The sequence below is a fragment of the Mercenaria mercenaria genome, chromosome 2 (genome assembly GCF_021730395.1).
Source record: "Mercenaria mercenaria strain notata chromosome 2, MADL_Memer_1, whole genome shotgun sequence".
In the NCBI taxonomy this organism is placed as follows: Eukaryota; Metazoa; Mollusca; class Bivalvia; order Venerida; family Veneridae; genus Mercenaria; species Mercenaria mercenaria.
The window spans coordinates 73,289,846-73,434,024 of NC_069362.1; the positions used below are offsets into that span (position 1 = coordinate 73,289,846).

General features: G+C 35.1%; 4 protein-coding genes across 5 annotated transcripts in view; 1 reads left to right on the top strand and 3 right to left on the bottom strand.

Annotated features, from left to right (window-relative positions):
• Positions 1 to 3,150, bottom strand: part of LOC123564316 (trypsin alpha-3-like) — a 24,782-nt gene extending 21,632 nt beyond the window's left edge. Inside the window, exons 1-2 of the mRNA XM_045357812.2 lie at positions 2,992 to 3,150; positions 1,370 to 1,494 (exon numbers count right to left, since the gene is read on the bottom strand). Coding sequence (XP_045213747.2) covers positions 1,370 to 1,494; positions 2,992 to 3,034 — 168 coding nt within the window. The 5' untranslated portion in view covers positions 3,035 to 3,150. The remainder of the gene's footprint in view (positions 1 to 1,369; positions 1,495 to 2,991) is intronic.
• Positions 3,151 to 24,857: 21,707 nt separating this feature from the next.
• Positions 24,858 to 37,555, bottom strand: LOC123562283 (trypsin alpha-3-like). The gene is made up of 8 exons (XM_053526504.1): positions 37,426 to 37,555; positions 29,626 to 29,735; positions 29,207 to 29,304; positions 28,220 to 28,371; positions 27,613 to 27,741; positions 26,815 to 26,951; positions 25,153 to 25,207; positions 24,858 to 24,955 (listed from the first exon to the last, which is right to left on the bottom strand). Exons 1-8 carry the CDS (start codon positions 37,553 to 37,555, stop codon positions 24,858 to 24,860), a joined length of 909 nt encoding a protein of 302 aa, XP_053382479.1.
• A 4,073-nt stretch (positions 37,556 to 41,628) lies between these two features.
• On the top strand, positions 41,629 to 99,358 carry LOC123562284 (transmembrane protease serine 9-like). The gene is made up of 16 exons (XM_053526514.1): positions 41,629 to 41,677; positions 48,898 to 49,047; positions 52,936 to 53,045; positions 53,427 to 53,524; positions 53,924 to 54,066; positions 57,351 to 57,473; positions 58,267 to 58,406; positions 59,736 to 59,790; positions 60,277 to 60,362; positions 84,915 to 85,010; positions 85,779 to 85,876; positions 86,521 to 86,657; positions 92,479 to 92,601; positions 93,351 to 93,490; positions 98,835 to 98,889; positions 99,261 to 99,358. Exons 1-16 carry the CDS (start codon positions 41,629 to 41,631, stop codon positions 99,356 to 99,358), a joined length of 1,701 nt encoding a protein of 566 aa, XP_053382489.1.
• A 17,828-nt stretch (positions 99,359 to 117,186) lies between these two features.
• On the bottom strand, positions 117,187 to 136,310 carry LOC123564317 (uncharacterized). Of its 2 annotated transcripts, none has more exons than XM_053536954.1 (5): positions 136,223 to 136,310; positions 130,950 to 131,019; positions 130,006 to 130,075; positions 123,761 to 123,875; positions 117,187 to 117,416 (listed from the first exon to the last, which is right to left on the bottom strand). In XM_053536954.1, exons 2-5 carry the CDS (start codon positions 130,990 to 130,992, stop codon positions 117,363 to 117,365), a joined length of 282 nt encoding a protein of 93 aa, XP_053392929.1. In that variant the 5' UTR covers positions 130,993 to 131,019; positions 136,223 to 136,310; the 3' UTR covers positions 117,187 to 117,362. The 2 variants fall into 2 exon arrangements, with proteins under 2 accessions (XP_053392929.1, XP_053392930.1); XM_053536955.1 differs by having other exon boundaries at positions 136,214 to 136,292.
• Positions 136,311 to 144,179: the final 7,869 nt, after the last annotated feature.

Consider the following 144,179-nt stretch of genomic DNA (forward strand, 5'->3'; position numbering starts at 1 on the left):
GAATAAGCTAAAATTTTGTATTGCACATTAACATTAAGTTTTTATAAGAACTGGAACCGGTCTTCAAGTGTTTTTGACATCTATAATTTTGCAACTACTGATTGTTTATGCTGGTTCTTTAGATGTTATAAAAATGTTTAAAAAGTACTGTAGTATATCGGATCGCTATGACTAAGAAAGTAGGGATAACGCGTGTTTGTTTTTCAATTAAAACATCGACTGATTTGTGACAAAATTATCAATGTATCGCGAGGCAATCTGTTGAATGTATAAAATTAAACATATGGTAACGCTATTCTAGCCTTAAACGTGTAAAAATAAATATATATTGTCTATTAATGTCGGTGCGGAAATGTCAACGTCATGGAGAACATAAAATTATGCCTCGTCCGGGGATCGAACTCATGACCTTGCGATCCTTAGATCAGAGCTAAAGTATTTTCATTAAAAGAATATCGTGGTCTACAAGGTCAAACGCTTTTCCAAATCTATCATTACCGCTCCTACAAGATATCCCTCATTTATTGCATTCAACCATCTATTAATCATAAAAGAAAGAGCTGTTTCAGTCGAGTGTGCTTTTCTTATCCACTTTGAGTTTCATGTAAAAGTTTGAAATAGTTCAAATGATTCATTAGGCGGTCATGTACATGTTTTTCTATCAGTTTTGACAGTGATGGTAGAATTGATATCGGTCTATAATTGTAGACACTTTTTGAGTCCCAAAATTATTCCGAATTTTCCAAAGAAACTAGTAAACTATAACCTGGCGGGCTGTATGAGCTGATGACAGACAACATGCATTACCTACATACGTAACGACACAAGAGATTTCTAACAGACGAAATGACTGCTCACACAAACGAACAGCAGTTAAAGGCACTGACCTCAATATTTTGGTTAAAAAATTCTTTCGAATTAATTGTTGGTCATGTTACACTTGATGATCGTTAAATTTAAAGCTATATAATTAAGGCAGTTTATTTCCGGTATCCCGTTAGAAACGTTTTTCAATTTTGAATGGTCAAAATGAGCAGAAACAATTAATTCTTATGTGTTTCCATAATCTGACAGTAACGACGTTTCAATGCCTTCTTAAGAAATATAGCAATAATTTTCTGATATCTAAATATTTTTTGTTTGGTGGCGTAAGATCTGGAAGCCGGTGCTTTAAATCTACATTTTCTTTGTAAAACCTGAACACTATCTATCATACAAACTTACGTCTATGATTTCAAATTTGTCCACATATAAATATATTATAAGATAGTATTGGAAAAATATGTTATGTTTCATCAGTAACTCGTGAGAAAAAAAATAAATGTGGATGAATGTAACAAAAACACTGGCATAAATTCTTATCTCATACCTGCCATGGGAAATCTCCAGAGCTAGCTTCTTGTCCTCCAACTATGTAACTAGCTAAAAACGGATTTGGGCTGAAACTAGTCTGACCGCAAGAATCATCAGGCGGAGCGAGTTGCCCTCTGCTGCCTTGTTTCGAAGAAAACACGTTTAATAGAAACTAACATCGACTGCAAAATCTTGAACATTTACAATTTTACATTCACTATACGTTTTGTATATAAAGAAAATAATATATGAGCCGTGCCATGAGAAAACCAACATAGTGTGTTTGTGACCAGCATGTATCCGGATCAGCCTGCGCATCTGCGCAGTCTGGTCAGGATCCATGCTTTTCGCTAACAGTTTCTACAATTCCAATAGGCTTTAAAAGCGAACAACATAGATCCTGACTAGACTGCGCGGATGCGCAGGCTGGACTGGATCAATGCTGGCCGCAAAGCCACTATGTTGGTTTTCACATGGCACGGCTCAATTAGATGCTTTTGTTTTTATAAGCAATCTTGGTAAAATAATTTCAATGGCGACACACTCCGTGAGATTGTAGTGTGATCTGACGTCGTGTACAACAACATAAACAAAATGGCATTGTTCGAAAATGATCTTTCATAATTAGCAATCCAAATCTTGAAAAGAATATTAAAATAGTAGCTAACACTCTTTTTATGGGGATTTAAAGATATTGTAAAGTAATGTCAGTAACCGTATTTTTATCGGACGGAAAATTACAATGATTTTTTAGGCTTTTCCATCTATTTATTGTAAAGTTCGGTAGTTGAGGATGTAGAACGAAATTTCTAAGATTTGTTTTTGAAAAGAAACCTGACATGTTTGTATTAAGCGAACAAATAAATAAAAGGACTGACTGTTATTTTATGCGATTATACGGTTACACGAATAAAAACCATATTGACACTTCTGGAAAATCTTCCAAGAATCGCTAGCGCGATTCAAAAATTTGTCAGATGTTCCATTGTGGTTTATACCCGTAATATGCATTTAAAGAATAACTACATCTTCTAGATAGACAATCAATAATCAAAGTCCTAGTTATTGTAAATAGTAAAGTACCAGAAAAAAAGCAACATGCTGCGCCATTTTTAAAATCAGTAGTTTTCTTTTCAGCAAAATCAATGAGTCAAAGTTGTGGTTATGACCTGTCAGTGTTACAAAATCTTGATGTTATATATGTTTCAAGAAAATAGCTCAAATAGCACTACATATCAAAGTAAAGCTTATGTTTAGTCTTTTAAAGAAATGTTCCGCTTCAAAACAAAATATTTACAGTGCAGAAATGAAATTTTATCCAAACTTAATTAAATGTACCCAGTAGCCTACTTTACATCTTTGACAAAAGAATCAGCAACATGTTTTTTTTTCTTGGTTTTTATTTCAGTGTAGAAATCTGATGAAGGGTGGAATGGTTTAGATAAGTTTTGGATATTTTTTTGAAACTATCTAGTTTAGCTGACATCAAGCCTATCAGGCATTTGGCATATTTTTTTCTAGTAGGTTTCATAAAAATGAAGCCATTTATGATTACAATCGCATTTTATGCTTTTTATTGGTACATTTTTATGTTCAATGATTTTACTGTAAGAAATGTAGATAATTTGAGATATTTACCATAAATTAGCCCAAGAAATGTTACAAGAGCAATCAATTCCATGTCTGCTTTTCACTGAACGAAACAAAGAAATGCACCACACAGTGATAAGTGCGGTCCCTTTTATAATGTGTCAAGAGGGTCAGACTGACTTGTCAAATGACATACATTAGTTACGAAGATTACAAAAATTAAGAACAGCTTTGAAATTTTATCAAATAAGAGTGAAAAATTTAAATAAAGATAAAGGAAGGTACTAGATTTCGACGACTTTTAAATGATATCTTTCTATCAGTAGAACTATAAGCCATTTTGTAGAATACAGAAGAGACAAATACTGCAAAATGACAAGTACAAAATATGAGCCGTGCCATGAGAAAACCAACATAGTGGCTTTGCGACCAGCATGGATCCAGACCAGCCTGCGCATCCGCGCAGTCTGGTCAGGATCCATGCTGTTCGCTAACGGTTTCTGTGATTGCTATAGGCTTTGAAAGCGAACAGCATGGATCCTGACCAGACTGCGCGGATGCGCAGGCTGGTCTGGATCCATGCTGGTCGCAAAGCCATTATGTTGGTTTTCTCATGGCGCGGCTCATATATCATAGTCGCATTGTGAACCCCAAAAGGTCGATAAGATCTAAATAGCGTTTTTATTTATGACATTGCCGTTTATATAGACTTCCTATTACATATCGTCGATTGACATTTTGGGAACATTTTCATCATGACAAAAGATTGCATATTATAACTCGGCAATACACCACATAAAAGGTACACTTTCTCATTGGCAGAATATTCTTTTCTCACTCTAAATATGACCGACTCCAATTTATGTTTATTTAGTATTTACAAAGTTTTGAACGAAATTTAAAAGTTGTCATAGTATGAATACCAGTCCTTTGAAAGGGAAACGTACGATTTATAGACGGAAAGAACCATTCATAATTTTCAGAAATTTCAAAAGCTGCCGTTAGCAAGCCACTAAGTTTCTAAAATTTTGAGATAGGTTTCTTACGTAAATATTACGTATATTTTCAAATATTTCATACAGAATGAAAGCAAGCTTTTCTACCGTGTTTATGCCTCTGCCAGATTTCAGAGCTCAAAATGTCTCATTTAAAGACAGGTAAAATCTATTTCTTGAAGAAATGTTGCTTAAGACCCCGTTTAAGCTCCTTACAAACATCTAATTTAATTTCAAAATCGTATACATAATCGTATACATGTGTATATATTCAAAATCTCTCAAGTTTGCCAGAGACAACATTTTAAATATGTAAGAGAAAAAGAAGGTCAGTATTGCTAGTCTGCAAAACTTGCCGCGTCAATTAATCTATACAAAAATGCATGATTATGATTATTCATGCCGAAATCAGATACCTTTTAAGCATTTAGGCAATACCATAATTCCAGCAAGTTCGGTATTTTTTAACATAATCCATAGTAAAAACATTTTTTTTTTAGAATTCTGTGTAATTCAATCTAGAAATAGTTTTACATGCACATACAATGTTGCTAGATTAAGCATATTTTTGGGATGGGGATTTTCGGACCATTTATCTATTTGTCAACACTCGCATTGCGACTAATCAGCACATTAGATTATCAGTATGTAGGCTAAAAGTTAGTAATGCCGAGGAGAAGAAGTAGCTATACAAATATGGTCGCACCTATATTTATAAACGCATCTTACATATACTTTTTTTGACATTTTCGAAAACTGAACAGGTCACAGTATCATCCAGACAAACTCCCCCACCCCCCTCCCACCCCCAGTCTGTGTATTCAAACTATCTTTTTATAAAGAACAAACAAAAACTCAATTAAACAAAGCAAATGCTGTTATTTCACAGCTCCGTCAACATTACATTGCCTTACTCTTAAATTGTCGTATCTCCTTTTCACAATCAAAGCCCTGAGAGGACTGCAGGGAAGCGTAGCTGAACCGGTATGCATTTTAATGGAGAAGCCAGGCAAGAAAAGATTCCATCATTCTGCAATATTTCACTAAATGCTTCCAGTTTTTTGAACTCATTGAACCCAAAAAGTAACCCACATCCAGACCAAAGTCAGTAAAGGTTACTCAAATCATAATCTTTGACTTGACTCTAGATCTAATAGGGAACCAATGTCTGTATGTATGAAGTTTGATCATCAGTAAAAGCAGACGAAGGCTTTAAAGGTCGCTTTGACCTCGACACCAAAATCAATAGGTGTTGTTTATGTCTTTGGCAAGGTTCTAAGAAAATCAAACGGACAGACAATCGTGGCAGGATCTTCCAAAGTGAGATGTCAATGCATAAAACCAAGAGAACAAACAGAGAAAATGTTAAAATATTTATTTTCTAAACTGTGTAACAATTTTTTAAAAATCTTACAAACCTGTGTAACAAATTTTTAAAAAGGTTACAAAATTGTGTAACAAATTTTTAAAAATCTTACAAAAAAAAACAAAGTTAGATTAAAAATTCAGTACGTTGAAGGCCAATATTTTCTACATGTCAAAAAATCCAACTGATTCGTTTAATAGTATTGTGTGTGCACTTGAAAATAATTTGGCCAGACTAGCAGCATATCAACAAAATACCACAAGAGGGTTGGCAAAACTAGCATCATATCAGAAATATATAAGAAAAGGGCCCTAATGGCATTTTTAATTATGAGTGACTACTATTTTTGCAAATACTTCAGAAAAAATCTATATCCGTGATTTTCACGTTATAAAGATTGGTGCTACCGAAGACATATATTTTTAGCGGATTAATGTAGTTTTCCGTGTGTCATTCGCCTTGGTCACATGACAAATATTTACCGCGTAATTAAAGTAGTTCAACGCATAGACAAAAATCAATACATTTATAAAATTTACAAGTGTATCCGATCAAAACCACATTTTTTATTTAAAAATTAATTAGTGTTCACATTTATTGCATATCCATAATAAATTGCATCGATCTGTTTACTCTCATATCTTTCAATTTCTTGTAAGTATTAAACTACTTTTACGGCGCATATATGGAGAAAGGTAGCGCTGAACCGGAACCATGTGTTCTTGGTCTTGGTCACGTGATAAATATTTACGTCGTAAAGTAGTACAACGCGTAGACAAAGTTCTTTACAAGAACTTATAATCTCTGCCACAGTTTTCATTTACAAATTATAAGTGTTCACATTTATTGCATAATTATGCTAAATAAATGGTATCGATCTGTTTACTCTCAGACCCTTGAATTTCATAGAAGTACTGAACTACTTTTATAGCGTATGTATGGAGAAAGGTAGTTACGGCATTTGTAACTACAATTTCACCAGTGTCGGTATACGTAGTTTGGCGACTTTGGGAAGGCTCCGCTTCCCAAAAATCAGATAAATGCACCATTCAGTTAATCTTACTTTGCTCTAGGCAGATCACTACCAAATCAAGCCTCCGCTATAATGCTATCTTTCTCCCTGTCCTCGTGCCCTTTCTCAATAGCATCGTGTTTTCTTTTACTCTACCGCGTTTCAGTATGTATCACTATGCATTCTATCGAAATCGGCATGTTCCTATCGCATGCTATGTAAAACTGGGGGCGTAAGAATTTAATGTCTTAAAAAGAGAAATTGAAAGAAGCAAAAAGGAGTAAATTCAGTGGGTTGTATTTAATTAACTGTAGTTTTCTTAAATAAAGTTAACACCCCCTTTTCTTCTTGTTTTTCTAAAGTTGCGATATAGTTCTTTAAGGGAATATAAGTCTCTGAAAATCTGATATGCTAGAAAATGTCGGAAAACCGTCATAAAGTAAGTGGATTTTATATGAAATAAAGAACAGCCGGATTTAGTGGTATTCAGTCTCTAATCTTTAAGTTTTTGGTTATATGCATTGGTGTACATAGATGACGCGCATCGTAATGACCACGTTTTTCATCAAAATCTGCCTGTGTTTTCCTGTATGTCGTAACATATTTAGTTTAATCATATTTTATTGCTTATTACTATTTACATTTATAATAACAAATATCAGAAAAATGTACATGTACAGCCAAGAAAAAAACAAATGGGTCGGGCCACAAGTTCTTACAACATCAGTAAACGGCCCTTCCCAATAGAAATAACACACAGTAACTAGGCGGGGAAAACAAAATAAATATGAGAAGTTGTGTTATTATTATTGAAATAATTTGTAATTAAATGATGGTGAGAGAGAGAGAGAGAGAGAGAGAGAGAGAGAGAGAGGTGGGGAGGTGGGGCTTGTCCAGCATTTTAAAGTGTTGTCTATTAGTTAAGACATTTTTTATATTTAAGAAAGTGTCTGTAACATATGACAATTTAAGGCTAAAAATGACCCTTGGACCAATCAATGAACATATCAACAACACTACACGTGATAGTTATTTTCAAAATGTCAGAGATATTTAAATTATCAAATATGTCAAGACTATGCCAACAAAATGTAAGTAAAATTTGATAAAATCTGTATGAACGCGTACGATTATTTTTCAGGAAATCGATTTGTTGCATAATGTCACATGTCTCTTTATATCATATCAAATTGTGTGTGTACGTAATTCAGATTACTGATTTCGGAAACATTACTATTGTTTTCGGTATGGGACAGAAAAACCTAATCAAAGCGCTGACAGCACAGAAAGGTTGAACTCCGCATTTGATGTGCAATAAACCACTCCGCTGTAACAGTTCAAGTCAATTCCATGAAACAGTATAACATCCAAACCATTTGCATCCATGTTACATTATATACTAGAAATTCTGCTCTGACTAAAACCATCAAGTGTCTTGAAACACACCAGTTGACAAGTTGGGTAAGCCAACCCTATATCGGCTTAATTAAACATTTACTATAATGATACCAATGAGAAATACAGTATCTGTTTCATTAAAAACACAAATATTCAAAGAGAATATAGATAATAAAAATATTAGATATTCTAAAACGACCCAGTTTGTTTTCCTATTAAACAAACAAGGCTGAAAACTGTGCGTTATTGTAGGGATAATACACGTTTTTTTGTGTATTAACGTCTGCAGAAGCCCTTGGGGATTGTACATAAAACAAAGGTGTATTGTCGCTATTCTTGCATAAAAAACATTACACGTCGACGAAGATTGAAGATTGAATACTGCTTAAGCCAGTGCTAGGGGGCGTGGACAGTGTTGCATTTTCCATTGCTGCTCCTGAACAGACTCAATCAAACCGAGTCTGCAATTTTCACTGTTTGCCTTGTTTTCGGTGCTTCCGAGGGATCTACTTTTCAGATTTTATTAAATATCCCTAACCAGGGCACACATATCAACAACACTACCAAAAGCGTAATTTGAAGGATTTTCAGCATCTTATTTTTATTTCTAGTTATTTCAAACGTTATATTACCCATAATTTTGCATATAACTTAAAAATTTGATTAACAGGAACACAATTTTAAGAACAATAAATTTACATTCGAATTATTTTGAGTACGAACACATTTAGAGTACGGATGAGTACGAGGGTAGTGACTAGCTTTCAAGGTTTATTATATGAATTCTGCGAAAAAACAGGTAAAAACATACCGACTGATACTAACAAAAATCATAAATATAATACCTAAAAACGAGCAATAGCACAAGTTACACGCAATACTTAATTATTCACAGTTATTTACAATAACTGAACAGACGCTTTGTAAAGGGAGTGAACTCTAAGAGAAGCTAGTGCGTACATTGATGGGGGCAGTACGTTTGGAGTTGGAAACTGATACAGCTAAAGATGGATTACATTGTATCTATAATGCTACAAGAAGAGATTGTTATGGAAGAAACAAGACGCAGATGCCAAATATCAGTGTGCGCAAAAATACATACATTACTGGCAAAGCATTTCAAAAATAAAAATCATGTATTAACAGCACGTGAATTGCCTTGTTTGCACATGATTTTTCTCCCGTTTATACATGGGCGGATCAAGTGAAAAAAGTAGTTTTTGTGCAAGAATAGTCAACAATTCATTTTTCTGACGTCATTATTATTACGTCAGAGCGTTAGACGGTATAGCGGCGCGCCTGGAAAGAAATGAACACAAATCAGGCACATATGTGATGGATATCGTCAAGGACGTACATCATATTCCTCGATAACGTGTTAGAATCGAAATAATATATTTCAAACAGTAGTTTGCTCATGAATGAAATCATTGTTTGTCGTTTTGCTGCTGCGCTGCTTCGCACAATGATTTTATTCAATGACAAATCACTGTTTTGGGATATATTATTGCTTAATTCAAATTTAACAATTAAAGGCACTGGCCTCCAGATCGTTCTGCAACAACAAAAAAAAAAATAGAAGATTTTTAGATATCTGGAAATAAATGCTATATTTCTTAAGAATGCTTTGAAACTTAATTACTGGCAGACTATATGTACGGAAACACATGTGAATTAGTTGTTTTTACTACAATTTAGGATGAAAATTGAAAAGCGTTGTAACACTTTACTCGGAGTAAACTGTCTCGATTATAAATATCTATATTTAACACGCGTTAAACACTAAAGCTTCCATAGCTCTATTGGTAACAATAGCCGGAAAACTTCTTTATTGCCGTGGCGGTCCGGATTTGATTCCCGACGCGGTCATCTTAGAATTTTTAAACTAGTTTAGAAACAAAAACTCATATTCTAATGTTCATAATATGACAAAACTTCAATTTGAAAGAAAGATCATTTTTAGTTAAAATCTGGAGGTCAGTGCCTTTAACAGTTTGAAAGATATAAACGTTACTTTACGCTAAAAATCTATAGAAAATGCTATTTCTAAACTGCCAGTGTGTCATAGTTACTCTTTCGATTTTCTAAAGTTATACACCATTAGAAAGCTTGTGATCTGAGCTTTTCAAAGATGTATAATTTGATATATTTGCTTTTATCATGTGCATTGAAATGATTGTTAAATCTGACAAGTAACCTTTACATAGAAATTACTTAGAGAGATAAGCGAAATATAGTGCGGAAATAGAACGGCGGATTAATCTGCTTCGGTGAAAACTGTCATTATTGAATTCTTGCAGTATCCAGAATACGGTTAAAATAGGTTTCAACCGCTTCGCGGTTTCAACCTAAAAACTCGTCTAATCGTTGTTTCAGATCAAGTTTTATTTTGCCTGTCCCTATATCCGAATAAACGCAATTCAAGAGTTGTTTTACTGTTATTTTCCTCTTTTTTTTTTTAATTTCATTTTTCTCTTTTTCTTTTTAATTTCTCAAATGTTATATTATATAAATTTTAAAGAACAATATATAGACAATTATAACAATTTTATTACCTATCCATACCAGTTTCCAATTTTTCATTTCAATCAGGTTGCATGGAAAAATGTATAATGAGTTGAATCTTCCGCTAGTTGAAAAAATTACGTCACATCCTTTAAAAAGGGGCAGTTGGATGCCACAAACGTTAAATTATAGTTACAGAACAAACTAAGCCGTGAGTAACGTTATGTCCCTGTTACTTATTGATTTTGGTCATATTCAGCTATAGTGTTTGTATTATTTTAGGTTGGCGTTGATCATGTTTGATTTAGCACTGAACGAAAGCAAACTGAATTTCCTACAGACAACACAGATTTTATAGTTTACACGTCGTACTGGATTGGTAATATTGAAATAGTACTTTAAGTTTTGTTTGAAGAAGTACAATACTAGTGTTAAAAAATGTTGTACTGCAATGTTTTACTTTTTAGGATAGAAAGTTTGCTTAAACACGCTTAAATCTTACGTCATTTGGAGGAACCATTTTTCTCATTTAAAGAATGTATAACAAGCATTTTCTACGGTGTTCAAGGGGCTAGCGCCTGCTGCCAAGGAAAGCGAAGTGCGAAGGTACAATGGTACAATGGCAGAACGCGACAGTATGATGGCGGCGCAGACAATAAATATTTTTAACGTTTCATGGCTTGAAATATAAGAGCTGATTAAACAACATTTTCTCATTAAACAATTTACTACATGTAAATACACTATTGTTTTTTTTTTTTTTTTTTTTTTTTTTTTTTTTTTTTTTTTAAAGAGAGGTTATTTTTGAATACTATATTATGTTTATAAATAACATCCTGCCGGTTAATATTTATTTTTATTATTAAATTGATTTTTTTGTTGATTGCGATTGGTTTAATCACGGTCACATGATCTGTGATAAATTATCATATTGACTGGTGGGCTGGGCCTAAAGTACATATTGACCGCACCGAAAACCGTCACGTGCGAAATCGCTTAGGTACGAATAAAGTGACGTCATCCGTCATAAGTAAACAAGAATGGCGGACAGCGAGCGTTTCGCTAAACCGTCAGAACGACGCCATCTTGTTTTTGGGAATAACTGCTAAAAGACATATTTACGCAATTATTTTTATAAACGCGCTCTTATTAGGTATGTGAGACCATGTCACTAATGTATAGCGTATGTCTAACGTATTTGCAATTACCACAAAAAGTTTTTATAACGGAAACGCTCGTAGAAAACGGAAATGACTCGTGTAAAGTGTTTGTTCAGGATTTTAGCTCTCTGCACTTACATCAAGGAATATAATAATTCAGGGCGGTAACATGTGCAGCCAAGATTCTCCATTTCCTAATCATCCACAACATACCTCACACAACTTTTTTTAAGGACTTAGTTAATTTTGCTACTAAAGAACTTTAGTGCCCTGATCTTCAGTATATCCAACAAGGTATAAATGCCACATACACCAGCAATACCACTGCTCAAGAACTCATGGACAATATGGTTGAGGACATAGAAGAAACTCTCCGTGAAAGGGTAAAAGAAAGTCCAGGCTATGCCATTATGAATGATGAAACTAGTGACATTTCCAATGAGAAACATCCTGCATTCTGTGTCAAATACATTGATAAGGACAGTGGAGAAGCTTGTGTTGATTATCTTAAAGACGTGAGAGTGCCTGATGGGAAAGCAGAAACAATATTCAATGAGACAAAGACTGTAATTGAGAAGTTGAGTGTAGATAAGTTTGTCGCATATGCCTCTAATGGATGTATCACTATGATCGGGAAGAAGAGTGGTATGGCTACCAGACTTAAAGAGATGAAACCTGAAATTGTCACGGTGCACTGCACTGCCATAACCATCGCCTAGCCTTAGCAGCTAAAGACAGTTTCGAGTCTATACAAATGATGAGCGACACAGATGACTTGCTCACTCACATCTTCAAATATAACCATTCTTCTAGTAGTAGGAGCAGTTCCCTTGAACGTATTCAGAAGCTGCTAGATGACACTGGTACCAGAAAAGTGAAACAGGTAGCACACACACGGTGGATGTCACATCAGGATGCTGTCACCTCGTTGAGAGACACCTATCAAGCAGTGATCATGGATCTGGAGAATGCTATTGAGACAGGAAATGACAGAGTGCGTGTAGGTAGTGGTCCTTGTGCTAATGAACTAGCAAAGAAACTTAAGACATATGAATCTGTGCACATCATTCACTTTATCTGTGATGCTTTGAAACCCTTGACAACACTGGCCATGACTTTTGAGAAAAATGACATTGATCTGTCTGTAGTGAAACCAAGAAAGGAGGCAACCATAAGTGCACTTAATAAACTAAAAGACATTGAGGGAATCAGTATGAAGAAAGCTAGGAAAATCTTGACTGAAAATGGAATTTAACCAAATCAGAAACAAGTAGAATCTGTAAAAACAGCTGAACACCAGTTCCTGAACAATTTAATTGAACATTTTGAAGTAAGACTTGAATCATCTGATGTCACTGACAACATGGGTGTGTTTAACATGGAGGATGCCTCAACATTTTACGACAATGATGAAGTAATGTCCCTTGCAGAACACTTTGGAATGGACCCGGACACTGTTGTTCAGGAATGGGATACTTTGAAAAACGCAGTGTCCAATGTTGAACAAAATGAAATCACTGGACCATCAAAGCTCATGAAAGTGTTTCCCAAAGTAAGACATTTCACTGGAAATTCATGTGACAATCTGGAGAAAATCTGCACTGCTGCTGTTGTACTATCAGTAAGCACAGCAGAAGTTGAGAGAGTATTCTCTGAGGTGAATCGCACAAAGACAGACATTTGAAATAGATTGGATATTACAACAGTCCATCAGCTTCTCATGATTCATAGAAATGAGAAATACCTTGATTTTGAAAGAACAGTTAAAATGTGGCATGGGAAAAAACCCAGAAGAATCTGAGTATCAGTGAATACCATTGTAGTGCTCAGTAGTGAAACTATCTCTGTGGTAGTTATGACTAAATTTACTCTAAGATATTAACTTAATCATTAAGGGAAAGGCTGGTAATCAGGTAGAAATACTAATAAACTCAGTAATATATAATTATGATATACAATGTTTAAGAACTGAAACAAATGCTGATTTATATGCATCTTATTTTTCATGTAAGATTTGCATTAGTGAGGCTATTGTTCTTGAAAAAAAGCAACATTTTTATGTTTGTATAATATGTTCAGTATTATAATGAATGTATAATGGTTGTCTATTATATTGCATTAGTGAGGCTACTGTTCTGGAAAAAAAGCATTTTTATTTTTGTATAATATGTTCAGTATTATAATGAATGTATAATGGTTGTCTATTATATTGCATTAGTGAGGCTACTGTTCTGGAAAAAAAGCATTTTCAAGTTTGTATAATATGTTCAGTATTATAATGAAGTATAATGGTTGTCTATTATATTGCATTAGTGAGGCTACTGTTCTGGAAAAAAAAGCATTTTTATTTTTGTATAATATGCTCAGTATTATAATGAATGTATAATGGTTGTCTATTATATTGCATTAGTGAGGCTACTGTTCTGAGAAAAAAGCATTTTTAAGTTTGTATAATATGTTCAGTATTATAATGAATGTATAATGGTTGTCTATTATATTGCATTAGTGAGGCTACTGTTCTGGAAAAAAAAGCATTTTTATTTTTGTATAATATGCTCAGTATTATAATGAATGTATAATGGTTGTCTATTATATTGCATTAGTGAGGCTACTGTTCTGAGAAAAAAGCATTTTTAAGTTTGTATAATATGTTCAGTATTATAATGAATGTATAATGGTTGTCTATTATATTGCATTAGTGAGGCTACTGTTCTGGAAAAAAAAGCATTTTTATTTTTGTATAATATGTTCAGTATTATAATGAATGTATAATGGTTGTCTATTATATTGCATTAGTGAGACTACTGTTCTGGAAAAAAAAAGCATTTTTATTTTTGTATAATATGGTCAGTATTATAATGAATGTATAATGGTTGTCTATTATATTGCATTAGTGAGGCTACTGTTCTGGGAAAAAAAGCATTTTTAAGTTTGTAAAATATGTTCAGTATTATAATGAACGTATAATGGTTGTCTATTATATTGCATTAGTGAGGCTACTGTTCTGGGAAAAAAAGCATTTTTAAGTTTGTATAATATGTTCAGTATTATAATGAATGTATAATGGTTGTCTATTATATTGCATTAGTGAGGCTACTGTTCTGGAAAAAAAGCATTTTTATTTTTGTATAATATGTTCAGTATTATAATGAATGTATAATGTTTGTCTATTATATTGCATTAGTGTGGCTACTGTTCTGGAAAAAAAGCATTTTTAAGTTTGTATAATATGTTCAGTATTATAATGAATGTATAACGGTTGTCTATTATATTGCATTAGTGAGGCTACTGTTCTGGAAAAAAGCATTTTTATTTTTGTATAATATGTTCAGTATTATAATGAATGTATAATGTTTGTCTATTATATTGCATTAGTGTGGCTACTGTTCTGGAAAAAAAAGCATTTTTAAGTTTGTATAATATGTTCAGTATTATAATGAATGTATAATGGTTGTCTATTATATTGCATTAGTGAGGCTACTGTTCTGGAAAAAAAGCATTTTTATTTTTGTATAATATGCTCAGTATTATAATGAATGTATAATGGTTGTCTATTATATTGCATTAGTGAGGCTACTGTTCTGAGAAAAAAGTATTTTTAAGTTTGTATAATATGTTCAGTATTATAATGAATGTATAATGGTTGTCTATTATATTGCATTAGTGAGGCTACTGTTCTGGAAAAAAAAGCATTTTTATTTTTGTATAATATGTTCAGTATTATAATGAATGTATAATGGTTGTCTATTATATTGCATTAGTGAGGCTACTGTTCTGGGAAAAAAAAGCATTTTTAAGTTTGTATAATATGTTCAGTATTATAATGAATGTATAATGGTTGTCTATTATATTGCATTAGTGAGGCTACTGTTCTGGGAAAAAAAGCATTTTTAAGTTTGTATAATATGTTCAGTATTATAATGAATGTATAATGGTTGTCTATTATATTGCATTAGTGAGGCTACTGTTCTGGAAAAAAAGCATTTTTATTTTTGTATAATATGTTCAGTATTATAATGAATGTATAATGGTTGTCTATTATATTGCATTAGTGTGGCTACTGTTCTGGAAAAAAAGCATTTTTAAGTTTGTATAATATGTTCAGTATTATAATGAATGTATAATGGTTGTCTATTATATTGCATTAGTGAGGCTACTGTTCTGGAAAAAAGCATTTTTATTTTTGTATAATATGTTCAGTATTATAATGAATGTATAATGTTTGTCTATTATATTGCATTAGTGTGGCTACTGTTCTGGAAAAAAAAGCATTTTTAAGTTTGTATAATATGTTCAGTATTATAATGAATGTATAATGGTTGTCTATTATATTGCATTAGTGAGGCTACTGTTCTGGAAAAAAAGCATTTTTAAGTTTGTATAATATGTTCAGTATTATAATGAATGTATAATGGTTGTCTATTATATTGCATTAGTGAGGCTACTGTTCTGGAAAAAAAGCATTTTTATTTTTGTATAATATGTTCAGTATTATAATGAATGTATAATGGTTGTCTATTATATTGCATTAGTGAGGCTACTGTTCTGGAAAAAAAAGCATTTTTAAGTTTGTATAATATGTTCAGTATTATAATGAATGTATAATGGTTGTCTATTATATTGCATTAGTGAGGCTACTGTTCTGGAAAAAACCAACATTTTTATGTTTGTATAATATGTTTAGTATTATAATGAATGTATAATGGTTGTCTATTTAACATGCTTATCATTAATAAATACACGCAGTTTGTTTTATGTTTGCATTTATTTTGTCTTGCAAGTCTTCTTGATTTAAAATACCATAAACTTTTAAGTTCTGCATAAAGATTGTATTGCATAACCTTCAACCATGGACATCTACCTCATGATTATTGTAGATAAAGGTGCGCAACGCGCAAAATGCACCCTGTCCCTTTTTAGCAGCACCCTGTCCTTTTTATACGCCCGTTTGAAAAACGGGACGTATTATGGGAACGCCCCTGGCGGGCGGTTGGGCGGGCGGAATTTCGGCGTCCACAGACTTTGTCCGGAGCATATCTTCTACATGCATGAAGGGGTTTTAATGAAACTTGGCACAGTTGTTCACCATCATGAGACGGAGTGTCATGCGCAAGAACCAGGTCCCTAGGTCTAAGGTCAAGGTCACAGAGGTCAAAGGTCAAATTCAAGAATGACTTTGTCCGGAGCATATCTTCTTCATGCATGGAGGGATTTTGATGAAAGTTGGCACAATTGTTCATCATCATGAGAAGGAGCGTCATGTGCAAGAACCAGGTCCCTAGGTCTAAGGTCAAGGTCACACTTAGAGGTCAAAGAATACAAGAATGAAAACTTTGTCCGGAGCATTTCTTCTTCATGCATAGAGAGGTTTTGATATAACTACGCACAAATGTTCACCACCATGAGGCAGAGTGTCATGCGCAAGAACCAGGTCTCTAGGTCTAAGGTCAAGGTCACACTTAGAGGTCAAAGGATACAAGAATGAAAACCTTGTCCGGAGCATTTCTTCTTCATGCATAGAGGGATTTTGATATAACTTGGCACAAATGTTCACCACCGCGAGACGTAGTGTCATGCGTAAAAGCCAGGTCCCTAGGTCTAAGGTCAAGGTCACACTTAGAGGCCAAAGGTCAGATACAAGAATGACTTTGCCCGAAGCATTTCTTCTTCATGCATGGAGGGATTTTGATGTAACTTGACACAATTATACACCATCATGAGACGAAGTGTCATGCGCAGTACCCTTCTTTAGAATTACTTCCCTTTGTTGTTACTATAAATAGCTTATATTGTAACTTTTTCATTACTAGTCGTAGGGAAAAATCGAGACCACTTTTCTGTAGTACAACATGCATGCTACATCCAATTTTGAGGTGTATTTTGACCAGTCTCTACCTTGTAAAGATTTTTGTGTGGACTTACAATTGTTTCTTTTTTTTTTTTTTTTTTTAAAGATTATCTTCCCTTAGTTGTTACTATAAATAACTTATATTGTAACTTTTTTATAACTCACCGTAGGGAAAAACCAAACCACTTTTCTGTGGTACAACATAGATGTTAATTTCCAATTTTAGGTGAATTTTAAGGTATCTCTACCTGGTAAGGAGTTTTTTTGTGGACTTAGAAAAACAAAACACTTACAGTGATTACTAAACAACCACAAAATTAAAATTCCATTTGTAAATACAGGTGCTAGAGTAAAGAAATTTGCTGTGACAGGCGTATATTGTGACATTCTTGCGCTCTTGTTGGAGGTCTAGAAAAATCCCTAATATTGCATCTGGAATGGAATGTTATTGAATAAAATCATCAAAGAAACGGTAATGCCTATTTTTTTCTGCCAAGCGGCGTTATGGCGTGTGTATAACGTTTGCTTGGTGAAAATGGGTATCCGGCTTGCAACTGAACTTCGGATAAAATTTCACTTGGCAGCAAATTAAAATTATTCATTCATGTTCAGCAGAACAGAGATGTAGGGTACAAAACACAAGCTAAGCCTTTGTTTTCTCCGCTTTTATTTTATAATATTTGGGATTTGAAAGACCTATTTCAATGCAGTATGAGGGCGTATTAATTTTTAAATGCAAGGTAGACACAAATTATCTGATGTCCTTGGACTTTATCATAGGTTTACACAGTGTTAAGTGTTCTCAAGTCACCGACCTGAGAAAGGCAGTTTTTCTCAGTCAGGCTTTATCAGGCAGTTGTTATAGTAATGTCATGATAAATAAGCAGGCCGGATTTAATAATAAAACAATTACGCCCTCGGTCGATATCGCTTTTATCAGGTCGATAAATCCACATATCGACCTCACCAAAAGGCAGTAATTGTATAGTATTAAATGTAATAGCCATAGACCAACGGAGATTATTTTTGAACACTACTTTTCAAACAATATTAAGGTATGATATTTTAGATTATCATACTGCCAGATAAAATAAAGTTGAGTGAAACTCTGCCGGATGATTTTCATTTGAATGACACACGGGTGATATTCGTTTGAATAATATCCGTGCGGAAAAGCGGTCTTATGTTTTTGTATGTGTACAAACTGAGAGTTAATGGAAATAAAAAACTTTGAATTATTTGATAATTGGACAAGGTAGACAATATTATACAATAAAATTTTAACGAAAGTACGATGGTGAAGCGCGAAAATACGATGGCGGATGGACTGTCACCATCGTACTGTCGCACTTCGCCATCGTACTGACGTGCTTCGCCATCGTATCATCGTACCTTTGCGCTTCGCGTTCATAGGCAGCAGGCGCTGGCCTTAACGGAACACCATAATTTTCAGAGTCGGATTAGCATTTAAGAGGCATAACATGGTATTCCATAATGGCATACATTAGTTCAGGTATCTGAGGTGTTACATTGGTCGGTGTAATGAAAAACTACTACATATTTATCCGTGCCATATTTATAGCATTAGAGTGGTTTACTGAAAAACAAACTCCTTTAGATCATTTTGTGTCACTATTTATAGTGTTACGATGGTTACTAATAAAAATGATACATCTGTCCGCGTGACTGTTAATAGCTTTACAGCGGCTAATGAATAATTCAATTTCACTTTATTCTAGATCACTGTTAATAGCTTTACGGCGGCTGATATATAATTCCCTGACACTGTTTATTCCGTGCCTTTGTTTATAGCATTACAGTGCTGATATATAATTCCATGTCACTGTTTATACCGTGCCACTTTTTATAGCGTTATAGTGGCTGTTTTATAATTCCCTGTCACTGTGTATTCCGTGTCACTCATAATTCTGTGCCCCTTTTTTATTTCGTACCACTGTTTATAGTGTTACGTCTAAGAGTAATAATTGTTTGTTACTTAAAATACTAAAGGTAACAGAAAAACGAACCTGCAACTATTAACAATAACAGAATTTATTTAGAGAAGTAACAATTCAAATACTTTGAAAATATTAACTAGCTGTAAAGTCCAATTCTAATAGGCAAAAATAGTCCAGATCCTGTCCTGGTCAAATTCAAGTCCAATCAATAATAATTCTAAATTCCTCACAAAATCCAAACTAAATTGAGTATATCAAAACAATATAAACCCTCTCTTCAAAGATATTTTTAATTCACAATGTTAATGTATATCCATCAAATGTTTTCCAAACTGGTAATACTGGAATATTTTTCAATAAGACGTTGCTTTAGGTTCTACTTAACCCCAATCAGCTTCCTATTTAAAGCATCATGAAAGGTTCAAGAGCTTTCATGTATCATCAAGAATAAAAAAGAAGATTCTTGAAAACTGAAATAATTGTAACACCCTGTTTATCAGTATTTGATAAAACATTCTGGAACACAATAGAACATATATAACTTATTGACATACATGATGTCTCAATACTAGGTTAGGTTTTAAAGTAATCAATGAGTCATCAATATAAAATAATAACAAAGTAAAACATAAGCGGGAATGACATGTAGATAATAATACCTTTTCAGTATTTATTGAATATGAGCATCAACACTGTTTTGTTTTGACATCTACTGCCTTAAAGTTGATTATACCTTGGTGTTTTTAAAACTTCAGAATATACTAAGAATATTCGGAAAATAAAAAATAAAGAATAGAGTCCATGGAGTCGTGTGCTTGATTTTTCACTCGATTGATTTGACAAGAATTGGAATTCGTTCAGTTTTACATAATGGGAGTCTATGACTACTTTGGTGACATTTTAGCAAACAGAATTTTTTATATCTAATAATTTGTAATGGAACTTTTCTCAATTTTTAATAAACATATAGTTTAAAGAGAATTTGAAGGCATGATTTAGAATTATTTTAGAATTGTGTCATCAGGAGAGATTTAAATTTGTCTTAGTGCGACATAGTATCTCCTACGTAGGACTTAATATCTCCTACGTAAGACTAAGTATCTCCTACGTAGGACATACTATCTCCTACGTAGGACAAACTATCTCGTATGAAGGACTTAGTATCTCGTACATAGGACTTAATATCTCTTTCGTAGGAGATACTATGTCCTACGTAGGAAATACTAAGTCCTACGAAGGAGATACTAAGTCGTACGTAGGAGATAGTAAGTCGTAAGACAAATTTAAATCTCTCTGCTGGCACCAGGACGCTGCCATACATTTTTATAAATGTATTTATTTAATGAGATGACATTTTAGTGATGTATGACACAATTTATAATTATTTAGTAATGCTGTTTACTTAACGGGTACTTTTCACGGGTCGGTAGGTTAATTGAATGAAATCACTCCGTGTGGTGATAATTACGTACGTTAATACCAAGCAATAGAGAGTTTGAGATTTCAACCTTCGCCTTCCCCTTCAACGTCTCTTGCGAAGTTAACGTATGAAGTTGAAGTTCGATTAAAATTCCTTGAGATTTCAAACATTAGAATGAACCTTACTTCTTTTAATCCGCCCATTCAATTTATCCGTAATTATGATCGTTTTTTTCGTGCATTTTGATACTAATTGTCCGAAAGGGCAGGAATTTTACAAGAGGTTTTAAAAATGAAAAGAATGAAAATTAAATGAAAAAAAAACCATTTCAATTAATATAATCATCGCATGGATATTAGAGCGATTACCTACAAAAAACAACAACAAAACAACAACAACAACAACAACAACAAAAAACACGATAAAACAATGTGAACAATGTAAAAACTCGTTAGTGTTGCTCCAAACATTTAGGTTTTATATAAAATTATGTCAGTATAGTCAGTATACAATGCACGACTGTAAATCATACACGAGAGGAAATAAAAATGATTATTACATACCTAGAATTATTTTCCATTGGGTTTCAATGGACCGCGATCGTGCAATATTTTTCCATATCATGACTTTGAAAGCTTTCATATCGGACTAGTCCCAATCCGTGACTCTAGTTACCTCCCCTGACGGTCCGTCCATTGCGAATCTGGTTTCTTTAGATTTTTGTTGCTATTGTGTATTTGTTTAATTTGTAATTTATGCAACATTTTGTTTACTTTTAAACTTTGATAGGGTAGGGGTAGGGTAGGGTCACACCGAGTTTCAAGACTGACTTTCTTTGTAAAATGTAAGAATCAAAGGGGGAATTAACCCACAATGTCTCTCTGCCAGGCTCTGGTTCCATGCATTTAAAAAATGGAGTTATCCCATACGGCTAACAGGAAAAGTCTCTCATCATGATATCATAAATCTGAAATTGTCTGATACTTCAAAAGAATTTTCCGTCTTACTAGTACCATTTTATGTTTATAATTAAAACGCAATTGTCATATTATGTGTCCGACAGAAACAGATTGATTTTATTTGGATGTGAAAATAAAATGTTCCACCAAATGATAATCGCGCGTAATTATTTATTTTTCAAGTAAAATGACTGTTATGCCATGTGCCTCCATCCAGATTTCAGTCTTTGATGCCGAGTATGTGGATAGAGTAGATGTAAAAAGAATGAAGTTTCGACTTTCGTGATATCACATCTTCGGACGTTCAAAACTTCACTTCATACGACAAAAAAGGCCCATCTGGTATAATCGATACCGCCTGGGGACACAAATATGCCGTAGAAGTTAAAGTTTGAACAAAATCTCAAAGTTTCTCAAAATCAGTTGATAACTTTATACTTCCAGGTTCAATTCAATGTGTTTAGTTAAAATCATTAGCCATACAAAACTTCATTATTCTTATACCTATTGATAGTGTTTCGCATCAAATTTAGTCTAATTATAAATATGGATAATCAAATAACTTAATAAGCAGAAATCCGGAAACTAAGCTTTTTATTTCGCATAGTAATAAAGCGAAGTCTTAGGCTTACGTGATATTACATGGAAAACTTTAGTAGCAACGTGTGATTTAAATAAAATACACGCATATCGGTGACGTTTTACCCAAAATATATATGAGAGACGTTGAAGGGGAAGGCGAAGTTTGAAATCTCAAACTCTCTAATATCGTGAAAAAATCGTTATACCTTGTTAGATACAATTCAGAATTCCCCGGGACTGTCACAAACCTCTAGTACAAGAAAAAACTAGTTTTAATAATGTACGGTTTCTGTTTATAATCTTCTAGACGTTTCGGAAGACGCCATAATTTGACCATTGGCTAATGGGAGGCTCATAAGTGGATAAACTAATTAGATAGTTTAAAATATTTATGAACGTGGATTGCGTTATTTCGAAAAGGGGCAAGCTTCAAGATTTACCTCACAGTTAAATACATGCATATATATTTCGAAAACACCGTACGAGTGTTTACTAGATCTAGAATAATATTGTCTAGAACTGCTTGAATCATTTTTGCTTCTAAGATAAACACTAATATGATAATGATAGTCTTTTCAAGGACTTGTCGCAATGAACGGATGATTTCAGTTTCACACAGAGGTCAAGTTTTTGAATTTACCTATTGTAGCAATGGTCAGTTTACTATATATTACTTTGTGTAATTGTAGCATTCACCAAATGTCTTACTGTTATAAAGCTCTCGGCAATAAAAGAAATACTTAATTTTTGTATATTGCAATTATACCAAAACCGTGATTGGTCGTTGAACCGCCACAGGTAGTAAATAGACAAGAGCCATGTTACACATGGCTAATCCCCCCGCCGGGCATATTATAATTGAAGGCTAAAGTTCCTGGCAAGTTAGTGTCTGAAATTATAAATTTTGGGGAAAGCTTTGAAGAACCGTTTAGTTGTGGTCTGCATCAGGGGTTTTAAGATGTGGAAGAAAGAATAAGTCAGTAGTGAGGTGGTTTACTGCTAAATTTTATTAATTTTCATGAACAGTATAGCTATGATGTTTTTTCTATATGGCTACTGTAAAAAGAAGGAATGGAAAGCTAACAGGGAACAAGAGTGCCAGAATGTCACAATATATGCCCGTCAAAGCAAACTTCTTTACTCTAGCAGCTGTATTTTTAAATGGAATGTTAATTTTGTGGTTGTTTAGTAATCATTGTAAGTCTTTTGTTTTTAAAGTCCACAAAAAACTCCTTACCAGGTAGAGATACTTTATATATAATAAAATACACCTAAAACTGGAGAGTAACATCTATGTTGTACCACAGAAAAGTGGTCTTGTTTTTTCCCTAGGTCGATTACTAAAATGTTACAATATAAGTTATTTATAGTAACAACTAAGGGAAGTTGATCTTTAAAAAAAAAAAAAAAAAAAAAAAAAAAAAAAAAAATGCAAGTCCACACAAAAATCTTTATCAGGTAGAGAGATTGGTCAAAATACACCTCAAAATTGGATTTAGCATGCTAGTAATGAAAAAGTTACAATACAAGCTATTTAAAGTAACAACAAAGGGAAGTAATTCTAAAGAAGGGAACTGCGTATGACACTTCGTCTCATGATGGTGTATAATTGTGCCAAGTTACATCAAAATCCCTCCATGTATGAAGAAGAAATGCTTCGGACAGTCATTCTTGTATCTGACCTTTGGCCTCTAAGTGTGACCTTGACCTTAGGCCTAGTGACCTGGATCTTGCGCATGGCACTCCGTCTCGTGGTGGTGAACACTTGTGCCAAGTTATATCAAAATCCCTCTATGCATGAAGAAGAAATGCTCCGGACAAGGTTTTCATTCTTGTATCCTTTGACCTCTAAGTGTGACCTTGACCTTAGACCTAGGGACCTGGTTCTTGCGCATGACACTCAGCCATGTGATGGTAAACATTTATGCCAAGATATATCAAAATCCCTTCATGCATGAAGAAAATATGCTCCGGACAAAATTATTTTTTTAGAAAATATGATAAAGGGGAATAACTCAAAAAATAGGCAAGGTAGAGTTATTGTTCTTGCACACTGCACTTTCTCCCAATGTGTTCTATCAGTGTATGAAGTTTGAAGAAAATCCCTCCAGTACTTTTGGGGTTATGCTCCGGACAAAATGTTTTAAGAAAATATAATAAAGGGGAATAACTCAAAAAACAGGCAAGGTAGAGTTATTGTTCTTGCACACTGCAATTCTTCCCAATGTGTTCTATCAGTGTATGGAGTTTGAAGAAAATCTCTCCAGTAGTTTTGGAGATATGCTCCGGACAAAGATCGTTGCGGACGGACGGACGGACGCACGGACGGAGAGCATTTCTAATATCCCCTTTGCCTTTGGCGGGGGGATAAAAAAGAAGGTAACCTATGTTGTGGCTAATATTTTTGTTCCAAACTATGGTTAAATAGACTGCTGCATTTGTAGATTGACATGGTAAGTAACATATGTTAGCTCGTTGATGACGAAAACTATAATCTGATATCACTTGCGAGTCGTTTCCTTGAGAAAAAAAAAAACAGTTCTGGTCCATATGAGAAGGCTGACTCGAGCCTGTGATCTCTGGTTTGAATGACCGTCACCTTAATCACTGGACCACCGCTACCACGTTCTTTAATTAGCAAATGATCAACAATAACATATGAAAATGATATTTTATGTTTTTAACAGAGAGTAATAACAAGAAAACAACATTTACAGGTTAGTTGCCAACCAGGTTCTGAAATACCATACATCAGCGTAGACACCTGGGTAATTTGGCTGCCCGCATCCAAATCCCCAACTTACAACACCTGCAAAAATATAGAAAAATAATTAACTCAAAGAACTAAAAAAAAAAACAGAACACTTAATCAATTTTAACTAATATAAGCGTTTAGCAAACGAAACAAAATATATCGGTTTATATTAGTGGAAAATATTATCATTTCATTTTAACCTTGAATAGTTAAGTTGAAAACTTTCAAAATATTCACAAGGTCTGCCTTACCAGTGAGTTCCCATGCACCATTTCTATAGACAACAAGCGGTCCACCAGAATCTCCCTACAGGTAAATAAAACACATCTGCTCATAAAGAAGCCCAGATTACATTGTGCGTACTATTTCATCAATCTGTGTAAGAGGCATATACTCAGTTCCAAAAGAAAGTGTGCACTTTTTAAGTTTAAATATTTCAAAAAAATTCCCCGACGTTTTTGTTTCATTTTTTTCATACACTAACTCTCAGGTATAACTCAAAATCTAAAATGCACACCAATTTGTTTACGAACTGATTTAAAGTTTGGTACCAAACATTATAAGTTTTCATGAAAATAGATAGAGAATGAATAACAGAAAACTAAGTGCACACTTTCTTTTGGAACTGAGTGTATAACTATTCCACTCACTGTGTCGAATTTAACCCTTAGCATGCTAGATAAATTGTCGTCTGCTGGAAATGTCGTCTGCTAAAATTGTTAAGTTCATTCAATTTGCTCCAAAATTGGAAGAAATATTGTCAGAGTAGCAAACAGCTTGGAACCTGATCAGACGCCGATTTAATCGGCGTCTGATCTGGTTCCAAGCTGTTTGCAAAGGCTGTTAAATTCGCCTGCAGCAGGCTAAGGGTTAAAGAGGATATTCCTTTCAGTGTACATATCTTTCACGAGTGAACACCGGATGGAATATTTACTGGTGGCATTACAACGAGAGAAAATGTATAAGATGGTATTCATGAGTGAAAGATGATTTGATCTAACATGTAAAAAATGTATACAAATTTTCTTCTATTTCATGTTTTGATTAGCTTTACCCAATTTATAGTCTCTTACCAGTGAAAAATATATTTGATATGTTTTCACTATGAAAATACCTGATATATTTCACGCTAATATTTCGATGATTCACTGAAAAAGCATGTAATAATTCTCATTTATATGTAAAAAAAGATTCTTTGTGAAAAGGTGTTAGATTAGACTTTTCAGTGTTTCTATGAGTTCAACATTTTTCTTGTGTTTAAAGACACATCAACACATTTAATATCATATGACGGTGAATGAATACCCAAAGTGCACACTCAGATATTGTTTCATGCATAGGCGGACACATGTGTAGAACCACTGACCTTCCGCAAATGAAATGAAAGGTTTCCTCACATAACGAATCCTACTCCCAAAATGAGGTTTCGAACCCGCATCGGTGTCGGGCAATTGGTTCGAAATTAGCGGCTTTAAGCACTCCGCCACGGAGGCCTCTACTATTTGCACAAAATATGATGTTTCAATATGAAGAAAATAATTATACTTTGTTACACCTTCAGCGGTAGTGTTTTTCATGGTGTTAGTATACCTGTATCTTGTCGTCGTTTTATGCATGCAACTAGAATAATTTTGCTGAGAAAGATAAGTTGTCATGAGGCTCCTAACGCTCTCTTCAAATAAATCTTAATTCATCTAAAGGGTGTCACCTTACGTGTCATTTTAAAGAAAAAGGATTGTCAGCTACCTTTGATAGAAAGTTGAGGATGGTCTGTTTAGTCAGTAGTGATTCAAATATCAGTATGTTTCTTAATGCATATTAGTAATCTATTTTAAGACTATAACGATCCAGCCGACTCGGGTTTATCAGGAGGATGGGATATTTTTTTTATTTCCAAATAAACATTTGAGTACCTGACATGCGTCTTTGCCTGCTTCTCCAGCACATAACATAGTGTCATCTAGGTGACCGCCATTGCCTGTTGCCTCACATGCAGACCTACTCATCAGAGGTTTCCATACATACTTTAGTGTGTCGGAGGAAGACCCACCTTGTTGATGTAAACATTCATGTAGTCAATACATTTAGACAATATCAAAATATGCCAATTGATTTTGTTAAATCTTGTAATACTGATACCGCTGAAATCATTATACAAAGACATAAGTAGAAATTTTAAACATTCACACCAAATGCACTTCAATATTTTGTTCACTATCCTGATAATCACAACCTATTTTCATTGTTTGCAGAATATATAATGTATTCATTTGTTAGACGCTGGCAAGGGTCGCATAAACACAAACGTTTTCGTATACTAGTAAATGCAAAAAGTACGTTTATTCATTGACTAATTTTCATATACTTTATGTCCAGTCCCTGATCCCTACTAAAATGCTACCACACATAGTCTAACTGCAATGATTGTATATATCAAATGTAAAGCTGAAACTATATGAGCCAACCATGACAAAACCAACATAGTGGCTTTGCGACCAGCATGGTTCCAGACCAGCCTGCGCATTCGCGCAGTCTGGTCAGGATCCATGCTGTTTGCTTTCAAAGCCTATTGGAATTAGAGAAACTGTTAGCGAACAGCATGGATCCTGACCAGACTGTGCGGATGCGCAGGCTGGTCTGGATCCATGCTGGTTGCAAAGCCACTATGTTGGTTTTCTCATGGCACGGCTCATATGAACTCTAGAGAATACCTTCACTTGTGGTACCCCATCCGGAAACAACAGAATCTTCATTATCATAATGTGCACGCGAGGCTAGACATGCTGGTGCTGCCCAAGTAGATGCAATATCAACGCTATCAGGTGTCACCGAACCAAAACCTACAAACATAGAAACATTCATATTGGTGTATAGATAAGTACTCTACCAACAAAATACAGAAGTGTGACATATACAAAGTCCTAACTGAAAACGATAAAGAATTACTGTATAATTCTACTGTGAATTCCTTCCCGTTGAAAATATTAAAAAGCTGGTCGTTTTCTTTTTCTGTAAACTTTAACTTTTATACCCAACGCCTAATGACATAAATGTTTCGGTATTTTCATTGCGTTTGTAAATTATTTTTTATGTTTTCTTATTGTGTTAGAATACAACAACGCATTTATCTATTCCCGCAGAAAGACAATAAGACAGATAATGGAATAAAATATTCAAAATTATGTCGTTCGGGACGCTATTATTAACAAATTACGAACTTTTTCTTTAATGCAAAAACATCACATTTTGCTGTCTGTTCAACTTGTTGGTGGTCGTATAAAATTTCACGAAAACTCAACATTAATGACATGAAATTACCTATAACAGCAATATCGTTTGCCATCGTGTTAGAATTATAGCCGGAATGCACTTTGATAGAAGAAGCGGTTAGAATTCGTCTGCTGCCAGCAACCGTCGTCACGTGCATTCCAAAAACAACACGATAATCACTCGGCCTAGGTCTCTTTGAGCTACAATTTGAAGAAAGAGTATTTATTTATAAAGAGAACATGTAGGCTTATTTAAACATATATAATAATAAAGAATAATGGGTTGAAGACATTCTGAAGATCATTCCTACCTCAATTATAACACATTGTGCACTTTTTGTGTTTGACTTTTGTTGTTGTTGTTGTTGTTTTGTTCGAGAGGCCGTCTGTTAACGTTTAGGAGAATATCATCAAAACAAAGAAATATTTCGTAAACAAACACAATCGTTACCAAAAATCTTCCTGTGCATTACATATTCTCCCGCTCTGCTCCATACGACTGGATACTTTAAATATTCTCAAAAAGTTGTCTCCCTTAAAAATGAATGTCATTTGTAAAGAAATATAAATCTATAAATTCTGAAAAGTATGTTTCACCCAAGTATATGAAAATTTCAGCACTCGGACGTTATTGTAAATGCATCAGAACGAAGATATGTAACACCTCTTTGCAAATGGAGAATTTTTAATAACGTTGAACTGTCCAAAAGTGTGGCTGCTTTATGCAGCCCTTTTTGGAATTCAATGTATATGTATGTAAAATGACAATTGTTTTTAGAGTAATATACATGTTTTATAAATTGTTCAATTTTCATGTAATACAACCCTTTCTTTCTATGATTTGGTGTAGTTTTTTTTCCTCAAAATATGGAGCTAACCTTTAAGTAACTTATCTTTCATCAGGCATGTAATTTCGGGTTCTGTTAAATGGTAATTTTTGTTGGCCATTTAAGTCTACACGAATGTTGATAATACCGTTTGTTTTTTTCTTTCATTATGAACGTATTTTTTACGTTAATACCCGGGGAGGAAGTACCTGAGACAATGGGCTGCTGTAATGACCTTGACAGTCCCATCATTTCCTAGCACGTATGTTCCACCACAGATAAGATATCCATTCTCGATAAGACCTACCTGCAAGTAGAATTATTAATTGTTCCAACTTACTTTAAGTTATTTCTTAACACATTTGTTAATATAACTTTAATTATTGAGAATTTAATGCAGCAAAGTATGTTTAAGCAAAACGAAGAAAATAATATCTGTTTAGATACCAGATTGAACATTGACCAGCTAAAATTTGGAGAAAGAGTATCTATTTTATAAAGAGACCATCTAGGCTTATTCGAGCATATTCAATAAAAAATATTGGGTTGAAGACATTATGTCTCAATTATATAAAAATAAAAAATATTGAAAAGTACATAGAGCAAATGAATTTCTATCTTTTTATACCTGCCACGGAAAATCACCCTCATTTGCGTTTGATCCTCCCACAATGTAACTTTGTGCTAATCTCGGCGTTGGGTCGAACCCACTTTGCCCACAGTTCTGGGTTCGTGCCACTGCAAAAGAATTGTTTAGCTTTCAACGATATGTTGATGTGAACAGTGACAGGTACACGACAGTAAACAGATTCATTTTATGTTGCAAAACTCGGCTCTATCTGTGATTGTTTAAACAGAACATGTAAGCCATATCTTACTTATATTTTTAAAATACATTACACTTTCTCTTTGATCCACCTAATCTGTTACATGTGAAGTTCAACCTTATTTTGAAAGATTCAGAAATAAATTGAACTTTATTCTGAAGATCTCCGAGATGGTAGAAGGTCCTGGTCCCTTTTTTTAACCTTTAATGATATCAACAACTAATTCATGACCTGTATGTAGAAATTGGCTAAAATCAAAATTTCGAAGAAAATATCGATTTTGCACAATTTTACACGAACACGTTGCTTTCCTACATACTAAGATTGCATTCACAAATGAAGTAAAATTGAACTTTTAAATCTTTTTGATGTCATAACTGGTTAAAATTACCCCATCAAAATCGTTTCCTATTCTGCTGCCTAATTAAAACTTAACAAAGATATTTTGAAAATTTTAAAAGTTCCTATCACCAGCCTCGGAATTCTTATACTGTACGGATATTTTTTTAACAGCATGCGGCTTAATACGGGTAAAACCTGAAAAAAAAACGTTATCAAATGTTCATGAAATGCGCGTAGATCTTATTTCCTTTCCATTTGAATTTACTGTTTTAGGATGGTAATTGTTTTTACGCTTTACCATTAAACGCGCATGTGTGTTAACAGAACGTGAACGTGAGAATCTCTCTGTTAACACACGTTCACTCTCCTATTAAAACACCTCTTGTTTACGACAAAACAGTTTTAAACCAGAATTTTACGATGTATAATAATGACATTTTCTTATATTCAGAATGAGATCACACAGGAACTCCAGTGTCCACTGTGAGATTTAATTATTTGTATGAAATAAGATGAGTCAGGATACCGTAGATCAAACTTAAAACAATGTATAGCCTCATGTTAAATCCAGTTGTTTAAAGTGAATAAAGTTATCGAACCCGTATTTATACAAAACCTTAGAAAAATGACCGTGGTATAACCTTTCAATACTCAGGTCATTCTCATGGTCAAGAAGTCAAGATAACGTTTATTTTTAAAAGGCCAAATATCTTCTGATGTCAAAATCAGCTAAATCTTAGCAGTATATACTATATGTACTATATTGTAGAGATCTTGAAGTCTGCAACATATCTAAATCTTTGAAGTTGAACGCTGTCTTTAGAGACTGAGCGTACTTTCTAAATATATGATTTTGATTATTTTCATTTGTCATTTTGAATTCTTATCTGACATAAGCTGGCCGCTTTAATTGATATTTTGCTTCTTTTCCAGAAATAAATAGTTTGAAAGAAGTTGATAACTCGCTTAATACTTTTTTAACTAAACAAGTCAATCCTGCAATAAAGTACTCAGAGGACACATAGACCCAAAACATTTCTCATTTGCCTTGCATGTGCCTCTGAAATATAAATCAGCATACAGTAGAATTGTAACACAGACAAACATCGAGTTAATCAATGCAATGGTAGCTGCGGCCATTTTGACCTCCAACAACTGACATTGATGTAACATATTTCCATTGCAACTCTCCGTTTTGTCCTAATTGACTCTGTAAGGATAAAATGAAATAGCGAAATACGTGATGTAAAGAGTTGTTATACCTAAAAAGCTTTCGGACCCACTTCTATTTGACGACGAGATACTAAACATAATCCTGTAATGTTGTAACACATGTTTTACCAAGATGAAAAGTGTAATATGGATGACAAGGCAATCCATCTTTCCCCTCCTAATAATGACTTTATAGACGAGGCCCCAAACACACGCAAATTACAGAATAAAAACTTCTACCAGGTTTAAAAACTACGATGTTGGTAAAAAAATGGTCATGAGAAGAAGAACAATATGTTAGACCTTTTGACCCTACAGGACCTTGATTTGATTGAAAGACTAATGAATATTGTGTAATACCGACAGTAATGTTAACGCTAACTAATCAAACCAAGTTGAAATTAAATTGGAATACATGTAACGAACTTAAGACTCCGGCAAGAAGGATTTTACCTCTGACCGTGACCTTAAAGACATAATGCCGAATCATACAATTATTGAATCGCCCACATAAGCAAGAACCTAAACCAGGAGGGAAGATATACTGTGGTATGTTATAAGGATTAAGTGTGCGAAATGTTGCACTGTAACAAAAAATGGCCGTATTTAAAATCGAATGTGCTATAGGAATTTTTGACTTTACATTTTAAAAAATAAATGTACCAGTGCCGTGGCACAAAGAGTATTCTTGAGCAACATTGCATTTATAGTCAAATAGCTACAGAGACAAAAATGTTTTATGGAAGGTTTTGAGTTCAGATGTAATGTTTTTAAATGTCTTTATTTTTGATGAACTTTTGCCCTTTTCTCTTGTAAATATGACACGTTTCTGCATGCTGTAAGTGTCCTTCCATGTGCTTATGTCGTCTGTTTATCATAACTGGTGGTTCTCTTTCAACTGCCTTCAATTCCTTTTACAGTAAACCCCTTTTTTGTAGATGAAAACAACTAAGCATATTTAGTTTGACTGTAAACATATGTTTATCAAATGCCACCCGCCGTTTCTTTTATCAATGTACATGACATCAGAAAATGTATTTACTGTGACAGTCAGTTGGATATTTCAAGCAAACCACATTACTTCTAGAGCTATATTCCGACAAACTTTGTCGGACAAACATAACGTATTTCATCTAAAAATAAATAGTAAGACATAGTTAAACTTATAAAAAGGAAAGAAAAAATATATGCAAAACAAAAGCAAAAGTTTTACTTGTAAAATGTTCCCAAGTTTAGGGATATCTGTTCTTGTCTCAGAAAGAATCAAGTGGTGACAAAAATATAAAGTTTTATAAAAAAAAATACCTGCCTAAAAGGTTTCCTAACTCCCAGGTATTTCAATAGTATACATGCTGACTTTCCATGTAAAAACCAAAGTAGTAAATGGGAACGAACATTGAAAACATATTACGTCACATGCTGCTGGTTATGAATATTATAAACATGTGCATTGTGTGATAAAAGTGATGGCATTATTTCAGGTAAGGAAACTCTTGAAAGAAAAGACAAAATAAAGCGTGCTTTTTATCAAACACCTTCGATTTACGTATATCAAATATAGTTTTGTTTATCCTTTCAGCATATTTGACTCAAAACTGAAAGATCTCCACTATAAGAGATAACAGAAACGCTAGGATAATTTTCAGCGTCAGACATGAAAAGTTGCTCCGTTGTATCTTTGCGTCAATTGTGTCGCGTGCATATGAATTAATTGCTATTATTGTCAGCATCCGGTTCAAGTTAAAGGATTTGATTTGATAAATCATATTATCAAAGTATGTTGGATGTTTCATAATTGACACCATCTGTTTTATATAGGTTGGAAAGGAATAAACTTGTAAAGTGTATTGCGTCTGATTTATATATGTTCTATGGTGATGTAGGAAATGTCTTTATAAGTAAGTGGTAAGGAGAAGTAAGAATGGACAGATAAGCTGACGATGAATTGTCACAAAATAATCCATTAGATGCAATATGTGGCTCATTATCCGCATACATAAAAAACGAGAGTACATAAACCAAAAACTGAGTGTCATTTAATGATGAAACGAAAATATCCACATTGATGAAATAGAAGATCTAATATATTTATGACAGCTCAAATAAACAAATAAAAAAAGATCAATAATCATCACTAGAAAAAGAAAAAAGAATATCCGAAAAACAAATCCGCTTATACAAGTACAGTCAAACCAAATAAGCTGAAAATGTTTTTACTGTACCAAAAAGGGGCATACTGTAAAAGAAAATGGCTAGAAATTGTGGGCAACTGAAGTAGAACAATCAGTTTTGGTAAATAGGCATCTCTAAATATTAGGAACTTCTACAGCATACAGAGAAGTGTCCTATTTACAAGAGAAAGGAGCAGAATTATGTCAAAATTAAAGACGTTTTTTTTAGCTCGACTATTCGAAGAATAGTCTAGCTATTCTACTCACCCTCGCGTCGGCGTCACACCTTGGTTAAAGTTTTGCATGCAAGTACATACAGCTATCATTTAAAGGCATATAGCTTTGAAACTTATTTTTTCTTTTTCTAGGTCAATTACCAACCTCGCTGGGTCAAGTTCTATAACTCTGACATGTATTTTGAGCAAATTATGCCCCTTTTTGGACTAAGAAAATCCTGGTTATAGCTTTACATGCAAGTTACTATCTCCAAAACTAATGCAGATATTGAATTGAAACTTCTTCGTGGTTATGTGTCTTCGGGGTTATAAAACTAGTTGATAGCATCAAGTCCCATAACTCTGACCTGCATTTTAGTCAAATTATGCCCCCTTTTGGACTTAGAAAATCCTAGTTAAAGTTTTGCGTGCAAGTACATACAGCTATTACTAAAAGGCAAATAGATTTGAAACTTATTTTTTCTTTTTCTAGATCAAGTACCAACCTGACTGGGTCAAGTCCCATAACTCTGACATGTATTTTGGGCAAATTATACCCCCTTTTGGACTTAGAAAATTCTGGTTAAAGTTTTACATGCAAGTTACTATCTCCAAAACTAATGCAGATATCGAATTGAAACTTCATATGTGTCTTCGGGGTTATAAAACTAGTTGATAGCATCAAGTCCTATAACTCTGACCTGCATTGTAGCCAAATTATGCCCCCTTTGGACTTAGAAAATCCTGGTTAAAGTTTTGCATGCAAGTACATACAGCTATTACGTAAAGGCATATAGATTTGGAACTTATTTTTTCATTTTCTAGATCAATTACCAACCTCACTGGGTCAAGTCCCATAACTCTGACATGTATTTTGGGCAAATCAGCCCCCTTTTGGACTTAGAAAATTCTGGTTAAAGTTTTACATGCAAGTTACTATATCCAAAACTAATGCAGATATTGAATTGAAACTTCACATGTGCCTTCGGGGTTATAAAACTAGTTGATAACATCAAGTCCTATAACTCTGATATGCATTTTGGTCAAATTATGTCCCCTTTTGAACTTAAAACTCTTGATATTTTAACATTTTGGGTAATATTTTCCTGCTTCTGGGACAATATTTCGAATAGTCGAGCTTGGCTGTCTTAAGGACAGCTCTTGTTAAATATTACACCGACCCTAAAACCTTCCTTAAAACATTTGTTTTCTTTACAGTTAACTGGCTATAAAGACATAATTGTTCAATAATAGGCTTTGAGCCATAGCACCGGCGCATTTACTTTGTGAAATGTAAATCAGGAACCCACTTATCGGTCAAATATTCTATTAGCACATGCACTGTCGGTTTAAATTATGGTCATATTTGTTACAGCGCAAACTTGTCGCTCACTCGATCCTTACAGCATACCGCCTGCTAAACGGGTTAAACCAAACCTGTCGATAAGACTCATTATGTCGTGCAATATCTTCGCTGCAGAGCTCGCCTAAATGCCCCAATTCAATGATAATAATAATTTTATTACATAAACGATATAGATTTGTTCTTTAGCCTGAATGTAATTGAATATAAGGTAAGATAAGATAGTTTATTAGAGTCTCACATTCCATTATACATATACTATACATTGTTAACATAGGATTTATCAAGGAAACCTTTCTTAAAATAGAAATACGAGAGAACAATTATTACATTTGTAAACATTCTATGTTTAAACCACAGTAAAACATATACCCGAACATTGTATATCAAAATAGCAAAACATATTACATATTTGCTTTCTCATAGCTGAGGTAATAGAAGCTGCTAAATTAATTACATTCCCTGTTTAAAACTTTGTAAAACCTAACGCACATTTTGCATTCTATAATAGTAAAATGTTTTAGTGATTAAGTATCTACATATTCAGGGTTAACCTGCTTACTTACTTTAAAATTCAAGAGTATAAAAAGCTCCTTCTTCTAACTAAAATTACATGGCAGATTCTGGCACATAATCTTATCACCTTAAAATTGTTAGACCCTAAGATTACAGAAAGTTTTTCAACATCATTATATAATGCAAATTCGTCATTGTGTTTGAGAATATACTGAAACATTTCATTTCTTTAAATCATTATTAATCGGATAGTGTAATAAAACATGTGTCTCATTTTCTATAGACTGTGTCCAGTTAAAACAGGTTCTTTGCTCTTGTGGTATGTTCTCAAACCTACCAGTTTCGAGCCGTATAGGTGCTACACCACATCTGAATTTTGCCAGTGCACTACGATGTGTAAGTCTGGCAAGTTACATTTCGTATAGGCTTCTATCTCATATATTTGCTTAAACAGTCATAAGCTTATTATCCCCATTACGCCTTTTCGCAGTCTGGGCATTCAACTCCTGTACCAACTCTGAATAAAATTTTCATTCAATTTACCCTGGATTTTGCTTTTAACAAAGTTTTTATCCACCCTTTCTATACTTGTATTTTTGAACAGCTGTGGGATTCCATCTTCTATGAATAGCTTCTTAAGTCTGAAACTCTATTTTTTACACCTATTGTTACTTCGTAAAGACGATCAATGAAATACTTGAAAATTTGTTCTGTCATTCGACATTGCTCGGAACCTATACCAATGGTTACTGTTGGTAAGTGTCTAACATGTACATTAAGCCATCCGACATCTCCAATCACAGCTACATTTGTAGTATACCGACCAACTCCTATAAAATAGTCTCGCAGCTCTATTCTGTATTGCTGTTACACTTGAAAACTGACGGTCACTTCATATAGCTTCTCCATAGCTGATAGTGCTCCAGACGATAGAGTCATACAGTTTTGAGAAACTATTGAATGGCAGACCACCAAAGCTTTGTATGTTTTAAAATAAACAGTCCAACCTTAGATTTTTCAATGTTTATAGTCATAACATTCCGTAGGCATTGTAACTGAAAATACAAACTTCAAGTAGGAGCTATCTATATTATATGTATGTGAAGTTAACTGCATCAGAATACAAGGACTGAAAAAATTATTAAAATATCATTTCCTGAAAAAGAGTTATTTGAGCTGAAAAAATTGATCCCAGATTAAATAATTGGAAAAAATGGAGACAACTCCGCAAAGACTTTATGATAGGCTTAGGTGACAATTGACCTAGTACCTCATCCAAACTACCCACTTTTTTCTCTAACCATGAAAAAAGCATGCACATTTGCCACATGGATTAGCAACCTGAATACAAAATACTATGTAAAGATCAAATAATTGATTGCCCTGGGGAAAGTTGGACATCTTTTTTGGTGAAATTTGTCAACAAACAGACGATTTTTTAAAAAAAGTCAAAACCCACAGGATTTCACAAAGTGAAAATTGTTGAAAAAATTACTGCTGGAAAGAGAACAATCTCAACTACCCACACATATGCGTCAAAGTATGGGAAAAATATCTAGAAATATGAGAAAATCAAAGAAATCAATTTCAAGACTGTTAGATGCATAACTGTGTAATTATACATGGCATTTATCATAGATAGGTTACTTTTCCTTTGCAATGATATAACATGGGCAGGATTAGGATTAAGAAACGGTGTTCACTCAACAATTTCACTATATAATTAGATTGTTTTCCTTGCGTAAAGAAGGCTTAGGGTAAATCTCTACATTCCGATCACACCATCCTTTGAGAACATCAAACATAACTGAAGTTCACCCTCATTTTCACTAAGTAAAACCGCGTCATTGGCATAAAGTAAAATGGCAACTTTCTGTCCATCAATGTCAATTCCAAGTTCCAGTGCTTGCATAGATGAGACGAGATCGTTTATGCAGAGATTAAATAGTAAAGGGGACAGACAACATCCCTGTTTCAATCCACAATTCAATAAAACCAGTCTGTATTTCTGCCATTTACCATTACACTACATTTCACATCTCTATATAGTGAATGTATTTACTTATTGCCATTTATACCAATACTTTCAAGTTTCACAAAAAGTGTTTCCCGGTCAATGGTATCATAAGCTTTTTGTAGTCTATGAAGGCTGAAACGTAGATGCCCGATTATTTTCTTGTTCAAATTGAAAACAGTGTCAAAAATAGCATTTTAACACGATTCAAACATTACTAAGAGGTTAATACACGACTGAGCCGGGACGAGGGGTGATAATTGGTCCGAAATTGAATAATGACCCAAGGGCCATTATGAATTCCGGACCGATTATCACCTCCCGTCCCTGTTCACACGTGTATATATATATATATATATATTCTTTATTAAAGTCTCATTCTTGCATATGCATTCATAAAACAGCAATATTTATAAAATTAAAAAAATGCAAGACCATTCTAAGATAGAATTATAAGAGGCTTTTATAATAGTATTTACAACAATATCTACCTAAAGTTAAAACTTGAGCTGATGGTGCTAATCCTGACTTAATTTGCTAACATTAATAAGCCTAAAATCTACCATAGGAAAAGAATTATAAAAGAAGTCGTGTATTAATGTATTTAATACATATGTTTGGTTGCACTACTGAAAGGGATTAATTACAACTCCTGACTCTAATTTTTAATGGCTAAATAGTTTGGGGTATTTTTGTCTCAAAATCTATCTTTAGTCGAACCCAGAAGCAATATGTGGTCAATATGCGGAAAATATAAGTGTGTGCACTATACTTATTCTTGCACATGTAAATGAATTGCAGACTTTCTTGACAGTAAGGAGCGAAATAAATTTGTGTTCATGTATCTATCAAACTCATGAAATAGTTCGCCATTCTAACAATGTAGAACAAGGCATAAGTTGAACCATTCCATGAAAACAAAACTGCAGTTTTCTTAGCAGTAGATCTATGTGCATAAAAGCAGTCACAACACTTTCACTCGGGAGAAACCTGCAACTTCGTCGAAATTTTGAAATTTTGTGGTGCGAATCATGCTGTTTTTACAAAGCATACCCGAACACCATTGAAACTCGGAATTCTAGCTCCGGGGTAAATATCTACATGTCTTGTTTATTACTAAAACCCATGCATTGTCATATTGCGATAAACAACAGTTCAACGTGTAGACAAGTAACAGACCATTATAACGCCCAGTTTTGCTGTATCACGTCCGGTACATTTTAATATGCAGATTAATGAAGTCACAAGGCCGACCCACAAAATTTGCCGCGATTCGAATTTGCTAACGACTCCAACGTCCGCTCGCCCGGCATGCTGAAAGCGTACTGACCATGACGACGTTTTATGTGTCCATTGGTTTACGATTATGAATTTTCGGCACGAGTCGACAAAGTAATAATCAGTGTGCAAAAGCAATAACCTGCCGAAAACACATTCAGTTTTGTTACTATATATACTAACATATGCATTAACTTGGATTGAACATGTTATTCCCAACAATATACATAATAATATTAACATGCTAACTTGGTCCTTCGGGATCATTGATTTCAACTCATATAAATGTGAAAACTGAATACCGCTTAAGTCGGTGCTAGGGGGCGTGGGCAATGTTGAATTTTCCATTACTGCTCATGTACAGACTCAGTCAAACCTAGTCTGCAATTTTCACTGCTTTCCTTGCTCTCGGTGCTTCCGAGGGATCTACATTTCAGATTTTATTAGTTTCACAACAGCAGGTATTAAGTGCTGTGTGGCAGCCACAAAAGGCCGCCCCGACTTTATCTCAGTGTTGTTATATTTTCTGGTCCTTCGGGATCATTGATTTAAACTCATGTAGATTTGAAGACTGAATACTGCATAAGCCGGTGCTAGGCGGCATGGGCAATGTTGAATTTTCCATTATCGCTCATGAACAGACTCGATCAAACCGACTCTGCACTTTACACTGTTTGCCCTGTTCTCAGTGCTTCCGCTGGATCTTCTGTTCAGATTGAAAATAAAGACATTTATTACTACTGACTTTCGCCGTTTGGTAAATATGTATAACTTGGATTAAAGATGTTTATTCCCAACAATATACATAATAATATTAACATGCTAACTTGGTCATTCGGGTTCATTGATTTCAACATATTTAGATTTGAAAATTGAGTACTGCTTAAGTCGGTGCTAGGGGTCGTGGGCAATGTTGAATCTTCCATTACTGCGCATGAACAGACATAATCAAATAGACTCTGCACTTTTCACTGTTTGCCCTGTTCTCAGTGCTTCCGAGGGATCTACTTTTCAGATTGAAAATAAAGACATTTATTACTACTTACTTTCGCCGTCTGGTAAAGAAGTATTTCCACAAAGAAGAAGGTTTTCATCGATAACATAATTCTGAAGGCTATTGAAAAGCTTTTGGTGACAGTCTGTGTATGAGATGCATTGACTAAGGGATTATTTTAGATTCGTTTAGAAAAATCAATTCAAGCATGCCCTATTTAAGCACAAGACTGGTAACATTTTTTTTAACATCATAACACCAAATGCAATTTGTTATTAATATTTCGGTATACGTTATACTTTACACTAGGACCTGCGAAATTAGCGTCACTAAGTTCTTAGCTTTTATGCTTATCTGAATTGTGAACTTTTGTGACCACTCCATGTCTGTCGTTCGTCGTGCGTCTTCCGTCATGCGTTCGTTAACAATTATCTAAAAATTAAAGAAAAACACTCCAAACCCACTGTGCAGATCCACACCAATCCGCAGGGCGTTAGCCCTCACTATTTGGCATGTGAATTCATAGTCCTCTATGAAGATTGTTTAAATCATGCCTCTGGGGTGAAAAGAGGCCCATTTCGCAAGTTTTACATAGACTTTTGTAGGAAAAAACTTGAAAAAATTTGTCTGAAACCACAAGACCTAGGCATTTGAATTTGGTATGTAGTATTGCCCAAGGTTATTCAAATTATGCTACTGAGGTAAAATGAGGCCCCACCAATGGGGTCCAAAACTTTAAATAGACTTATATAGGAGAAAACTTTAAAAATCTTCATGCCTGGAACTGCAAGACCTAGGCCTTAGATATTTGGTCTGTTGCATTGTCCAGAGGTCCTCTAAGAAAATTGTTCAAATTACGCCCGTTAGGTAAAAAGAGGCACCACCCCATGGGCCACTTGTATATGAGTTATTTTGGAAAATTACTTCAAAATTATCTGATCATATTTCCTAAACTGTTAAATTAGATATTGTTCAAATTGTGCCTCTGGTGTTACAAGAAGCTCCGCCCAGTGGGCCCCAAATTTTACGTAGACTTATATAGGAAAACAAACTTTAAAACTCTTCTTGTCTGAAAGTTTAGGCCTAGGCCTTTGATAGTTTGTAGCATTGCCTAGTGGTTCTCTAACAAAATTGTTGAAATAATGCCCCTGGGGTGAAAAGAGGCCCCGCCCCACGGCCACTTGTGTATGAGTTATATAGGAAAATACTTCAAAAATTATCTGATCATATTTCCTAGAATGTTAAATTATAATTACCTGATGACCCAAGTAATTAAGGGTCACTTGACTGTGACCTAGACCTGCTGACCTACTTTCTTGTTTCTTTTAAGATACAGCCTTGAAATTTGGATGACATATACAGTTTTGCACACCGGCCTTATCACTGACTTTCAGCAGCTATGAATGTAACCTACTCTCTGAATATTTCAGCATTAGCTTGACATTTGAAACATGTAGCTCATATTACTCAGAGGTGAGTGATCCAGGGTCTTCATGCCCCTCTTGTTTGATGGGTCACGTCCTTTTTGAAAAAAGCCTACATGGACAATTGTTTCATGTTCCATTGTTCCATGCGACTGGGGAAACGTTATATCAGTCACATTCTATACAATGTATAAATACGAATGTGGCCAAGAAACTGCGAAGCATCTCCGATGGTTGTCTAGCAACGGGAATCGCTGATCTTCCGAAGAGATGGAATGCGGAAATCCGAAGCAGAGGTCAATACTTTGAAGGAATATAGTACAGGTATGACATTATTTGTTTTAATTTGCTCACTATAAGACCATTATCAGAACTAATTGGATGTCCGAGGGTCATCAAAACAATTCTGATAATTGTCCCATATCTTTTTCATCTTATATCGCAAGGTAATAAAACCTGGCACGCATGGCCATCAACTATCACGCTATTAATCGACGCCGAATACGTGTATGTGCGTCATATGACGTCATCACGCTGTGACGTCATTTAGACGTCGCTTTAGCGTCATGGCCACGGTAAGTCAAGCTGAACAGCGTGCGTACATAAAAATTTAGTTTTTGAGAGGGAAAACAGGAAAGGAAATCCATGAAAATTTATCAGAAGCTTGTGATGGATCTGCAGTGTCATATATCAGAAGTTCCGTAAAAGTCTAAATAAATCATATTTATTACTAGATCTATAGATACAAGAGATCCCCACTCTCTTATAGATACATTTCACATCCTTGTTCGATGTATATATGAAAGTATCTTTAATGACCGTCCGGAGACAAGACATCGTAACTCTCAAGCACTGCGATCATTTAAAACAAATGTTAACAAAAATAGATTTTTTAAAAACTTTATGTGGTTAAACCATTTGGTCACGGAGGCCGTACGCAATAAAAACAAGAACGTACTAGTACCTCAGGAACAGGAAACTCCAAGTTCTTCGTTGGCAAAATTGCAGGGCAATGAAACGTCATCTTTTCTTAAAAATGCCCCTGCTCTTTTTTTTCTTCTATGATATATTGTCCCCATGGTATGTTCAAGTTTAAAGACCTATTCCTTTCATATATTTAAGCTCGATATGCCCATTCAGATTTTCTTTGTCTGCGGAGGAGAATTAATTTTAAGACTATGACATCAATTATTTTGGCTCACATCTGAGAATACTAACAAAAAAAAAAAAAAAAAAAAAAAAAAAGAAGTTAGTTTCACCTAGATTTTAACGTCGTTTCATTCATGAAAAGATACATACAATTGATTTCCAAAAAGTGTCTACATTTAAGAAAAAAAAGTAAGTGAGTATTATACTTCATTATTGTGACATGTGTATATATAAATTCTAAAAAATGATATAAGTACATCAAAGGACAAAAGGCCTATTGGTCCTATAATTCACTTTTTTTTTTACCTTTTATTCTATTTTATTTACAACAACAGGTAACATAACATGACATGCAAATTATGAATGGTTTTACGTTCAGCATTGTATCATATATCATATATAGATTACAATGAAATGTCTTACTACACGTACATATGGATAACATTATATTGTGTATTGTTTTTGAAAAACACACAAAAAAAGCAACAACAAAACAACCTATAATTCACTTTAATAATAAACTACATATTCGTGAACAATACTGTCAATGTAGGAAGAAAAGTTCTTTCCGATAATTTCTTTTAACATTTGGTGGACTCAATTTTAGGTCATGTTCTTTTAAGAAGACATTTTGGTCACGACTACTACTAATATTACAATTTGATAATCAAACATCTTATCTTAATCACGATGTAGACAGATTTTATGCCACAGATTGTTCGTAAATCGGTCTCGCATTCCTTTCTATTCGTCGTTTAACTGAGTGTCATAAATCGACGTACATATGTTTCATTTTCTGTTTAATCTCTTCTTAATCTCTTCTTATTACCGTTTTTGTTAAAGACATTTTATTTTTTAAAGATCTCATTTAAGCATTGATAGCGGTTTTGTTTTCTGTCAAATATTAGTCATTCTTGTTTGGCGATTTCTTTTTCTTTACAGTATCTGCTATATAAATTACTTTATTTCACCACATTCCTCCAGCACATAAATCCATGTAGGGCTTGCTCACTCCCGGGTATATGAAGACACCAATTTAATGGATTCCACCAGAACTATTTATTATTGACGAGATATATCTTGACATTCACTGGTGATGAAGTGATTTCAAGTGATTAAAAAGACATACAAACAACAGTCTAACATCAGCGTAATAACTGTATATTCATAAAGGTCTAAATGGCCGCACTTAGAAACAGGAAGTCTATCAACAAAAATATACATTAAGGAAGGACTAAACTTTGTTAAATCTTTTAACAAATCAGTCATCTGCATAAATTAAGGAATAAAGACCTGAGGATTTCACGAGGGACTTGAGTGCTTGCTCATAAATATTTTAAATGATAGAACAAAAGTAATTAGAACATAGCTTGTCATTACCAAACTTTGGCCAGCAAAATAACCTACATTGATAGCGACTGACTTAAATGTCAATTCATGTTTAAGCCACCTGGTTATAACAAAATTATCTCAGGACAGTAACCTAATCATGTCTTATCATCACACGCCAAAAATATATTCCTTCTTACACTGTGAACTTAATTACATGACATATTATTTGAAAAATCCTGTCTGTACACAAAAAAACATTGCATTATTTTGTAATTATTTTGTTCACTATAAACGTGTATTGCATCAGAAAAATTCATTCCAATATATTTGAAACACAGTCAATTTTTTGTTAACGGTCACCTTTCGTAAGAGTGTACATGCCATGACCAGTCACTTTGAATTCCCCCTACAAATTACTGCATTACAGCCATTTATTTTATGCCGTAAATAGCCGCTGTTTTTCATGCCGGCATGAGTCTTCTAACCCCATGAAAAGTCATGCTACACCATATAGGCTCACGGTCAATATTTCGGAAACAATGAAAACAGTTCTGCTTTTTGTTCATTTGAAAATACCAAAAGTAATCTCCCATTCAGTTATACCAGAGATTATTTCATACACACGATGCCTTTATTCTATAGAAGTGTATTATACCTTCCACAGAAAATGCTCATATTCATGAAAATATTACTATCTGTGTTAAATGGTCACTTGCCATTAGCAGTCAAGTTTGTATATTCCCTTGACTGGCCGATAGACACGGGTTTGCCTTATATTACATGTACATTCGAGTAAAACAAATTTAATTTAAAACCGGACATTAACTCTGAACATTGCGACTCCATTTTTTTTATTATAGCCGGCGTTAGGGGAGTGAGAGGTTTTGCAAGTTTCATTACGCTAACAGCAAACTTTAAATACCGTGTTGCGACTGTATTACGCTAACAGCAAACTTATCAAAATATCGTGCTTCGACTGTATTTTTGGTGGCTGCTAGCTGCCACCAGTGTCAAAAGAATACTCCGTTTGAAAAATCGTGTCAGTTCTTAAGACCATCCTAACAACACAACCAAAAATAGTTCCAAGCTTTCTAGGTAAACAATTATCTACACAACGTGCATATATATGCCTTAATACCATTTTTAATGTAAATTCGGCGACTAAAATCAATACAAACTGAGGTAAACGTTTTAATTAAAACAACAACGTGTATGAATACAAATATGCAAATTTATGGTCACGTGAATAAACGATGACCTCATGTCACCTGAACTGGAGCGATGATATTGATTAGCTATTGCATAGTACTGCCCAAGAGGTCACGTAGCTTATAACGTTGAAAAAGGTAGCTTATGTATATAGAAACCTAGCCTGGGAATCCAGACTGACAATTCAAAAATGTTTCCTAACCGCAGTGTCACATGTATAACTTCCGAAATTTAAGGCTTTATTTGATAAAGAATAACACTTCTGATAGCAATAATCCGCGGCTAAAAATAGAAACGGAATTTCAACGGAAAAGTTTCCAAACATTTCCGGTCCATAGACAATACCAGTTTGTACTGCTGACAGCTTTTCCTGCAAGTTGAAAATACTTTTCAAATATGTCAAAACAAACTTAAATTTCGTCATAGCTATCAATTGTAAGATATTATATTAATGCAACCCTAGTGATCTAAGAATGTTACTGAATTTTCGACTGCATTGTCTCGTTTTCGTTTCAAGCACGCAAAAATATGACCGCATGTTGATTAGGCTATTTATAGAAAATCGATAATCAGCAGTGATATGGATTTCCTCAGGCGTTGATACTGCCAATTAACACCAATTAGCGCAAATTTAGTGAGATGATTTATGAACAGAACAGTACTTTACTGATATAACTTGAACATGTACAGTTCATCGTTATATCAAGAACAAAATATACTAAAACATGCTTACAATACGAGAGTGAACAAAAATAAAAGAACATTCAGTTAAAATTCATTCGATATGGTTTGCAATGTGACCTGCCGTGAGAATCAAAGGCATGTATGTTTTCTAAATAATATTCCCTCACGGATAATCTTCCTTCAGCATATGTACAATATAAGATACTATATGTATGCATAGATACACATGTATTCGGTATAATTTCGTCTGACAAAACACGAATTATCAACGTGGAAACCCACAGGTCGCCCAAGCTGAGAAGTGTTTCAAGCTCGCTTTGACTAAGTGGTGCTACTGTATCACGATTTCATCAACTTGTAAGCCCATGAAAGTGGGCGCAGCGATGATACTAATACTCGCCTTTTTGAAAAGGCAATGTGTCAGACTGTAGCAAGTCGTCGGATAACAGATTTGACCAACTTAAAAATTGAATTGTTTCAAGACAGATTCTGCTCACTTCAGCTAAATTCATTCGAGTCGCACCATGAGAAAAACAACATAGTGCATTTGTGACCAGCATGGGCCCAAATCAAACTGCGGATCCATACACCACCCTGGTCAGAATCCTTGCTGTTCGCTAACGCACAATGCTGGTTTTCTCATGGTGCGTCTCAATATATCTGGATACAAATATATGTATAAAAAGTAAAACGGTTTCGTTTCGCCAGTTACATATTTTCGACTTTTTTCTCGGTCTGACTAAAGTTTAAGTTTGTCTGACTTAATGTCCAGCATTTTTGCCAAGGAGTGATAATTAATGCACCTCTAAAATACACTAGCTGCAGAACTGACATTCTGAGGTGCATCTGTGGTGCATGTTTGTGTTGTTTTCTTTCACAAAAGTCTCATGAATGAAAACCACAGCTATCTGATACGGACTAAATCAGTGTGTATAATAATTCATGACAGACACTGCCCAAAAGCTTTAAAAAGAAATCTTAAAAGCTGAATGATTTGGAGAAAAAGCTTATATTATTTATTCATAGTAAAACATTTTCGATGTAATTTATGTTGTCGTTTTCCTCACAAACAACCAAAACTATTCGTTAAAGACTGAATCAGTGTGTATGTAAACAATGACTGGCAGTGAAAAAGGATTAATTTTGAAACCAAAGCCGAATATTAAAAAAAAAAATGCAAAAAAAGTTCTTATAGTTTATATTAACAATTTCTCAGCTTTCTTTGTAATATTTTAAACATTGATTAGCAGCCACCATCAGCGCTTTGAGCGCTTTGATTTATTATAGCCGGCGTTAGGGGAGTAAGAGGTGTTGCAAGTTTCATTACGCTAACAAAAAGACTCAGTCAAACCGAGTCTGGGTGTGTTTTATGCATGCAAAGAATATTATGGGTATATCATTTATAAACGAATATTGTCACATGTTTCGAAAAGTGAACTAAACGTCATTGTTATACTTAAATCATAAAGTTTTGATTTTTTTTTCCAATTTAGATTAGCTGGAACGAATGAATGAAAAAGAACAATCACACGCCCAGTGATCCGTGAAAGCTCTATTCAAAAGTCACATCTAAAAATCAAACGATCCCCCATACAAAAATGAACTACATTTGCATAGCATACATTTACGCACTAAATTGTGTACAGTAGAATAGGCCTATATTACATGGGGACTCCTTTAACCTTGTAGCTTTTAGACGTCTAACGTGGCCACCGTGTGTTTTATCTTGCATCAAATAAAGTAAGGTTGAAATAATTATTTCAATTGTCGTGTCCATGTACGAAAGCATAGAAAGCAGGAAATCGTATGTTGAAAATGAGAAAATCGGAACGCCCTTGCTGCAGTTGGCTTCTATAATATCATTTCAAAGATATCAATGTGTCTGGTTTCTGGCTGTTTCAGTGTAGGATAAGTGTGTTGCCTGAATGACATAAACTGGTTTAAGCTGCCATCAATAAACATTGATTATTCCCGGCGATATTCCAGTCGCAGTTAAAATAGCTCCCTTATCCTTAGGCCTTAGGGCTAATACCTTGTAATATGACCTGTGTGATTATTTTTAAATGTAAAAAAACCTGTTGAAACTGGATCAGGATAGGAGTATGCTGTGCTTCCTTCGTGTCATTTTATTCCTAATTGTCAGTTTCTTGTGTCAAATGGCGTGCAATAGTGGTCTGAAAATAAATTAGCGGCAACTTACTAAGTAGGATATTACTTTTAAGTTTAAAAGCAATCTTGTATCTACATTTCTATTGTTCCTGGTCGGCTTGCATAATTCTATCATGTCCTTTATATAGGTTAGGACATCACCATGTAGGGCATTGTATATCGGGCAGAATTTTGTAACGTTCTTTTATCTTATCGAGCTCCCGTGTTCTCCAGTTGAATATGGTGTTGAGAATGTCACTTTACATGTTGCAATTTTAAGTCAAATCGTGCCATTCGTGCATTATTTCATCACATCACGAGCGGGCACATGGGTAGAACCACCGACCTTCCGTAAGCCAGTTGAGGAAGCCATCCAGCTGGCTTACGGAAGGTCGGTGGTTCTACCCAGGTGCCCGCTCGTAATGAAATAATGCACGGAGGGTCACCTGGGGTCTTCCTCCATTAAAGCTGGAAAGTCGCCATATGACCTATTATGTGTCGGTGCGACGTTAAATCGAAAAAAATAATGTCTAATTGTGCAAAAATTATTGAGTGACATCGTTCTTGTTATTGAGCGAAATTTTTGGAAACTCTCCCAGAAAATAGTCAATGATTTTTACAACGGATCTACAGGTTTTCATATTGAATTTACTAAACGAGTTGAATAAGATACTAACATATGAGACTTTGCGTTAGTTTGAAATATGTTATCGCTATGTTCATTAAAGAATGAGATTTTTGTTTTTCAATCTTCCATCGCCAGTCTACCGAATTACTAAGCTCTTTCAACCCGCTGAAATCATAGCCCTTTGGTCTCTTTTGTTCGGTCCAAACCATTTCTATTGGATTAAATCTTTTTCAACGTCAGTGGCCAGAGTCTGATACAAGATTTAAGACAAAGAAATTATTCATCTCCAAACGTCCATGACCCATACAGAATTTATCAAAATGTTCTGAAAAAGGGCTTAATAGTTATCGCATTTTAATATGTATATTCATAAGTTTGTTTGTTCTTCTTTAAGTTTTACTTCATGTCTCCGGTATACCACAATATAAGAAAAACTTTACACAAGTGTTAAGCATAAAGAGATGGGTCAGGCAAAAGAATCAGGAGTTCTGGCCTCCAGAACAAAGACCACAAGGTAGAGACATGGAGGAACAAATGAACAAACGTACAGAGTAACAGCGAGTATTTCAACAGGCCGAAGCTTGAATACAATTAAAGCCTGTCACAACAAATGCCCAAATATTTACAAATTCAATTAATATACCTACATCTTAAACCTTGACCCTCAGATAATGTTCAAAATTGAGAAGAATTTGGATTTCGTCAAAACCTATAAAGATTTCGTTAGAAAGTATGGAAAGAAACAACTGTATTCTGGTTATCACGGCTGGAACATTGAAACTTGTTCTTTTCTTGCCTATCGTTAACAAAGTCAATTTCACCAACCACTTATATATACTTTAAACGACGTCAACGTCAAAACTTTATCACACTTGGGTAATATTATATAAATATTGCATTCCTGAGAGTGTGATATGAAAAATGTTCACCGCGAGATATATGAATATTGACCGAGGCGCCAGCCGAGGTCTATATTCATATTTCGAGGGGTGAATATTTTTCATGTCACCCTCTCAGGAATACAATATTTATCTTATTATACCGAAAGCTTATAAGGGTCCAAGCATTTACTGGAAAATGAACATAATAATTACTAACCAAATAATGAAGATAGAATTAAAGAATCTTTACTTGTTAGCACTCATAATTTGCGGCGACTTTGCTGTGTAATAAGACTTTTTTGACAGATTTAGTCGAGACGTTTACATATCGCTGACCCCTATATTTATTCTAATATTTCAACATTGCGACAATCAGTAGCATTCGAAAAACGGCGATAACTTCTAAATGAAACATATAAGTGTGAGCGCTCATTTTCTTAGTTAGATCATTTCCAAACTTATTGTGGTAGTTTCGATTCAATATTTGATGAAAAATTGTTTTCCAAATATTTTGCACGTAGCATAAAAAAGAAAATTCGGCCGTGTTCGCACATGCAAGAGCACCAGAAAAGGGTAATTTAATCCTAATGTATAATTATATAAGCGCCTCGTCTGAAAAAATCGACTCAGTCTTTTAATCAATGCGAAAGTATCAATCTTTCAACGGGTGATATGAAAAAATAATATCACATGCGCAGTAAAACGAAATAACGCTGTTGCGCATGTGATATGAAATTATGGATCATATCACCTGCGCAGAAATTGAAAATAACGATTTTGCGCATGTGATATAAAATCACTGGGGAATATGATATATTATTCAAGTTAAACTAATGGGAAATTTGCATTGGACATTTATGTGAGGTATAATAAAGACATATGGCAAATCTTTATTTCACTCCAAAGACGTCAAACATATGGCGAATAGAAGATATTACAATGTCTTTTCATGTTATATTTATTCAACATGTTTAAAAATTCAGTGTGGATATGCACACAAACTTAAATTCTTATTATTATAGATATGCATTTTGTTGATAAATATTCCTTATTACAACAATTTTCCGTAATTGTAGAGCTTCAAGAAAATAAAAATATCGACTGTATATAAGGAAAAGGCTATATGACATGATTTGTAAACACAACGTACCATAAAAAGTGGAATAACTTGATCTGGTCAATAGACAAAATAAACGGTTTCTAAAACTTTGATTCTTTTTCTTGCATTTTTCCCCATGAGTATTTTTCTTTTTTGAAAATGACATTCCTTCCTGCGAAAACAACTGACCTATAAATTATCAGCATTAGTAAATATGGATTGTCTATTTCAGTAACTTTGTTTTAAAAACACAGATTATTAAGCCTTTTGTTTAGCTCAGTATGTATGTTGATCTGCAGCAGGAATGTTGCCTAGTTTTAATCTAACTTTATGACTTTTATGCCCTTAACATGGTCCCTACGTATTTGATTTCAAATGTTTGTTTTTAGTTTTGTTTAGAACCGTTTTCTTTAATGCGGGATAAATAGACACTGTGCAATTTATCATCGGTTATAACTTAACTTTGTTATGGATCGTTTATTTTAGCATTGTTAATTTTATTAAATTGAATTGATTTTAATATAATGTGAGTTCAAAATTATACTTTCAAATTAATTGGCAAGAATATGTTTGAAGCAAACAGTTGTTTTACTAAGACCTCAACAAAGGGGTGTGCTGGTGATAAATGCGTTTGCTGCTCAACCTGGGGGTCGTTGGTTCAAAGCCCGCTAGGGACACCAGTATTTTTTTTTCCAGGAAGAGGATTCGATTGTGGTTCAAATTAAATTGAAGGTTTAATCACAGTCGAACTTAAATCACTAAAATAGTTAAGTTAAAAAACTTAAATAGCATAAACTGCCAACTTTTCTATAAAAGGAACAAAGTCAAACCTGAAACCTTACTCACATCATTGTAACGTATTGTAATGCATTGCTTACAATTAATCAATATAATGTAAGCAAAGACATAACACATTGATAATAAATATGTGAATTCAAATTCAAATTAAATTGGCCTGATATATAAAGGCTGAACGGATGCACTTTTGAATTTCTTAAAGATGGAACTTGAATTAGCTTTTTTCTTGACAGTTTTAAGTGGTGAGTTCAAAGGGATTATTTTTCTGAATGAAATGAAAATCATGGAACCTTAATTCGAAACATACTACTTTGAAAAAAATTTTGAATGCAAATGCCACTCGTTTACACCTGAAGTCTTTATAAAAAGTAAACGTGATAATTTGAAAAATAATAATGCAGACAGCATGAATTAAGTAAAAGTTAAATTAGTGAGCAAATTAACTTGAGAAAGGAAGCAATTTAGGATAGATGTAAAATAGCAAGTTTAGGAGTTACTGGTATTATATTCAACAGTTCAAAATTTGTATTTCCTCAGTTTGAAAAAACAAATTTTACAATTTGCATTTATGATATCTAATTTTTAAATTTATGTTGTTATGAAGGCGTCGAGCCGAAACATATTTAACAAATAGATATAAATAGAAATTTTTGTGTTAGTTTTTTATTATTTAAATACTCAGTTCCACACTTGCATACTCGTCATACGTTAAAGTTCTTAAGATTGAAAATATTTCTTTTTTCTCCACTCTCTCTTAAGGGGAAATAGGACAATTGCATGGGTTTTTATATAGGCAAAGAAGAAAAAAAATTAAGTAGCGGAGATAATATTTTTAAACTTTGCATGATCATAGAGCATCATATTAGAAACAAATGTATGCAAAAAAAATGGGAGTCCCGTGCTACTTTTTGAGTTATCTGCCCCTGAATGGGAGTTTTTGCTCTTTTAAGTCATTTTCAAGGGCAGATAGCTCAAAATTTAGCAAAAGGATACTTTATTTCATTTCACATTATTTTTTGTTTTTACATTTCCAGTCATTATGCGAAGGTTTAAACCATTCTATTAAACAGAATTTTTGCTGTGTTTCGATGAGTAAACATACTGCATTTTTTTGAAAAAAGAGGCATAATTGGAAGAAATTTTCTATTTGTTTGCGTATGCAACTATAGAATAAAATCCGTCTCATAGAATTCCTGCACATTTTGCACAGTTGCAGGAAATAAAGTAACAAACACTAATCTGATATCAAAAAAAGTGTAACTAACCATTACCGTGAGTTATCTGCCCTTGAAAATGACCTAAAAGAGCAAAAAACTCGCATTCAGGGGCAGATAACTCAAAAAGTAGCACCGGGACCTCCAATTGTTTTGGCATAAATTTGTTTCTAATATGATGCTCTATGATCATGCAAAATTTAAGAACATTCTCTCCGCTAGGTAAAATTTTTCCTTCTTTGTCTATATAAAAAACCCACACAACTGTCACATTACCCCTTAACATGCTAAACATACACACTGTGCATTCTACTTCAATAACAATGCCGACGTAGATATTACTTTAAACTTGTCAATTTTCATTTAAATAAAGTTAATAAAGTAACAGATATAAAAGATTTTTTCTTCTTTTTTTTCCATACAAATATTCACATATCCAGCTATTGATGCACAGATCTGTGGTCAGTCACATTTCAACCCAACACCAAACGTTGCATCTTCGTATATCGTTGGAGGTCAAAATGCAAATTCTGGTGATTTTCCTTGGCAAGTACGTTCCTCGTATAGTTCTGGGTTCGGAAAAATATTTTGCGAAAATAACGTTACGCTACAGATAATCGCTTTTGAAACGCCACGAGACATCATTCCGCAATTACGTAAATGCTTTCATGAGTTGTTTTTTTTTAGCTGCAAAAGTATTTTGAAGTGTAAAATCGTAACGAGTTATGTTTAATTATGAAATAGTTAACACATAATAATGGTGTGATTCGGAATTCATTTAGATAATAATTTTATACTAACATACATCAACAATCAGGGCAAGTTTTATATAGTTCAAAGTAAAGAAACTATGAAAATTTAAATTAGAAGCTCTTTTAAAAAGATATTTGATAACACATAATCTTATCCCATTATATTATATGCCCTTTAGGTTGGAATAGTAGAAAATGGGTATCTCATTTGTGGAGGTACCTATGTGCTTGGTGGTAGAGGTGAAGTGGTGGTTGTCACAGCAGCTCATTGTGTCGAGTACGTACTCTCTACATAAATTTTACTACTTCTTTGTAGTTTTGATAACCTTTCAATCACCTAAGGAGTAAGGAAGCGTCATCTTTTCCTTTAGGGTTTTTAAATGGTGTCCTTTTAGGAGATTGATTTAATAGTATTATCTCTTTAAGTTATGAGATATCAAGTTACAAACACGATATACTCTAATCATAAAATAAATTTAGCATTGTGGTCGACTGAATAGTACTTATGGTGTAAATTTGACGTATTTTTCTGTCCAGTTAACTGGATGGACAGCAGAGGTCATTATTTACGATCATTCGATAATCTCAATTATACTTGTCCGCTAGTAACCTTATTTGCCCAAACTTTAAAAAGACGTCGGGAGAAGATGTTAAATAGTTACTTCTATTTTCTCAGAAATCGGGTGAATCGTTATTCTGTGGTATTCGGAATGCATAAAACCACTGAGCCGGGAAGCCGACAGATTTTTCAAGCTTCAGACATAATCTCACATAGGAGATATAACAGTCGAACAATGGCAAATGATATCGCAATCATTAGTAAGTATTTTGTCTCTCTCTCTTTTCCTTTGTTTGTGTGTGTGTGTCGCGCTTTTTTTTTGGTGGGGGTGGGGCTGATAATGTTACACCGACACAGTTATAGGTAATATGTGGTTACTTTCCAGCTTTATATATGGCGTTTATGGCGAATTGGGGCATTTTCCATTATGCATATGCAGACTTATCAGAATTGTTAAATATTTGTTAAAGGTACTGAATTCAAGCAATATATTCTTTGTTATTAAGTGACTCACGAAAAGAAAAGAATGTCTCTAAATTGAAGGATATATTGTATGCATACGAGTTTTGGTTCATATGGGAAGCATCAATGAATATAAATTATATTTGTGCCGAATTTTAAACAATTTTATTCAGGTTTGTAGAAGTGACTTAAGAGAAAACAATGTTCCTTTTGTTTACAAAAAATAAAGCTTGATTATAAATATAAATACTGTCTTAGTATTATTGGTAAGAAATAATACAGACAATTAATAACTAAGTTTCATATCAGTGCTCGTAAACAGCGTAAAGAAACAACAAAGCATAAACCATGATAGACTTTGTTAAGTTTGCCTTAGAAGATCCAAATAATTTCATTTTAATATGCCAAAGATATAGATATGTTCTGTTCAGTTTATTTCACGTTGAAGATAATCGAAAACCAAACCAGTACGTGCGGAGACGGGACAAATAAACCGGTACTTTATAGAAATGAAACCATTACATTTCCTAATTACATTAACATTTCATGTCCCGGAATGACTGGTGTACATATTTCAATAGCAGCTGATATAAAATATGTAAAGAAGCCTTTACTCTTGTGTTATTGAAATCATCCTGAAAACTTCCTAGAGAAAGATTGTATACAATGTAAGTTTTAAGTTTTCTATATTATTGTTTGAGAAAAGTTGCCTATTTCGTGTTAACAATTTCAAAATGAACTAAGTGGACGTAAGGTGGCGATGGTCAACATACAAAAAATGGTTTTGTATCTTGTTGAAGAAGGAAACATCACTGGTACATTGTGTAACAACGCTGTGTAAGAGTTTACCTCTTTAGGACATATAATATATCGGACATAATCTTTGTATAACTCTAAATATTATACATCTGGAAACAGATCTGAATCTTGAAAAACAAATATTTCTGCGAAACAGTGGAGTTGTATTCTATTTGTAGTCTAACATTGTGTTTCTTTGGCCTGTTTATTGAAGTTTTATATTTCTGTTGGGAATTATTTAATAATAAACACGATCCATGCAAGTTCGTCGCGGCAGATAGTTACCCCTACGTATTTTGCATCATGTTTATAAATTATCTGGATTTAAGTAGAATGTAAGCTTTCTTTTTCTCAAAAGTCTTAGGAGTTCCCCTTTGTCAGGAATAATTTCCATGCGAATATCTCGAGATTGCCGGTCATTATGTGAGGTTTTCATTCTGTAGAGAAAATATGGTAACGCGAACAACTCTTTCCTCTGCAAAAAGATTCACGGGAGGTCATTTGTACAAAAGATAAAGGCACCTAAGATCTGGCATTAAGAGACATTAGAGGAGATGGGTTAATGGGTTAGGAACATGACTTTTGGCAATCCACGTCAAACCGCTGAGAGTGCGATTTTAGAAATAGAAAGACACAGTTTCTGACATATACTTATGCATAGGCTACGTCGTTTAAAGATAAGCTTATGCTAGTCAGCCTTATTAAAAGTCTTACTAAAATTTCTGTTTATTAATATTTTCTTGGTGAAACTAACTAGCTGTGATTCACAACTACGTTTTGACTTAAAACCATGTTTATACGAGCTGATAATGTGAAGAAATTTTTGATACCAAAATTATTCCACTAATTTTGATGGAGTCGACCCGCTTAGTTCAGAGAGAGCGTTGAAATACGGGTCGAGGGGTCGTGAGTTCGATTCCCGGGTGTGGAAAATGGCAATTGCGAAGAACAGGTTTGTACTGGTACAGAATCCAGGAACACTGGTTAGGTTAATTGCCCGCCGTTACATAACTGAAATGCTGTTTAGAAATGGCGTTAAACCCAAAACAAACAAACAAACACATTTTGGTGCAATTGTTACATGTCATTGCCCATTATGTTCACTGTATTTATTCATTTTTATCTTGATGACTCATTGTTTACTGTAAAGGCTGTTCTAGTTTTAAGACTTCATGTATGTCAATATGTTATTTCATGTCTATGGTTTTCTAGAAGATTCTATCAACCGGGTATTTATATTATCATTTAAAGTTATTCGGATTTGATAGAATCTGTTTTTCATTTTTTAAAATGAAAGTGCTTGAACCTTCCATGATGCTTTGAATAGGAAGCTGTCTGAGAGGACAGAGTAGAACACCATGTAAGATCATACTGAAAAGTTTTATTTCTTGATAGCAACGTATCACCACATTCGATAAATTTACATTAACACTGTGGATAAAAAATCTTTAAAGAAAGGATTTATATTCCTTGAATATACTAAATTCAGATTTTATTCTGAGTGAGAAATTTGAAATTAATACTGAATGAGTTTGAATTTGTTCAGAAAAGTGTTTGGACTATTCTTGAATATTGTAAGTGGAATTTACGGCTAGTTAACATTTTCGAGGTATCTGAGTTGTTACTTTTAGAAATAAAACTTTGTTAATAGTTGCTGGCTTATTTTTCTGTTACCTTTAGTATTTTATGTACCTTTAGACGTGGCCCAATTTAGTTAAAGAGATAAGTCTACAATTTTACTAGGTTTATATTAATGGCCATTTTCATGTTCACTGGGTTAAATCTTAATCACTATCACAATTGCCTTTCTGTCTGTTGGAGAGTAAATAGAGAGGACAATAATTGTATGATTACAAACTAATGCCCATAATTACAATTGTCTGAAATAGAACGTGTCCATGTTTCATCTCTAATGTTGAAATCCTTTATTTATGATGATAACATTAAACTTGTTGACGCTATATTGGCGATGCTGAGATCAAGACCACAGTGTATCATTAGTCTACCTCTTACTTCCAAAATCAACGTACATTATTCGGAATCTTATGCTATATACATTCAATTAGAGAACCATTACATGTCCACTATTTGGCATAAAAGAGGCGCTGTCCTAACGAAGACATATTCTATTCCAAATGCAAGACAAATAACATAGTTTTAATAAAACAGAAAACATCCATTTTAGATTATATGGTAACTTACAATCTTTCAGGAAATAATACATCTGAATTCATTTGCAGATTCATAGATAGATTGTTGTTTTTATGTTGTTTTTTTTTTTCAGAGTTCAATAACGTGTTCCCTACTGATCTGAGTGGAACATTCGCTTCGCCTGCCTGCCTTGCTAGCAGAGACTATCGAGACAATGAAGATGCTGTAGTATCAGGGTGGGGAACCACAAGTGAAGGTCACTTATTCTGAAACAAAGGGTAGTTAGAGAGAGAGAGAGAGAGAGAGAGAGAGAGAGAAGAGGGAAGAGGGGAGGGGGCGATTGAGGAAAATGTGCCGGCAAAGAAAGTAATAGAATCAAATACTATGAATCAGTCGTAGAACGGAGTCTTTGTTAGTATGATTATATGAAACAGGAAACGTCTGATCTCCACCAGACTACCAGATTGAGCCGCCCACCTGGAATGATTAAAATCACGACATGAAATTGATACACCTATATTAAGAAGACAATGAATAGAAACTTATATTCGAAATAAGAGCAATAAATATCAATGCTGTTAGCTAACGGTTTCTCTAATTGTAATGGGCTTTGAAAGCGATAGGCATGGATCCTGACCAGACTGCCGACACATGGTCTGGATCCTTGCTGTACTGTATCCAACTATGTTGTGTCATTTTGTACGATGTGCCGAACAAAATAATTATCTCAAGTACTAACAATGGGCATTACTTAAGTTATACAGACATGGCTAAAGTAGCATTGATGAGCGAAGTACCTTGTGTACCTGTTCCTTTGGAAATGTTTCCTGACATTTTTTTCGGTCTGTGTCCTTTCCTTATTATGTAATCAAAATGAACATTTCTGATTGGGTACCATATATGCCTAACAAAGAAAATTTTGTCAGACAGAAATATTAAACCAATAGAGCGCCCCGATTACCATTATAGTAAAATACTAGAACAGTTACTATTATTCTTTTGCATGCCATCGTAAACTTATATTGCATGAAGCTATTTATCTTGTGCAGGCGGTGATAGCTCATCAACTCTTAAATATGTTTGGAAGCCAATTCTAAACTATGATTTCTGCGACACACAAACTGGTAATGCAGGTCAAATAGATGGTACAATGTTGTGTGCGGGAAATACAGGAAAGGATGCTTGTCAGGTAAACATTTTCTTCGCTGCTTTGCTACCAACAAAGTCAAATGATCTCCTATGACTTTTCGCTGATCAAAGTTATTACACTGGTTTTAAGTACTTCAATTCACTTAACAACTGAAAACTATTTTTGTGCGTTTATACGGGTATATAACAGATTGGGTGTTAGTGATTCTTGGAACATTTGCAAGGTGTCCCAATGTGGTTTTGTACCCGTTTAAATGCACAAAAGTAACATTCAATTCTTATATTGACATTTTTCAGTACCTTGCTACAAAATAAGTGTTTTGATAACAAAATCAGGATATCGATCTTTGCACATCTACATAGAACAGCCAAAGAGATACGTCCATGTTCAATCGAAACTCGCCTTCCGGTTAAAATACAGCTCCTGGTATTAATTTAAAGCCCTTTAAATGATTTGAACCAGAGAAGTTACATATTGTTTCTTTCTGAAAATTAACTGGATCGAATTTATGTAGTGTACATTAAAGACTATAATTAGATTCAGAACAGTTGACTTTTCCGCAAGGATACAAGATCGCATTATAAATTATTATTGGTTCAGCGAATTTGTTCATCGAACCATTCACCACCATAGTGCAACAGGCTATTAACGGCAAAGCGCCAGCGTGCATATTTAACAAGTTTACTAACCAAATAAGTTTGGTTTCGATACTGCTTTGTAATATACACAAACATTGTACTTCACATCGCACTGGTTCAGTATTTGCAAATTTACTCAAAACTCTGTTATCATGCCTCACACATGTTAGTCTCCTTAACTGATTTGAGACCTGAGAAGCTATATATTTTCTATCTCAATTTTAACTGGATCTCGAGGATACAATGAATTTATAGAGACAGTATGCATTAGCCTAAGGGATATGATTAAATTCAGAACAGTTGACTTTTGCGAGGATACAATATATGAAAGGCATCTCCAAGTAAAATCTCCAAACAACAACTCCTAAACCGTTGGTCTGATGTTGAAATAATTTCACAGATTTATATTCATACTATACGGACTTTTAGAAGAAAAGAAACTGGCCACTAGAGCTAAACAATAGAAAAATCTTCAAACGTCATCTCTTGGTCTTTGGGTTGCCATCTACTATTTTTTCTTTATTAAGCTCGACGTATTAAAACTAAAACGTGGTCGTCGGGGCAGGGTGTATCTTTCCCCTTTATGCTCTGTGGAAAACTTTGAAAATTTTAGAACTATGAAACTCTGGTAAGCGATATCCTCTTGAATTTTATGGTATGGTACAAATAAGAATGGATAAAAAATAGACAGTGCAAATAACAGTTTAATGAAATGTACATTTTATGTCAGGGTGATTCCGGTGGTCCATTGGTTGCTTACAGAGAGGGCAGATGGGAACTTGTTGGTAAATGAACTTTTACTATCTATGCAATATGTATACTGTACTTAATTTTCTAGAAAGTATATATCTGCTACTATTATACGACTCCTTAGATAAATAGTCGGTGCATAATCTATGCTATAGTACAACACATTTGAAGGACCATTGTCAAAACTTGCTGATGTATCTTTGAAATGTAATTTGTGCCAAACAAGTCAAAAGCCAAAACTATCTACCCTCGGACAAATTAATATGATTGGTGACTGCAAAGCCATTCAATATAAGTGTACAGTGATGTACTTTATAAAAATGTTGTATGTTTAAAAGTTTCACATTTACGTTTGACACATTCCCTTGGATAATACTTGTTTGGAGTGTTTAATATAATTTGCTAGGGGGCGTGGGGCAGTGTTGCATTTTCCATTACTGCTCATGAACAGACTCAATCAAAGAGTCAGCAATTTCACTGTTTGCCTTGTTGTTGGTGCTTCCAGTGGAGTTTATTTACAGGTGTGGTGAGTTGGGGATTTGGATGTGGTCAAGCCAACTATCCTGGCGTGTACGCTGATGTCTACTATTTTCTGAACTGGATTTACGCAAATTATTAACAAAAAAGGAAACAGATTTATCATGTTTTAAAATAAAATGTTTTGTATATAATACTCGTTTGTCTTACTTTTAAATTTTTAATGTATAATATCACCAGCTAAAGTTAGCTGCAAAAACTCAAAGTAACGTGAGATTCATGATAGTCCCTATAACCCATCTGAATGTTTTTACTTAAAATATTCTTTCTATATACAAATTTATCTATTCCAATAGAGTTTGTCCTATCTTCCCTTTAATACATCCCCGAGACCTTGTCATCTACAGTCTGTGTAAGATTCCCAAAATTTGCTTAGTAATATAGTTTTATTATTCTTAATGTGCAATACCAAAAATTCGATTTTCATGATAACTATAGTGTGACTGCCGAAATCTATATCTTGCCCTTACGAAATTGTATCGGGAACTGTGGAAATTCATCCCTTGATCATGTATTCTGTGTAATTTTATAAAGATTACTCAGTAGATGTGCTCAATGTAAAATGAGCCGTGCCATGGGAAAACCAACATAGTGGGTTTGCGACCAGCATGGATCCAGACCAACCTGCGCATCCGCGCAGTCTGGTCAGGCTCCATGCTGTTTGCTTTTAAAGCCTATTGGAACTGGAGAAACTGTTAGCGAACAGCATGGATTCTGACCAGACTGCGCGGATGCGCAGGCTGGTCTGGATCCTTGCTGGTCGCATACCCACTATGTTGGTTTTCCCATGGCACGGCTCAAATGATTATTGTGATTAATTCAATGGTATTAATTCAGTTATTACTGAACAATTTAACATTTGACAATGAGCTTGTAGCTGCTTTACTTTCTCAGTTGAAAGACCAAAGCTAACGTATGTGGTACTGGATCACTCTAGCCCATTATCAAATGTGTCTCAGACCTAGAGAGAATTTTCTACTAACATGCCACTACCACGACAAAAACATACCAGGCCAATTATGACAAAGCGCTTATCAATACAGACAAGCATGCATACTCCACAATGCACCAATACGCTCAAAACTGCACAGGATTGACCAAAATATGAGATATAACAAATTCAGGACAATATTTGCAAATATTGAGCCAATCCCAATATGTAGTGCAGTTTGAGTTTCAATTTAATACTCATAGTTCTTAATTGTTATTATTACTTTTAAAAAATGGAAAATAAAATTGTTCTTTAACATTACAAGTAATGTTTTTATCTACTTTTACATATCTATATAAAACAAATAATTCAAGAAACCGTGTTTGCCTTATCGTAAGCAACCTACAGAACATTTTATAATCATGCTAATTATCATGCTGATTTCTCTTTGCCACAGTGTGAGGTGCATGTTATTATAATGATCTACTAATGATGCATGTACTTAAAGTAACTTTTCTCAATAAGAGCGATATTTCAGGCATTTTCAGTACAGTGCGTCATGACCAGACGTAAGTCAGAGGAGAAAGCGTTTCGCGATTTTGCAACATAATCGAAAATATTGCACAGATTGTTTTAATCAATATTTAGAGCATAGTTTCATTTTGAAGTCTGAGAGCTCAATTTATAAACTCGACTGCCGAATATGGAAATCAGCATGATATACTTTGCCTTATTTAGGCAAGAATCACTATCGTACTGAATAACATTACCTGAATAACGGCCTCAGACCGAACAATAAAAATGAAATAAAAAATCTAAACCGATGTTTGCCTTCCTGATGGATAAACTGGTTGCCGCGGTCTAGAGAAGTCTTAAACATTATCCACTTTTAATGTGATGTTTTGATACTTCTCTATTTTACAGTCACTATTACTGACGCAAGGGCTCGAGCTTCATGTACAAATCAAGCATTTAGCTAAAAAAGACGCGGATGAGTTTCCCGTTTTTATTTTTGAAATATAGTTTCTGTCATATATGATATTGTCTATAACAGTTGTATATACATTTTCATATTAATATGTTTATCTGAATGACAAATCAACTATGTGGTTTCAGTCATTATAAACATGTTTATAGCTTTTTACTTTCTCACACAAAAAAGTAGTGAAAGCTAACATTGGGAGCTTTCATCCATCTACTATGGACTACATCAGCCATCAATCTTCTTTACATTGACTGGGGATTAAGATTAACACCACCGAGGGCGTGAGTGATGTTAATGCCGTGTTCCAATTCTCAAACCACCCTTTTACAAAGAACACCGCATTCAGCAGATCGGGTAACTAGACTATTAGAACTTTGCCTAAAATGTACCTATTTTGTTTACGATAGATAATACTACCTACAAATTCAAGGAGTGGCCATGGGATCCCTCATAGTATGCAACCTATACATTGAACATTTTGAGTAGTTGGCACTTTCAACAGCACTCCACCCTACGGGTTGGTGGTTCCGCTATGTGGACGACACTCATACTAAGCAGCTTTTCAGACCACACCAACAGTATTGGCCCGGATATTAAGTTCACCAAACGGGACTTTGACATTTCTAGATACAAACACTATAAGACTCAGTGATGGTCATTTGAAAACAACAATATTTCGGAAACCAACACATACTGATCAGTATCTCTGGATTTTAACTCAGTGCACCTAGAAGAAAACAAACTTGGAGTTATGAGAGCTTTACACCAAAGAGCAGAAGTGGTGACCTCAGATCCTAGAGATCTAAAGGCTGAAATAAAACATGTGAATAAAGCCTAAATGTGTGCAATTACCAAAGATGGGCAATTAACAAAGTTAAGAAACACCTAAGAAAAACCAAGATAGAAGGAGAACATCGGATAGAAAAGTTTCAAAGGGAAGTGTCATCCTCCCATACATGAAAGGAAAGGGTGAACATCTGAAGAGAATTTTCAATAAACACAAGATAAATGTGTGTTTTAAACCACAGCCCACTCTTAGACAAATCCTTTTAAAACCAAAGTATAAAACAAGTAAACAAGAAATCAGCGTCCAATTTTCCATATAAAATTTGAAGGACATAAAAAGGTTCAATGTAACAAGGATTACATAGGTGAAACGGAACGAACACTGAAAGCAAGATTCATGTACTTCTAGTAATAGCGAGGTATCACTCCACATACACCAAGACAGCCCAGGACACGCTGTCTCATTGGAATCCGTGCGTAGTTTTGACCGGGAACCATCTTGGTTTGAAAGTGGGGTCAAGGATGCGGTGTACATTAGAGCATACAAGCCTGCACTGAACACGGACGGGGCCGTTTCCAGTTACCGCAAATATGGGATAACAGAATTAACATCACTCACGCCCTCGTGTGGTGTTAATCTTCATCCCCAATCAATGTAAAAGAGGTCAGTTGGCTGGTGATAGTAGATGGATGAAGGCTCCCAAAGTTAGCTTTGTATGGAAAAGTAAAGAGCTATAAACATTTTAATGTTAACAGATTCGTTTGCGAAAGAACTATCAAAATCAAAAGTGGCGGGTAAGCTTTTTAGGTTTGTATAATAATTATATTTATATCAAACGTATAATCATTATCATTCCTACTTCATCGTCGTTATTATTGTCTTTTCAGACAATTAGGTTCGTAATATGTCAAATAATCATTACAAACCGTCGCAACCGTCGTTGCCGGTCATTGCCACGGTCAACTGTGGAATAAATGAGACCGATACACAAGTTTTGTCTTTATCTTTATGAACTTTATTTATCGATACCTTCGATTTTAACAAATAAAGATATAAATACAACATTATGCAACTGTAAAATGCATACAATAATAAGTATACATAAAAACAATGTTACACTAGATGTTATTATTGTTACTGACTTACTTTTATCTCTTTACGCCATAAATTGATGCTTTCTTTTGACATATATTCATACAGGAATTCACGGAAACGATGAAGAATAGAAGACTGCAAAAGCGGCCTGAAACTCGAAAGTTTCCCATTTAAACTAGCGTTTTTCAGATTTTAAATGTAATACCGGGTATTAGTAAGGATATTTCTAGTTCATGGCAGTTGTCTGGGGATCTTGCCATACTCAACAAGTTACATTGTATCGAACCAAAACTTGGCAAATGACATCCTAGAAAAAGGATTATTCGTCGAGAAGAAGTTAACTCGGTGCAGAATGGGGCACACCCACTGCACCTATTCATACCCATTAAAACGTGTAACTTTCAGAATATATGCCTTTTATGCACCGCTTACTATTAAGCACATATTGATCGAATGTGAGGACTTTGGGTGCAAAGTACTCTAGAGAAGCGATAATATGTTAGGCTTTCTGATAATGTTAATATAACTAATACATTTGCTTCTTTAAAGAAATTAAATTCTTTAATAATTTTACATGTAGTTAAAAATCCGTTAACGGGTTAGACGACGTGTATAGTAAATCTATCTATACCCCTTATTATGCCCCCCACCCCCTCTTTCGAGTTAGTAGGTCACTTGTCAAGGTCACAGTGATCCTGAACAGTTAAACGGTTTCAGCAACCAGCAAATGATCCCTATTGATTTTGAGATCTGTAAGTGAAAGGTCAAGGTCACAGTGACCAGAAACAGTTTTCTGATGATAACTCAAGAACGCTTGGGCCTAGATCATGAAAGTTTATAGGGAGGTTGGTCATGACCAGCACATGACCCCTATTGATAATGAGGCCAGTAGGTCAAAGGTCAAGGTCACAGTGACCAGGAACAGTTAAACGGTTTCTGAATGGTAACTCAAGAACGCTTAGGCCTAGGATCATGAAAGTTTATAGGGATGTTAATCATGACCATCCGATGGGGCGAGCCCAAGCAAAAAAAAAATTGTGTTTCTGAAAATATACGAGCGGCAAATCCGATGAACAACTTTTTAATTTGGTGAGGTCTAAAGCTATATATGTCAGTAACAAATCTGGTAAAATAACCGACATTTCAATAGAAAAGTTTTATACGGGACAACAAACCAGCTTTGTTTAAAAATTACATGCGACCGTAAACGACTTTGCCGTAAGACATCGACTCGACATATCACTGGGACCGCTTTCGAAACCGAATCACATCAAACATCCGCGAGGCACAGAAACAAGACGTTGATAATTTAGCCCTGAAATTAAAACCAAACAATCGAAACTCGATGAGTTGGTGGACTTGTTTTGAGTCTTTCATTAAATCTCCTTCGTCTTTTTTTTTAATACCTCCACTGTTTTCTGGCGATAACATTATATCAGATGAAACTCAAAAGGCAAATATTTGTTGCCAAGACACGAATTGGTGAAAGTCAAGCTCATTTTCTTTCCGATTGCTTCAAGTATCTTATCAAACTTTGGATGACATCGATATTAATCATTGAAAGGTGGAGGTAGTATTAGAATCACTTTCATTAGGGTTTTTCCTGACTAAATCAACAATCAAATACTTCGTGAACTTTTATAAGAGCTCAGTAGTCCTCTCTGTTCTCTCTTCAGCTATTCTATTCAGACATCTTAAGTTCATGACATATGGAATCATCTTTTTTTAAATCTAGCTATCCTAGTCAATAACTATCGTCCTATTTCTCTTATCAGTGCTGTCAATGAAGTATGTGGAAAAAAGTAATATTCAAAGAAACTTTCAATTTTCTTTAGGGAAATAATATCCTTACTCCTCTTATAACTTATTTGCACATGCCGCCATTGACACCGGTAAAAAGGTCAGAGCTGTGTTTTGTGAAATAAGTAAAGCCTTCAATCGTGTCTGGCACAATGGACTTATTTTCAATTTTTCTCTTCGTGGTTCTCTTTTTTAACTTCGCAACAGAAAACAAAGAGTCGTTCTTCTCGGTAACTGCTGCTGGTTCAGTTCTTGGGCTCTTACTCTTTCTTATTTATATTAATTATATGGACATAAATATCAAAGCAAATAACATACTCTTAGCTAATGATACTAATCTTTTCATTGTAGTGAAAGACTCTGCTCCTGCTTCGTGTATCTCAAACTCGAACTTACAAAAAATAATTTCTCTGGCAGAAAAATGGTTGATAGAAGGTAACCCTTCTAACACAGAATCATTACTAATATCAAGAAAAAAAAGTAATATTAACCTTTTTCCAATTCAAATGCAAGACATACGAATTAATGAAGTCCGTAATCACAAACACATGGGTATCAATCTCCCGCATGATTGATCTGCACTGGACCGCACACATCTAATACATAAAAATTAAAACTTGGAAAGGATTAATATTACGAAAAAAAATTTAGCTTGATAGAAAATTGCTTAAGTTATCTGCATGTCATTTATAAGATTAATTCTTGAGTACAATGATGCATTATGTAATAACTGCACTCATTATAAAAAAAGCGAGAGTCTGAGCAAGTCCGACACAAGGCGGCAAGAATCATTACCGGAACAACGAAACTTGTATATATTGATAAACTCACGAGGGAGGATGGGTGGTAATTTTTGGAAAAAAGACGATACAAACACAAACCCATTCTTCATTTTAATAAAATAAATTTAAAAAAAACAACATCTTACCCCGCAATATCTTTCAAATCTTGTTCCGTCGTAAGTTGGCAGGGAGCATCCTTATCCACGAAGCAATGCTAATGACACACAATACAATCTAGGAAATACTAGCTTCTATTGCAAATCCGTTTTACCTTCTGTCATCAGTGATTTTAGTGCTCTTCCTCTTAAGACACAAAATCCACCAACATTAGCGTCTTTGAAATGATTGCTAAATAACATCTACCAAAAGTTCACAGTTTCTTTTATTCTGTTGACTGCAAACTGCAAGTCCTTCATATCAGATGGCGTACCCACAGCAGGTCTCTATCATCAGATTTATTTGAGAAAAATATAAGTGACTCTTCTTTGTGCGAATGCGATGAAATAAAAACTTCATATCACTTTTTCCTTGTATGTCCAAAATACATGAACCAACTTACTGATCTACATACCACTATTTTCCAGTACTGTAACTCTTCTATCAATGCCATCATTAAGGGTATAGCCTGTCCGCTAAGATCAGTAAGGAATGCGCAGTAATACGGATCGCGGGGTCGTGAGTTCGATCACCAGGCGGGGCGTATGTTCTCCGTGACGATCTGATAAAAGACATTGCGTCTTAAACTGTTCGTCCTCCAACTCTGATTCATATGGGGAAGCTGGCAGTTACTTGCGGAGAACAGGTTTGTACTGGTACAGAATCCAGGTTAAGTGTTTGTCGGTATATAACTGAAATGCTGTTGTAAAACGGCATTAAACGCACAAACAGAAGTTCATTAGCTCTTGACTCCAACATATTAATCTTTAACTCTTTTCAAAAATAGATTAAAGAAACAAAACGATTTTAATGATTAAAAAAATGTACTATTTAATAAATAGCAAAATTCATATCCTAAATTTACGAGCGTGAACCCTATATGTTTACGGGTGTAAACCTGGGTTCACGAGCGTAAACTTTAGTTTACGAACGTGAAGCTATGTTAACAACCGTGAAGTTTATGGCAAGCTAATTGTCCAATAATTACGTGAACCCCGGTTCACGGTCGAAAAACTAGAATTAACGATCGATAGGTTTTTCAAATACTAACTTATATTTTTGAGGAAAACATAAGATACCGGGCGTAAACCATAGTTTTCGCTCGTGAACCCAGGTTTACGTTCGATAAACTAGGTTTCTCGATTGAACTATGAATTTCGGTTGTTATCCTATGTTTACGAGCGTGAACCTATATTTACAAACGTAAACCTGGGTTCACGTGTGTTAACCATGAATAACGAACGTGAACCTATGTTAACGACCGTAAACTTGGGTTTATGACCGTGAACATGGTTTACGACCGTAAATATAGGTTCACGCTCGTGAACATAGGATAACGACCGAAATTCATAGTTAAGTCGAAAAACCTAGTTTATCGAACGTAAACCTGGGCTCACTTTCGTAAGCTATAATTCACGCTCGTAAACCCAAGTTCACGGTCGTAAACATTGGTTCTCGCTCGTAAACATAGGTTCACGTCCGTAATCTATGGTTCACAGTAAGCCAAATATCCAATAATTACGTTCTTGGTCGAAAAACTAGGATTTTCGAATACTAACCTATATTTTCGAGCGAAAACATAGGATAACGGGCGTTTTTGGCACGCCAATTGTCCAATAATTAAGTGAACCCAGGTTCACCGTTAAAAAACTAGGATTAACGATCGATAAACTAGGTTTTTCGAAAGTAAAACCAGGTTTTTCGAATACTTACCTATATTTTCGAGCGAAATCATCAGATAGCGGGAGTAAACCATAGTTTACGCTCGTGAACCCAGGTTTACGTTCGATTAACTAGGTTTCTCGATTGATCGCAAACCATGGTTTACGTTCGATAAATTAGGTTTTTCCATTGAACTACAAATTTCGATCGTTATCCTATGTTTACGACCGTAAACTTGGGATTACGAACGTGAACCTACGTTTACGAGCATGAACTATGGTTTACGACGTTATCCCAGGTTTTCGCTCGAAAAAATAGGTTAGTATCCGAAAAACCTGGTTTTACGTCCAAAAAACATGGTTTATCGAACGTAAACCAAAGTTCACGCTCGTATACCTAAGTTCAAGCTCGTAAACATGGATTCACGTTCGAAAATATAGGTTCACGTCCGTAAACTATGGTTCACGGTCGTAAACATAGGTTCACGCCATAAACATAGGTATGTTCACGCCCGAAATTCATTGTTGATTCTATAATCCTAATATATCGACCGTAAACCATGGTTTACGTTTGATAAACTAGGTTTCTCGATTGAACTATGAGTTTCGGTCGTTATCCTATGTTTATGATCGTTATCCTATGTTTACGCTCGTAAAGCCCGGTTCGAACGTGAACCTATGTTTACGACCGTGAACGTAGGTTTACAATCGTGAACCTACATTTACGAGCGTGAACTATGGTTCACGGCGCTATCCTATGTTTTCGCTCGAAATTAGAGGTTAGTATTAGTATTCGAAAAACCTGGTTTATCGATCGTTAATCCTAGCTTTTCGACCGTGAACTAGCGTTCACGTAATAATTGGACAATTGGCGTGCCATAGAAGTTGGGTTTACGACCATATCATTAACATGGGTTTACGACCGTACACATAGGTTCACGCTCGTGAACATAGGATAACGACCGAAAATTATAGTTTTGTTCGAGAAACCTAGTTTCTCTAGTTTCTCGAACGTAATCCTAGGTTCACGTTCGTAAACTATGGTTCACGCTCGTAAACCCAAGTTCACGGTCATAAAGATATGTTCACGTTCGTAAGCATAGTTTCACGTCCGTAAACTATGGTTTACAACAAGCCAATTATCCAATAATTACTTTCTTTGTCGAAAATCTAGGATTACCGAATACTAACCTATATTTTCGAGCGAAAATATAGGATAACGGGCGTAAACCATAGTTTACGCTCTTGAACCCATGTTTACGTTCGATGAACTAGGTTTCTAGAGTGAATAATAAATTTCGGTCAGTATTCTAAGCTTAAGAGCATGAACCTAGGTTCACGCTCTTAAACATAGGTTCACGCTTGTAAACATGAGTTCACGGCCGTAAACATAGGTTCACGGTGGTAAACCAATGTTCACGCCCAAAATTGGTAGTTCATATCAATCGTAAACCATGGTTTTCGTTCGATAAACTCGTTTTCTCGAGTGAACTTTGAATTTCGGTCGTTGTCTTACGTTTACGAGCGTGAACCGGGGTTTACGACATGAACCATAGTTTACGACCGTAAACTTGGCTTTAAGAACGTGAACCTACGTTTACTAGCGTGAACTATGGTTTACAACGTTATCCTATGTTTTCGTTCGAACGAATAGATTTACATGCTTTTACGTTCGGAAACCCTAGTTTATCGATCGTTGATCCTAGGTTTTCGACAGTGAACTTGTGTTCACGTAATTATTCATGCCTCGTCCGTAAACAATGGTTCACGGTCATAAACCTAGGCTCACGGTCGTAAACATAGGTTCACGGCCGTATACCCATGTTCGCGCCCAAAATTCATTGTTGATTTTCTAATCCTAATATATCGACAGTAAACCATGGTTTACGTTTGATAAACTAGGTTTCTCAGTTGAAGTGCGAATTTCGGTCGTTATCCTATGTTTACTCTCGCGAACCCCGGTTCACGCTCGTAAACCATAGTTTACGAACATAAACCTATGTTTACGACCGTGAACTCGGGTTTACGAGCGTGAATCTACATTTACGAGTGTGAACTATGGTTTACCGCCTTATCTTCCGTTTTCGCTCGAAAATATAGGTTAGTATTCCAAAATCTGGTTTTACGTTCGGAAAACCTGGTTTATAGATGGTTAAGCCTGGTTTTTCGACCGTGAACCTGGGTTCACGTAATTATTGGACAATTGGCTTGGCATATACGTAATACTGTCATTTATTTCAGATGAACAAATCAATATTTGTTTTGTTGAATAATGACATTGCCTTTTGTTCTTCATATTATACTGTATTTGTGTATCGTATTGTATTGAATAAAACACGACAATAAAAAGAAGTGAGTCTAGTAATAACTGATAAACTAACTGATCTAAAATTTCCATTAAAAAATAAGGTAAAGAGCAAGAACCAACATGATATAGATGCATCGAAAAATACATGCATCGAATATACTATGCTAGCTTTGTACATTATAAATGAGTTTCCGTTACATATTCCGCTACAACTATAATAACTTGAGATTTTATGAGAACGTATGTTTCCCACCATTTACCACGCAGATATTGCGAAATGCCACAGATCAAGGTCCACGGAACCAAGGAAAATCACTAAATCATAACATTCAACGATGTAAACAATTAGGACTGGCAGTGTTAACTCCTTTGAAGTTTGGTGGAAATCCAACTGGTGCGACATGGAAGAAATAACACAGATCGAGTTATTTGAGGAATAAAGGGTCATATCTCCACTGAAAAATAATTTGATTAGAACCTGAAGAGAATATACACAGCTACGCTTTACACTAATCATATGAGGAGTTTGGTTAAAGTCAGCCTAACAGTATACAACAAGTAGTGTGAACACTGAAAAATATGACAAATCAAGGGCCATAACTCTGATGAAAATAACTGAACCAAAAACTGATGATATGTGAAACTAGGCTTTGCACTAATAACTCCTGTAATATTTGGTTGAAATCTTGCCCAATGCTGTAAGTGAACTTGCTAAAATATAATAAAATTTGGCGAATTAAGGGTTATAACTCTACTGAAAATCACTGACCCAGACCATAATGATAGTTTTCACTGATCACTCCTGGAAATCCGCCCTAATATAAAAGAGAAATGACTAAAACATCATGGAATTTGAAGAATCAAGGGCCAGAAGTCTGCTGTAAAACACCAAACCGGAACCGAAAGTGTCACCAAAATGTCAATCGACGACATGTGGTAGAAATACAATACAAATGGAAATATCATAAAAAATAACGCCGTTCAGAGCATATAGACATTCTTAGGTTCACTGTGCGACTTTTGTACTATGACAGTCTGCTCAGAGCATATAGACCTTTTGAGGTCCACTAAGCGACTTTTGCATTATGTCAATCTGCTCAAAGCATATAGACTTTTTGAGGTCCACTATGCGATTTTTGTACTATGTCAATCTGCTCAGACAATATAGACTTTTTGAGGTCCACTATGCGACTTTCTTACTATGTCAATCTGCTCAGACCATATAGACCTTCTGAGGTCCACTAAGCGACTTTTGTATGATGTCAATCTGCTCATGGCATATAGACTTTTTGAGGTCCACTATGCGATTTTTGTACTATGTCAATCTGCTCAGACCATATAAACTTTTTGAGGTCCACTATGCGATTTTTGTACTATGTCAATCTGCTCAGACCATATAGACCTTTTGAGGTCCACTATGCGATTTTTGTACTATGTCAATCTGCTCAAAGCATATAGACTTTTTGAGGTCCACTATGCGATTTGTGTACTATGTCAATCTGCTCAGACAATATAGACTTTTTGAGGTTCACTATGCGATTTTTGTACTATGTCAATCTGCTCAGACCATATAGATTTTTTGAGGTCCACTATGCGATTATTCTACTGTCAATCTGCTCAGACAATATAGACTTTTTGAGAACCACTAAGCGACTTTAGTATTATGTCAATCTTCTCAGACCATATAGACTTTTTGAGGTCCACTATGCGACTTTTGTACTATGTCAATCTGCTCAGACCATATAGACTTTTTGAGGTCCACTATGCGATTTTTCTACTGTCAATCTGCTCAGACAATATAGACCTTTTGAGGTCCACTAAGCGACTTTTGTATTATGTCAATCTGCTCAGACAATATAGACTTTTTGAGGTCCACTATGCGATTTTTCTACTAGGTCAATCTGCTCAGACCATATAGACTTTTTGAGGTCCACTATGCGACTTTTGTACTATGTCAATCTGCTCAGACCATATAGACCTTTTGAGGTCCACTATGCGATTTTTGTACTATGTCAATCTGCTCAGACCATATAGACTTTTTGAGGTCCACTATGCGATTTTTGTACTATGTCAATCTGCTCAGACCATATAGACTTTTTGAGGTCCACTATGCGATTTTTCTACTATGTCAATCTGCTCAGACCATATAGACTTTTTGAGGTCCACTATGCGACTTTTTTACTATGTCAATCTGCTCAGACCATATAGACCTTTTGAGGTCCACTATGCGATTTTTGTACTATGTCAATCTGCTCAGACCATATAGACTTTTTGAGGTCCACTATGCGATTTTTGTACTATTTCAATCTGCTCAGACCATATAGATTTTTTGAGGTCCACTATGCGATTATTCTACTGTCAATCTGCTCAGACAATATCGACTTTTTGAGGTCCACTAAGCGACTTTTGTATTATTTCAATCTGCTCAGACCATATAGACTTTTTGAGGTCCACTATGCGATTTTTGTACTATGTCAATCTGCTCAGACCATATAGACTTTTTGAGGTCCACTATGCGATTTTTCTACTGTCAATCTGCTCAGACCATATAGACTTTTTGAGGTCCACTATGCGACTTTTGTACTATGTCAATCTGCAGTATTTGTCTCTTTTGTTTTCTTCTCATACAAAGAACTATATTAAATCTTATAGGTCGTTGGCCTTTTATCAAATTGTTCACGATTATTTGATAAAGATTTCAAAGCTGTTCTTAATTTTTGTAATCTTGGTAACTAATGTATATCATTTGACAAGCCAGTCTGATCCTCTTGACACATTATAAAAGGGACCGCACTTATCACTGTGTGGTACATTTCTTTGTTTCATTCAGTGTGTGACAGGAAAGGCCGTACCGGCGACAGTAACCATCAAAACAAATCAACACCCTTTACAATATTTACAAATTTATTTACATAAGATGATTATTTACAATGAATAGATGATATGAAGAAAAAAAAACAAACTGATCATAAGAAAGAAAAAAAAAAAAAAGAAAGTTCAGTATCTCTAGATACAAAAGTTCTTATAGTCCATTCTAATCTGACGTGACACAGGTCTTTAATGTAATTGTGAACTTTAAGTAGCACAAACAAAACGTAGCTTCTAAATTCAGTCCCTTTAAACCGTGAATACGTTGATTCCGTGTTGGCTCCCTATGGTGGTAGGTGATTGCATCCCTGAGCTGACTTCAGAGGATAACAAAAATCATCGTCTTTGCGGTTTACGGCACAACCATGGGACGAAAGCTCTGCGCTGGGAATATCAAATCCAGGCGAGTGAAGACAAGTGAACCTCGGGCATTGTACTTCCGGGTTATGACATCACCAGGAAAAATCGTCTGGCGGAAGAAGCTAAAATATATAACATATGGTAAGCACCATAGCAAAACAAATAAGTCAGGGCATAAAACTGCTCCTTTGGGTACACCATACCTCCGTAGGCTCCCATAAATAATAGTGCTACTTATACAAAATATATGTGCTACTAAGTTCAGACGTCACATGATTAAAATACGTCACTTATTACTTCCATTATTACAAAGATTACTTACTTAAAAGACTAAAGTAAAAGTATGAAAAAGATATGAAAAGTATATGATGAAACATTATAGATACGGACATGATAAACTGCAGCCATTATTTACAACTACAAATTAACAAAATTCAATGTAAATCAAACGTTATATGAGAGTTGGCATCCATAGAATATCTAATGCCATACACTACAACGGACATTAATTAGATGTGCTATAGACTGGCACACAATTACAAATTACATAATATATTACAAACATGGCACTAGACTTGCCATATAGATTTATACATAACAATACAATGCAGTAATGGCGTTCCATAATTAACAAAATGTTTGACATTAGTTTTTGAAACAGTGCTTTACAATTATCACGATACAAATTTCAGTATAAATTTTACATCTTATATAAACGAAAACATTTAGACTCCTCTTTCTAAATAATTTACAAAAGTCTGAAAAATTTAATAATTATCCTGACATACCGAAACTAGCCAAAATCACATGCCGAAAAGTAAATGTTACAGAATTCTGTAGAATGAACAAAAATTTACCAAATAAAAATCGTAATGCAAAAATCATACAAAAATCTAACAAATAAATTTCTTACCTCGATCGAGCATAAAATTTCTAGCAAGAAAATAATTCAGACATAGATTCGTCTATAAAGTCGTAAGGTGGTGTGCGCAAGGCATATCTAGTCCAGTCTATTTAAAGGATAATGTCCCGCCAAATACTAAATTTCATGGGATTCACGGCTAAGCCGTGGACTCCGACTATTTGTGTTTCCACGGGATTCACGATATAGCCGGGGAATCTAACTACTTTGGCGCGAATTTAAATTGACAATTTGAGGCCCATTATAGTGGTTTTGGGGATAAAAACACGAATTACTGAAGTTTATAAAATATCAACTTTCTTATTACTGAACAGAATTCAATGAAATTTACATGGAAATTTAAGTTATGAAATACAGAAAAACACGAGAGGTATTTCATGCGTGAAATCTGACATTTACCTCAATAACTCAAAAATTTACAAAAAGATGATGCAATACCTGCATTTATACTACAGATAAAATAAAAGGGCCCCGTATGTAAATTTTGGGAAACAACGCCCCCCCCTTTAAAAAAAAAATTTATAATTTTTTTAAATTTTGAAAGCAAAATGACTTTCTGAAATGGGGGGCAAACACAAAAAGAAAACAACACTGTCACTATCTGAAATTCATTTAATATACCCACCTGTCTACCTTACTCAAAAAATTTCTGCACCTACATTTTCTCTACCAGGAATTGCTTGAAAATGTTTCCTATAGGGCCCTCCCTTTCCCAAATTTCCCTCTCTTTGCCTGGAATTGAAAAGTTTCGTTTATTCAAATAAGTGAGGGGCTGTTTATCGTTCTAATACAAAGTTTTTAAAAAACAAATCCCGGTGAAACTTAGCAAATGCCCATACTTTCGCTAAAACTTTTTTCTCTTTTCATGAGTATTTTTGCCCCCTAGGTAGCAATTTTTACTAGTTTTACGCTACAGGTATTTTTCCGTCACTTTCCTGAATTTAATACTGACCCCAAAACCCTTTAAATCTGAAGCATCTACTCTTTTTTAAAAAAAGTCTGATTTTAAATCTGGAAAACTTAAAAATTTGGCGGGCCCAAATTTTAAGCTACCCTTCAAAGTCGGGGAAACCCTTTTTTTGACTTTCCCCCCACTCTAAAAGATTTGGTGTCCTTTTTGTAAAAATCTGTGAGGGGAAAACTGCAATGGCCCCGACATTTGGATAAACTTAAAAAATATCAATAAAAATACAATACAAAATAAAATCTTAAGTACATCTGAGAAATTTTTAACAAATCTATATTTTCCTGCTTAAAAATTCTTAGGGTTTAAACCCCGGTTTTTATCATTACATCTTTGTACGTTTCTTTTACCTGTTTTAAGGAAAAAAAAAACTATACCCTTTTTACTCTACTCAAAAAATAATCACTCTTTCATTCGGATCAAATCTGTCAAAATCTCTTTTAAACCTTCCTCTAAATAGCTGCCCCAAAACCTTACTTAAAACCCCCTTATCTGGTATGATTTAAACTTCACCCTTTCCCTTTCACCGTACTGTTTCGGCAGTTTGCTTTGAAACGTTTTCAATTTTCCCGTCTAAAATTCTATCCTGTAATTTGTCAATTTATTTCCCTTACAATACGTAAGGCCCCTTTCCCAAAGGAAAAACAAAAAACTTATTATTTTTCGTGGGAAACAATACAAGTACCTTACTACCTCCCTTAAACCTCCTATTTTTCCCCTTCCCATTGTAAACTTCTTGTATTTTGCATACTTTTGCTAATGTTGCTGACTTTTCTTACACGTTTTCTCCAATTTTTCCCCCTTCCCAAATCCAAAAACAATTGGTAAGGGGTTTTAAAACCTCTTCTTTTCCCCGTTTACCACCATAATCTTTTTAGCACAGTTATCGGTCCACGGTTTGGTTCAAACCCGTAAAGTAACTCAAAGGGAGAAAATCCCAAACTTTCTTGCGGAACTTCCCGGTAAGAAACAACAAAAAAGCATTCAATCCCTACCCCAATCCTGGGTTTCCATACACTTAGCTTAAAAATCTGCTTTAAAAAAGAAAAATTTTACTCCCCCGTTAAACATAGGGTAAATAGGGTTTGGTTGTATTTAAAACTCCCTTTAAATGAAAATTAAAAAAATAACTTCTGCCTTTAAGGTTGACGTAAACTGCAAAACCAAAATGGTAAGCTTTTCCTTGGCACCCCTAATCTACTGTACATATCTACAAATGCCTCTGTACTTTCAGTTTCATACAAGGTAGTGTTTAATAGTTTCTGGATATCTAGTGGGCAAAAATCTCCCAAATAGCCCAAAATGTACCTTTTTTTCCCTATCATTTCATGGGTTTCCCCGATCGGGCCCAACCGATATCGCAAAAATTTTAAACGGAGTTTCAATAAAAGGCATTTTCAAAAAGGGAAAATTTAAACTTCCCTTACCCTTAGCTATATTCGTTGAAAAAAATACAGGGAATGCCCGTACCCCCAAACCTTCCCCTTTACTCCGGGCCAAGAAAAATTCCCCAAAATACCCTATCCTATTTTTTCCTTATATAAAGGGGGCCGACATAAGATCATGTGCAACTTTCATCACAGTTTCTCTAAGAACTTTTAGGTCAATCAAGGGTCTACTTTTGTCAAAATTTGGGGGTATACTCTTATTAAAAATTTCCTTTCCAAATTTAAAAAACCTAATGAACCTTTACCTTACACTGTTTAATGTACCTTCCCACCCTTTTTTCTACAAAAATTAAGTGCTATCTTTCTGTTGCTTATCTAAAAACCCTTTCTTTTGTTAATTTTAAATCTGAAAAGGAACTTTAAAGCTTTATTGCTTCTTAACTTTGGTTGCCCCCTGGGTTTTTTACTGCTGACGCAAAACTACTAAACTGAGGTTCTCAGCTCCTTAATTCCCAAATTTATAAAATCATTGGTAGGATTATTTAAACCCAAAGGCCTCTACTTTCCCCTTTAAAATTACGGACAAAAAAATTTACCCTATTCTGTCCCTTTTTCCCCTATGTTCCACTCCCTTCTATGAAATTACATTAGGGGTTTTCTCTAAAAATAAACTTGCTTTACTAAGTTCCCGTTTTACAATTCACACATGTAAAACCCCTGTTTTCCCGCATAGCGTTTACCCCCCTCCCTTAAAAGTCCCGGGTTTTTGTAGGAATGAAACTTACACTAAGCTTTTCCCCAAACCCCTAAAACATCACTTAGTTCTATAATGCTTTTCCACTCTCTGACCTCCCTTGACTTACCCCCTTCTCTATTTTTATTTCTTCCTCTATTCTACTCCTAGATGGGTCACGGCCTCTCCCTCTATTTCTTTTTTCCCTTTCCCTTTTTCTTTTTCCCCCTTTTTATTTTCCCTGTTCCTGCTTTTTCCCTCTAATTTGGGTCTGCTTTGGCACATTACCGCCGTACTTTCCACCCCTTTACAGTAATATAAAGCATCCCCTATTCGCCCACATTTTTACACTTCGTACACCAAAGGGTTGAAACCTCTACCTCTATTTGCAACTTTGCTACAACTCTATTACTATTTCCCTTTCATTACGTTTAATAGGAATGTCTCTGAGGTATTTCTTTATGGTTTTAGCTGGGGTCCTTTTTGGTTTTCGTTTCCCAGACTCCGGGGGACCTCCTCGGTTTTTTGCAAAAAAAATTCTGCATCTTCGGGACTCCTTAGTTTTAACTCCCCCTTTTTTTACTACTCAAATTCTGGTATAGTTCCCCAATAACAAAACTAAAAAAAATTTGGCCCCTAAAAAAAAAATTTCCCTAAAACCCTTGTACATTTTCCTACCTTACTAAATCTAACCAACCATCTAAATATCAAACTTTTTCTGGCTAGAAACATCAAAAGGTTATTTCCCGAGCTTCAGTTCAAAACTTTTTCTTATACCCAACGTCGTGAGTTCGAATGACTAGCAAAGCGGTTTTCAGTTTATCTAATCCTTCCTATTTTCCCAAAAAGGGAAGCCTATAAAAAAACCTCTCTTGCCGTACCCTTTTGGGGAAAAAACCCGGGAAAATTTTAAATGACCCAAATTTTTTACCCCAAATTTCGCAACAGCGTACGGTTTTGGACAAAATTCAAGTACGCCCATGGAATCCCAAATTTTTCATAAAAAGGGGGACACTTAAACCCTTTTTTTTTTCTTAATCTTTTTTTTAAATTGTCTTAAACTTATGCTTGTTTTTTAATTTCTACTTTCTGCTTCCCCCTTCTCTGTTTCTAACTTTTTTTGCTAAAAATTAATTTTTCCTTTTCCATTTCTAACTTTTCTTTTTCTAACTTTTCGTTCATTTCATCTTTTTTTCTGGAACCCCGCTTTTAAAATTAACTTACTCTCTTGCTTCTAATCTTTCCTTCTTGCTTTTAATACTTTGTTTTTCATATTCTTCTTTTCCCCTTTTGTAACCCGTTCTAATTCTAATTTTTCCCTTTTTGTTTAAAACTACTTTGTCGTTCCCTTTTCTTCTTTTCCCTTTTTGTAAACCTAGGGTTCTAAAATCTAATCTTTCCCTATCTCTTTTTCTCTTGCTTTTAATATCTTTCTCTGTTCTAATTACTATGTCTTTCCTCAGTTCCCTAGCCTTTCTCTTCCTTTAAAAAAGTTAAATAACTCCCCTCCTTAAAACCCCAAATCTTTTCCCACCTTCTTAACTTCTACTAATAGTTTATGTTTGATTACACTCGTTAACACTATATTTAAAATACGCACTACAGTACTAAAACAACCCGAGGCACTAAATTTAAAAAAATCGTGAGGGAAAACTAGGGCTACATAGTTTACACTAAAGGGTCTACAGTTACCCCTGAAAACCAAAAAAAAAATTTTATACACTAGTATATATACACAAAACCCTCCTCACAAAATTTAAAACCTAAGTTGCGAAAAAGTATATGTGTCAATCAAGGTTTCATATAGGCCACAATTTAAAAATGTACAGTGACGTAGGCTGTAAACATTTCCCCAACCTTATCAAATATCAATCAACTGTAACCCAGTGTTAAAATTTTGGGTTTAAAAAAAAAAAAAATATAAATCAAAATTTTTTTATCCTAAGATAAAGTATAGGGGATAACCCCAATGTGTAAACCTTTAAAAAATAAGAGTAGGTTAAAAATATATGCAAGTTTAAAAAAGTTGCTAAAAAAAAAATTAAAAAAAAATACTGTTGTGGATGTATACATTTCACAAATTTTTAAAAAAAAAGGGTCCCCTGGGAGAAGGGGGGCGACGCACCAAATTTAAAAGTGAGTAGGATAACTCTCCTTGTCCCGGGGGGGCCCCCTCCGACAGATAAATGGTTGCTTAATCATGAGTGGGCACAAAATAAAACCAAAAAAAAAAAAAAAAGGAAAAGAACTCAACCCCCGAATCCAAAAGGGCGTTAAAAAACTGTCTATTTAGTCTGTGACCCCAAAAATGGTTAAATGAAGTAAGGATCTGTCTTTTCTTGTTGAGGGGAAGAAGTTTACTTGAAAAATGAAAAAAACTATTATATGTTTTAAAAAATAAAACAAAACAAGAGGAATTTTTTTAAAAATTTTTGCTGCAGTTAAAAAGGGTGTTAAAAATGTTCGAATAGTAATGTGTTTTGGTCGACCAATCCCCCTTTTGGGCAACCCTTGTGGGAAAGGGAAAACCGTACCCCGGGGGGCCCTAACCATCAAAACAAATCAAAAACCCCCCTTTTCAATTTTTTAAAATTTATTTCATAAGATGATTTTTTATCAATGAATAGATGATATGAAAAAAAAAAAACAAAAAATGATCATAAGAAAGAAAAAAAAAAAAAAAAAAAGTTCAGTATCTCTAGTTTCAAAAGTTTTTATAGTCCATTTTAATCTGACGTGACACGGTTTTAATGTAAATTTTGAAATTTAAGTAGCAAAACAAAACGTACTTCTAAAATTTTGTCCCTTTTTAAAACCCTGATTTGTTGATTCCTGTTGGGTTCCCCCCTGGTGGTAGGTGATTCCCCCTTTAGCTGGGCTTCAGAGGATAACCCCAAAATCCCTCGTCTTTGCGGTTTACGGCACAACCCTTTGGGGGGAAAGCTCTGCGCTGGGAATATAAACCAGGCGAGTGGGAAAACAAGGGAACCCCCCGGGGTTTTACTTCGGGTTATGACCTCCCCCGGAAAATCGTCTGGCGGAAAAAAGCTAAAAAAAAATAAAAATTTGGTAAGAAAATAGCAAAACAAATAAGTAAAGGGGGGTAAAAAATGCTCCTTTTGGGGCACCTTTCCCCCGTAGGGTCCCCTAAAAAAATAGTTTAAATTTATACAAAATATTTGTGTATAAGTTCAGGGCGTCAATGATTAAAATTTTGTCACTTATTTTTTTCCCTTTTTACAAAGATTACTTACTTTAAAAGGGTAAAAATTAAAGTATGAAAAAAATAAAGAAAAGTAAAATGATGAAACTTTTTAAAATACGGCTTTTAAAAAAACTGCAGCCATTATTTACAACTACAAAATTTAACCCAAAAATTTAATGTAAATCAAAATTATATGAGAGTTGGCATCCATGAATATTAATGCCATCCAAAACAACGGACTTTAAATTTGATGTTTCTATAGATTTGGGAAACAATTACAAATTTCAAAAAATATAAATTTCAAACATGGCACTAGATTGCCATATGAGTTAAACATAAAAAATACCCGGGGTAATGGCGTTCCCTAATTAAAAAAATGTTTGTCCATAAGTTTTTGAAACAGTGCATTTTAAAAAATCACGATACAAATTTCAGTTTTAAATTTTAAATCTTTAAAAAAACGAAACATTTAGACTTCTTTCTAAATAATTTTTCAAAAGTCTGAAAAAATTTTAAAAAATTAAAACTGACATTCCGAAACTAGCCAAAAAACCATGCCGAAAAAATAAAAAATTACAGAATTTGTAGAATGAACAAAATTTCCCCAAAAAAAAATCGAATGCAAAAAAAAAACAAAAAAACTAACAAATAAATTTCTTACCTCGATCGAGCATAAATTTCAAGCAAGAAAATAATTCAGACATAGATTCGTCTGTAAAGTCGTAAGGTGGTGTGCGCAAGGAAATATCTAGTCCGTCTATTTAAAGGATAATGTCCCCCCCAAATACTAAATTTCATGGATTCAACGGCTAAGCCGGGGACCCGACTATTTGTGTTTCCACGGGATTCACGATATAGCCGGGGAATCTAACTACTTTGGCGCGAATTTAAATTGACAATTTGAGGCCCATTATAGTGGTTTTGGGGATAAAACACGAATTACTGAAGTTTATAAAATATCAACTTCTTATTACTGAACAGAATTCAATGAAATTTACATGGAAATTTAAAGTTATGAAATACAAAAAAACATGAGAGGTATTCATGCGTGAAATCTGACATTTACCCAATAACTCAAAAATTTACAAAAAAGATGATGCAATACCTGCATTTATACTACAGATAAAATAAGGCCCGTATGTCAATTTGTGACACAGTGAAAAAAAAAAAGACAATGGAATTAGTTGCTCTTTTTACAATTCTTGGGCTGATTTATGGTAAATATATTTTACTTATTTATACTGATAAACCATTGAACATAAAAGTGTACCTGAAAAAAAAAAAAAAAAAAAAAAAAAAAAAAAAACACAACTAGTTTCACACTCCAAAATTGCTTTGTTTTGATTAAAGCTACAGGAAAGTTTTCGAAACCTTAAATGTATTAGCCTGATCATAAACTAGGTATTAATATCAAACTTGTCCAAACCATTCCATCGTTCATCCGATTTTTAGTCTTAAATAAAAACGAAAATTGCATATTCTTCTGTCAAAGATGTACATTACTTGTCACATGCAGTTAAGTTTGGATAGAATCTAGTTTCTGCATTGTATTTTTTTTCAACCAAGGTTTCAAAACATAATAACATGCTTAAAACCAAATTGAATAAACAAAGCTTCTTCCATAATTCACCTGTTATATAGAGTCAGTTTGGTCCAGTGTAAGATCTAATTATTTTTTACCGATTGAACACCAACATAGGCGTAGCCAGGATTTTCTGAAAGTGGGTGCGAATACGAGTTGTGAAAGGGCGAGTAGGGGTAGGTGCGGAAAGGGATATATATGTATGTAAATAAAACTGGCAATGTGCATGCTATTCTGAGGAAGATTTTGCGATTTCGAGTAGATGTTCCGGTTGCACTGCACGACAGTATATCTGATCTATTGGGTGTAAGTTGCCCTCGGAAGATTTTGGGCAATTATTCCTCCACTGAAGCAATATGTATTTGGCATATTTGAGCATTATTTGCCATTTGTTATGGCTTAGGGTTTTCGGAACATGCTGTAAATGCGGGAAATATTGACTGGTGACACGGGCTTCGTTGTTTTTGGTGGATTTCTAAAAGAAAGCAATGACATTTCTTTTTAAACAAAACTTCTATTTTGTATATACTAGAGATCGTTGCATTAAAAGGTTTTCGTCACTGCAGCTCTGTGAGGTAAAAAATATCCGAATGCAAATAAAGTACGTTAACATGATTCTTAAACACTAGTTACATTCCATAAAAGGTAGCATAACTTGTTGTGGCAATCAAATAGAAAATGCATTTGCCATCGCTGTGACTTTTCTCTTGCATTAGAAGCCATAAAACGAATTTGTATTACCTGACAAACTTATAATGTAGACAATATTATCTTTTTCCTTTGACTTGAGGTTTCTTTCTTTTGGTCGTTGCATATCTATTGACATTTCTCTGTTTCAGTTAACGTTCTATAAATAGAGATGCTTAGTTCTTTTGTAAAGCCCGTACTGACGTTCCACTTAAAATGTGCTTATATTGACAAAAGATTCATATTCTTGACTGTATGACACAAATTAATGAATAGTTGCATGAACTCGATGGGCGAAATTCATCATTAATTAGCATAAATTTATGAGGAATGACATAAACTTTAAGGGAAATAATTGGCTTAAATATACAATTTTTTTTTGCTATGTTTGACTGCAAGGATCTTGTTTTAGATTGTTTATTTGTCCTTCGTTAAATTTCTTTAAATTAGGTAATGTTTTACACAATGTGAGTCAATAATTTAACTTAAAAAAAATACATTGTCAAGAATCTGTTGTAATATAATCATTCATTAAAGCAAAGAGATGTTTTATACTTAGACCACCAAATAGACCTTTGTATAAAAGGAACAAAGGCAAGCTAATAATTATCTTTTATGTTGACAATTTTAAATGGTGAATTCGAAAAGATTCATTATTATTTCTATGGAAAGATACAAAGTGAACTTTTTAAGAGGCGTACTACATTAATCTTTTATTGAATAAAAATGCCGCTTCGTCAGAACGGTTTTGTTATAATCTGAGTTTGTTCCGAAAGTCTAAAATTACATAAATGTGATAATTAAAAAAAGTTCAAGAAAGCTGAAGCTGATTGAACGTTTAACTAGAGAGCACATTTAATTGACAGAATCAACTGTTTAAGGCGGATGCATGTCTGATAAAATACTCAGCAGTGCATATTTTTCATACGTTAAATGAGCCGTGCCATGGGAAAACCAATATAGTGGGTTTGCGACCAGCATGGATCCAGACCAGCCTGCGCATCCGCGCAGTCTGGTCAGGATCCATGCTGTTCGCTTTCAAAGCCCATTGCAATTAGAGAAACCGTAAGTGAACAGCATGGATCCTGACCAGACTGCGCGGATGCGCAGGCTGGTCTGGATCCATGCTGGTCGCAAACCCACTATGTTGGTTTTCCCATGGCACGGCTCAAATAAGCTAATGGTCTTAAGATTAAATCCGTATTAAATCTCTCTCTCTCTCTCTCGACATGCAAATACTGTGAAATAGTATTCTACTTCTATATCAGTTTTGACGTAGATAACTTCTTTATCCTCGTCGATTTTCATTTTACAAACAGTCAATACAGAAACAGATTTATAACATTCTTTTATTTTCGATCTTAATTCTTGTATACAATTATTTACATATCCAGCTGTTGATGCACAGAACTGTGGCCTGTCAACTTTCAGTCCTACACCAAAAGTTGCAACTTCATACATCGTTGGTGGTCAAAATGCAGATTCCGGTGATTTTCCTTGGCAGGTACGTTAGGAATGGATACGAATGTAAAACAACAAATTAGTCCAATTTATAAGATTGGTATAGTAATTACATAGAACCCTGCATATTGTATCATTTTGAAAGGCTTGTAAGAATAGGAAGAGATTTTCAAAATTGTGAATCTCGTGTTTACTGAGAAAAAAAGAAGAAAAAAGAAACAGCATAAAGGTATTACAGGAGTGAGTGGGTGAAAGGTAGAATCTCATAAATGTATTGATCAACTGAATTTTGTTATGCACTTTAGCCTTTTAAGAATGCATTTTAAAACTGATAAAAGTCATTACTAAACGAAGTGCGAGAAATTTATTCCCAAAAACAGAAAGACGTCTCGTGACGATTTAAAAGTGCAATAATGAATATCATCTTTAGTGTGACATCAGGTTTTATTTTCGTATAATTTTTTTTCCAAATGAAGAACTATGGAAAAAGAAAACATACAGCAATAATCGGTATGATTTTTATCCAGTTAAATTTTAAGAAAATGTGAAGATTTAAATTTGTTTGCCGGGAGAATATCTACTGCTCATATAACAAAAAGAATGTCCACCCCTTAAGCATAAACTGATCGAGGTTACAGGAAACAATCAAACAATGACAGAATATGAATTATATATGCAGATTCAGTATGAGCCTCTCTGAAAAATAGTGCGTTTGCGACCAAATACGGCTGCTGAATGTGTGAACTCGTTAAGAAGCATGCGTTAACATAGTAAACACAATCTTATCCCATTAAATTATATATCCCTTTAGGTTGGAATAGTAGACAGTGGATATCTCATTTGTGGAGGTACATATGTACTTGGTAGTAAAGGTGACGTGGTAGTTGTCACAGCAGCTCATTGTGTAACGTACGTAGTCTTATAAGCATAAATTGTACTATTTCATTGTTGTTTTGATATTTTGAGCCGCGCCATGAGAAAACCAACATAGTGCGTTTGCGATCAGCATGGATCCAGACCAGTAAACGCATTCGTACAGTCTGGTCAGAATCAATGCTGTTCGCTAACGGTTTCTCTAATTGCAATAGGCTTCGAAAGCGAACAGCATGGATCCTGACCAGACTGCGCGGATGCGCAGGCTGGTCTGGATCCATGCTGGTCACAAACGCACTATGTTGGTTTTCTCATGGCGTGGCTCATTTGTAAGAGAAACCAAAATCATCATAAAAAGAAGTGTCATCTTTTCCGTAAGGGCTTCAAAGAGTTTCTTTTTAGGCAATATATTAAACAGCATTGTATTGGTAAGTTTTGATATATCCTATAAAACAAATCATTTGTTAAACGATACATTCTATAATAACAAGATTTACTGATTAACTTAGCATTGTGATTGTCTGATAAGTACTTTTGCTTTTTCTTTTACAGTTAAGATCATTGTCATACATAAAACCACAGCATCATTCGAAAAACACAACAATACTTATCTCAACTGCCTAAACTGCAAAAAAAGACCGCGCGAAAAGATGTTTACACGTTTACTTCTATTTTCTCAGGGGCGGATCGTATTCTGTGGTATTTGGGATGCATCGGACAACTACGTCAACAGGAAGACTGGTCATTCCAGCTTCGAGAGTAATTTCACATGAATTTTACGACGATATAAAAATGACGAATGATATCGCAATCATTAGTAAGTATTTTATCAAATCACTTGTGTGGTGTTTAATTTGATAAACACCAACGTCTTATCTACATTACATAACATTACATTACATACAGATCTACTTGTATATTTTAAAGAAAGAGGGTATCTCAAAATAATCAACAAAGTCAAATTCCTTTTTGATAGATCAATTATCATTGAGTAGAAGAAATATCAAAAAAAAAAAATCAATCTTTATTTAGTTATCGAACTAAGTAACTTCTAACATGTTAACAATATGAAAATTCAACTTCAGGAGCAATCTTCCAGTTATCAAATTTGTCCAAGAGCTTTTGATGATATCTTGCAAGACTGGTGACGACTGCATAATAAAAATGGCTTTTATAATATGTGGTTTAAGAATGCGAAATCAAATTTTGGTCAAGTCAATAACTATATTAACGCTGTTGTTAATTGTGCAATATCAAACTTGTTCAACCTTTACAAGTATGCAGTTTTAGAAGATTGCTGTAGAAATGTTGCTCCAAGAATATATTTAACATGTAAAATATCATGGTAACTTAATCAAGGGTCTTTACTCTACTTATACGTTATACATGAACGGTCTTAGTCGATTACAACTAGCAGATGGGTTATCAGGGAACAGATATGTCAACATACAGCAGCTATGTGCCAAGTTTCAGTAGATATAAAAGTTACGTCTACGTTTCGGAAATAAAACTTCGAACTTACACAAATCATAGGAAGAGTGAGTTCTTTTACATAAAAATTAAAAAAGCAAATAAAACATTTATATTATTCTACAAAACCATTGCTAGTTATTCACTTATAAATATAAGTGCATTTCGGAAAAGAATTGCATGATTAAGAGGCCACACTTCTGCGCAGTTCAAAACCTTTAAATACAAAAACTATAGCATGTCATCGTTGCAATAATGTTCAAACTTCACATAACTCGGTTAAACATCGTTTTTGAACATTTGTTTACTTTCATTTCTTTTCGAATGGCATTCCTTTTATGATGGGCGACATTCGTCTTGAATATCTTAAAATTTCCAATGGTATGGGACTGCACGGTAAGATATGTTTTGGACAGGAAGTTAGTTGGTAAAGATGTACGGTTTACCCATTTCTATGATTTAGTAAAGTACTACAAAACCTTTAATTGTGTCTTTTCCACAGTAAGTATACTCACAGGCAAAGAAAAATAATAATGGTCCTGTTTTTTGAGCAAGGTATTAAGTGGTGTGGTTTTGTATATTGAACAAAAAGGTAGCAACACTGATATTACAGCGCTTTTCATAGATTTGCTGGGTTAAGGTTTGGATACTTGTTTGTATATTTTTCGGCGACGCCGTTTAAATTCGTTTTCGTTACCTATGCCACGTGACTTCAGTTTGCAAATCAAACTACTTGATAACGCATTATATATAATTTATCAAAATGGAAGATTTATGTTACACTCTGCCTGATTGGACGAGAGTGTCAATTTCTTTCACTCTGTTGATTGTGCTACGCTGAGTGAAATGTAGACAAAGCGTTTATCCTAAACGACGCTGTTCACAGTTTTAAAGCTAACTTTGGCTCAGTATATTTAGCAAGAATATTGATATATCTCAAAATGATAAGTAAGTTTAATAAATATGATAAAAACCTGTTCAAATACCAACATATATCAAATTAAAGAAAGAGCTGAATACGGTCTGCATATCACATGAATAAGGGTGTGATAAGAGTCTTTTATGTAGAGAAGTGCTTTTTAAAAGATTTTCCTTGCTACCATTGTCGTCTGTTTATGAAAAGGTTTCTTGCTTTTGTGACTTATTCAGATTGCATATTAAAATGAGTACTTGTTTGCTTTGAAATATTTGTTATAAATTATTTAACTGATTTATTATATATAAATATTTTTCTTTAGTATGGTATGCAAATATTGAACTCAGTTGAAATCTGTTTTATTATATATATGCTATATAATGACTGAATCTCATTACACTGAAATGAAGGTACGCTGCCTACTGTTTATCTATGTGATATGACTACGGTCAAACTTTGCTTATGAAACAGAAATATTGAAATAATTACAATTGTATGTTTTGCTTGACCTTCACTTTTTTATAGGTGTGACGTCATTGTCCAAAGATTCATGAAGCGAATATGCTATTTGTTAAAACGGGATCAGTTGGCCTATTTTATAAATAAATGAAAATAATAAATAAAAAATCCTTTAATTGATTTTTTCTCATGTATTCTAATCAAACTTGATTTGTAGCATCTTTATTAGGCCCGCAACCAACTTTGTTCAGCTGGGACATTTGACCCCTTTTAGGGGCTGCTAGAGCTAAAACTAGAAATGCCTTTATACAGCGTCTCATGAACAGCTTGGTGGATCTTTGTCATACTTGGTCTGGAGCATCATTATAAGGTCCTCTTCCAAATTTATTTATATAGGAACTTGGGTCCTATTAGGGACCACTACAGCTAAAAGTAGATATGCCTTTCTTCTGATTAACCACTAAAATGTTATGGATTTTTATCAAGCTCGATGTGTAACAATACCGTAGGTTTTCCTGCTATTTTGTTACAAATGGGGATAGAAACCAATTTAGCTAAAAATATAAACACGTTTAATGTCCTCTTCTCATGAACCGCTTCATGAATCTTCATCAAACTACTGCTGTAATTATTCGTTTAAGGATCAACGAAAAAAATTGCAACCCTACGAAACCTTTGCGAAAAATTAAAAGAGAACCATTTAATTTGTTAAAGTGCGGTGTTTAGTTTTGCATTTTGAAAAATGTTAGATGAAAGATGAATGTTAGATGAAAAATTCATAAACTTCTTTCCTTATTACAATTCGCCGACCATCATTTTTAAAGATATTTCTTGTTGGAAGTAATTCTCTGAACCTGTTCAACATGGTCAAACAAATATTTCTACCTTGGAAGCTAAACGATGGAGCTGCATTCTACTTGTGGTCTATCATATGTCATATAAGCTGTTTCCTTGACTAATTTATTGAAGTTTTGCATTTCTGTTGGGAATTATTTGTTTGAGCAGTTACTGTGATAGTAAGCATCGTCCATGACAGTTCGCCGTGGTATTTTGCATCATGTGTATATTCTATGTCGACGTTACGTAAAATGTAAGGCAATATTGTAGAGATGATACATATATTTTGTGTATAAACATCTGCAGAAACCCGCGGGAATGTTTGTGACCGAGGCCGAAGGTTGAGATCACAAGCATATCCCAAGTGCAGACGTTAATACAAAAAACAAACGAGCATTGTCGCTATTCTTGCATAAAAACTTGACACGATGACTAAATGGTTTGTTGCCATAGGAGATGACATTACGATTCCAGTACAATTTCATTTACCTTTTTGTTGTTCTTGGAAATGGTAAATATGTTTGAATATTCAAAAACAGGGCCTACAAATCAGCAACACTACAAAAAGCATGTACTGAAGTCTTTAAACATTTCTTTTTATTCACATTGAAATAAACATGACATTTCTCATAATACTGCATATTACTTTGTAAACAGGAACACAATTTCAAGAATTGTAACTTTGTATTCGTGTTATTTTGAATACGAACACATTTCGAGTACAGATGAGTACGAACTTAGTGAATAGCTTTCAAGATTTATATTTATTCTGGTAGAAATTAGATAAAACATTAAAATATGATTCATAAAACCAAACAATCGCACTAGTTAATAGTAATGTTTAAAATTGGCATTTGCTTGGTATATTCTTAAAGTTGCCCATGTTTCGCACTGTGTTGCAAATTTTAAACAACTTTTACCGTGCCGTTTTTTGTAAATTTTGTATAATTTATGGTATTTCGTCAAGCTCAAGTAGAGACAAATTTCAATGTGATGGCCACTATCTAAAACGTTTGCAGAGAATTCATTACATAATTAATTTTGATAAAAGAAACATCAAACTATTGTTAAACAATTATAAAACACAAAATAAAACTGTAAATTTCATTTTTTTTCTAGGGTACCTCAAGTAAACAGATTTAATGAGACAGAATTCTAACTGCAACATTGAAAAATTAAGGTCGAATCCTGTGGGTCTGTTTTGAATTTTGCTCACTTCATTCAAAAATAACTTTGGGGCAGAAGTAAAACCTACCTGCATTTCTTCCACAATATGTAACCTAAAGAATGAAGGCAAAATAGAGAACTTTTACCGCATATAACTCAGTATTTTTAAAGATGTCTAACTCTACCCCTCCTGATTCAGAAGTGAATTCACTTTAAACAGCAAGAAATCGCATATAAATTGAAAATTTTCCACTTTTGTACAATACATCCGTAATGAGTCTTGAAAAAAGTAAAAACTTACTAGAAAAAAAAGGAAAATATGGGGAAAAAATTTTTGGTCCCAGTGGGACTTGAACCTACGCCCCCCATCCCTCCACCCCCCCCCCTCCCCTGAAAATTGCAGTCAATGTAGGTTTATGGTAGGAATTGAATACTCTTCAAAAAGGAGGTACTCTATTACGGGTCCAATACCTTAAAACACTCTTACGCTAGAATGACGTCACATTAACGTGCGGTGACGTCAATGTTTTTGTTGTCAAGAAAGAGCGCTACTGTATTTTATCTACTGTTCTAGATTAAGGGCATATTAGAATCGAATTAATTTATACCAAAACCGTGTTTTACTGGTGGTAATACGTCGTACAAATAATTTCACGTGAAATTATTAAGCTCGACGTATAACCGCCCATCGTGCATAAATAGTGTTAAAACAATCCTTTGCTATAAATTATTTCTTGAATAATTAGATCTACTTAGTTTGCTATATTAACCCTTACCATGCTAAATTTCTAAAATTGACTGGTCCATCATTCAATTTGGGCAGTGCCACTTATTATTCAAAGTGGTGTTCACTGACAATTTACTGACTGAATAGCGAACAGTGCAGACCATGATCAGACTGCACTGGTCGCAAAGGCAGAATCACTTGCCGCCAGCAGGCTAATGGTTAAGGGTCTTTCTTAAGTGCAGGGAGAATTCTTATCTATAATATGTCTCATGGTTAATGCCTGGGAGTGCTCGTTTCTATAATTTGTTAGCATTGTGTTGTATGACAAATTTGACTCATCTACGCGACAATCTTGCCATTATTCATTGTTTTCTGAAATCATTAGATCTCTCTATTTATATGTTTCATTTTAATGTTAAAAGCTTTATGTAATAATTTTAAATTTAACATTGTTAAACATTTACGCTACAATGACGTCACGTTAACGTGCGGTGACGTCAAAGTTTTTGTTGCGACCAAGAAAGAGCGCGACTATATTTTATCTACTGTTTTATATTAAGGGCATATTAGAATCGAAATAATTTATAGCAAAATCATGTTTTAACACTATTTATACACTCGGGGGTAAAAACGTCGTACAATAATTTCACTTTGCGCCTCGTGAAATTATTACGCCCGAGTATAACCGCCCCCGTGTAAATACTGTTAAAACACTCTTTTGCTATAAATTATTTCTAAATTTCAATGTCCATTTTTGGAAATGAATTTATATACAAACGATTTGTGAACCATAACTTGCCGAACATTTAGCAAGATAAAAGATGTACTATAGTACTATAGTAAGAAAGATATATACTAGCGTTAAGCAAGACACCTGTTTCAGAATTGAAAACGTACTTTTTACAGACCGAGTATCAACTGTTACAGCTGCTTTAGGGAATTTCAAAGTTAAATCCACTTTCAGACATTTTTCATGGTACCTAATATTTCAGACAATAAGTCTTTCTGAATTCAGTCTGCAGAATCATAATTATAATGTTGTGTTATTTTTGTAATTTTCAGAGTTTAATAACCTGTATCCTGCTGATCTGAGTGGTACATTCGCTTCGCCTGCCTGCCTTGCCAGCAGAGACTACGGTGACAATGAAGATGCCGTGGTATCAGGGTGGGGAACCACAAGCGAAGGTTAAATATGTTTCATACTTATAAATAATTGTTCTGAAAGAGAGTGTGGAAGGGTGGTAGTAGTGGTGGTAAGAAAAGATGCATTCAAAGAAAGTAGAAGAATCATACACCGTGAAACCATTACTAGAAAAGAGTCTTTAACTAGTATGTCTATATCTAACAGGAAAGGTATGGTCTCTGCCAACTAGAATGTTTAAAATCCTGTCGCAAACTTTATTTCGCTCTATCAGGAAGACAATAAATGAGCCGTGCCATGGGAAAACCAACATAGTGGGTATGCGACCAGCATGGATCCAGACCAGCCTGCGCTTCCGCGCAGTCGGGCCCAGGATCCATGCTGTTCGCTAATGTTTCTCCAATTCCAATAGGCTTTAAAAGCGAACAGCATGGAGCCTGACCAGACTGCGCGGATGCGCAGGCTGGTCTGGATCCATGCTGGTTGCATACCCACTATGTTGGTTTTCCCATGGCACGGCTCAAATAGAAACAATTTTTGCTATATAAGAGTAGTTTACAAATGTATATTATCCACAGTACTTGCAAGTAGCGGAGGGAAAATGAATCGAATGAAGCACTTTTTGTACCGTTCATGCAGCAATGCAAGTCTCCGTGTACTTTTGTGGTCAGTGTCTTATCAAATATATTGCAAATGAACATTTCTTCCTGAAATAATAAACCATTAGGGCGCCTCGATTCCCCTTGCATGCTATCGTAAACTTGTATTCCATGAAGATGTTTGTCTTATGCAGGCGGTTCAAGCTCATCTACTCTTAAATATGTTTGGAAGCCGATTCTTAACTATAATATCTGTAACACACAAACTGGTAATGCAGGCGATTTAGATCAAACAATGTTGTGTGCTGGTAATGCAGGGAAGGATGCATGTCAGGTAAATATTTCTTCCCTCTGTTGCTTCCAGAAAAGACAAATGAACGTTCATGACTGTTCGTTGGCCGAAGTTATTATACTGCTTTAAAGTATCAGAATTCACTGCCAAATGACACGAAAAACCTATGCAACACCAGTGAGTTAGATAGACTTGCTAAATATAATTTATAAAATAGTCCTAGATTCTTTTAATGTTGTGTGTATTCATGCCTTTAATAGTACCGTCACTGTGAAACATTTTAGTGCGTTCTTAATTTAATGTAGAAACGTTTTAAATCGTGTTCTAACTTCCAAAGACATTCACTTTCTTCTGTCTACTATTGTGTTGTTATATTTTATATTCCTCGTTTTCAAATGCAAACATGTTAAGTAATGTTTATATAAGTCAGTGGAGATACCGGTATATGTATACCCTTGAATACACTTGAAACTTATCTACATAGAAAATATCAGAAGCCTTATAACATCACCTGAGCATGAAGTGCCTTGTTGGAGTTATTGCCATAACTCACCGTCCGTGAAATAGCTCAACAACATGTTTTTTGTGTGTTTCAAATAACATCGCCTTTGAAACTGATGTAACTTCGTCTGATGTGATGTTCCTATGGTGGTCCTCGAGAGGTATTAATACGGTTCCGCTTGGTTGCTCACATGTTTCGCCAGATGCTTCAAACGACAACTCCTAGTCTAAACCGTCTGTCCAATTTTGAAATGATTTCAGACACATTTTCGTTGGGTTACACTTCTCCACGGCTGTTCCGAATCAAAAAGCATAACCGCTGAGGGTTATTGTCACTTTCCCATACCTGTATATTGTGGAAACTTTCAAATATCTTCTTGTAAAAACTGTCTGACCATATTCCAAGATAAACTAACACAAATGATCCTTGCGTGACAGTTTACCAAGGTTGTTCTTAATATTCCAATTTGTCAAAATTCATTTCCACCAAAGAGCGTGGTCACTTCTTCCTACATGTATAGTTATATGGTAGCAACTTTAAAAATCTTCTTGTTAGAAAAGGGTTTGAAAGCTTTCGAAATGGTTTTACAAAAATGTTATTTTGGTTATCTTTTATGATTATGATTCGTAGAAAATATAGCGAGCAGTGTTGAACATAGAAAAATCTTCAAACGACATTTAGTCGTAAACCGCTGGTCCGGTCCGATTTTAAAATTAATTCATCGGCGTGAAGTTGGCAGTACAGCAGTAGCAGCAGTAGCAGCAGTTAACTGCTCCTACTGCCAGCAGTTACAGCAGTTAACTGCTCCTATCGCCAGCAGTTACAGAAAGTTTATTGCTGTCGCGTTAACTGCCCCCCAGTTCAGAAATTTGATCGTGTTTGCTAACATCAGTTAACTGCTACTACTGCCACCCAATTTATAACAGTTTCATCAAGCTGTTTTTACCAGGTGATGAGAATGACATAAGGATTTATTTTGTCAGTGTCCTACATATAATACTGCCAGCAATTAAATTGTGTTATTCAAATCATTTACAAGTTTCCCTTCAGATGTGTAATAGGCTTTAAAACCTACCCTTCTCGGGGTATCGTTTAAAGATCATTAAAGCGTTTTTTAATCTATCATGAATTATCTGCCCTTAAAACCCGATATTCAAGGGCAGAAATAAGGATCAAGCCTGGGTACCTATGATCTTCAATACATATTTTCGTTTTTAACTTTGATTCTCAGACAGTATAACAAAGTTAAAGAAATTCGCCCGTAAGAAAAATTTTGCCCTATAGAAAATTGCCCCATTCACCCTTAAATTCTCTGTAAACTATATAATACCAGCAGTTAAATGGTTTATAAGCCCAATTTATGTTTCTGCCAGCAGAGTGGTCTATGAAAACATATCACTTCCAGCAATGAAATGAGTCAATGACCATGAAAGCAGTTTTCTATGTGTTACTGGCAGCAGTCAAAGGGTTTATAAAGACCAGTATACCAGTTTTTTTTAAAAGGTAACTACCAGTGATTAATGTTTACAAGGCTCCTATACTGCTAGCATAAATGTTTATAAACAGCAAATAACAAGGTTCCTGTTACAGCTAACGAGAAGCAATTTACCAGTTTCGTATATATTTTGGTGTTTAACTGCTGAAAGAAAACCACTCAAGTCGCATTCACCCACGAGTCCCTAAAAAAAGAGTTACCTTGGGAAACCACCGCCTCACACCTCACCCCGGGTTCCTCACAAACAAGGTTTTCCCCGAATGGCGGCCAACCGTCCCGGGTGGGGGACGCCCCCCTCCACAACGGCCACCCGGTCCGATCCAAAAGTCAAGGTCTCGGGCGGAGCTGGGGGGTGCCCAAACTGAAAAAAGTGAAATTTTCATTTTACGGCCCTCGGACCAAGTTCGAGACCCGCTCACGGGTAAACAAGAGTTTTTCCCGGGGTAGCCGCAAATGCTGGCCCCCCATACCCCCATCACCCTCTACAAACGGCCACCCGGCCCCGTCCCAAGTAAAGGTCCCGTGGGGTCCTCCTATTAACTGCTTAAGCATTTTAGGCCCCCCCGCCTCACACCTCACCCGGGTTCCTCAAAACAAGATTTTCCCCGAATGGCGGCCAACCGTGCCGGGTGGGGGTACGACCCCCCCCACACGGCCAAACCGGTCCGATCCAAAGTCAAGGTCTGGGCGGAACTGGGGACCCCCAAACTTCTGTCTTTTTGAAAGTCATGATTTTTTATTTCTACAATGTACATTAATAAATACATTGATGAAGACTCCCCTTTCTTGTTTCGCAATTCTTTTTTAGTTGGGAGCTGGGAAATTCGATTTTAGCATACAATTTCCTTGAAACTGTTACTGTTGTTTGTATTTTTACTTCATTTATCGTTGAAAATAACTATTTGAATATTAATGCCTTTAAAATACATGTATTCATTTTTAATACAGAAAACGTGCCTAATTCGAAACCATCCCTTCCTATTTAGAAAAAAGCGAGATTTTCTACTTTCAGTTTCTTAAGATGCAATCCGGGAGGTAATACATCATAGTTAAGGCCAAAAGTGGAATTTTAAATACACTATTCAATTTATAGGATTGTCGTCTCGCGTGTTTCTTATGTTCCCTTCCTGTCTAAATAAAATGGTGGTGTGGTTGGCCTTTAGTATTGTCAGTTAGGGGTTTTGGACTCTGTACTCTGTCAATTCATTTCTAGGAACCTTTTATGTGCGATAATTTTCCCAATTCTTTCACTTATATGTTTTCCATTTTCTCTTGTTAACGTACAATAAATTTCATCTTAACACAAAAACTTATGCATAATTTTCTTTTTTGGGGGTAAGTCTCGCCAGCTAATTCGTCACATTACAAAAGTACAATTTTTTCTAGGCAAATTAATAACTAATTCTATTTGCATATGCATGCATCTCAAAACATTGTGCATTAAATAAAATATTTCTTTACTTACTTGTAAAAAAAATATTAAAATACGAAACTGCACTTCTACGGTAGCACAGAGGTGACATAGTTTGTTTTTTATATTCATAAGTGCGCACGTAATAAGTAATACCGTGCGCCGTATAGTATAAAAAAATCATCGCACATACTATAAAAAAAAAATACTCCTCGTACGTACTAGTAAAAAAAGATCATTGCACATACTATAAAAAAAACATCTTCGTAGGTATGATAATACGTCCGCACATAAAAGATTTTACGTGCGCATGTACTAGTTATAAAAAATATCTACCTACGGATAAACTAATACGTGCGTATGTAAAACCTTACGTGCGCACGTATTACTTTATACGTACGACGATGTTTTTTATACTTGTACGGGGCGCACGTATTACTTTAAATCCTAAGATTTATTTTATAGTATTTGCGATGATGTTTTTTGTACCGTACGTGCGCACGTATTACTTTAAACGTACGAATATTTTTTTTATAGTATGTGCGATAATGTTTTTTTGTACAAATACGTACGCACGTATTACTTTATACGTATGAAAAATGTTTTTTTTTTTTTTTTTTTTTTTTTTTTTGGAAATTTATGTGCGATGATGTTTTTTTGTACTAGTACGTCCCACGTATTAGTTATTACGTGGGGCACATACTAATGAAAAAACTCTATTCAACCTCTGTGCCACCGTACACTTCCGATCTGTTATGGCTTTGCATAATACTAAGATCAGCGAAGTTAAAAATGAAAATTTATAAAAATACGGAGGGAAACATTTAAGAAATTTGGCTTATACCTACCTTACTATCACAGTATTTAGATCGTTCATCTTTTTGCTGCAAAAATTTAAATTATTTTACAAAAAAATCTATACTAATATATTGTATAAATTATTTGACCGTTCCTAATAAAAAAGTATAAAGCATCACTAACTTTATAATGAAAAGTTAACTCATGCAAATAGCAGTACTTCACTTTCTCCAAGTACAAGCATTTAACTCTTTTTAACTGCTGACAATAGCATCGTTTAACTGTATATTCCTGGCAATAGCAGCACTTAACTTATTTATCTTCACTTGTGGTAGTACAAGCATTTAACTGTTCTAACTGCTGGCAGTAGCATTGTTTATCCCACACACTCCCCAAATTTTTATAAAACCGTTCCTTTATAAAAATAAGCATCGCTTTTAAACATTGAACATTTACTAAATGCCAGCACTTCACTTCTGGTAGTACAAGCAATTTAAATGTTGTAACTGCTGCAAGTAACAGCATTAACTGTTGTAACTGTCGCAGTAGCGCACTTCATCTTCATTGTGGTAGTACTAACTTTTAAACTTTTGTAACTGATGGCATAGACAGTTAAAACTGTTGTAACTCCCGCATAGCAGCACTTCATCTTCACTTGTGGTAGAAACTAACATTTAACAAATTGTAACTGATCGCAGTACACGTTAACTGTTGTAACTGCCCGCGTAGCAGCACTTCATCTTACTTGTGGTAGTACTAACATTTACTGTTGTAAACTGATGGCAGTACAGCAGTTAACGATGTTACTGCTGGCAGTAGCAGCGTAGCAGTTAACTGCTCCTACTGCGGGCCCGTAGCAGCAGTTAACTGCTGCTACTGCTGCTACTGCTGTACTGCCAGCTTCACGCCGATAATGAATTCAACTGGCTTATTTTTGCCTAGCATGATCTATGGCAACCTTTGAAAATGGTCTCTGCTGTATACATGCCAGTTTTCAAAGTAATCTGACAGTAATGTTTCTTGCTATACATGACTGAGCTGTGAACCTCTGACTAGCGATATTGGGACTTGATGGCCCTCTTGTATTTTCGGTTATGGTAAAATTAGAATTGATAAGAAATAGTTAGTGTCGGTAACAGTTTAATGAAATGATGTACATTTAACGTATATTTTATGTCAGGGTGATTCCGGTGGTCCGTTGGTTGCTTACAGAGATGGTTTTTGGGAACTTGTTGGTAAATGAAATTTTTCTCTTTATGCAATATTTGTTTATGTTTAATTCTCTAGAAGGAACTGGTGTATATATGCGCTGTGTAATAACGACTCCTTATATAAATTGCCGGTGCATAGTCTGTGCTATAATGGCCGGTCTTCAAAATCTTTGAGATGTATTTTGATGCCAAGCATATCAATAGTCAAAACTATCGTCACAAAGGACAAATATTATGATGTCATTAAATTAATATATAGTAAGGTAGTTTAAACGAAGTTTTGTATGTTTGCATGCCATTTTTGTGTTTGACATATTCATTTTATGTGTAACTGGGATGATTTCCCAGGATAATACTTGTTTAGAGTTGCATGTGTTTTGTGTTGTGTTTTAAAGGTGTGGTGAGTTGGGGATACGGATGTGGTCGAGATAACTATCCTGGCGTGTACGCTGATGCGTTCTATTTGCGGGACTGGATTCACGCAAATTTCTAACACAGCAAGACAACTGATTTGTCACGTCTTCAAATAAAATATGGAGTATATAATACTAGTTTGTCTTCCTTTCAACGTCCTAACTGGCATTACATCATTAGCTAAAGTTAGCTATATTGCTTTTGAAATCTAACATTCTGTTCACTGTCCGGAGAAAAGAAAGAGGGTCAGTATTCTAAGAAATCAGGGTCCGATTTTAAGTAAATGTTTACTGAACATTTTGCTGTTATTTGACTCGCCGCCCAGCAAAGAACAAGTTGTTTTCGAAGATATTTTCTGTACATAAAGCTAGTGAATTCTATTTTTTTTTTCAGAAAAAAAATCTTTGATATGGCCATTCCGACGCATAAAATAATAAATAATATATTTGACATGGTTTAAGATAATTCTTCAAAAAAGGAAATATTTCTAATCTAAAATGTGCGTTGCTATGTTTAACAAGGCAGTCTGAAAGACAGCTAAATCCCCCGCCACTGCTATGGATCGTGAAAGGGTAAAAGCTTTGATTTTAGCCGTGCCCTTGACCTTGACTGACATGGCTGACTCATGAATCGCACAACGTCTTGAATGAGGTGATCATTTGAAAACCAAAGTTTTATAAAATCCTTCAAGGGGTTTAGGAGATACAGAGCTGAAAACCCTTTGACCTTCCCGTTTGACCTTGACCTTGAGTTGACATGGCTGATCATGAGTTCTTGATGAGCGATCATATGACCCAAGTTTGATGAAAATCCTTCAAGGGGTTTAGGAGATACAGAGCTGAAACCTTTGGCCTTCAGTTGTGACCTTGACCATGAACTGACATGGCTGACTCATGAATTCTGCACCAACGTCTTGATGAGGTGAATCATTTTACCAAAATTTCATGAAATTCCTTTAAGGGGTTTAGGAGATACAGAGCTGAACCTTTGACCTTCAGTTGTGACCTTGGGCCTTGAGTTGACATGGCTGACTCATGAGTTCTTGATGAGGTGATCATTTGACCCAAGTTGATGAAATCCCTTCAAGGGGTTAAGGAGATACAGAGTGGACACCAAATGGAAGCTCAAACCTTCGACCCTTAGTTGTGACCTTGACCTTGAGCTGGCATGGTTGACTCATTATTTGCACTCGTTCTGAGAGGTAATCATTTGACCCAAGTTTTATAAAATTCCTTCAAGGGGTTAAGGAGATATTTGAGTGGACACGAAATGGAAAGGGTCAAACCTTTGACCTTCAGTTGTGACCTTGACCTTGAGCCAAAAAGGCTGACTTATAAGTTCTGCAATCGCCTTGATGAGGTGATCGTTTGACCCAAATTTGAAAATCCTTCAAGGGTTTAGGAGATATAGAGCGGACACAAAATGGAAGGTTCAAACTTTGACCGTAAGTTGTGACCTTGACCTTGAAACCGGCATGACTGAAATCATGTGTTCTGCACATCATCTTGATGAGGTGATCATTTGACCTAAGTTTTATAAAATTTTCCTTCAAGGGATTTAAGATATAGAGCGGACACAAAATGGAAGGCTCAAACCTTTGACCTTGAGTTGTGACCTTGACCTTGAGCCGCATGACTGACTCATGGGGTTCTGCACATCGTTCTTGATGAGGTGATCATTTGACCCAAGTTTTATCAAATTCCTTCAAGGGGTTTAGGAGATATAGAGCGGACACAAAATGGCAGGCTCAAACCTTTGACCTTGAGTTGTGACCTTGACCTTGAACCGACAAGGCTGACTCATGGGTTCTGCACATGTCTTGATGAGGTGATCATTTGACCCAAGTTTCATGAAAATCCTTCAAAGGGGTTTAGGAGGATATGGACCGGAAAACGATTTTTACGGACGGAGGACGGAAGGACGGACGAAAGACGGACGGAAGACGGCGGAAAGGGACGGACGGAAGGAAAGGACGGAGACCATTCCTATAATCCCTCCGCCACGGGGGGGGATTTAAACACTGTGCGCATTGTCCAGTATATACTGCATGTATAGGAAATAACATTTAGTATCAAAGAATTATATTTTAAAGATCTTTGTCTTGATTGACATTATCAAGTCTTTACACATTCTCGAATTCTACAAGCAGTATGGCTTATATCATAAAGAGTAAATGTGTCTTTTGTTTGCAATTATCAAATTTTATTATTACCTCCCTTCCCTTTAAGGACATGTCCCAAATCAGACTGCCCACGTTTGTCTTGCTCACATTATGTTATCCAGAAATTTTCGCAAAAGTTCTGAAATCTATGTTACTGACTAGATATTGTCATAGGGAATATGTGTGTTAAGTTTCATTCAGATGTGATGAGTAATAACAAAAACGTGACCTTGCTTGGTATGTACACAGAACTGGTATAGGTCTGGGTCATGAACACAACAAGTCATCTTGATATAGTCAAGCTATCTTAAAATTAGCCCTTGTCTTACAAAGTGACAGAGTGGACACAAAACTGGACTGACGGAAAATTGCAACCCTATTTTCTACATGACCAGTCTTAGAAGACATAAAACCAATCATATTTCCTTCTTCAAGGTTATATTGATCATCAGCTTTTTGACTTTTTCATCTCTGTTCTGTGCCTGTATTAAAACTACTTCAACCTAAACATACATGTTACAAAACCCCACACAAGTTTTAACGCTATGTTATTGTATCAATACAATTTATTAAATGTGTTAAATAAACACACAGGTGATATATGTACCTGGATGTTTCAATGTACATTTGAAATATGTTTTATTAAGTAAACGTCAGACTTTAAGTCACGTGCAGAAGCTTAAAATCAGGTGTCTATGAGTTAAACATAGTTTCATCTAACATATAAAATATTTTTCTTTTTGTTTCATGTTTATTTAATGATTTGTCCATTTTATTGCTTCTTAGCAGTTCTTAAATAGTTCAAATACATTTGAGATATCATACAGAATAGTCAACAACTATTTTGCCTCTGTTGCTAAAATTAAGCGGTCATTTTAAGAAGTCAATTTTTTAAATCTAAGGAAGTCATCCAGTCGCTTGGCACAGGATGGTTTTAATCTACCTACAGGTGACTGACCATGCCAGGAATTATGTCCAAATTTGACATTCTTAAAACTGATTTTGCCATTGCCTAACCCATTTTCTTTGTACAAAAGTTTTAAGGACGGTTGCTGCAGTTTTGGGTAAAAAAATTCAAATGACCAGAGTTATTTCGAATGGAAATACATGCAGTCATATACACTGGCCAATTTACTTGTCACATTGTAAAATAGACGAAAAGACTGAAATTCGTAGCTATATTAAATGTTGCATTAGGCTTGATATAGATTCAAAGCAGATATTTGATGAATTGTGTGGTAAATATGGACCTCGGGCCATTTCAATGCGCACAGGTTTAAGGTGGGTTAAAGCTTTTAAAGCTGGGAAATTATCTGTCGAAGATGATACCCGTTCTGGTAGGCCTAAAACTTCTGTTACCAAGGCAAACATCGCTGCTGTAAAAGCTGTGGTCGAACAGGATGCGCGATTGTCGGTGAAAGATATTGCCAGTTGTACCGGTGTCGCGTGAATATCACACGCGTGGTAATATTACCACGCGTTGTGATTTAAAAAGCGGCGGCTGAGAATCGCACGGTTCCGGTATAGCCGTGATAACGCACGGCGGTCTTAGCTTTAGATATATATACCAGTATGATAATAAAAATTATTCAGGAATGATTTCTGCATCAATGGGGTATAAAATAAATTGGGGGTTCAGGCGCGTATCAATTCGGCGTTGTGCATCAAAGCACATACCTTTTAAAAAAAAAAAATGGGATTTTTTTTTTCATAAATTTAATTAAGTCTTTTTTTTTCAGAATAGTTTCAATATTTTATCTGAATTGGACTGACATGAATATTAGGAATCCAGGGGGGGACAATGATGGGGAAAACACGTGCGTGCATACTAAATTTTTAAAATTTTGGTAAAATGTTTATTTAAGGGAAAAAAATTATACTCGTAAAACGGCTTTTTTGTGCGGAACTAATTTAGCATTTCACGCTCTTCTTTTTGAAAAAAATAAAGAAATCTATCTATCTTCGAAATCAATTTAAATTTTGTTTTGTTTACTGCCATAAAACGAAAATTTTTATGATGAGCTAATAGGCTTTATAGAACAGGGGGGGATTATAATTTACGTCTTTGATAGAGAAATTTACGTACAGGGGTATGTAAAATCATACGGGTGTTGTTATTTTTAGACAATATACAAACCAAAGTCAAGGTTTTCGGAATGATATTAATAGCAGGTGCGTGCAACTCGGTGTGTGCTCAAAGCAACAAGTTTTAAGAAAAAATAAAATGTTTTTTTTTTATAAACAAAGTTTTGAATTTTAAGAAAAGGTTAACACGTGTCCGTACTTTTTTTTAAAACCGAATATTAATGAATGATACATCCCTTTATTATCCAGGGCGCTAGTACTGATACGAACTTTAAAAAATCCCGGGCGGCTATGAGGGTAATACTACGAAAAAGTCATGAGGGGCGGTATTGTAGGTATATTAATACCTAAAAATGCAAAATGATTCAGAAGACTTCTGGCTCTATTTTTAAACTTATTTTTCTGATGCGTGCTTGGCCATCGCAAGGGTGCACACTAAAAATGTAATAAAAATTTTGATGAAAAATTATTTATTTCTATTTTAAAGAAAATAATTATTCTGTATTGGCAATTATCTGCGTGGCCAACACAGCATCCGTGGAATTAATTTCGACGTGATTTTTTTCCCTGTAGGCATTAAAACAATGTTTAACGACGAGTTGATTCATTAAAATAAACTGGCAGGGGGGGTTACTTAGCATTTTTGCGGTTCGGCGTGTGGCCGTTAAAATCGAACGGACGTTGTTAGTCTAAGCTGGAACAACTGATACATTTAAGACCTTCCTGGTTTAAGAACATAATATAAAAATACGAGTACGATGTATTAATTTTTTCAAGAATAATTCCAGCATTTAATGGCATTATTTTTTTCTTTTAATATTCAGGTGTGAAGAAACTCGGGTGTGGCACCAAAGCAACATATTTTAAAAAAATGGAAAATTTTAAAAAAGTATTTCATATTAAATTTGTCTTTAAAGGTTCCCGTTATATTGTGATAAGTACTCGGCGGCGTGAGAATCACACGGTTTCGGGGTTTTAGCCGTGTAATCGACGGCGGCGGTTTTAGTTGTACACATATTTCCAAATGATACATAAAATTGTTCAGAAGATTTCTGCATCAACGGTATAAAATTTGGCTACTCAGGGCGTATCAATTCGGAGGTGAGCATCAAAGCCACATACCTTGAAAAAAAAGTTGTTTTTTTTTTTCATGAAAATATGTGCTTTCTTTTTATAAAAAGTTTCAGTTATTCAATATATTTCATCTAAATTGGGACTGAAATGCATAACCACGAGCTCATAAACTATTAAAAAAATCCAGGGCCTGGGCGGGTACTAGGCATTTTTTTGCGGGGGTATTTATTTATTTAATTTAATATTCTTTGGGGCGTAGCAACTCTAAAGTGAGCATCAAAGCAACAATTTTGAAAAAAAATGGGAAAAGTAATAAAGTAAATTTTTAATTAAAAGTTGTTCTTAAAGGTTTTCGTATCTTGCGTAACTACCGGCGGCGTGAGAATCCACGGTTTCGGGGTTATAGCCGTGATATCGCACGAGTGGTCTTTGTTTTAGACATATATACCCTTATGATAAATAATATTATTCAGGGATTGATTTCTGCATTAAAAAAGGTTATAATAATTGGGTATTCAGGCGCGTATCAAATCGGGCGTGTGCATCAAACCACATCCTTAAAAAAACGGCGTGAGAATTTACACGGTTTTCGGGTATAGCCGTGATAATCGCACGGGCGGTCTTAGTATTTAGACATATATACTTTGTAAACGAGATGCCCAAGGGCAACATGTCGAGCCTGCCGGCTGTCACAGGGACTTTGGGAGTTGCACACGAAACTCTGGTTCTCGCCCCAGACCAAAAAATTTGTGCCAAATAAAACAGTTGTGTTTTCAGGTTATTTTATATCCACATTCAAGGGCAAATTTTTGTCCGAACAAGGCAATTTAGCCATATTTGACCTTTAAACTTCAAGTCCCACCTTAACCTTTGAGTTTGACACAGGCGTTTTGGCGCGATACGCCATCTCTGGTTGGTGGGAAGAAAGTGTGCCAATTATATTAAAATCCCATTCAATGACAAGGTCAATTATAGCAATATTGACCATTAAACTCCCAAATGTAACCTTGACCATTAAGATATTGACGCTGGTGTTGCATGCAACACACCATCTCACGATGGTGAACAATTGTTTCCCGGTCATTTTATAATCCCACATTCAATGACGAAGTTTTTGTCCCGACAAGTCAATAAATGGCCGTATTTGACCTTTAAAACTCAGTGTGACCTTGACCCTAAAGATGTCTACTGGTGTTTTCGCGCGACACGCCGTCTAATGATTGGTGAACAATTGTGATAGTTATTTTAAAATCCCCAATCAATCAATGACAAACTTATGATCAGGACAACGAAATAAAGGACGGACACCGAACAACCATTTGGACAACGGGCTTACAAAAAAACGCTTGAGAAATCACCCCGTTTCGGGTATAGCTGTGATAATCGCACGGGCGGTCTTAGCTTTTAGACTTACATACCATTATGATATATAAAATTATATGCCATATAAATGATCAGATAGTGATATATTGTTTGTTGATAATTTCTAAATAAATGCACTTTTCTTACTTTTATATATAAAACTCGTTTTATATGATTATGTACTTGATATAAACAAAATAAATCAAGACAAAATTGCTGAGTAATCAAACTTTCACCATTGAATCAGGCCATTCACTTATTTTTATATTCAGGAATGATTTCTGCACCAACGGGTATAAATAATTGGGTATCCAGGCGCGTATCAAATCGGGCGTGTGCATCAAAGCCACATTCCTTGAAAAAATGTGATTTTTTTAATAAAAATAGATCTAATTGTCTTTTTTTTTTTTTTTTTTTTGGATTTAACGTCGCACCGACACATAATAGGTCATATGGCGACTTTCCAGCTTTAATGGTGGAGGAAGACCCCAGGTGCCCCTCCGTGCATTATGTCATCACGAGCGGGCACCTGGGTAGAACCACAGACCTTCCGTAAGCCAGCTGGATGGCTTCCTCACATGAAGAATTCAACGCCCCGAGTGAGGCTCGAACCCACATCGATGAAGGGCAAGTGATTTGAAGTCAGCGACCTTAACCACTCGGCCACGGAGGCCCCAATCTTTCTTTTTAGAATAGTTTCATTTTTTTCTATATATTTTATGTAAGTTGGACTTATATGACCAATCTCTCTATCAACTTAATGATCCTAGGCTATAGAGTTTTTGAGTTATCCGGAAACCGACTGCATACCGACCGACTGACCAACATCTGCAAAACAATATACCCCATCTCCAAAGTGTGCATGTGCATGTCAGAATGAAAACAATCGAGGCCTTCTTTTTATTCATTTTCTAATTTACCAAGGTTCATCGTTCTGATGCTTCAGTATTTAACCACCCGGCATGTTAAAATGTGACAGTAAAATTCATACATACTTTATTATGTTACTAAGAAGATGCAAAGGGGACAAACTGCAGCAAAATATATATTCATAGAATATGTTCATAGTAAGTACATTTTTTCTCGACTACACAATATTCACTTGTGAACATTTACATATATGTGGGTAAACTTAAGAGCTTGAGAAGCCAAACAATTGATGTTTCCACTTTTTAACTTGAAAACTGGTTACTTCTGAAAAAATGCAAACTATGAATTTTAAATTGTCCAGAGTTTCTTATATAATGGTAAATTAAATGAATGTCAAAAAAGGGTGCACAGGGGACATCACTTTTGGCTTTTTTAATGTTGAACAGTCCTTAATATGTCAAATTGAAAGCTGCTTTTTTATCAACTGTAACTCCCTTTCAAGGAAAATGAGCCGTGCCACGAGAAAACCAACATAGTGGATTTGTGACCAGCATTGATCCAGACCAGCCTGCGCATCTGCGCAGTCTGATCAAGAACCATGCTGTTCGCTTTTAAAGCCTCTTGGAATTAGAGAAACTGTTAGCGAACAGCATGGATCCTGACCACACTGTGCAAATGCGCAGGCTGGTCTGGATCCATGCTGGTCGCAAACCAACTACGGTATGTTGGTTTTCTCATGGTACGGCTCAAATAAAGTATAATCTAATTTTATTTAAAAATAAAAATAAAAGAAATCTGACACTTAACAACTAAAAAGTTGCAAAGGGGACATTTTTGGGTGTATATACATTCATCAAATGTCTGAGAAAGTTGATCTATTAAACAAAAAAACATACTGTGTCTTCACAGCTGAAAGGATAAAGATCTTAGAAAAACATTAGGACTTAGAAAACTAATGGGGTTATGAAATTGTAGTGTTCCACATTAAAATTTTGTACTTTTTCACTACATTTTTTTGTGAAGAGGGTTCCATCACAAGATGTGAAATATTGGTGAGAGTAAGATGTTGGTAATGAAAAAAAGAGTATTTTGCTTTAAATGTGCAGAGTTTAAGCTTACTGGAACCACTCTCGAGTCCGCTTCTTGGAATAACCAGTACTAGTGTCATATGAGAAGTCCTGACCCCACTGGGGCTCGAACCCACGACCCCTGGATTGAGCTGAGCCAACAACTTACATACCACATAATTTAACATAAATCAATGAAGAACTCGTGCGGACGCATTGGTTGATAGGGCTAATACGATGTCCTACAGAGGTGAAGGCCCCAGGTTCGATTCCTGGCAACTCCCATTGCGGTGTGACCTTGGGTAAGGCACTTTATCATGATTGCCTCAGTCGGCCGAGCTGTAAATGGGTACTCGCAAATTGCTGGGGGTAAGGTATAATTGGTTTTAACTGTTCTTAAAAAAGGGTCGCTCAAAAGCTCTACAGAGCTTATGTTCATTGTTTCACAAAGCGACGTTAGATAAAATTTACCTTTAACCGAATCCCCTTTTGATAAATGTTTTTTTTTTTAAATTAATTTCAAAATATCTCAATATCTCCTCTGTTCCATATGATATGGATCCCGTTTTAAATTTTTGGATTACATTTCCTACTGAACATCTAATTACGGATCACTTTTTTCGAATTTCAGTAGTTGAAAACAGCTAATAAATCACAATTACAACTGCTTAGTAGACCTAGATCTATATTGTAAAATTATGTCACTCTGGCCAGGCTTTGGCTGAAGAACTTCAAGAAGTCTTAGAGCACCCGCACACTACTGTAGGTGTTATTATTAATTTAAACTGGTTGTATGTAATCTACTAGATCCATATTATATGTGGAAACAGATAAATAAGATAAACAAGTGACTGTCAATCAGAAAGATCTAGAATCTACAAGATTTTATTTCAAAAGTGCAAATCTACTTACTTTCGATTTCGCAAGCTCCGCCATCTTGTCTCTTCAGGCGGCGAATGATGAAATTAAAACGTGCGAATCACGCTTTTCTCCAAAGGTGTAATTACACCGATAACAGATATTTGCCTATGGGTATGTCAAGCAAGTTATTAGAGTCTTAAATTAACAAGAAGTTTTACTGAAGAATAATAGGACATTTTTGAAATAACCAACTCATTATTTGCGCACCGCGGCCATGTTTTTCGTAGATTTTTAGACAAAAAGGTGATTTTCAGAGCGTGTAAATCTTATTATTTTGAGTAGCTATTCACAAACAACAGTCCCATGCACAATATTTAACACCTCTAGCAAGTTTTAAGACAATCTGATTCGTGAAAAAGATAAGTTACTGTGTTCTGCAAGTTTTTTTCTGAAGCACCATAAAAGCCGGCAAAATACGTCAAATTGGGCATATTCAAATCAATATATTTAAATTTCAGGAATATAAAATCAAAATCAAATTATGTAATTTACAAAAGCTATCTTTGAGAATTTAATATGCAAAATTTTGCAAATATTGAACAAAGAATAAGCATTTGGGCAGGTTTTGAAAAACATATATAAACCGTGGACCTGGTCACGACCGTGTGATAAACACGCTACACCTGCATATCAGAAGGCAGTGTGCAAACAATTCTGAAAAGCGTTTGGACTCTCAATGTAAACTTTTCAATGATGTAACAGACCAGTTTGACGAGTACTCATCAAGCTTTAGCGGCCCCTAAAAGATTCCAGGTGCCCCCATTTAAACAAAGTTGAAAAAGGATCTTACAATGATGCTACATACAAAGTTTGATGAAGATCCATCAAGTGGTCATGAGAAGAAATTGTTTTAAGGTTTTTTCTATTTTTAGCTCTAGCGGCATATAAAAGGGGCCAAGTGTCCTCATTTGAGCAAACTTGAGAGGGGACCTTGTAATGATGCTACAGACCAAGTTTGCAAGTGGTGGATGGTGTATCAAAAGGTATATGATAATCTATAACACATCGAACCAACAGCTGCTTCACTTTAGCGCAGTGATTCTAGTTTATAGAACATGGAACAAAATATGGCAAAGATGTTCCCGTTTGTGAAGAAAGCACCAAAATTTATATGGAATTATTAGCGGCTCATGGTGAGCTTTTGTGACCGCTCAATGTCCGTCGTCAGTCGTGCGTCCGTCAACATTTTCTAAAAAAATCTTCTTGAAAACCACTGGACAGAATTACATCAAACTTCACAGGAATGATCCTTGGGTGGTCCACTTTCAAAATTGCTCAAAGAATTGAATTCCATGCAGAACTCTGGTTGCCATGGCAACCGAAAGGAAAAACTTTAAAAATCTTCTTGTCCAAAACCGCAAGGCGTAGAGCCTTGATATTTGGCATGTGACATCATCTAATGGTCCTCTATGAAGATTGTTCAAATTGTGCCCCTGGGGTGAAAAGAGGCCCCACCCCGGGGTCCCAAGTTTTACATAGACTTATATAGGAAAACCTTTAAAAATCTTCTTGTCTAAAACCACAAGACCTAGGTCCTCTACCAAAATTGTTCATATTATAACCCTGGGGTGAAAAAGAGGCCCTGCCCTGGGGGGTCTCAAGTTTTACATAGACTTATATAGGAAATAACTTTAAAAATCTTCTTGCCTGAAACTGCAAGGCCTAGGCTTTTGATATTTGGTATGTTGCATTGCCTTGTGGTCCTCTACAAAAATTGTTCAAATTATGCCCCTGGGGTGAAGAGGCCCTGCCCTGGGCGTCCCAAATTTAACATAGACTTATATAGGGAAAAAAAATCTTCTTGTCTGAAAGTTCAAGGCCTAGGCCTTTGATATTTGGTATGTAGCATTGCCTAGTGGATGTCTAACAAGATTGTTCAAACTAGAGATGCTTTTGAGAAAAACGCATGTCTCCCACAACTGCCCCTATGAAAAATGTTAGTTTCTCTAGATGTTTTAGACAAGTGGATCCAATTAGATGGTCTGGATGAGTGGATCCAATCAGTAATTCAAGGGCCATAAATCAAAATTTTGTTCAAGTTTGGTGAAGATCGGATGAGAAATGTTAGACTTAGAGAGCGGACAAGAGTACACAGACGGATTTTTTCGGTAATTCAAGGGCAGTAACTCTAAAATGCCTGGACCGATTTGGCTAGTTATCGAACTTGGCCGAGGTCTTATGGTCAAACACATTTTGTTCAAGTTTGGTGAAGATCGGATGAGAAATGTTCGACTTAGAGTGCGGACAAGAGTAAAAAGGCCGATTTTTCGATAATTCAAGGGCCGTAACTCCAAAATGCCTGGACCGATTTGGCTAGTTATCGAACTTGGCCGAGGTCTCATGGTCAAACACATTTTGTTCAAGTTTGGTGAAGATGGGATGAGAAATGTTTGATTAAGAGTGCGGACATGAGTAAAAAGGCCAATTTTTCGATAATTCAAGGGCCGTAACTCCAAAATGCCTAGACCGATTTGGCTAGTTATAGAACTTGGCTGAGGTCTTATGGTCAAACACATTTTGTTTTAGTTTGGTGAAGATTGGATGAGAAATATTCGAATTAGAGTGCGGACAAGAGTAAAAAGACCGATTTTTGGTAATTCATGGGCCATAACTCCAAGACACCTGGACCGATTTGGCTAGTTATCGAACTTGGCCGAGGTCTTATGGTCAAACACATTTTGTTCAAGTTTGGTGAAAATCGGATGAGAAATGTTTGACTTAGAGTGCGGACAAGCTTTTTGACAGACACTCACACAGACTGGAGTAAATCAATATGTCTCCCTGCACACCCTGGTGTGAAAAGAGGCCCCGCCCTGGGGGTCACTTGTTATATGAGTTATATAGGAATAAATACTTCAAAAATTATCAGATCATATTTCCTAGACTGTTTAATTATAATTACCTGATGACCCCAAGTGATTAGGGGTCACCTGACTGCGACCTACTGACCTATTTTCTTGTTTTTTAAGATACAGCCTTGAAATTGGGATGACATGTAGTTTTGCACACCGATCTTAAAACTGACTTTCAGTGACTATGAATGTGACCTACTGACCTACTTTCTAATATTTTAGCATCAGTTTGCCATTTTAAACATGTGGCTCATATTACTCTGGTGAGCGATTCAGGGTCATCATGACCCTCTTGTATTATAAGGTATAGTGGATGAGACATGTTCTATCAGATACAGATACAAATTTTATTTAAAGTCGGTGTTACGTATATAGACAATATTACCTATGTATTGCTATTAACCAACTATGTTGGTAAAAATGTCTTGAAAACTAGATGTGTCCATAGGACACAGGTGCCCCCACTTCCTGTCACTATATATGGTTTCATGACACTAGGTATTTTTTTAAGATATATGAAGCAAAAATTTTAAGCACTTTGTGCATCTTTCACTAAGTCAATGACTATAACTCTGGTTCGGTTGAGTGAAATCCCAAAGAGAACATCAGGTCCGGAACTTCACATGCTATATAACAATTCCCTATTTTATGACTCTTATTCAAATACTTGTACATGCGACACAAACTTATATGCCCTTTATGCCTATTGTTTACTAAATCAAGGACCATAACTCTAGTCTGACTGACAGCAGTCCTGAACAAAATGCCAGGTTCACAACTTCACAAGCGGAATAATATTCCTATTATGTTTCATGACCCATGGTCAAAAACATTGTACGTTTTATGACACCTGCGACAAAAACATTTATGGCCTTTATGCATATTTTTGACAAATTTAAGGGCCATAACTAATGAAATCACTAACAAAACCCCTAGTGCACAACTGCATATGCTAAATTATATTCCTGTAATGTTTAATGTAACTTCCTATCTGACACAAACATAAGTCCTTTATATGCTTATTTTTGACTAAGTATAGGGCCATGACTCTTGTCTGGCACAACTTCACATGATGAATAACAATCATGTGAGGTTTGATTGGTCAAATACTTTTTTGTGATATGCACAACACAATGTCGGACGGATGGACAAGAGCAAATCTAACATATCACTTGACACTGACAACCATTTATTATTAACAAATATACCAATTTTGACACGTACTAAAAAGATTACCTAATGCACCTATCTCTGTTTAATTTCAAAGCTGAGTATGAATATTTGGGACTCAAAACTTCCCAAGGGAGAAACACATTAAAAATTTTAGTTTAGAAATTGATTGCCAAGTTCTTCGAATAACCAAAATTGATATTACAAATGTGAATTTAATGAAAGACTGAAGTTTTGAAATTTACTAGTTTACTTCACTTGCAATTGCAATTGGTGGAAAACAAAAACGGTTTAAGACATAATATCCAAATAGGTTTTCACATCAGAGAATTAGGATATATTCATATGTGTACAATGTACCCTTTAGACAGCATCCGATAATACTAGATGCCCACGGGCAATATGTCGAGCCCGCCCTTTGACCCCTAACTGTGACCTTGACCTTTGAGATAAGAGTCTGTCTCATTGAGTTAAACATTCATGCCAAATATAAACAAGATTCCTCAATGCATGTCAAAAGTTATAGGCCGGACAAGATCTGACATGACCTTTGACTTCCAACTGTGACCTTGACCTTTGAGATAGGAACCTGGGGTTTGCGCATGGCACTCCGTCTCACTGAGGTTAACATTCATGCCAAATGCATGTCAAAAGTTATGGGCCGGACAAGATCTGACATGACCTTTGACCTCCAACTGTGATATTGACCTTTGAGATAGGAACCTGGGGTTTGCGCATGACACTCCGTCTCACTAAGGTTAACATTCATGCCATATATAAACAAGATTCCTCAATGCATGTCAAAGTTATGGTCTGGACACACACACGTACTGACACACATACACCGAACAGCCATTTGGACAACTATGTCTTCGCATCCGAAAGCTGGCTAAACAAAAATGAAGTATCATCGAGTATTTTATAGTTAAGATACTACAGACTGCTTGCATCAAAATGTCACAGGTGTTGTAATATTCAACAGGTAGATTAGGAAAGTGTAATTACACTGATTTATATTACCTATGCCAAAATCTCCGACACCTGCAAAATGAGGCAGAACACTTTCAATTTTATCATTGCATGAAACAATAGAAAACCTTGAATCATTTTAAAACAGAATTTTTATAATTGACCACTATTCTGTTCGTATTTGTGATCTAAAGTTAAAACAATGTCTTGCTATTAGGTTAGGAATCATCGAAATTTCATTTGCTATAGGCCAAATATAGCAAAGATTAATGGTGTTCATGAAAAGTTGTTAAATGGGTTTTTCTTTTTTTAGCTGTGGTGGCCCCTACAAGGAGCTAAGCACAACCACTTTTTATGGCCCCCTTCGAAGGAGGGGTATATTATTTTGTCGGTCGTTTGGTCCGTAGACCAATCGGTTTCCAGATAACTCAAGAACCCTTGGCCTTAGGATCATGAACTTTGATAGTGAGGTTGGTCATGACCAGCAGATGCTCCCTATCGGCTTTGAGATCAGTAGGTCAAAGTGACCCGGAACATTAAAACCATTTCCGGACGATAACTTGAGAATGCTTTGGCCTAGGATCACGAAACTTAGTAGGGAGGTTGATCATAACCAGCAGATGACCCCTATTGATTTCGAGATCAGTAGGTCAAGGTCACAGTGACCTGTAACAGTTAAACTTTTTCTGGACGATAATTTGAGAACACTTGGACCTAGGATAACGAAACTTAATAGGGAGTCGATCATGACCAGCGATGATCCCAATTGATTTTGAGGTCAGTAGGTCTGAAAGTCACAGTAACTCGGAACTTGAGAACACTTGGGCCTAGGATCAAGAAACTTAATTGGGAGGTTGATCATGACCAACAGATGACCCAAATTGATTTTGAGGTCAGTAGGTCAAGGTCACAGTGACCCAGAAAAGGTAAACTGTTTTTGGATGAGAACTTGAGAACGCTTTGGCCTAGGATCACGAAACTTAATAGAGAGGTTGACCATGACCAGCAGATGACCCCTATTAATTTTGAGATCAGTAGGTCAAAGGTCAAGGTCACAGTGACCCGGAACAGTTAAACCGTTTCTGGGCGGTAACTTGAGAAAACTTGGGCCTAGGACCACGAAACTTAATAGGGAGGTCGATCATGACCAGCAGATGACCCCTATTGATTTTGAGGTCAAATGTCACATTGACCCAGAACAGTAGAACTTTTTTTGCCAAATAGCTTTAGTCTTAGATCACATTTGATATGGAGTTCACTTATGACTGGTAAATGACCCATAATTATTAATTTTAGGTCAGTACGTCAAACGTCCAGTGCACAGTGACCAAATAATTTTCGTTCCTTGTGCAGTTACTGAATGCATCAAGGTGGGGAGGTGGAGGGGGACATTTCGTGTTCTACAAGTTCTTGTTTAGAGTGCTTCGGTTTAACATCTATATAAAACTAGAGCTATCACTAAAGGTGATGAATGTACCCCCCGCATGCACTGACACAGTACACTGAATTTGACACACACAAGACTGCATAATTATGTGAACTGTATGTATACAGTATAGTAACAAAAAACAAAGTCCCATAACTATGCAGAATATTTATCTAAAAGAATGTAACATGCACCATGCACAACTAGGGTTGGTACTGATCACTTGTGTGAAGTTTCATTAAATTGTGTGCAAGGGTTTGGTAGATTAGGCACGCACAAGATTGCACATATGCAGGCTGTATGTACAAAGTATGTTAACAAGAAACAAAGTCCCATAACTCTGCAATTTTTGTCACTGAAAGAACCTAACATGCCCCATGCACAACTACTGTTGTTACTGATCAGTTGTGTGAAGTTTCATTAAATTGTGTCAAGGGGATAAGGAGAGATGGTGCGCACAAGATTGTGTCTATGTATATAGTATAGTAACAAAAAAACAAAGTCACATAACTCTGCAAATTTTTTTTCTGAAAGAACCTAACATGCCCCATGCACAACTACTGTTGTTACTGATCAGTTGTGTGAAGTTTCATTAAATTGTGTCAAGGGGATGAGGAGAGATGGTGCGCACAAGATTGTGTCTATGTATATAGTATAGTAACAAAAAAACAAAGTCCCATAACTCTGCAATTTTTTTTCTAAAAGAACCTAACATGCCCCATGCACAACTACTGTTGGTACTGATCACTTGTGTGAAGTTTCATTAAATTGTGTCAAGGGGATGAGGAGAGATGGTGCGCACAAGATTGTGTCTATGTATATGGTATAGTAACAAAAAAAACAAAGTCACAAAACTCTGCAAATTTTTTTTCTTAAAGAACCTAACATGCCCTATGCACAACTACTGTTGGTACTGATCACTTGTGTGAAGTTTCATTAAATTCTGTCAAGGGGATAAGGAGAGATGGTGCGCACAAGATTGCGTCTACGGACAGACGACCAGACGGACAGACAGACAACCTGAAACCAGTATACCCCCCCTTACAACTTTGTTGTCGGGGGGTACAAAAACTTTTCTACTTGTAGCAGTGAGCACAATGCCAAAATTTATAGTGCTGCCTCACTTGAATATCATGCCATAGACATGTGACACTGATCCCATCCAGTCACATTATGCTGACACCGTGCTGACAGGTCCTAGCACTACCCTCTTGATGCTGAGAACCAAGCGGGGAAGAAAGGACCTTACAAGGATGTTACAAGTTTGGTGATGATCAAAGGTCAGTTATAGGTTTTCTCTACTTTTAGCTCAGACAGCCTTGAAAGTGTCATGTGAAACCACTTGAACACAACTGAGAAATGACCTCATAAGGTGTTAAAGACCAAATTTGGTGGTAATCCATCAACTGATTCATGAGATCAAGTTGTTTAAGGTTTTCCTATTCCTAGATCCACCATGTCTTAAAAGGTGTCAAGCAGAACCATTTAGACAAATTTGAGAGATGACCATAAAAGGATGCTATAGACCAAGTTTGGTGTAATTCTGGGCAGTAACTTCAGAGGAGAGTATGTTTAAGTTAAAATCTTGATAATGATGGACACTCGACCCTCCTCCTGTTCTAATAGCTCACCCTGAACCTTTGGTAAAGGGGAGCTAATAAAGGGCATGAGCTGAAACATGGTTTACTATGAATTTTCAAGGGTCATATCTCTTGTGTTACTTATCTGATCCAGCCTATTATCAAACTTATAGGAGCCTTGGTGGTCATTTACCATCACACCAAGTTTGTTGTAACGTTGCTCAATGTACATGTACAATGACTACTTGGACACTTATGCCACACAAAGGGTTGTCGCAATAGCTCAAATTGTGCTTGCAGCACTGGTGAACTAAAATCATACCACTATAATGGCTTACTGTGTAAATACCTATCTACAACTAAACCACACTTTACTTTTTATTTATTTATTTTCAGACAACAAAATTATCAGTCAAACTGGTATTTCTGCTAAACTGTTTCATTTTCAGTCTCTTAAAACCTTCATATTCATGGGCATTAATAAAGTTTTTGAAACTATTCTAAAAAAAAAATCCTGATGTTTGTTGGTCAAGCAATCAATAGACACTATAGTCTGTATTGAAAGATTCCATTTTCCATTTGTTCTTCCATCTTCTCAAGCTGAAATGAAATAATGACTAGCTTTTACGAGAATGCATACCACAACATAGTCCTGAAACAAATAATATGATGTCAGATTTGACCTTCGATTACAACTTGTGCCATAACCTCTGACCTACCATCCAGTTTTTGTACTATGCACATAGTGTCATTGCAACCTACTTTACCCAGCTAAATTTCTAAAATGGACTGCTCCAACATTTAATTTTGGCAGTAAAATAGTTTTCATATTCTGACTGAATACAGACTTTGGTCTGAACTGCCCAAAATCACTTGCTGCAAGCAGGCTATGGTTAATGCCAAGGTCAAAGTCAATACCTTTAATTATTTTTAATTTATGCTGTGGACCCAAATCATAACAGATGGAAAAACAGACAGTGGGCCAAGCAAACAGTCAAGATATTTATCTAATTTTCCAAAATGTAATGAAATACTTCATCTTATCAAAGAGAAGTCATTCTGAAAAAAAAAAACCCCACATAATTGTGAACATTTATGACCTAACAGCTTACCATGTCAAATTTTTATGCTAGGTTATTTTAAGTCAAGGGCCATAAATCTGGTCTTGTAAAGTGAAAAAGAACTCGGGTGCACAAATTCACATGCTGGATAATACTCAAACATGTTTTCATAACTGCAGGTGAAATATTTTCAAGATACACACACAAACTTTTAACTCTGGTCCGGCTGAGTAATATCTCTTACAATTTAACAAAACCCCTGGGGCACAACTGAATAATATTCCTGAAATATTCAAAATCCTCGGTCATATACTTTCTGAGATACATGTTACACAAACCTAGGCCCTTTCTATGCATATTTTTGACTAGGTCAAGGGCCTTAACTCTGGTCGAATACTTCAGTTATCGCTCAACTTCGCCCAATACGCAGTACCTGCTGGTCTGGCTCTATAAGAGCCAATATAAAAACATCAGGTGCACAGCTTCCCCTGCTGAATTAAACAATCCTGTGTGATTTGACGACTATGGGTCAAATAATTTTTGAGATATGCATGACACTAATTTGATGGACAGATGGATGGACAGACAAGGTCTAAGTGCCTCCCTCCGAAAACCAAAACAAAAATTTTGTGGGCCACAAAAAATACCTAAAATCTTTCACTTCTAAGTTTGACCTTGACCTTGGAAGGTAGGGGATGATGTACCACATGTGACACATTGTCTCATGCATTTGTGCCAAGTAATATTAAAATAGATGTCTAGATGTCACATGAGACAGCACATTCAACTATTTCAATGCCCGATACTGAAATTAAGCACATCTGAGGGGAAGCTGGAGATTTCACTGGAGTGTTTAATTACTCCTATGAGGATGTAGACATTGGACAATAGTTTAAGCCTGTGTCAAATGTATTAAGTAATAACAGAGACAGAGTTGAAGTGTTTCAAACATAAACGTTGTATAAAAGAGACTTGATTCATGAAATTTTCTGCAATAGTAATGCACAATTATGGTCCATGTGTTATATGACGTGGCTAATAATGTGGAACTACTATTTTACGCTTGAATAAAATCTATTTAGTAGTAACAAATCTTGAGCAAAAGTGCATCTCAATTTAAACCTTAAATGCTAAATAAAAAGGAGGCATAATTTGTCCAATATTAGTGCCAGAGATATGGACTATATGTTATTATTATGATGTGGGTGATGGTGTGGAACAAACATTTAATAACAACAGAGATATTGTGAAAAGCATCAAAATTAAACTGATATTCTAAACACGAGCTGTCACAGGAGGAAGTGCGCTCCACTATTTCGATGCTGGGTAGTGAAACTGGGCACATCTGAGGAAACTGGAGCTGTCACTTGAGTGTTTTATGACTCCAATTGTGGATGAAGAAACTGCACAATATCCTGAGTCTGTGTCAAAAATATTAAGTTGTAAGAGAGGTAAAGATAAAGTGTATCAAAACAATATATAAGTACACTATAGCAAAAGGAGGGCATAATTTGTTAAATATTGGTGCAAGAATTATGCATCTTGTGTCATATGATGTGAGTGATGATGTGGAACAACTACTTCAAGTTTGAATCAATTGCATTTTATAATAACTGAGATATAGTGACTAGATGCCCATGGGCAACATGTTGAGCCCGCCAGCTGTCAAAAGGACTAGGAGCAGCACATGACACCCTGTCTCATTGAGGCAAACATTTATGCCAAATAAAAAATGATTGCAAAAAGTTACAATATAAGTTATTTATAGTAACAATAAAGGGAAGTAAATCTTTTAAAAAAATCTAAATCTATTTTGGACCTTTAAGGGGCAATAACTCCAGAACCCATGATGGAATCTGGCCAGTTCAAGAAATGAACCAAGATCTTGTGGTGATACAAGTTGTGTGCAAGTTTGGTTAAAATAAAATCATAAATGAAGCTGCTATTGTGCAGACAAGGTCAAAATAGCTAATTTTGGCCCTTTCAGGGTCCATAACTCTAGAACCCATTAAGGGATCTGGCCGGTTCAAGAAAGGAACCAAGATCTTATGGTGACACAAGTTTTGTGCAAGTCCGATTAAATTCAAATCATAAATGAAGCTGCTATTGTGTAGACAAGATCAAAATAGCTAATTCTGGCCCTTTCAGGGGCCATCACTCTGGAACCCATATCAGAATCTCGCCAGTTCAAGAAAGGAACCAAGATCTTATGGTGATACAAGTTGTGTGCAAGTTTGGTTAAAATAAAATCATAAATGAAGCTGCTATTGTGCAGACAAGAAATTGTTGACGCACGGATGGATGGACTGACGACAGATAATCACAAAAGCTCACCTTGTCACTATGTGACAGGTGAACTAAAAACACAGTCAGCATGTAAGCTTAAAGAGGCTTTGGATTCAAATGACTTAAACTGTCAAATGTTTGGCAAAAAAATGCTTAGAGATGACCAAAAACTGACGACATGTATTTGGCAAGAGGATCCCCTATTTCAACGGTTTACTCGTTGCTCAACATGTTGTTTATGTAGAAAGTATTTGGATGTTGTACAATGGGAATTCCCACATGCTGAAATCAAATATCTTAAAATTATATAAAATATGAATTCAATCACATTTCAAACCCAGAAAATTACGAAAAGCATTTTATTTATGGTAAACCAACATCAAATATCGGCCCTATGAGACTTATCAAATCATTGTTGTGAAAATATTTGTCTACTGTTTTGGATGGGGTAATACAAAGAAAACGAATAGTTTATGCGAAATGCGCTATGAAACGGGAGCATTTTCGGTAGCTTTCTTGTGTTTTAGGTAAATTCAAGTAATCTTAGTTTGATTTATTCGTAAATATTTGGTTCGGGACATGGCGAATAACAAATACAATTCGGACAAAACTATATTCGACTAAATCAAATATTCTAATGTATCGTTACAGCCCTATCAAAATCCCTCCATGCATGAAGAAGAAATGCTCCAGACAAAGTTATAATTGAATTTAACCTCGACAAAAATGCATCAAAATTAACCAAAGTTCTAAGTAAAAGAGGGCATAATTCATGAAAAATTGCTGCCAGAGTTATGCACCTTATGTCATATGATGCAGGTGATGATGCTGAACAATTATTTTAAGTTTGAATCAGGTCCATTCAGTAATAACAGGGACAGAGTGAAAGTACATCAAATCTTTAACCTGAAATTGTAAGTAAAAAGGGGGAATTATTCATGAAAAAATTGTACCAGAGTTATGCCCCTTGTGTCATATGAAGTGGTTGATGATGTTGAACAACTATTTTAAGTTTGAACAAGGCAGTCTGAAAGACAGCTAAATCCCCCACCACTATTATGGATAGTGAAAGGGTAAACCCTTGACCTTGAGCGGTGACCTTGACCTTGAACTGACATGACTGACTTATGAATTCTGTACATTATCTTGATGAAGCTATCATTTGACCAAAGTTTCATGAAAATCCTTCAAGCGGTTTAGGAGATACAGGGCTCATTCCTTCAAGGGGTTTAGGAGATACAGAGCAGACACGAAATGGAAGGCTAAAACCTTTGACCTTTAGTTGTGACCTTGATCTTTAGCCAACATGGCTGACTCAGGAGTTCTGCACATCGTCTTGATGATGTGATCATTTGACCCAAGTTTCATGAAAATCCTTCATGGGGTTTAGAAGATATGGACTGGACACGGAAGTGTTACAGACAGACAGAAGGACGGACGGATGGAGACCATTCCTATAACCCCCCACCATTTGTGGCGGGGGATTAATAAATCTATATCAAATACTTTTTGAGCTAGGCGCGTCACAAGGCGAAAATGTGCATTTTTGACTATTTCAGGGGCCATAACTCTGGAAATAGGGGGCGGACCCAGATGAAAAATAGAAGGTGCATATCATGATTAAGACTCATGCAAAGTTTCATGAACTTATATCAAATACTTTTTGAGCTACGCGTATCACAAGGTGAAAATGTGCATTTTTGACTATTTCAGGGGCCATAACTCTGGAAATAGGGGGCGGAGCCAGACGAAAAATAGGTGTGCAAGTTCATATCATGATAAAGACTCACGCAAGGTTTCATCTATTTATACCAAATACTTTTTGAGCTAGGCATGTCACGAACTTTGGACGGACGGACACACATGCATGAACGGACAAGACCAAATCTATATACCCCCAACACTCATGGGGGGGCGGGCATAGCTCTCTCAAAATTCAAATCAGAGATATGTGAATTGTTTCTGCAGGTGTAGACTTTAGTTTAAGTTTCAAGTCAAACAGAGATATTTAACTTAAAATTTATAAAAACCTTAACCCAAAAACATCTTAGTTAAAAAGGAACAAAACTCAGTCAAAATTCAAACAGAGTTATGGGCATTGCTCCTCTTGGTGAAGACTTTGATAGTGAATAACTACTTTTAAGTTTCAAGTCAATAGCTTTGAACAGAGATACAAAAACTTTTACCAACGGGAATGCCGGGGTGAGTGCAATAGCTGTACTTTTTCTATGAAGAGTCAAGTTAACAAGAGCACCGCCTTGCGGGTGCTGACGCTCATCTGAATTTTTGGGTGTAATAGAAAAATTGTCCTACCCATGATTTTCTAAGTCTAAAAAGGGCCATCATTCTTGCAAAAAGCAGGATAGAGTTATGTTTCTTGATGTTCAGTGTCCACTTATGATGGTGAAAAACTGTTGCAAGTTTTAAAGCAATTGCTTTGATAGTTTATGAGAAAAGTTGACTTAAACATAATACTCAACCAAGAAAATGATTTTCTAAGTCCAAAAGGGGCAATAATTATTGCAAAAAGCAGGATGGAGTTATGTTGCTTGCTGTACAGGGTCAGCTTATGATGGTCAACAAGTGTTGCAAGTTTCAAAGCAATAGCTTTGATAGTTTAAGAGAAAATGTTGACCTAAACATAAAACTTAACCAAGAAATCTGATATTTTCTAAGTACAAAAGGGGCCATAAATCTTGCAAAAAGCAGGATGGAGTTATGTTTCTTGCTGTACAGGGTCAACTTATGATGGTGAACAAGTGTTGCAAGTTTTAAAGCAATAGCTTTGATACTTTAGGATAAAAGCTGACCTAAACATAAAACTTAACCCAGAAAACTGATTTTCTAAGTCCAAAAGGGGCATTAAATCTTGCAAAAAGCAAGATGGAGTTATGTTTCTTGACGTACAGGGTCTGCTTATGATGGTGAACAAGTATTCCAAGTTTCAAAGCAATAGCTTTGATTGTTTAGGAGAAAAGTTGACCTAAACATAAAACTTAACCAAGAAATCTGATATTTTCTAAGTACAAAAGGGGCCATAAATCTTGCAAAAAGCAGGATGGAGTTATGTTTCTTGCTATACAGGGTCAGCTTATGATGGTGAACAAGTATTCCAAGTTTCAAAGCAATAGCTTTGATAGTTTAGGAGTAAAGCTGACCTAAACATAAAACTTAACCAGGCAACGCCGACGCAGACAACCACTCAAGTGATGACAATAACTCATCATTTTTTTTCAAAAAATCAGATGAGCTAAAAATGATATTCACAGTTTTATTTTGTATTTTATAATTGTTTACCAATAGTTTGACATTTCTTTTATTGAAATTAATGGTATAATGAATTCTCTGCAAACGTTTTGGACACTGGACATCACTTTAAAATTGGTCTCTACTTGAGACTGAGGAAATGTCATGAATTATGTTTTTTTTTATATAAATTTTGCATACAATTCTCTCACTGGATACAGTATATTGCTTTAACATTGTTTTAAACATTTGAAATATACACCATTAGGTGGGCCATACGTTAAGAGACCCACTACTAGCACTGTCAATAATTTGCTTAATTTACAGCATTTAAACAACACTTCAACTTACCGTAGTAGGATTACATTTCCTGATATACACCTTTTTGAAGTAGTTACAATTCACATAGTCTTCTCCTTTTATCTGTTTGCATCGATGATAGTCCATGAAGTTACGAATACAGTTTCTGAAATATACAAATGCCTCAATATTGAAAGTGACATTAATCTTCAGGGTTCAGCAACGAGATCTAAAGAGTACTTGTAAGCTATAAATAACATGTTCGCAGTCCTGTAGCTCAGTGGGTGTAGCACTGCACTTTTTTCGCACCATATGGCATTAAACAAGAGGGTCATGATGACCCTAAATCACTCACCTGTGTAATACAAGCCACATGTATAAAATGGCACACTGATGCTAAAATATTAGAAAGTAGGTCAGTAGGTCACATTCATGGTCACTGAAAGTCAGTTTTAAGATTGGTGTGCAAAACTGTACATGCCATCCAAATTACAAGGCTGTATCTTAAAAAACATGAAAGTAGGTCAGTAGGTCAAGGTCACAGTCAAGTGACCCCTAATCAATTGGGGTCATCAGGTCATTATAATTAAACAGTCTAGGAAATATGATCTGATAATTTTTGAAGTATATATTCCTATATAACTTATATAACAACTGACCCCCGGGGCAGGGCCTCCTTCCATACAAGGGGCATAATTTGAACAATCTTGTTAGAGATCCACTAGGTAATGCTACGTACCAAATATCAAAGGTCTAGGCCTTGAACTTAAAGACAAGAAGATTTGTATTTTTTCCCCTATATAATTCTATGTTAAATTTTGGATCCCCAGGGCAGGGCCTCTATTCATCCCAGGGGCATAATTTGTTCAATTTTGGTAGAGGACCACAAGGCAATGCAACATACCAAATATCAAAAGCCTAAGCCTTCCAGTTTCAGACAAGAAGATTTTTGAAGTTTTTCCTTTATAAGTCTATGTAAAACTTGAGACCCCATCGGTGCAGGGCCTCTTTTCACCAAAGGGTTATAATTTCAACAATTTTGGTAAAGGACCAAAAGGCAATGCTACATACCAAATATCAAAGGCCTAGGTCTTGTGGTTTTAGATAAGAAGATTTTTAAAGTTTTTTTCCTATGTAAGTCTATGTAAAACTTGCGACCCCCAAGGGCGGGGCCTCTTTTCACTCCAGGGGCACAATTTGAACAGTCTTCATAGAAAACCATTAGATGATGTCACATGCCAAATAACAAGGCTCTATGCCTTGCAGTTTTGCACAAGAAGATTTTTCAAGTTTTTCCTTTCGGTTGCCATGGCAACCAGAGTTCTGCATGGAATTCAATTCTTTAAAAAATATTGGAAGGGGGCCATCTATGGATCATTCCTGTGAAGTATGGTATAATTCTGCCCAGTGGTTTTCAAGAAGAAGATTTTTTTAGAAATTGTTGACGGATGCACGACGCACACCGTACGACTGATGATGGACACTGAGCGGTCACAAAAGCTCACCATAAGCCTTCGGCTTAGGTGAGCTAAAAAGTCTGCAATGGCTGAGTACACATAAAAGTGTGATTGACAAACAGATTAATAAGCGAACGGATGGACAAATGAAATACTTGGGGCATAAAAATTCATGACTGAGCATGCTCTATTTATTTGCTAGCACCTGGTCATCATTTTCTACCTATGCACTCCAGGTTTAAGATTGGGATCAAAAGGGGTAAAGTTGAACCATTTAAACAAAACTGAAAGAGGTTTATACCAAGCATGCTGCAAGTCAAATTAACTGATAATTCATCCAGGCAGTTTAGCTGTTTGAAGGTTTTCCTATTTTGAACCCTTGCTGCCCCGAACAAGGACTTAGCAAAACCGTTTGAATATATTTTAGAGAGGTCCATACAAGGATAATACAGGTCAGGTTTGATGAAGATCCATCTAATGGTTCCTGACAGGAAGTTGTTTACAGTTTTCTTTTCTATCATTAGCTCTGGTGGCCCATGAAAGGGACAACGTGTTACCAATTGAACAAATCTGAGATTGATCTACAGACTATGTATGAAGATCTATGATCTATCAAAGGATACATGTCAAGTTGTGCAAATGTATTTTGTTCTTCTAGCAGCCTTGAAAAAGGGGCCATGGGTCCACATTTGAACAAAATATGGGGAGGACCTAATAAAATACTACAAAGACTGCTGAAGATTGTTACCCCTAAAAAGAACCAATTTCCCCATCAAAACAAATTTAGGAGACAACATTATGATAATGCTACAAACCAAGCTTGATGAATAGCTATCTAGCCGTTCCTGAGAAGAAGTTGTTTAAAAGTTTTCTATTTTATACTCTAGCTGATCATAATGGGGCCAAGGTCCAATTTTTAAAAAAAGTTGGGAGAGGAAATGGTTGTACAGACATAGTATGATGAAGAAATTCATTAGAAGAAGTTTATAAAAGTTTTTTTCTATTTTTAACTCTAGCAGTCCCTAATTAGGACCAAAAGTCTCAATCAGAATAAAACTGGGAGAGGACCTTATAATGATGCTTCAGACCTAGTCTGATAAAAATCCCTTTAGATGTTCATAAGAAATTATTTTAAGGTATTCCTATTTTTAGCTCTAACATCCCCTGAAAGTAGTCAGATGTCCCAACCTGAACAAATTTGGGAAAGAACCTTATGTAAATGCTACAGATCAAGTTTGATCAAATCTATCAAGTGGTTCATGAGGAGTGTTTCATTTGTTAAAAAAGAATCGAAGCACAACAATGTCTGACCAGTAGTTACAGTGGAAGTGTTTAAGTGTAAATGTTGACACAGGATGCCTTAAATGGACAGCGGAGCATCCACCTATAATAACAGCTCATCCTAAACAAGGTTTAGGCAACTTATAAAATAACTATAACTGTGTCCATAGGACTGGAAGCTCCCAGATAATACACCATCCTCTAAGTAGCAAAGATTTTAGTACAGACCATCTTAACAGAAGGATGTTTGACTAAAAGTTTGAAGCAAATTGTATTCAGATAAGGTTGTACATCCGAGCAACTTGAAATCAATTTCTGTATGAGGAGGCTAATAGTGTGGGAGGAGTTGGACACAAAGGATTTTTCTCTAAATTCTAGCAAAACTATCAAAGAGCCATAACTGCAGTACAAGAGGGCCATGATGGCCCTCTATCGCTAACCTGATTAAGACTATTTAAGATGAGTATTGAAATCTGTATCAAACATTATACATGCAGGGGTCACACTGGGATTTTTTTTCTCTGAGCCACTGCTTTTTCCGAAGATAAAATTATGAGGCCAACAATGGCGAAGCGCATAGCATTGATGTTCTTGTAGGACTACATTATATGTACCAAAGTACTCATACTTCTCAAGAAATTAATGTAGTTATAACATATTTCTTAGTAACCCTTTAAAAAGCTATTTAGAAAATCAATTTGTGTTAATTTCTAAAATTATCATTTTTATAAACATCTGCCATTTAATAAAAATAATTCTGAAAATCACATTTAAAATAAAGATGTCAAAAAAGAAAAAAAAAATGTTTTAAAAAAAAAAACAGTGTCTTATTTTGCACACTGCCTATAAGTGGGTGGGGTTCGATGCCTTTGCATGTTTTATTCTTGAAAAATACTTCAAAATAAGAGCTCCTTTTGCAACAGTTGTCATATTTCTCTTAAATGTAGACTCTTTATTGGCTTTTTATTAAAATTGCACTAAAAAATCTCGTCAGAAATGACAGAAATATCCGAAAATCACGGTCGCGAAAACGGGTGACAAATTCGGAAAATGTAAGTTGGAATTAAATATTTAATAAAATACCTATGTTTTATTGCTTTTCTATCATCATAGCTATTCAATACTTACAATTTCTGCTTGTCTAAAGCATTTTTATTTGTTTTTGCCCAAACTAACCCTCGGCAATCATAGAAAATACGTCTAACGGCCGACTGCTCATAAAATCGTATCAAGTGCACAAAATGATGATTAATTATCCAGTTTGTTATTTAATAATCTAATTATCGCCAATTAACTGCCTGATCAAATAAAAAAAATTGCAAATTGGCTCCCTCCCTTTCAATAACGGATTCGATAAAGGATGTTGTGTCTATACAGATTATGATTTTTCACACATTTTGGTTCGCAAAACTGGCAATATTCGTAGTTTTGCAGACAGATATAGCTTCGGGCCATTTTCGCCAATTAGAAAATTTCGGAGCCACTTTTAATTTTTTGTCGCAAATGGCTCAAGTGGCGATCAACAGCGTGACCCCTGACATGTGGTCCAAATCTTTTTGCTGTAGCTTCCAAAACAAGAAAGTAGGTCAGTAGGTCAGGGCTAAGAACATTAAAGATTAGTATTGAAATCTTAGTCAAAAGTTATTGACGTGGTCCAAAGTTCTATGCTGTTAAGATTGGTGTGCAAAACTGTATATGTCATCCAAATTTTAAGGCTGTATCTTAAAATGTAGGTCAGAAGGTCAAGGTCACAGTCAAGTGACCCCTAATTACTTGGGGCCATCAGGTAATTATAATTAAACAGTCTAGGAAATATGATCAGATAATTTTTGAAGTATATTTTCTTATATAACATACACAAGTGACCCCTGTGGCGGGGCCTCTTTTCACCCCAGGGGCATAATTTAAACAATTTTGTTAGAGAAGCACTAAGCAATGCTACATACCAAATATCAAAGGCTTGCGCCTTGAACTTTCAGACAAGAATTTTTTTAAATGTTTTCCTATGTAATGTAAATCTTGGGGCCCCCAGACAGGGCTTCACCCCAGGGGCTTAATTTGAACAAATATGGTAGAAGACCACTAGGCAATGCAACATACCAAATATCAAATGCCTTGGCCTTTCAGTTTCAGGCAAGAAGATTTTTTCCTATTTAAGTCTATGTAAAACTTGGGACTCCCTGGGTGGGGCCTCTATTCACCTAAGTGGTATAATTTGAATAATCTTGGTGAAGGACCACTAGGAAATGCTACATATCAAATATCAAAAGCCTAGGCCTTGCAGTTTCAAACAAAAAGATTTTTAAAGTTTTTCCTATATAAGTCTATGTAAAACTTGGTACCCCTGGGGCAGGGCCTCTTTTCACCCTAAGGGGCATAATTTGAACAATCTTAGTAGACAACCATAAGGCAATGCTACATACCAAATATCAAAGGTCTAGGTCTTGTGGTTTCAGACAAGAAGATTTTGAAGTTTTTTCCTATACAAGTCTATATAAACCATGTGACCCCTGGAGCGGGGGAATATTTGACCCTAGGAGAATAATTTGAACAATCCTGGAAGAGAACCACTATATAATGCTACATACCAAATATCAAAGCCCTAGGCCCTGTGGTTTTGGACAAGACGATTTTTCAAGTTTTTCTTCTGGTTGCCATGGCAACCAGAGTTCTGCTTGGAATTAAATTCTTTGAATAATTTTGAAAGGGGGCCACCCAAGGATCATTCCTGTGAAGTTTGGTGTAATTCTGCCCAGTGGTTTTCAAGAAGATTTTTTTAGGAACTGTTGACGGACACACGACTGACACTGAGCAGTCACAAAAGCTCACCATGAGCCTTTGGCTCAGGTGAGCTAAAAAACAGACACAGCAAAAGTTCCTCCTTTTTATAAATCTGCACATCTAGCTTGTAATCTGTGAAAGTTTTCAGAAAGCAAATCAGGCCAATAGTGTGGGAGGAGTTGGACACACAAGATTTTGGGACTAGCAGACAGAACTACGGACAGCAGCAACACTATATGAAAGCATAAAAAGGATTGGAAGAAAATTCCAGAACTGCTTCTTTACAGACAGAAATATGGTTCTTGTGCACTCCATTTCCATCTATCAATAGGTCAAGTTTAGCTAAATTCTCTACAGTAGTTTTAAAATTGTCCTAAGACAGTAAGTGTGGTAGACAGACAATACCATATTAACACTCTTGTTATTTAAATCAAGGTGTTGCTGATAATATATGCATATCACATGCAATACTAATATCTTCCTTACCTGCATGTGGTATCTATTTCAGTACAATTTAAATGTTGTACAGAGCAGAGCTGAATGTTACGTATGGAACATGATTGAAAACCAACACTGAAATATCAGCTCTGTTAGAAATATACATTTGAAGCAAATTATACCTAGCAGTATATCGTCACCTTTGCACAGAAAGTGTGCAAGTCCTTATTTAATAAATGCAGTTATCCACTTTTTGCATGGAGGTGACGATCGATATATAGAAATATTACCGTGAAGAGTACAATTTCATTTTAGCATTCTGACACTGAAAATACTTACGTCATCTGGTTCTGATGCGGGTATCTAGCATCAAATGGTGGCGAGTTGGAGGTCCAGCCTGGGTCATAGCCTGAAACAACCGTAACCACATGTATAAAATTTCATAAATGTATTTCATATTCTAACACTACCAGCAAATAACCTACATACATGTATAGCAAAATCTATCTCTGGTTATTCTACAATATTAAAACCACTCGCATGCGATGATGTCATCCGATCCAGGTGCGTAGAACGGTCGTAAAAAGCAGTTACCATTTTTTCTAACCCTTTTGATACTAATATGTCGTGTTAGAATCGAAATAATAAGTTCCCAAGTGTGATTTATCGTAGAATAACCAGAGTTTTTCGTTCTTATGCGGAACAATATATCACTCAGGCCTACAGCCTTTGTGATATATTCTTACGCATAAGAACTCAAATCTCAGGTTGTTCTATGATAAACCAAGTTTGGGAACTTATTATTTCTTAAATATATACACTAATCTGTAAACCTCTGTCATGTCTAACATTAATAACAAGTAAAAGGTACTTTAGACAGTCAGTGCAGAACAAGAATATAAGAAAAAGATTCTTACTTATGACTATCCTCATCTGGAATGTACAAAACTTACCAGCATTTTCAGATAAACTGAGAATCTTTAAATTTAAGGTGACTGATCATGTATCTTTATTAAAATGTAATATTCAAGAAAGAATGGTCATGAATGCATGTTATTTTATCACAACGCAATTTCCCCCTATTTTAATGATTATGGCATAATTTTCCCCTCCTTACCAGTGCCGCCACTATTCCCCCATTGCTTAAAAAAATCTGCTTTTAACTTTCGAATTTGGGAAAAAAAAAAAAACCAAATAAACATACTATTTGCAATTCAGATTTTGGCCCGAAAAAAATATGCTGTTTCTTGTTTTAACTATTCAATTTTGCATGAAATACTCACTGTTATAGGCTGGGTCATCGCTAATAGGTCCAGCAGAAGCCATTCTTGATCAGGTCTGTATGTACAAGTACTGGATAAAAAGAAATGAAAGAAAAAGAAAATTAAGTTTAGCAGACACTATCTACATAATAATTTTAAAGCAATGACATCTGCACATGAGCCACGCCATGAGAAAACCAAGATAGTGGCTTTGCTACCAGCATGGACCCAGACCAGCCTGCGCATCTGCGCAGTCTGGTCAGGATCCATGCTGTTCGCTTTAAAAGCCTATTGCAATTAGAGAACCCATTAGCGAACAGCATGGATCCTGACCAGACTGCATGGATGCGCAGGCTGGTCAGGATCCATGCTGGTTGCAAAGCCACTATGTTGGTTTTCTCATGATGCGGCTCACATACTTCTCTTGTCAAAGAATGATATCTGGAAGTGTGACCAACCCCTAGCCATTACATTCAAGAACCCATGCCTTAAATTCTTCCTCCAGGCCTCCACACTGTCATGGGATCCCGAGGACCCTAAATTCTAGCGAGTAAAACTGAACATCCCAATCTGGGTTTTTCCCCTGGGATTACTTATTTTTAATTGCAGTGGCCAGATAGTGAAGTTATTTGTCCAGAACCAGTTCTCTAGCCAAAGTACCGTGCATAGGCTTGGGAACCGGGATTTTATTTCTGCATGTATGCATAAAGCTGTTGGAATTCACAGTGTTTCTTTGGATAAGTATCAAGCATATTATTATTTTAATTAATTTTACCATGCCCTTGTATTTATCTGCGTTTAATGTGCCTCCAAGTGTACTCGCCGCATACTGTGCCGATATAAACTAGTACGAATGAGTGTGTGAAAACTCTTTCGCCGTTTTTAAATGTCATTTGCTTTAAACATGTTAAACATGTACTATGTTTAAGTCATTTAAATGTAAAATGGCAGTGTTTTGTATATGCTTCATTAGACGTTTATGGATGTACAAAATAATTTAATTTCCATTAAATCTTCCAGCGGATTCTTTGTTCACTCTGAATACTGGTTTGTAACACCTCGGCATTTCAGTTGCATCAGGTTTTTTTTATCAGATTAAAGTTAGCAACTGATCGGCAAATTGATAAAAACAACGTGTAATCATTACTAATAAATAGAAATTACTTAATTCTAGGGTTATAACGAATACACTAAGGGGCGAATATGATACCTATCACAAACACAGGGTGACGAATACAAATATTTATTCATGAATTATGAATTTTATACAAAAAGATCATTGAAAATTATGTGGCTTATGCCAACAATATATTACAGTCTGCTTAATGGTGGCTAGATTATTCATGTTATTGTACTTACTGGGTACTCAAAACCAGGGTTTCCGCTGCTATTCGCCAATTCCTTTTTTGGTGAAAAAAAATTAAATTGGCAAAAAAAAATTCCACAGTTAACAATTTTAAATCTGCATAAAATAAACATCTGTTTTACTACTGGAAACAACCTTACAGTAAAATAGAAATGACTATCACCGATCAATAATTATACACAGCGTGTCACGGATAATCCGATATTTAGCAATACGCGAAGACAATACACCGTGTCGATACCGAATTACACCTCTGGGCATAATTTAAAACTTCTGCGGAGTCACAAGAGTGTTCCTCCACGCAAGAACGATTATCAGTCAATCCGATTCGCCAAATTCAGACCCGCCTACTATTACGAAAGCAAATGAAACAAAATATTTGCTGAGCTCTTCGTCAAAAGCCCCACCCATTTTCTTGATACTAAAACGCAAGTTATTTGTAATATCAAGCCAATTCGCCGAAGTAATCGATAATAATGAAAAGTGGAAGATATTGTAGATAAATTTGCGCGATTGTAAAATATTACTGTTAAATAAATCTACGCGCTCGTAAATTTCAGTCGCGTATTTCAGCGCGTTCGTAAATTTCAGTCGAAGAATTGAGATACAAATGAACTAAAGCAGTTCGTTTGGTTCTTTTAAGTGTCCCAACGTATGGCATTGATACACAGCCCCATTCAGGGGCATCATAATAAAGAGCTACTTGTACCTTTAGGTGGTATTTTCGCTATAATACATTTAATGTATGAAACCTTAAAGAAATTTAGATATATATATAATGAAATTTAAGACTGTTTGAAAAGCTTTTAAAAGTCATAAAATAAAACACGCTGTTTTGGATAAATGACCTTATATAAATTTTGAAATAAAAAGTTAGAAATTAAAGAGCTAAATGTTCATGTTTTAGAAACATCTTAGTAGTGAAAAATGACCATTAAAGGGAGATAATTCAAAATTGGCAAACTATATACTACAGGGATAGTTTTATAGATTTGTTTCGAAAATGGTTGAGAATTAAGATTAAAACCTATTTTTGACTCAGTGTGATATAAGGATAGACTGGTTCAAGAGCAAATTGCATAGTTAAAGTATGAAATGAAAAAGAGATTGAAAAAAAAAGGTATATAATTTTGAACCGACTACTTATCTTTACATGATAAATCAATGTTAATGTGTATGCATCTGCTTGTTGAGTTATTTGTGGAATGTAGAAAATAAATTTAAAAAACCGAACTAATTGAGTGATATTATATTAATTCTATTTTTTTTGACATTACTGATCCTCTGCCGTGCGCACCTTTTTCTTTAAAAAATTTAAGTGGCGGAAAAAAAATTGTGCCCAGTGGAAACCCTGCAAAACACTGTGAAATAATACTGTTAAAAAATAGTAAAAAACACTGAGTCAACATGTAAGCTTAAGAGCCTTGGATTCAAATGTCTAGAACTGTCAACTAAAACCAAAATGTTTCCAAACATGTGTGTGTATTTTGCATGAGGATCCACAATTTCCTCAACAGTTTGCTCAACATGTTTACATAGACGGTTTTCGGATGTCGTAAAATGGGAATTCCCACTTGCTGAAATCAAATTTTGATTGAATATGAAATTTAATTATGAATTCAATCACATGTTAAACCCAGAACATTATGAAAAGCATTTTATTAACAGTAAACCAACATCAAATATCAGCCCTATGACTTATCAAATCAGTGTTGTGAAAATATCTGCCAGCCACTGTGGGTGGGGTAATACGAAGAACACAACAAAACAGTGCAAAATGCGCTGTGAAATGGGAGCGTTTTCGGTAGATTTCTTTTGTTTTTGGTAAATTCAAGTGCTTTTAGTTTCAATCATGCATTTTCATTTATATTCGGTTCGGGACATGGCGAATAAAGAATGCAATTTGGACAACACTGTATTCGACTAAATCGAAAATTCGAATGCATCGTTACAGCCCTACTTAATTTGTTTTAGTTGTTTCTTTTACTGTATTGTACCTTTTAAGTTTAAATTTCAAGTTTATTTCGGCTCGCTCAGATGCTGACAACGATTTCTGCATTAATTCGTACAATTATTAAAATATAATGATGATATGTTTAACAAACTCTTTGAAGAATGAACATTTATTGCTTGTGATCGCTAACTGCCTTCTTATACCTCCATCAGCTCCAGAGTCAAGGTTACGAGATGCGAAAAACATTTTTTGCAAATGTCACGCTGGGGGCAGAGTTAGGCTTAAAACAATATGGCGGAAGTTTACTGACTGACTGAACTTTTGAGAAGACTTCATATTCAACTATCTACTGCCGAACAATCGTCTAGCGATTATGACTGGCAGGCACTGTCAGGAAACAGTGTTTTAGTAAAAACGTTATGTGCAAAGTTAAAAAGATAAAAGACCGAAAGTATACAGTTAAAACCAGCGGATTCTTAATTTAGTATTTAGAGAGACTGCGAGTCTAGCCCGCTGACAAATGTCTGCAAATTGAGGCTGGGCTGGATATATGTTGGTAAACTGTTCCATAGTCTGATAGTCCTGGGAAAAAAAGAATTTGCATGGTACAATGTTTTGGACTGTGGAATTAAGTAGTTTAAATTTCGTGTCTGTGTGAGATGACGATGGTCCACTGCCACTAATTCATTTCTTATCTTACAGAAAATAACCAGGGAGGAATGATTTCTTCTTTGTTCTAGGGTCTTCCAATTCAGTTCTGATAACATATCGGAGACGCTACTGGTATACTGGTAGTCATTAAAAACATAGCGGGCTGCAGATCTTTGTACCCTTTCTACATGTACTTTATAAGTAAGATATTTTTGCTAGGGGTGCCAGACGGTGGAAAGGTACTCAACCTGGGGGCTGACATAGGTTTTGTATGCCATTTGTAACCTGTCTGTTGGTAGTCTTTACATTCCTTTTGATGAAGCCAAGGGTATTACTGGCCTTGGATGTTATGTTATTTATGTGATTTGACCAGGTCAAGTTATTATTTAGGGTAACACCAAGATATTTTGCATGGTCAGTGGACTGAAGCTGGATGTTATGTAGGGTGTAAGAATTTTCTTTTACGATATATTCTTAGAACGTCACATTTATCGGGATTAAATTCCATTGACCATTCTTTTTCCCATTTTTCTAAACAGTATTATAATTTACCTAAATATACATACAAATTAGCAAAACTATCTTAAAACAGCAAAAACTCTAAAAGGTATAATCATTTGGGAATTTAAAATTCAACTTTGGGAAAAAAACATACTTTTTTGAATTGGGATTACCTCCTTTTACCGGAGGTAGATTTATAGGGGGAAAAAAACCCTGTGGTAAGTCAAGTATTACAGTCTCATATCTTTTATTTAAATTGCGTTTTACAGTTTAAGCTTAGAGTGGCGCAGTTTGGTCATCCGAGGATCTTTGACACATTTAAAGTTTGAATTTATCTCATACTCACATCCATGTCGGCATTGAAACCAAAAGTCAGCGGCGATGACTTTTTCATTGGAATATTTCCATCACTATTTTCGTCTTCTGAGTATTTGACACAAATGGAGATATTGCCCCTAACTTAAGAAAATTACTCAATTCTTCTCTAGATAGCATCAAATTTGTTGGAATTACTTGCTGGTACACTATTAAACCTAACCTTTAGTCAGTATATTGTATTTGCTGAAGAGGTAGATCCTTTTTTGCCTTAGGAAGCTGACATGAGGATACATCTGACGATCTGTCAGGTTACCGGACCCATAGCCACTTCAAATTTCTATACCCCACCCACTTCTGCTGTATTGTGTACACGGAACATAAACAATTATTCAGTGTTCTGAGCAATTTCAACATAGATTTGTTAAACATTTTCTTTGTTAATCTGTAATGTACAAAAAAACAGACGTAGCTCTAATAAGAAATAACAAAGTTTACAATAATTACGTGATCACAACGAGATTGTGTTCGACCTTGTGCGGCTCAGAGTTACAAATACAGTGTTGTGAGAATAAGTAAACATCTCTGCCCGTTAAGGCTTAAAACCACTAAATAAGGTTTCGCTTTAGCAATTTTTTATATACCCTCAAGTTTCTTTGGTTATTTAAGAAGTAAATAGATTCTATACTTTTTCGGAGTTCATGCAAAATGAACTCGTGACAGAATAGAACTGGCAAATCCAGGAATAGCGCTAGCAGCGTTGTCTTAACTTTGGCGCCTTTTCTTTTGCTGTTTATACAAAATGAATTAACATGGAAAAGAATAGGGCGAATGTTAATATTGATTTGGAAATATACTTGTAGTTTGGTTGGGTGTACAGGGGCGTATCCAGCGAAAGGATTAATAAATACATACGGATCACAGTGTGTTTATGAAAGTTATAATTGATGATGTAGAACAACACGTGACGTAGTCATTAGATATACATTCTACTTTTGTTTTCATTTATACAAGATAAAATATACCATCGAATTACCAGTTTCAAACCCCTTAAAGATTCGGGGAAGTTACTTACAATTAATGAAAATGTGTTAGATCTACCAAGTCAAGTGAAGACTTGGACATTTTACAGGGGCGTCGGAAAGTGTTTGATATTGGGGCCGCGAGGGGGTACGGGAGGGGATAAGGGGGGTAAGGGGGACCTCACGTTGAAATTTTTTAAGGACTTGTAACCGGGTTGGTCAAATCGATCCTGCACACAGTTTACAGCTAAATCCAGTGCCTGATAATATTTCTGGCGGTACAGGTCTTTCTCTATGGCGTGAAATTCGTGTGGTGCCTCCCAGTCTCGAAACGTTTTGGCATTTTACGACGTCGAGGCATTACAGGCTCACTGACATCCAACGTGTCCAGTTTTTCATTTACACTTTCCAAGAACTTATCGTAGGCGTCATCCATTCTCATATTACTGAGTGTTCCAAGCGTAATTTTGAATAAATGCTAACCTTCAGCTGCTGACATGTCTTTGTTCTGCAAACATTTGCTCAAATTGTCCGTATGTCTGAGGATTTCGTACCCTAAGCTAACACCAAACAGGAAGTCAAAATTAGACATATGAGACTGAACACCTAGAATACGCGCACGTGTTTCAGAGTCCCTGGCACTTTCGTACGAGCTTTTCCATAAAGACTGTAGCACATTGTAATTTTCAAGAACACTTCCGAGACTAGCTGCTCTCACAGTCCAACGCGTAGGACACAAAACGCGAAATCCCGGCGTCTCTGGGCTCATCTCCTGTTTATTTTCCTCTAGTTTGCTGTCCCTCTTTGGCGAATATTTGATTAACTTTGACCTTTCATTTACAGTATCTAATGCGTCTCTCATGACTTTTGAACGTTTCACTGTGTCTCCAACTGCAAGGTTCAGAGCATGTCCATAGCAATGCGTATACACCGCACGGGGTTCACGGCTTGACAACTGTGTTGCAACTCCCTTTTTAGCACCAGACATGTTACTTGCTCCATCGTAGCATTGTCCACGACAAGTGCTCAAGGAAATGTTCATACGGAGTAGCACATCTTCAATTACATTGGTCAATGTTTGCCCGTCAATAGAATGAACAAGGTAAAGTCCAATAAAATCCTCATGCACATTCGGGTCACTGTCCACATGTCTTGATACAAGATACAAGCACAACTTGTTCACGGTTTGATTGATCGGTTGCCTAATCCACCATTATAGAATAGAAACGATTAGTCCCAATGTTCGCTGCCACCCTCCGTAAAATTCCTAATGCCATTATTTGCAGTATCTCATTTTGAATGTCACCACTAGTGAATTTGTCCGTTTTCTTTTCAAGCCATGTAAGAATAGAACCATCCGCCTGACCGTGTAATTTCAACAGTTGAATGAAGTTGCTGTTGTTATCGTCATGACCTCGTAGAGCTGGCGAGCTAAAAACCGGATACTTCTTAATATCTTGAGAAGCTGATGTCTGTTGTTCATTTTCTCTTGAGCGTGAGCCGAAGATAAGGTCTCACCGATGTCCTTTGTCTGTTTTGGAAGTGTGATGCTTCTTTCAACCGCCTCTTTATGGATTAATAATAATCTGATTTTTCATGTTTTTTTTTTAATTTCTTAGTGGCGTCCTTCCAGTTGCTGAACACGGTACTGATGAAGGCAGTTCCTGCTTTTGAGTTGGCAACCTTTCCACCTGTCATAGCTGACGTGCATATGTAGCAGAACGCCACGTCTTTTGCCTGAAATGAGATATAAAAAAATGTTTCAATTGATTTTTTAATTACATGTATAAAAAGATTACATGTATATATAAATAAAATACAATAAATATGTCCATATGTTACAAATTTAAGCAATGATTTAAAAAGTTTTTCATGATGGAAAACATGTGAAATCAGAAAAAGTACGCACCTCATCATAGTGAATCCAAGGATGAATTTTGAACCACTGAACATTGAAAGAGCGCTGTTCAGGATTTTTTATTCCAAAAGTGCGTTTTGGAAATTTGAAATTTAATGGTTGGTTAGGAGTATCCATTATGAGTATCATAAAAGATATGACATAAGTTAAATTTCTTTTCTTATTTTGTTTGTACATATGTACCTGAGATGAAATAAAGAATTTGTCTGTCTGTCTGTCTGTCAGTTAAATTTCATTTCTTATTTTGTTTGAAATATCATTTTTTTAGTAAAAACAATTTATGTAATTAATTCCTTATTATAAAATTTTAAAAATAATGAATTGATTAACAAAGCAATACATCTTTAGCAGTAAACAACACATTTCAAACACATATATTTTCAGCATAGCGGCAGATTGAATAACCTGCACAAATGCATGTTATAGTTGTTTTAATGATGTAAAGTCCTTTTTAAGTTTTTGAATTTTTAAAGTTAAGACAGCATTTGTTCAAAAACTATTACCTTTTAGTGGTAGGTGTACTTTAATTATTTGGGCCAAGTAGTCAAACACTTGAAGAAACATTTTCTCAATTGAAATAAAAACAAAATGACAACACAGTTTACAGGTTTTTATCAAAATTGATAAAGAATGGCAAGAATCAATAAAACTGGAATTATTTCTTTTTAAGTCACCTAGGTCACATTTTCTGTCATATTTTACAAAAGTAATACAAGCCAAATACCAAGTTTAAATTCAATTGTACCAATATTTTTAATATGTCACATAACATATATCTGACTTTGAAGTGTGGACAATGAGTAATTTTCTGAATCTACATGAAAGATATTGCTTTACATAAAGAAGATATTGTACACAATAGATATATGCGAAACATGCAAAAAGTAATAGTAAAAAAACACCATTTACACATTTTTAGTTTTGACAGCTGTAGCAGCTACCTTATACATTTGTATACCGAGTATCTGCAATTACTCGGTTCGGTCATTCACATCGTTCATGCAGGACAATGCATTCAATGTATTTGAAAAAAAAAAACGACAACAGACAAACAAGTACTTGTAATGATACTTTTAAGATGTGTCACGATAATAAAAAGCAATGGTTTAATAGAGAGTGTTTTACGGCTCGTTAGGAATACAATAAAGCTAGAAATAATTATATTCGAAATAAAATAACTAGTAACAAGAAAATATTTCTCATTAAAAAACGTAACTATATAAAACAAAACGTAAATATAAAACTAGTTTTGGAAAAAAAGGAGGGTATTCAAATCGGAATTCATCAACTCAAACATAGGAGTGAAGCAAGGAGGCCCGGCTAGCAGCTTGCTTTGTTTATTTTTCTTAAATAATATCTTGAATAGCATAAATTCTAATATCAATGGTATTCTAGATCTAGATGACATATAAATATTCTTATTGTTATTTGCTGATGATGCGGTAGTGTTTGCATATAATCCAGTTTCCTTACAGTCCATGCTAAACGATATCATACAATTATTGCCTTTCGGTAAGGTCGATATGTGGATTTATCAGGTTGATAAATCCGCATATCGACCGAACTTAAAATGCAACAATTGTTTTATTATTAAATCCAGCCTACTCATAGGTATAAACATTAAATACAAATATCTGCAGCCTTTGGTCATTTTTCGTGGTAAATTATGTACGACGTCGCATTGTTTTGACGTCAAACCATGATGACGTCACAGCTGGCGGTCAATATGTGTTTTGGCTACGCCTTCGAGTCAATACGACTTTTTATCACTGATCATGTGATAAATCTAGACCAATGGAAATGACTATGAATATAGATTTAATAATAAAGAGAGATATTGTAATACATGGGGATTGCGTCTTAATGTCAACAAAACAAAAGTCATGGTCTTCGAAAATGGTCGACATACACAGTATGATTTTTATTTATACAATACCAGAATTGACTCTGTAGATTCTTTTAAATACCTTGGTGTTCACCTATTCAATAACGGTAGTTGGTATCGTACGCAAGAGCGAATAGCGCAACATGCCTCCTTTTCGTTGAACAAATCTGTTTACAGTGTATAATCAAGTCGAGTTACCTATTTCTCAAAAAGTAGAATTATTTGACTCACTGGTTTCCCCAACATTAAATTACGGGGCTATCATCAAGGACCGGAAGTTGAAGCTATACACTCGAAATTCTGTAGAAAACTCTTATGCGTTAAAAGGTCTACTAATTGGTGAACTTAATAGAATACCAATGAGAATACACAGAAAATTGCTAATGATAAAATATTGGATTAAATTATTAACATTAAATGACCAGTCACTATTATTTAAAACTTATAATATGCTTAAAACTGACGTAGACAACGGGCTATATTACAACAAAAATAATTGATGAATGCGGCTAAGACTTGTCTTATTTATGGAATGACCAATTTGACATGTTAATAAGCTATAATGAGATAAAGCAGAGAATTTTAGATATATACTTCCAAGGGTGGTACTCGTCCATTAATAACTCAAGACGCCTAGATACTTACCCATTATTTAAGCACTCGTTCGAATATGAAAAATATCTTGATTTTATGAAGGAAAATAAATTTAGAATAGCGTATACAAAATTTAGAACTTCGTCACATGATTTAGCTGTGGAAACGGGAAGATAACTTAATTTTTCGAGAAAAGAGCGCATATGTATTTTTAAAACTGCTATATGAACATGATAGAAAATGAATATCACTTTCTGTTGATATGTCCAAAGTATTCTGATTTGAGAAAACAGTATATAAAGCGTTACTATTTCACATGGCCAAATATTCAAAAGTTCACAAATCTAATGTCAGCCAAATCTGAAAATATTGTTAAAATTTGTGTAAGTTTATGTACTTCGCAAACTTACTTAGAACTCAAAACAATTAACATTTGATGACATTCACAATATTTTGCTCTTCTGCAAACCCATGTCTATGCTTACATGTATGTTTTTTTTTTTTGCAATAAACATTTTGTGTATGTTTTATGCAATAGAAGTATTGTATTGTATTGTAATGTATTGTATTGTATTGCATTGCATTGCATTGCATGGTATTGCTTTGTATTGTATTGTATTGCAATTGTCAGTGATGGTATCATTCATGGCCTAGACGTAAACAGAAGCATGAGTTTAGGGTTTGAAAACAGGTGGGGTTTGAAAACAGATATGTTGTCGATAGAAGACACAATAGAGTCATTATAATACAGTTTACAGTTTTATTTGGCAAATCAGCAATCAATGCCTTTCGTTTTAATAATAATAATAATAATAATAATAATAATAATAATAATAATAACTTTATTTTAAGAAGGTGACATATTAAGAGTAAATAGTAGACATACAATTTATTTCCAATATGGCCTTCTATATAAATGTAAAAACACAGTATCTACAACAATAAGAGTAACAATAGCACAATTTATACGACAAACACACTTTAAAAACAAACTCGATTCGAAATGATTTTTTACGAGGAGAAATTCATTTGCATACATGTACATTCATCCACCAATATCATAAAATTTAAAAGCTACACTATGTCACAAAAATGCATGATTATTGATGAAGATTAAAAAAATCAATAAATAAAAAATCTCAGTAATAGTAACGTTGTTCTTGTGATAAATAATTCTTAATCTTTCGTTTAAATGTTAATAGATTATCTTGCAGTTTGATGTTTGATGGAATTGAATTCCAAAAATGTGTGGCTTTGTATAAGAATGTTTCTGTCAAGTAGTTTGTTCGGGGCTTCAGCAAAGATAGATGTTTAAGTGACGAAGAACGAAGATTATGTCTATCGTTGTGGGCAAAAGGTAATAATTCTGAAATATATTTTGGGATGTGAGAGGATGGAAAACAGACTTGAATTCAGATAATTATGTTTTAAGGTCGTCATGTGTTTTTAACTCTAATATAGATACTTTAGGTATACCCAAAAGTCATCTTACTGGAAGCGAAGTGTTACATCTTGATGGTTTCACTTGGTTCGGGTATAACAGAACACAGATCCAAAGAAACGCCAGAACTGGTTCCGGCAGAGTTGGTTTCTTTGTATCAAACTCTTTAGTTGACGATTTTAATATAACAGTTTGTGACAATTCGTATGAAGGTATCCTATTGTTAAAGTTACGACACAAATACAGTAATTTTTCAATTTTGCCCTGCGTGTGTTACTTGCCACCGGAACACTCATCCAGATAGTTTGACGTTAATAAGTTCTATGATACTCTATTATCTTTGATTTATCAGTAAAGGATGATGGTATTATGTATGTTGTGACGATTTTAACAGTAGATGTGGCGACAATGACGACTTCATACGAGGTGTAGATGATGTTCTTCATCGAGAAATTATTGATTTCAATATAAACAGATATGATGAAATATTTTTAGACTTTCTAATAAATGTTAACATGTGCATGCTAAATGGTCGAAATAATGTGTGTAATGACTTTACATCAGTATCTTCAAAAGGTAATTCTGTTGTGGACTATTGTTCTGTCAGTCATGATAAGTTATCATCATTTGAACATTTTAATGTTAAGCGAGTGTCTGATTTAATCAATGAAGCTGGTATTATCTCAGGTGTTGCATCTAGTTCTTTTCCTGACCACTCATTATTACTTTGGAATGTTGTTGTGGATATTTATATTGAATCGACTAACATGAACACCCATAATGTGTCTAGTTTTAAAAAGGTTGATGTTAGTAATGTGCCAAATGATTTTATGTTCGGTTTTAGTACTTTGCAAGATGTAAACTATACTATATCTAAACTTGAATGTAGCTTTGGAACACAGTCAGATATTGATGATGTTTACAATGATTGGTGTAACTTAGTCCAACGAAGTATGTCTGATAGATTACCGTGTAAGATTGTTAAATACGGGTCTAATAATAAAAAACGACGGCCAGGAAATCCTTGGTGGTCTGATAAACTGACAGATATATGGAACGAAGTTTGTTTAGCAGAAAAGGCTTGGTTATCTTGTGACAAAATTAGTAATAAGAAAGTTTTAAAGTCAGCTTATATTGTAAAGCGCAAGGATTTTGATCAAATGGTCCAGAGAGCTAAGCGTTTCCATTGGTATTCAATACAAACACAATTGTAACAGGAGTGTAACGTTGATTCGTCCGATTTTTGGAAATCTATCGGAAAGATTGGGGTCAATTGCTCTACAAATAATGGGATACCAATGGAAGTCGTCACGTCAGATGGACCTGTTTCGCATGATTTTGATACCGTTTTTAAAAAGCAGAAACATGACTTTAGCTCTCTTTTCCAAACATCAAAAGCCTCACTTGATCACATTGACAATAGTAATGTTAACGCGGATCTGAATGCATATGATAATAGTTTTGATAGTCACATAAGTTTGTTGGATGTTAAAAATGCATTGTTATCTGTTAACAAGGGTAAAGCTAATGGTATCGACAATATTCCAGACGAAGTATTAAACAATGATGCATGTGTTTTTTTCCTTCATGTTTTATTTAATATA

Excerpts from the sequence above, each read along its gene's own strand:
- LOC123562283 (XM_053526504.1), bottom strand. The coding sequence starts at position 37,555 with ATGCAAGCACTGGAACTTGGAATTGACATTGATGGACAGAAAGTTGCC. Across the intron at positions 27,742-28,219 it reads AAACGATATTGCTGTTATAG|GTTTTGGTTCGGTGACACCT; the intron begins GTAATTTCATGT and ends CTATGTTTGTAG. Across the intron at positions 25,208-26,814 it reads CAGGCAAAGACGCATGTCAG|GGAGATTCTGGTGGACCGCT; the intron begins GTACTCAAATGT and ends ATTTACCTGTAG.
- LOC123562284 (XM_053526514.1), top strand. The coding sequence starts at position 41,629 with ATGCGGAAATCCGAAGCAGAGGTCAATACTTTGAAGGAATATAGTACA. Across the intron at positions 58,407-59,735 it reads CAGGAAAGGATGCTTGTCAG|GGTGATTCCGGTGGTCCATT; the intron begins GTAAACATTTTC and ends ATTTTATGTCAG. Across the intron at positions 59,791-60,276 it reads GGGCAGATGGGAACTTGTTG|GTGTGGTGAGTTGGGGATTT; the intron begins GTAAATGAACTT and ends GTTTATTTACAG.
- LOC123564317 (XM_053536954.1), bottom strand. The coding sequence starts at position 130,992 with ATGGCTTCTGCTGGACCTATTAGCGATGACCCAGCCTATAACA. Across the intron at positions 130,076-130,949 it reads CGATGACCCAGCCTATAACA|GCTATGACCCAGGCTGGACC; the intron begins GTGAGTATTTCA and ends CGGTTGTTTCAG. Across the intron at positions 117,417-123,760 it reads GGAAATGTAATCCTACTACG|CTTGAGAAGATGGAAGAACA; the intron begins GTAAGTTGAAGT and ends ATTTCATTTCAG.